Source organism: Lethenteron reissneri, chromosome 22, assembly GCF_015708825.2.
Source record: "Lethenteron reissneri isolate LAM-NWPU_2019-01 chromosome 22, ASM1570882v1, whole genome shotgun sequence".
NCBI lineage: Eukaryota > Metazoa > Chordata > Hyperoartia > Petromyzontiformes > Petromyzontidae > Lethenteron > Lethenteron reissneri.
The window spans coordinates 11,408,299-11,539,645 of NC_083800.1; the positions used below are offsets into that span (position 1 = coordinate 11,408,299).

The window sequence follows — 131,347 nt, forward strand, 5'->3', positions numbered from 1 at the left end:
TGACATTCTAATTTCTCTGCTCCAGCAGCTGCCCCAGCAGACCCACCTCTCTCTCTGCCCCCCCCCCACCTCTCTTTATTTAAAGCCTCGACACAGAGGCATTGAGTCTCTGTGTGTCTATGTTGTGCGTCTCTCTCTCTGTGTGTCTCTGTCTCCGTGTTTGTGTTTTGTCTCTCTCTCTCAAATGTAGTTCTACCTGATGACCGTTGCTTGTGTTGCAATCGAAATGTCGAATTCCATTATTTTATTTTATTTCTTTCTACGTAACTTTACCGAAAGAACCAAAGAGCAATTCCTACAGTCACAAAAGCTTCAAATCAAGTTTCATGCTGCCTATGTCGCAGTGCCAGAAGAAGTGGTCTCGGCGCACAAAGAGGAAAAAATATCTAAGTCCAGTATCGGATTTCACACGCACTGCACCATTGAACTGTATTATTAAACGCCAGGCATCCTTCGTCTTGTGAATGTTCTCGATGCAACCGAAAGCCAGAATTTAATACCAAGAAGCGGACTTCACTTGAACCTTGGACACAAATAAAATGTGAGGCTGAATGATGGTCGACAGACGGAACATTGTACAAAAGCCATTGCTTCATTTTCAAAAAAACATACCATTTAAAATGACACACTCGCAATGTTTACGAATATTAAGTTGGAGTAATACATTCCGGGGTGGTAACATTAACCCTAACAAATGCAAATTGATACATCTTAGAATCTGAGAAGGAAGTCAACTTAATGTGTTGTACATCGTGCATGCTATCGCTATCGCTATATATCGACAATGCGTGGAGGGGGCATGAACCACTGAACCTGGTCAAACGCCACCTGCAGTGAGTGAATGCTGTAGCACGTGAAAAGCGAACGTGTCCTAACATAAAGGCCAGGAAAGTAATCCAACGTCTTTTCCACTGAGAATAACATATTTTATACAACAAGACCATCGCTCTGAACTACAGTAACCAACAAACAAAACAACGATTCAATCTTAGGACAACTTTTTTCTGGTGATGTAGGTTCAGAGACCATCAAGCCCAGCACCGTTATTGTAATGGCGAGCGAAGGCATGTCACGGCACGGGCAGCGAGACTTGTCATTTACACCACGCAGCCAAATCGTCCTTTGGTACCATTGGCTGAAATAAAGCCAAGGCGTATTGTAATCAGTAATGTATAGTACGGCACAAAATAGCCTTCGCCACAGCCTTGTTAATGCTTTGCCAGTGTTGCTTTTCACATGTCAGTCACCCAACAACGTACGTTTCCAAAAGGTAGCACCCCTCCACGCCCCCCCCCCCCCCCTCATAGATGATCGAGACCGAATGTAGTGGAAGTTTCTACGGTAGTGATATCTACGCGGCTTGACGGTTAGCCCGATCAACCCCGCAGGTGAGAGGCTACGGAAGGTTCTCGTTGGCAGCTTGCGATTTGAATGTCCGATTCGTGGGAATCGACTCAGTCCACCACTCCTCTGTGGACAATGAAGTGAGGACCACTCTCTGTGGTTAGAAGTGTTCATCCCACGGAGAAAAAAATGGCCCTCTGCCATGTAAAATGTGCAATTTCGACCACTGGCTTTGATCGATTAGCACAGGCCCAATGCTTGTTTGAGCAGGGACATACTTAGACTAAGTCACCGTCGTTGGTGACTGGGCTGTGGCGAGCAACTCGCTGCACTTGGTAACCTGGCGTAACCGCCAGGGGGCTGGGATTTAAACCAGGAACCCGATAGTGACAACGCAGCGCACGTGTGCAATGGGCATTCGCCTCTGAGCCACCTCCCCCGCCCCCCCCGCGCGCCCCGATCCCCCCAATACCTTCTCTCCAAAAGCAAACAAAAAAAATATTTAAATGCATAGTGTTGTTTAATTATTTGGCCATGGAATTCATACAAAGACATCATCAACAATCAGGGCCACTTACGTGAAAACACTTAAAACGGAGTGGGCGTAACACATTTTATATATGAAAGTAAAGTAGAAAAAAAAATACCAACACACGAGCCAGAAAGTAATGCCAGGCTCAACAATTAAGAAAACGCAAACCGTAGCGGTGCGCGCCGACACTAGACCCCAAAAACAAGCAAGCGGCAGCCGACAGCGTAAAAATAACACAATTCTCTACTTAACCGCCGTGGAATGTGACGCGTCGGAACGATTTAACACCGGCTTGGATTGCTTGCGACAAACTCGGCTTGCCCGGGGCTCAGACCATGCTTGCATGCCAAGAGCATCGGAGCGGAGTAACAGTTTGGTCGTGGCGGCGTCGTCGTCGCGCCCGTTTACTATTCTAGATTTCTCGTACGCCGACAAAAGCCGACTTAATTGTTTAACTTAGCGTGTGGCCGCCGCGGTGAGGGGGGGAGGGGGGCGGCTCAGTTGAGGAGTTGGACGTAGTTCGCTGGGAAGAGGCCGTAGCGTCCGTCGGGCCCGTAGCCGCGCCACCAGCCCTCGTCGATCTGGTCGATGTGCGTGATGAGGTCATCGGGGTCGAAGGTGATCTCCGTCTCGTCCGCTGTGCGTGAGCGACGGGGAGGCACGGGGAAGGAGACGTCACGCGACGAGGGAGACATCCTATCGGGCCACCACTTTCCCTTGTCTCACTATTACGTCGTGCAAATATAAACGCCTCTTCCTTGATTCATGAGAACGATGATGATGACAATAAAAACATTATAGCCGTTCTCAATCCACCAATGGATGAGGGCCTTCCCATGCAACGTAGGTTTGTTTTGTTTACCATACTTCACCGCGCTGGTCAATGCGGGTTGGTGAAGGCGGGGAGGGCAGGACCAGTTCTCACATCACGCGCTACTGATGTTGGCAGTGGCAGGCCGACGAACTTGGGTCGCCGGGTTCATAGCTCAGTGTACTAACCTAACCACCGTATCACCGCTCCATCCAATGAGAACAAATATTTATTAAAGCGACTTAATTCAACTTTGTTGCCATTCTCGAATGAACATTCCCCAGCGAGCGATCTTCTCCCTCCAATGATGGCACTGAGCGAGTATTAAACATTCCACAAGGACCAGCCTAATTATGGGGATGGAGAGTTTCTACCAGTGGTGACGAATGTGTCAGCAATGTCCACTGTGAGCACAGAGACGCCATGGCCGACTACAATTTCATTTCCGCTGACGCTGCAGCAGAACGGAATGGTCATCATTTCAATTCCCGTTTGGGTAACACTCAGCACCCCCCCCCCCCCCACCCCATCATCTCTACGGGTTGATACGTATGACTATGTGGGAAATCTAAGAGTTGCTTTACATACAGAGAAACGGACGCCAAAGAGAAAAGTGCAGAAATCCAACCACAGGCTTAGGGCTGCCGATGGAAATGGGCACATACGGAGATGTGACATCTCTGTGTCTACACACAACTTATAGGAATATGCAGCAAAGGGAGAGAAAAAATAATCCCGAATAATAACTGTCGTATTGCAGATGCCGGCTGCTTCACCGTGGGGGGTTAAAGATCCCAACGACGTTATTTCACGAGAGGGCAGCAGACCATCGGTGTGTTGCTGGCATCACAGGCAAAATTAGCCAGATTTGAATAATTGCTCGCAAATTACTCAATTGGATAAAAGCACGTGTAAAATCGCCCCCTACTGGTGGACGGTACTCGCCCCTGAAACAAAGCTCCTCCGTGAGAGCTTTGCACCGGAAGATTAGCACGGTTGCCTACGTACGGTGCGAAGGAAGTTCGCACATACATACACACAAGAATGGCATGAATACCAAATCTACTGAACTAATACTGACTAAACTAAACACATTTATATTCTATCAGGCAGCTCATTTTCAGGGGTGACCTGGTCACACATGATAGTGCATCGAAGCAAAGTATATGATCATCATAACACACGTGCGAGTTTATAGTAGCAGCCAAAATAGAATCGAAACTCGTGTTGTTTCTAAATGTGGAGGTCGAGCGGGGGGGGAACTGGAGAAACCCGGAGAGATATCTACACGGGCAGAGAGAGAGGACACGTAAATCACCAAATATACAGCAGCAGGCATCGCCAGCGTCTGGGATTCAAACCCATGACCTCCCGCATCAGTGGCTGTGGCGACTAGCGAGGGGGGAGGGCGAGCACGCACCGGCCTGGTAGTCGTAGAGGGCACGGGCGCACTGCCCTTTGCCCTCCAGGTCGTACTGCTCCGTCGGATAGCCGTCGGCAGACTCCTGCTGGTATCCGTCCTGCTGGTAGGTCGGCTGTTCCTGGTACTGCGAGTAGTAGTAGCCGGACGGGTCCGTCTGCAAAACGCAACGGCGAGAGGGGCGCCACGGGCACAGAATGTTGTGAGCGCTCACACACCTACGTCTGAGCAGACGGGGTAAAGGAATGCTTACCAACGATACACTCAACGTTCAATCTCACAACACATTAGATATGCCAATAAGGTTAAGGCAATAAAGAACCGTGCAATACCGTCGTACGAGCACGGCTCCCTTCGTCAATTCACTGCTGGATGAGGGCCTCCCCATGCCACGCGGGCCGTGGCGAGTTGGCTACGCTGGTTAGTGTAGGTTAATAGGTGTGGAGTAGAGACTTTGGGGTACAATAGAAGTACAGTGCAACAATGGATCTTTGCTGCCGTGCCGTCTGCTGTAGACCACACTTTCCCACAACCTATGACACCTGCCGTGCATGGCGGCTGCTCGTCCAAGCACGATCAACCCAGCTGAGCTTCTTAGTTGTCTATGACCAAATTACCCGGAATGCAACCGATCCCATTAGACCTCGGAAGAAATCACAACACGCTTTGCCAAAACCACGAAAGCTACAATGAACCAATTACAAACCACACCTACCGATGTGGACCGTGACCCTCTTCCACGGTGACAGTCGTGGCAATTAAAGCTTATTCTTGGCCAACTGCTCCTCCAGAGCATAAACCATCCCGCGAACTCCGGTTATCCTCGCAAGAGCGACTTTTGGAGAGCAATCGAACGGAGACGGTCACCGCATCGCCCGCTTTTCAGATGCGCTTCTGCGGCCATCTGGAATGCTCTTCCTTCCGATATTTGGAAGCCACTGGAGCCATGCACTTTTAAATCTAGATTGAAAACTCAAATTTCTTTCCAACTGACTTTTATGCTTAGTTTGTTGGCCTTCCACACACCTTCGATTAGCATGGTTGGCTACTTAGAGTGCAAAAAAGTTCAACATACAAACAAGACAAAGAACCCCCGTATAGCCTTAACAGACTGTAGGAGCAAGTGTCGTTCGGGAACACCTATGAAGGCCGGAACGGTACACGAGGAGAAAGATGGACAGCACCACGCCCGACCGCCTTTGTCTCCCCAGTAGCGATGTTTACACATTGCACCAGGTACTCATGTGAGGCTGACTTGACCTAGGGGAGGCCCAGGACCGGTTGAGATAAGCGTCACTGGCATTGGCCGTGAACGGCAATCAAACCCAGGATGTTGGGTTCATGGCGCAGCGCGGGAACCACTATGCTACCGCTCCCCACACACAGACACGACTCCTACACCAGCGGCAGGTGGCCACGCTACAACACACGGAGCTCACGGGGATGAGTCGTCGGCGACTGACGTGAGAGCGCCAGGCATGGAAGGCGTTGCTCACGCGACCCATGCGGCACTGCGATGAAACTGGGACGTTGTCGCATGTGAGCATGTATGTATGTATGTACGCATGATGAACTTCTTTTGCACCTTACGTAGCCAACCGTACTAATCCGCCAAGCTGCGTCGGTGAAAATGTTTGGGATTAAAAAGATTACCATCCTTGTGCTACTTTAAATCACTTTCGAACCTCTAATTTCCTTTCATAAGCACGCGGAATTCGTCGCTCAGCTTTGCAGACAAAGTTTATAAAACGTGATTCTTTTACGATGTTAACTAGCTCGGTGCTGTTTTGCACGCAACATTTACTATAGGCGATGTTGTTTTACTACCATTGTCATATTCATTATGCTGACTGTACCATGCCATTCGGACGTTGACTGAGTACAATTGTTTTTAAGAAGTTTTGTAACTGTTTTCACTGTATCCAGGTTCCAATTGTGCGACGACGTCCCCATCGGGTGTTTGTCTGTGCCAAAAAATAAACGACCAACCAAACAACCTTTGTACACAACCAGTCAAGACCATTTCACTTTCTTTTAAAACTCGACATCGAATCTACACCTATTGAGGTTGGCACGGCACGTGCAGGCAGGGCCAGCAATGCATAGAGCTACCTTGGTCTCACGTGCACGGCTGGCGACAATATCATGGCACGGGCTATTTGCAGAGACGGCAATCAAGACGCCTTTACGGCCAATGTCTGTTCTCAATTTCCTACCCTCTTGCATCCAGCACATTTACTTTGGGCTGCATCGACCTCGGGCAGAGGCCCACCGCACCTTGCCGATCATTCAGATACGAGCCGCAATCGGCGCGTATCATCGGGAATAGAACCCAGGGAGCCGGGAGTTGTGGTTCAACTCACTAACCAGTGGCAGGGGAGGCCCAGTGCTTAAATGTCAGCACCACAGCACCCTTATACCACACAAATACAAATATACCCCCCTCCCGCCCCCAACTTCATAGGGACATACAAACTGTTGTGGCAAAGCGCTATCAGCAAGCATGCGTGGAACGCTAGGAGGTTTGTGTGGTCAGCACCAAGCCTCACCACCTCTGCCTACCCACCAGTGCTGATGTTTATACACGGCACCAGGTACTCATGTAAGGCCAAGTCAGCCCAGGTAAGGCCCAGTGCAAGTGCAGATATCACTGGTCGCTGACGTGAGTTAGCGGTGTAGTTGGGAATCAAACTCAGGTGAGATGGGGTCTTAGTGCAGTGCACTTAACCACCGCACCATCACCCCCCCCCTCCGCGATTACACAGACGCACGCACAAACGCGTACGTGAACCTTAGCTTGCTGGCTGCGCCTGAAAGATGTCTCTCCCTGCTATTGTATGCACTGCAAAGTGTTTGGCTTGGCCAAGGCACATGTGTGACTTCAAATGAAATCAGAGCTTATCTTGGTGTGGGAGAAAGCGGGGGGCGGCACGCACTTTATCTTATCACAAGCAAAGGCTTCACTGACTCGCATATCCCCGACACCGATAGGACAGGACCTTGGATATGGTACACCCTCGTAAAAATATTATTCGCCGATAATGACAGAAACTGATGGTAGGTGAGGCTGATTGCGAGCGTGCCGTTTGACGATAAGGTGAAAACAACAAATGTAAGGCTGTCCTTATGAGATACGAGCCAGAAGCATGGCTCTTAAAACCAATTGTCGTAAACAGGGGGATGTGCGGCTAATCGCGACAACTATGACATCACCCAGCGCGGCAAGCTATGTTCACAACAATCCAATTGTGTCTTTGTTTTATTTTTAAAGATGTTTTGTGAAATGTAAGTCATCTGACGTGTGTCAAAACATACTGAATGGTTGATATTCAAGTACGGCTACAATGCTACGTTTGGAATCTCAGTAATTATAAAGATGTCCAATGTTTGAATATGCTCTCAGTGGGATATTTCTGTATTTAGTTCATTTGGACATCGTTGCAACGTTTTTGTTTTGTTACCGTGCAGTTATTGCTACCGCCACACTTCTCTCTCACTCCCTGCTCTCTGCCAGATCCGATTTGCACAGGCGACAGCCAATTTTACGACTTGCTCCTAAAGTGCGGCAAAGTCCTCCTAATCGCGTGTTGACACTATAAAATGTTTTTTCTTTAATGGGGTTCATATTCTTGGCTCTTTCGGTAAAGTCACGTAGAAGAAAATAATACAATAATAAAAACAAAACAGTTAAATTCTCACGTTTCGATTGCAACACAAGCAATCATCGGGTGTGAAAACCACCGCAAGAAAATTTGAATTAAAAAAAAAATTCTTGCTGTGGTTTTCACACCTGATGATGATTGCTTGTGTTGCAATCGAAACGTCGTGAGAATGTAATAGTTGTATGTTTATTATTTTATTATTTCCCTTCTACGTGACTTTACCGAAAGAACCAAGAATATGAATCCCTGCAGTCACGAAAGCTTTAAATCGAAATTTAATGGGGTTGTTTCTTCTATTGGGGAATACTTTGTGCGCAACACGGAACGCGCAGCGTTATATAACGCAGTTTATGAGCGGTCGACGATTAACTACTTTCTTGAGCTGTGCGGCCGAATAATGGGGGAATTCTGGGTTTACGCGCGGAGTGATACGGTATGCGGCGGCGTACCCTCATCTCAGCCCTCTGTTCTGCCATGGGATATCTACAGGCTGATTTTATAGCGCAAATGTGCTACAAATTTGCATCGTATATATTCATGCCCTGTAATGTATATACAGTAATTCCTTGCTAAACGTGGCACTTTTCGGGGAGCGCATCTGCCTGCGAGTAGCCACGACGATGTGCATAATAACGTTCATTTTGGGTTAGAAGGCGTAAATATAAATGTTTCGTTAACCCACCACCACCCGACGCGGCCAATTAGTAAGGTTTGTCACTTAAACAAAACGCGCCAATGAGTTACGACTTCAGCACACCGGTGTGTTGGAGAGTAAACCCAAAAAACATTTACAATTCTAGTACGACCTTTCGCTGGCGATTACAACCAGCTTCATCAGACGATTTTCCAGAATTGTGAAGAAGATTTCCTGTTTCTGTCTTAAACAGAGGAAAGGCGACGTCATCACCGCGAGCCTAACAGGTGCGTATAGACCACGACGATGTGGCTTCAAGGTTGCGCTTGGTCGTGGGCCACTGGGTGCTACTCGGACACAAGTCTCGGTCACCCGCCATCACCCCCCCTTCCCCCACCTCCCCCCGGTCCTCTACACAAGACCCACGCCCGTTCAATCCCCGCTTCACGGTCACGCCCACAATGCTTTCACGCGCCGCTCCAAACGTTCAAGTGGCCTTCCGGCATCTATGAAGGCCGGCAAGGTACACGAGGGGGTGGGTGGCCAACACCACGCCCGGCTGCCTTTGTCTCCCCAGTGGCGATGTTTACACACCGCACCTTGTACTCATTTGAGGCCGATTCAACCTAGGGGAGGCCCAGGACCGGTTCAGATAATCGTCACCGGTGTTGGTCGTGAGCGGGAATCGAACTCGGGTTGCCGGATTCGTAGCGCTAACCGTTAAAACTACCGCTCCCCATATACACGCGCACACACATTCACACACCCAGACGTTTGCAAAGACAGCCGAGGGACAGCACTTCAAAAAAGGAAAGCAGCCCCGCCAGACTGGACAGGCACGCAGGCTTGCGTGGGGCAGCAGGAAGCCAGGTGCGATCCCTGACCTGTGCCGTGTCCTGGCCGGGCTGCTCGACGTGCGCGGGACGCTCCGTGCCGTTGTTGTTGTTGTTGCCGACCTGGTGCGGGTAGTACGCGTCCGCCGCCGGCTGGTGCTCTGCAGGCGGCACACAGCGGCGCATCATCCGTACAGCCCTCCACCACGCCCGTGCAGAACCGCCCAGAGCCAGAGGGGCAAAGGGGACTAGTTTCCCCCTGGGTCTCACACAAAAGAGGTGCCCCCCCCTCCCCCCACACACAACGTAGTTTATACTCTTTGGTTCTTTCGTAGGTATAAAATAAAATAAATCACGACGTTTCGGGCACAACACAAGCGTCCATCATCAGGTGGGAAAGCATGGTCTGCTGCATGCTTTACCGAAAGAACCAAAGAGTATGGATTCCTGCAGTCACGAAAGCTTCAAATCAAGATACATGTAGTTTGTTTGTGTTTGTGAATAAGGCCCCCCCCCCCACACCCGCTGTGGCGTTTTACCCCGGGGCCTCCATCTCCGGGTCTCCAGGAAACTCTGGGCGGCGCTGGTCACAATCACAAAGTGCAGAAGCTGCTCCCTGTGTATGTGTGTGGGGCTGGTACGGGTGGACGTGCATATGTATATTGAACTTGTTTTGCACCGAACATAGCCAACCTTGCTAATCGGAGGTGCAGGGGAAGGACAACAAACTAAACACAAAAAGCAGTTCTAAACAAATTAGTGTTCAATCTAGACGATGATTTAAAAATGCATAGCTCCAGTGGCGTCCTAATATCAGAAGGGCATTCCAGACGGCCGCAGCATGCGCATCTGAAAGTGCACGATGCGGTAACTGTCTTTGTTCGATGGTTCGCCAAAAGTCGTTGCGAGGATGACTAAACTTCGCGTGATGGTTTATGCTCCCTGACTTGCGTGTTTGTATGTGTTGGTGCGCGTGGGGAGCGGCAGCGCAGCGGGTTAGCGTGCTGCGCTACCAATATCGGTGACGTTGCAGCGAGCGGGCTCTGCTTGTGCCGTCAATCAGGCCGCATTCTCTCACCGTCATCCCAGTCGTTGTCGTCAGGCCGCTCCTGCTCTTCCTCCTCGGGCCTCCACAGGGCCTGGGCCTTCTGCAGCACGGCTGCTGTGCCCGTGCGGCCCGCCGGCGACAGTGGCGACGTCTGCGGCGATGCTGGAGGGCCGGCAGCTGGAGGGGCGGCAGCTGGAGGGGCGGCAGCTGCTGGTGTGGCCTGCGATGGGAACACCTGCTCCGGGGTTAACGATCTCACTCCACTTATCTTCCTCGCCTGGTATGCAGGAGGTCGGGGGTTCGACCCTGACCCTGACACCTTTAGATTTCGTGTTTGCATGTCTCTCTCCCCGTGGTTGTGTTATTGACGAGCATGCCCCAGGCTTTGGCCGTCCGTGCTTGTGCACCCCACTGCCGGTGCAGCACACCGATTTCTCGTTTTGCAATTTCGACTTAACTTTGGTGTCTTTTACCTGCACGTCGTTGATCTGCGGAGCGCGTGTCGGCGATGCCTTCTGCTTCAGTGGCTGCTGCTGCTGCGGCTGTTGCTGCTGCTGCGGCTGTTGCTGCTGCTGCGGCTGTTGCTGCTGCTGCGGCAACTGCTTCTTCGGCTGCGGTGGCGACGGCGGAGGCGACGCCGATATCGACGGTGGCGGGGAAGCCGCCCTTTTCTCTGCCGCTGGGGCCCGGCTCTCGGAGCGACTCTGCCACGGCGGAGACGCAGCAGCAGTAGCAGCAGGAGCAGCAGGAGCCGCCCGGGGAGGGGACGTCTGCCGGGCCGAACGCTCCGGCGACACCGCCTGCCGTTTGTCGGCCGGTCGGTGCGAGTCCACGTCCGTCGATGCCTCGAACTCAGGAATCTCGAACACTGTGGAGGAAACGGGGCCGGATTAAGAATCGTCGTCTTCAAATGGACAACGGAGTCAGAAGTTTGTTTCCCACCAAGTAAAGCTCATACAGAGCTAAGGAGCTCTTTTTTAAGGGAGCGACTCAGCCAGCAGACGATATGAAAGCATAGAAAGGTTTCCACTAGTTATTGAGTCGGAATTCTTGGAGGTACTCTTTGTGAATAAAGATGTTGGTAAAGTATGTGTTGAGCATACTTTTAATAAAACACTATAACGGTGGTGCAGTGGTCAGCATGCTGAGCTGAGGTGGCTTACTGGCCAGTCAACTGGGACAAGTGATATCTCAATCTGTCATGGGCCGCCCCCCTTCACGAACCCGGACTGACCAGCATGGTGAAGGATGGGAAACATAACCCCCATGACCAATGTGGAATGGGGGAGCCTTCATCCAGCAGTGGATTGACAAAAAACTGTAAATTTGCACCATATTTTAACACAGTAACTCGCCTATCTTGGGTAGGGTGCTTAATTCACCAACCAAAAGGTTGCAAATTCAAATTACTGTTAGCAGCCCACACAGATGGTAGTCTTACGGATGAACTGGTCTTCACCACATGAATTTAGAGTAAATTGAAAGGATTTGGCTGCAATACATTTGCACATGATAAGTCACTTCGCAGACCTATCATTGGTGGCCAGGTCGCTTCTGAAAGAGCGCTATATAGCTCAGTGGGCGCCTTACCCGAAAACATTTCAATTGTTTATCGAATACACAATTTTCCACCACTGGCTCACAGCATTGTCCCACGTTCAACCAACAGCACAAAGACGAAATGTCCTCCTGCCATGTCACAGTGTCACCTGATCCGTTTACGTAACACTGACGTGCATTGTAAGATTTATATCTGTTAGGGACGTGCTGCTCTCTGGGAGTTTAAAGTCTTGTCCTGAAGAGGGACTGGACTCGGCCAAAAGAACGCGGAATAAAAACATTTGACTCGGGACTGGCAGGCGGAGATGGGCACCACTCATTGTTCACTCCCCGAGAAGGGGGACAACTTGGATTTGAGGAATTGTGGAATTTGCAACTTTGCTGTGAAAGAAGATTTTCACGAGATTGATATTTTGGTGCCACATATTTGCACGAGTTCACGAGCACTAACGGCATACGGGGGGGGGGGGGGGGGGGCTTCAAACGTTTAAAGCCACAGTCAACAGGCAATCGCGCAGCTATTTCATTGCACAGTACACATTTGTGTTATCGTTGCAGCGCTGCATTTGGGAAACATAACATGAAAGTAAAGTCTTAAAGTGACTTTATCAATCAAAATAATAAATGTGATAAATAGCTGTTAATAGTTTTCACTCGCTGTATATCAAGCTTGACTGAAAGACAAACATCATGAAAATAAGCACCCCGTGATGCTTAAGCCCGCAATAAAAGATCACACCCAAATGTATAAATATCTGCAGGACAATCTGGCTGAACGATGGACGGCAATAATATTTATGTCTGCTCCAAGTCGGTGTATTTGACACCCAGAGTTCAAAACCTCGAATTCTGATAAATGCAACCAGAAAAACAAGTAGATTATATTTGACAGATTAGTTCGTCGAATGCGTCGTGTACTAGGCTGTCGAATATGTGTGTACCACGATGGCAGAGGCTGGAGCTTTTTTTAATGCTGAACAAAAACTTTCTTTTACCAGGTAAAACCGACCGAGCTATGTAGCTCTTTTTCAGAAGTGACCTGGCCACAAATGATATCTCAACGAAGTGGCTTATCATGTGCACATTTATAGCAGTCAAATGATCTAAACGCATGTTTCTAAATGTGGGGGGGAAATCTGAAGACACGGAGAAAAATCCACGTGACCACGGGGAGAACATGTAAACTCAAAATATACAAGTGTCAGGGGGTTGGGATCGTACCCACGACCTCCTGCGTACCAAGCGAGGAGATAACATCTCGCCACCACGGCACCCTATAGATGCGTTGATAGATGTCGCCAGGAGCAGTGGAGTGCTGTCACTGTATTGAAATTGTATTTAGAGAGCAGGAGTGAAATTGGAGCATAATTACTACTCGGATGCTCCTGACTGGAATTTTAATAGCTTTTTATTCCGTGAACAAAGCTTAAAAGTTACGTGTTGAATAGGCATGAGGTAAGTGTACGTATCTCCGAGTGAGATTATTGTTTTATGGGTTGCCTCTTCGTAAAAAAAGTAACAAAAATCAGAGGCGGTGTCTCTGTGCTCAATTGAGGCTCAAGCGGTAATCGTCTCCTTTGGCAATCTTTTTCCTCGGGCCTCCACAATGTTGACATCCTGCAAAGCGCTTGTCAATTGATTGACTTTGGAGTGATAACCAGAAGACTCGACACCACCGACCGACACTGTAGACTGGGAGTGGAAATTGAAACCTTCCAATTGTGAGTGGACAATTTATAACAACAGACTGTAAACATTGTTTTACTCAGATGAAAATAAAATAGAAACAAAAAAAGCCTCAATGTGAGCACAAAAATTACAAAATTCTGGATCGACTTTAGTTTAGAATTGTTGACAGACCAGTTACATAATAGGAGTTTTAGGTTAAATTTGTAAAGAAAATGTATCGTCAAACCCGCCACCACCCTACACAGCTAATTAGTAAGGTTTGTAAACAAAACGTGCCAATTCGTTACTAGTTCAGTACACCGGTGTGTTGGAGAGTAAACCCACAACATTTACTATTCGAGTACGACGTTTCACCATTAATCCAACACACTGGTGTGCTGTACTAGTAACGAATTGGCACATTTTGTTCACGTGACAAATCTTACTAATTGACTGTTGGGTAGTGGCGGGTTCAACGACACATTGATATATTTACGCGATCTAACCCAAAAACCTCTATTGTGGATATTGGTCGTGAAAGCCTCCAATGTGTTAAACGTTACACCCCACAAAACACCGAATAATGCTGAAGTAGAGGACCCTTCTGCCAGCAGTGGCATGAGCAGGCAATTGCAGGACTGCTCCTTTACCTGCTACACGCACTGCATTTGCCTCGTACTTTAGTCCAGGTTACCCTTGCAAAAGAGGTTCATCTCGAAAAGGCCGTCACGTCGTTATGATAATGTTTGTATGCAGAACTTATTTTGCACCATACGGAGCCAAACTGTGCTCATCGCAGGTGCTAATTGGCTGCCAAACCTGCGAATCGTTTTAAATGTAAAACTGCATTCGTAGCAAAATGGCACTATTTTAAATGAAACGTTTACAGCTGCTCTGCCCAAGTTAACGAGTCGGCATTTTTGTGGCTGTAAATTCCGCGTCTAGCGTGTGCCTGTCGTGCCGGTCAGTTTATTTGCTTTAATGTGGTCAAATTGGATACGGCCAGGCAGGAAATCCGCAAATATTGCTGAACAATAAAAACTACCGTTCCTGCCACGCATCCGCCTTCCGCCACCAGGCCACGTGTTACTTTGCTGCTGTCCCTTGATGTGCGACCATCGCTCTCAGATCCTGGCTGCCAGCAAGCTTGGAAATCGGGATAAATCAGCAAGCTTGTCAAATTCTTCGTGACCTTTCAAAAATGTGTGACTTCCACACAGCTTGCACTTGCAAGAGACTTTGCTCATTTGCAACACCCGCCACCGACCTTGAGAGAAACAGTAAGCTTGAACACGACAAAAGGAAAAGCCAACAAAGGCAATCAAAAGTAAAACATCTAGCTTAAACTAGATTTTATTTTTATGCCGTTTTTGTACACAGTGTACTTTTACACGGCAATATATATCCAAGGTCTGCTTTGTACACTTATTCACTATTTCCGTTTGTGTGTTTGTCTTCTCGTCAAGAGAAACTGCCGATTATACCCACACATCTGAGGACTGACTCACCCCATCATCATCTCACCATGGTAAAAAATTACCACTTTGTGGAAAATAAACATGCAGACAAAGCGCTTCCTTCACATATCTGTCCCTCCACATAAAACAGTTTCAGCCGCATCGTTTCAACACAAGCACACCCCTGAAATCATTTAAACATAGGTTCTTATCGGCAGTCAGACTTTACTTGAACCAATGTTGGCCAACTGCCAGATGCTTGTATGTACGTATGGTGAATTTCTTTCACACAGTACGTAGCCAATCAGGCTAATCGGAGGTGTTCATAGGCAAGTAACCACAACTCGATGAGAGTCATCTAATGAGACGAGTGACCCTTGCTACAGAACGTGGAATTCCCACAACTGGCTTAGGGAGTCAGTATACGAGACACTGTCCCACAAAGTCCTATTTAAATTGTGGTGCATTACAAGACTGATGACATCCAGAAACAGAATATTTATTCATCTTGGAGGAGAAATCCGATGAGCTACAATGATCTTTTCACAGATTTCCAGAAGGGGCGGCTCAGCAAGTTACAACAACAAAAATAAATTAAGGATACAAGAGTCAGGTAAACAACAATAATAACTTAAATTTTATAGAGTCATTCATGCAAAAAGGATCCCATAACGCTGTAGGTTAATCTATATATATAAAAAGGAAATTTGTGAATATGTGTGTCTGTTCGAAATGTTTAGCGTACTTCCCGACATGCAACAAACTTGAAATTTGCCAAGTGGGTAGCTTCCAGACTGTACACAATGCAAAAAGTATAAAAATACACATTTGTATTTTGGGGGGGGGGGGGGGGGGCGCAATAATGGGTATATTTTGCACGGCAAGTGAGCGGTGACGTCACATCTGTGATGTCACCCGCATGCGGCAGCGTCACGCAGTGTGCCTGCTGACGTCACGCATCCCCCCACCCTCCGTGTAGGCCGTGCATTAATCCAAGACAATCCAAGTCTCTGGCGAAGCCGGGTAGTAAAGCTAGTTAAATATAAGGACCAAATCCATTATACAGTCACTACCAAAGCAAATGAAAAGCCTACGAGCAAGGAAAATAAACACAATTAAGGAATGTCATTAAAACAAAAAGCCCAAACAACAACAAAAAGTTATCACAACAAAGAAATGAGTCCATGAGGTGGTCTACGACTACACCACGTAGCAGACCACAATCCCAACATTCCAACCAAGGCAGGAAACCGTCACAATTGGGGCAGTGGTGGAGAGGCCAAAAAGTTACGACTCATTTAGACCAATCGGTCAAATGTCCAAAAAGTGGTTACCGTATTTTTCAGCGTATGCCTGGATGAATAAAAAGACCTTTGGTTCAGATGTGAATAATAACATTATGGAGTTGATTTATCGGATGTGGAGTGGTGAATGTATTCCAGAAAGCTCCTCCACTGATGGTTTGAAGTTGTATTTTTTGGGACGGAGAGCAGAACCTATAAAAGATGAACGGAGGAACCCAGGGAGAGGAGTAAACTGAAATCAGAAGAGAAAGATAGGCAGAGGCTAGCACATGAATAATTTTGAAAACAGGAAGTGTGCAAGTCTTGAGAAAGTTAAGAGAGTCGCTTAAAAATAGATAAATAAAAGCAAGGAAGTACAAATTGCACGAGTAGGGTAGTCCCTCGGTTAACGTTATTAATCCGTTCCACGAAAAATACTGTTAACCGAAATAATTGTTAATCGAATAAAGGAATTACATGTTATAAGAAAAATATTACTGAGTCTGCAAGAGAGCTGTTTCCACTGCCAATATAGAAAACATAATGTAAACAAAGCTAGTCGAAGTCTAAACGCTCATAGATGGGCGTCACCGATTGGCTGAGGGCATGGCTCAGCCCCACATGCATATAACCTAATCTAAATTTGAACGTTAGTCGAAACCATGGGGTCCTACTGGAGGCGAAACGTTCACCGAAAAACCGTTAACCGATGTCACTGTTAACTGAGGTACATAAATCCCTGCAGATTTGTCAACACCAAAAACGTGCTTTGGCGACTCCCTGCAGGGGTGTCAACTGTGCGAACGCCGGAACCAAACTTCCAAATCCCTCGCGAGTAGCCGTCGGCGATGAGCACAGCGACCAACAACATATCCAGGCCACGTTCACATCCCGTTGCCTGACACTGAAGCTCAGCAATAGAACGCGTACGAGGGGACGTCTACCGGGGAGACGGAGCGATGAGATTGGCCCGTGTCCCGGTTTCTAGCTGGAACGTTGCATCGCAGGATCACGAGTGTGGCGGCCGCGGTGCTGGCGGCTTGGGGAGGCCTTCATCCAGCAGTGGATTGATCATGGCCTGATGATGATGATGATGAATATAGACATTTAAGAGATGCCATGGATTGTAAGTGTAAGTTGAATAGTCTGCAGGCAAAATGTATCTGCCAGTGAATCTTAGAACGTGGGAACCCGTTGGCCGACTGTCATGCGCCCTGTTTGTGCAAATGTTTATGCTGCTGATTTGCAAGTGCAATGACGTGTCCCGGAAACATGGCAAGGCCAGTGAATAAACAATCTCTTATTTTAACCATACGTGGGGGCAATTATGGTTTACGGCACGCATAGTTCAACATTTGTTTTTGTGAAAGCAATTCGTTGAATAAAAGCGCACCAGATTACACGAATCCCAAGGTTACAAACGTGAAACGTCACAATGTGGGTCAATAGAGGACATGTGTCTGTGTTCATTTGCGCCAGCAAATCTAGCAACGTCTTGGTAGACAACAATGATTCATTTGGACCTAGTGAGTTGGCGCAAGACTAAACAAAAGCCTCTCACTTAATTGCCAGATACGACACGTATGTTTGTGTTGGAGAGAGCTGGGAAATGCCCAGAAAAAAAATGTCCAGACCGTTCGACCGATGCAGAATTCTGTATGTCTGCCCGGGAAACATCTGCAAGTCGTCATAGGTCAAATTCACTGCTAGCTAATGAATCACCGATTGGTACAGCGTTGTATGATGTGAACTCCCTCGCCTGGTATGCAAGGAGGTCGTGGTTTTGATCCCAACCTTGACGCCTGCTGCTGTATACTTGGAGTGTTGCATGTCCCATAAAAGTGTGCAACCTAAACCCCTCACCAATAACTTAGCGTGAATTACAGAACATGTCACTAATCACAAGCCAGATCATAATCGAGCAGTGCTCATCTATACTGACCATTCTGGGCCAATGGTAGAAATGTCACACTCTCAGTGCAGCCTCATGCTCCTGAGCACAATGGGATAAAGGGGACAAAATCATCCATTGCCATTATGTGAAATTGGCGACCTCGATAATAATGAATCCAGTTTTATAAAGCGCCTTTTAAATTGGTATTCTTAAAGTGCTGTACATCAGAGGTAAAAGAACAAACGGTTATAAAAAAAATAAAACACTGATGCACCAGTAAAAACTCAATCACAATACAACAAAACCAAAAATAAAAAAAAACAAGCTACGATAAAAACTGGTCAAAATGTCACAATCTCCATAAAACCCATTCAATCAGAGACAAGGCAATGAATAAAAAAAAAGGTTTTTAGGCTTGATTTAAAATAAGGGAATAGCGCTCCACAGATTTGCTGAGAAACAACAAAAGGACACGGTCCTCTAGTGTACTACACCTCAAGCAATCCACAATCAAGGGAGCGAACATTTGCGGACGAGCACAGCTGTTCCACCTACGTAGCGCGAGCCAAATCAATGAGCGCCAAGACGCGAGAGCCAAAGCGGTCACTGCCACGCACGCCACACGGACAGACGACGCATTTGGGGGGCGGTCGACGTCTCACAAACAGAGAGTTTTTGACCCACGTCTGCCAAAACAATCTTTCTCCACAGCAGACGCCCGCCTCTGCCAGAACACCGCGCCGTCTGTGCGTTGGCGCCGCGCCGCCCTGCGTCGGAGGTGCACGCCCTCGCGTGGAGAGGGCACCCTCCTCGGTTACACCGCTGCCTCCCCGAGGGTGTGGTGGCGGGGCGGGCGCTGCCCAGATTACGCGCAGCCTTCACTAAATGGGTTCCCTTTGACTCCGCGATCGGCGGATCGGCTAACCTCGAGGGCTATTCAAACGCGAGGGCTGTGCCCATGGGCGGGTGTGGTGGCAAAGATTGGCTGGCAACCCGCGAAAACACCGCATGCCATTTCCATTCCCCCCCCCCCCCGCCATGCCGTGTAGTGATCGTCACTGCCGTACGCTTTACCGCGCGGCGAGCGGCTGCGTGGATTTCACGGTGGTCGTGTTGCGGGATTCTCACCGTCAAATCAAAATCAGCAGTACGTTCGGTATCTGCATCATTCTTATAGGCCTTATGTTTCACAGAGGAGTATAGTTTGCCAGTAGTGGCTAATGTTGCAACGTGGTTTTAATCAACGAAACACATTTTATTTAACATATCTCTTTTTCAAATTTGGACATATTTGGAAAAATATGGACACATTTTTCACGAGATCGATGGTTGTGTTCCCTCAACTGCCTGACCGTGTATGCAGGGAATGATTAAAGCGTGCCGTCTGCTCTCTTCGCAGCAGATGCCCACATATTCCATAGCAACTTTGTCGGAGACAACTAGAGTCGCTTTCTGTAGGCTTCCATCATGGCCAAGAGCCACGAATTTTAAAATTATTTGCAACCAATGCACAAAGAAACCAGTAAGCGAGTGCAGTTTTTCGATTCCCGCAGACCAGAGACCGTTTCTCGCAATCGAAATATTTACGTCGCAAAAGAAACTCTAGTGACACGCCAGTAAATGCGCTCCCTTCACTCCCAGGGACTGCCGCACCCCCTGTCCAGCGAATGTCAGAACTGGGCGTGTTTTTTTCATTGCACCAACTGCCACGGTTCCGCCGTGACGCAATCGCACGCTACGCGCACACACAAAAGCTACCTCTCGAAATTAAAACGTTGCACTTTTCAAAATGCATCGTGGGATGAGGCGCGCGTGCCGGGGGTTACAAAAATGGTGACCGACGGATGAGAGTAGGAGGAAGGAGAGGATGAACATCCCCCTGACATTTTGCACAGAAATAGAAAGGCAGACTTTACAAACAAAGCACTCCTCGACCGAAGGAAGCGCTAACGTACGGCTGCGATAAGATAGGTTTATCGTGCAGACATCCACTAAAAAGTAGTCCCGTGGTGTTTCACTCAAGACTGTCCACAATTGCGAAGTTGCACCCCTGCTCTTCGTAGGGAGTTACAAGAATGGATGCCTCTACGACTCAAACTGAGGGAATGGGGCACGCTATCGTACTTAATTTTCTATAATACATATTAACGACTGCAAACCCTTTGCCAATGCAGTGCTGGAACGAACGCTGCGCAATTCGCAACACGCCAAGGTGTGCATACATTCAGATGTTGTCAGCCCATGATGAATGAGTGTTTATACTTGTGGGAGAAAGCCAGAGCACCCGGAGAAAACTCACGCGCGTGAGGGGAGACATACAGATGGAGCAGATGGACATGAGGCCACACTTTGCTGTAACCGCCTTCTCCTGGTTCAGCCAAGGCATGGCACCTCGACGCCCACGGGGAAGGGAGCTTCGCAAGATGGTGCAGTGAGCCACCAACCCTCGCTGCTACCACAGTGCTGGATCACAGGCAGCCACGTGTAGCACGGCCGCCACCACTGCCCGACTTCCCGACAGTGTTTACTATTCTAGTGAGAGGCTCAACACTGAACACAATCTAAACTGAAGTCCGCTGAGCTATTATCTCTTTTTCAGAAGGGACCCGGCCACAATCGATCACTCAACGAAGCAGCTTATCAAGTGAAAATTTTATAGCAGCCGAATTATTTAAATGCGCGATGTTGATTTCTAAATGTGGACGGAAAAAACGGACGTCCCGGAGAAAAATCCATGCGACCGCGTGGAGAGAGACATGCAAACTCCCAATATACAGGTGTTGGATTTGGGATTGAACCCACGACCTCCTGCATACCAGGCGAGGGAGATAACATCTCTTCATCGCCGCCGCAACGTACTGCACTCGCCGGCCACCAGTTGCAAGAGCGCTGCGTGTGTCTTTTCTGTAGAGGGCAGCTGTGGGCAAGCGAGTGAGTACCTGTAGGAGAGACTTTGCCCGTGCCGCGTGGCGCGCTGCACTCCCAGGCTGGGAGGCTGCCCTCCTTCCGCAGGAACGGGCTCTTCAGTTTCCCTGCGCACAGCACGCACACACAAAGACAAAGATCACCCGTACAGCCACACAGAGTGTTGGGGCAAGTGCTGGGCGGGGCAAGTGCTGCTTGCACCTCCGATTAGCACGGTTGGCTACGTACGGTGCGAAAGAAGTTCAACATACATACGTACATAGCAAGTACTTGTGAAGGCCTGCAAAGCAAACGCGGGGGCTGTGTGGTAATAAACACGCCCGGCGACCTTTGTCTATCTCCAGTGCTGACGTTTACACACCGCACCAGGTACTTATTTAAGGCCGAGTCGACATAAGAGAGGCACAGGACCGGTACAGATATCCGTTACCGATAGTTGGCTTTGAGAGGGAATAGAATTCAGGTAGCTAGGTTCGTAGCATAGTGCGCTAACCCCTACACGCACACAAACACAACAAACATGCCCGGCATTGACTCTTTTGAATGTGATGGTCTATAACAAAGCTGTGTGCATTGCACGCTGAGTTTGATGATGCCACGAGACATGCACGGCACGATTAGAGAGTCAGTTGCAATTGTCACAATCATGTCTTTCGCCGTCTGTAAAATTAACTTTATCATTTAATTATTGCTCTCATTTTATTTTCAGTTTGCACCTCCCTATCTGTCTGAGGAGTTTCTCGCCATTCACATGCATGTTTGGAATTGGTTTTGTAAAGATCCCCCTGTTTAGCCTTCTAGACTTTTGTATGTATGTATGTTGAACTTCTTTCGCACCGTATGTAGCCAACCATGCTGTAGCGAACACCTATACCAGATATCAATTGAAAGCCGAGTCAACCTAGAGAAGGTCAGACAGGGTTACAATCCTGTCTGTTTAATTTGCTACTGGTGCTATGTATGACTGGGCATTACACTTAGGCCATCTGGTTGTGTAGCACAGTGTGAACTCCTGCTCAACAATTCCACACACACAGACACAAATGCCTCGCTCCGGCGCACAAAAATCCACTAATGCCACTCCAGCCCTCCATAAAGATACACACAATCATGCAAACGATTGAACAGCATTTTCAGGCAGTATATAGATTACACTTACCCAAGGCACATCGCAACAACAGAGCAATACACTTCAACCACCATAGAGCAAGCACTCTACTGGAATAAATGCTATCAGAATAAGGAAGACCAATTTCCCTGTTTAATATGAAGAGAAAATATTAATTTTTACGATAACGAAGTCTCACATTTTCCGAAACGTGAACGCAAATCTCCGGTCATCCTCGCAGCAGCGGCGGCAGCTTTTGGCTGCTGGCCATCGAACGAAGACGCTCACCGCATCGCACGCCTTCAGATGCGCTTCTGCGGCTGTCTGGAACGTTTTTCTTTCTGATATTAGGAAGCCACTGGAGCTTTGCACTTTTACATCATCTAGATTTGAAAATTCAATTCTTTAGAAATGTTTTTTGTGCTGCGTTTGTTGTTCTTCCCTCGCACATCCGATTAGCACGTTTGGCTACGTACGGTGTGAAAGAAGTTCAACACACATACGAACACAGGCCAAACCCATCACACCTTCCTCCTTCCACTGCATACACCCCCCACAGTGCGACATACATACACCCTAAAACGTACAGACCCAAGGCATTCGGGGCACCAGCCGTGCTGCGTATGAGCCGCTTCGCCCGCCGTTCCTTTGCGCTCGGTAAAGAGGCGCTAAAACATTCGTGGATGCTCTCTGGAGTAGCTCTGATTTCCCCCGCGTGGTTGAAGGGGCCCCGGCACTGACCGGGGGAGTAGGGGGTCGGCGTGGTGTGGTCGTACGACATCGCGCGCTCCTTTTGCTTGAAGATCTCGCGCGGGTTCAGCGACCTCTGCTGGATGACCGTGGCTGCTTCCTAACGGAGAGCGGTGCAAGAAAACGAATAAAATGGAAGTAAAACGAGCGTTAGCCACGCAAGCTTGCCCTCCTGGAGGCCAGTGTCTCTCACATTCTCCCAGTGAAAACGCCGCCCACGCGGGTGCAATTAAACACTTCATCACCTGTCTGCATTTCTGCGGACAAATTTCAGCTGCGTGAAAGACACCTTTGTTGTATCACACATCCTACAACATTCACTCTGTCAAGCTTGCTCTAGCCACGGCTGGAGGTAGCTGTAGAGTCTTTCTAGAGGGTATTTGGCCTACGCTGGCCAGACAGCCTGGAAAGAATCGGGAGAACCCACTTGACCCGCTGATCGAGTATTGCGTGCCCATGTGCACTGCTGGGTGAACAGAGGTGGGGGGGGGGGGAATTTAAGAAACTTGGGCATCGATTGAACCGCCACTCGGGGAGGTCCGTGCAGCGACCTCTGGATTGCACGCACAGTGCGCGAACCATCAGCACACCGCACTTAAATTCTGTTCAAATAGAATCCAGAGGGCCTCTGTGCTCACAGAAGCCCAGTGAGACAATCATGTGGAATTGACTGTCCTGACCCTGTGGGTGCAAATTCCACATTCCTACTGCCGGCCATGTCTCTTCATTACAATGCCCACGATTGACTCCCCATTAAAGTGATCACAATCTTTATTTAGGCCGGAGGAATCACTCCATTTTTGGTGACCCCAGAGAGACGGCGGTGGACTGAGCTGGCCCCTGATCGAGATATGAACTCACAACTGTCCCCCGACTTCACCCGGAGTGCTCTATACCATGGTGCTACCTGGCCAGGTAAGTACCACGTGTGACCGATATCCTTCACTTCACGTTCTGAATTTTAACTTCTCAATTGTATTATATGCCGACGGTATCATACGGAGCATGAGACCCGTGGGATTAGTGTCGCAAAGCGGCATTGTAAGTACAGTCCAATGGCTTCACACAACCGGGATGGAAAGGCCGTAACCCTACGTGGCAGCAATGTAGTAACAATCACTGATATGTCGCACCGGGTTTTGCTCTTTGTTAGGAATCATCAGCACAACCTTGTGTGCTTCTTACTGCCAGTTTTCTTCTTTCGTACGGCTGACATAGGTGCAGGGCACCGACTAACAATTTCACGTGCAGGTGTGTCAAGCCAGCATATAACCGTGTCAGGGGCAGCTGGAGTGAGTGCATCGCAGCGATGTCTTCTTCGTATTTGTGGATCTGGGCATTGCGTCGTTATACATTGTTACGGTCCTTTCTGGGGTAGTGATAGGGGTTGGGGTAGCGATTGGCGTAAGTATTTTCTTTCGTATGGCTAAAGATGTAGATGCAGAGCAACAACTAACAATGTCACATCCAGCTGGTCAAGCCAGCAGGAGCAGCGGAGTTGTATCGCTGTAAAACCCTGCCAGTGTGCACGAGGCACTTTACCCCGGGGCGGCTGGGCACCCTCTGCTGTATGCGCCCTGCTACTGCACGCAATCTTCGGTCTTTCAAGTCTAAAGTCAGCTGGGTAAACGTCCTTCTTGGCTCAATATGAAAATACAAATGGGCACAACCACCACTCACGGCTGCTTTCTCCACCGATTCGCTCTTCTTGTAGCCACGGCGCATTCGCTGCTGATAATCGTTCTCCTCTTGCTCCTGCCAGGGAGACACAACAAAGACAAAGATCCCCCGTGAAGCCTAAACAAACTGTTGGGGCAAGCTCTGTTATAGCGAGCAGCACCTATGAAGGCCGGCACGGCACACGAGAGGAGGTGGGTGGCCAGCACCACGCCCGGCCGCCTTTGTCTCCCTATTGGCGATGTTTACACACCGCACGAGGTACTCGTTTGAGGCCGAGTCGACCTAGACGAACCTGAGGACTGGTTTAATCATCACTGTTGTTGGTCGTGAGCGGGGAATCAAACTCGGGTGACGTGGTTAGTAGCGCTGAGCGCCAAACCTCTAAGCTCCTGCTTCGCAGAGACACAAACAAATACAGGAGATTGACACTAACCACAACCTGGTCAATGAGTCTAAACCCCAGGATATGGGACACGCGCATGGCTAAACCAGACAAAGAAAGTAATCATCTCAAACTCCGCTTGTCAAAAAATTAGATTTTCCAATTCTACACGGCGATTGCAGTTTTGTGGCAGCTAATTGAATGCTACAACACTGAATCAGTCCGGGAATTAGGTCACTGTAAAAGCTACTCTCACAGCCTGGAACCGGGAACGTGGCATTTATAGCTGCAAATATTCACCGGGAAAAGTACATTTTGACCAGGTTTCTCGTTTAAAGGAGATGCAATCTATTTGATGGGTTTTCGCATTTGTTAACCGATGGGAAGAAATGGAACTTTGAACACTAAACCAAATGCAAAGGGCACCGAATGGAATTGACAACACTTGTTCACGTGGAGACTCTTTTAACGGTGAGGGTTGGAAATTCCAAGCAAATGTATTTTTTCTCCTTGTTCGGTGAGGCGATGAAAACAAAACCCCCACTGGCTTTTATTGACTCCGCGGGTCGGCCTTGACTTTTTTTTATACGGAGGCAAAAAAAACAACAAAAGTGCCGCGAAACAACCATCAAGTCCCGCGCAGGGCAATTTCACATTTGATGTTCAATCACGCCCGGTTCCCCCGCGGTTAAAATTACTCGTCCAAACGCACATTACGATATCACCGCAAGCGAGCGCGCGCGCATGAAACAGAGCGGCGCACTCCAGGGGAATGTTAACGACTGCAAGTTCAGCGTGCGCAGTCGGGCACGGAGACACCCTTACGCTGGGACTGTGGGGCAAATGTCGTCGTACGGAACTCCCTCGTATTGAATCTTGCTTCAAGAGCATCCAAAGTTGGTATCGCTCAAATCGTTGCACACTCATTTGCAGGGCATCGCTAATTCACGGGGTTGCTTGTAAGAAAGGCAGCAGAGCAAGTTGACCGACAACCTATCACATGTGCACAGAGGGCTGGATTCATTGCCCCGTCAGTTCACAAGAGTAATGCGTGCGCTACAAGACTCACCCATTTCTGTTTTTCTTTACTTCTGTCCTCTGAATCGGCCTTTTCTTGATATTTCCTGCCGACCACAAGCGCAACCATATTACTCCGCATACACCGCAAGTGTGGCAGTCCCCCTCTTACGCACCGTGCTTTTGTTGCACACCGTGTACACACGTGGACACGTGCATGAGCCCCACGTTTTGCGAATGCACGTTTACGTCAAATGCCGCAAGAGGCAGCCGTTATTTACCAACGTGGACCTTGAAGTGCACGCCACGTCATTTCACTCATGCCGTGGACAGTGGCACTCGTTTAGCCCGTACCGACCGGACCTGCGTCTCCCCAAGGTCTAACTTTTAAAGGAGATTGTGTTTAAAGTATCTAGAAAAAGGTTTTATGTAAGCAAAAAAATAACTAAACCATATGACAACTGTTTTCCTCAAGGCATGAAAGGGAATAGTGTAAAACTGGATGCAGTTCGTGATAAATATTGAAGCCGTGGTTTAAAATAAATACAAGTAGTTTACAGGCCTTTGGCAATCCACTGCTGTATTAAGGTCTCTCCATGCCGCATGGCCATGGCGGTTATACCATCATACCTCACTGAACTGAACTGTTGCCGGGTGGTGAACCGTGGGGTGCTTTGGAAAGCGGATTTTTTTATCATGAAAAGCAACAGAGCAGTGTGGCTGCAGTGAAAAAACGGTTTCCCATCGGTGCACATTCCCGGCTATGACATATATATAATTTTGCAAGGACATTCACAAAGAAAATGTACAAATGTGGCCAATATATCAACGTGGAAATAAACCACCAAGATTAAAGTTGTAGTTGTCAGCAAAGATATAAATGAAGCCGAAAGCAAATGATGATCGTAAGTAAAATGAACGCCGCTGAGAGACTAAGACCGTTCACTAAAGGAGTTAAACCTGCACCAAATTATTCTTTGGTTCTTTCGGTAAAGTCACGTATATAGATAAAATAATAAATTAAATTTAATATTTAATTTAGTGTGTCTCTCTCCCTGCCTCCTAATTTTTTCAAGCTTTCGCGCACCGTACCACTCATCGTGCTACTCATTGACATGCTAATTTCTCTAACCCCTCCCTCTCTCTCCGCCCCCGTCCCCCTCTCTCAAGCTTTTACACCTTGCCACTCACCGTTGCCACTCATGGACATGCTAATTTCTCTAACCCCTCCCACTCTCTCCGCCGACGCCCCCCCTCTCTCTATTTAAGGCCTCGACACAGAGGCGTAGTTTCTCTGTGTTCCTATGTTTGTGCTCTCTCTATGTATCTCTGTGATATCTGTCTGCTTATATGTCTGTCTATGTTTCTGGTTCTGTGTTTTATCTCTCTCTCAAATTTTAGCATTCTCAGGAAGAACGTAATCAACCAGATAGGGTGTTGACTGTTATGTTATCCGACTCTCTGTTGTATTACATTACATTTCTAAGTATACTAGATTTGTGTTTCTATTTCATTTATACCTGATGATGATTGCTTGTGTTGCAATCGAAACGTCGTATGCTAGTATTTAATTTAATTTATTATTTTATCTTTATATGTGACTTTATCGAAAGAACCAAAGAATAATTCCTGCAATCACGAAAGCTCCAAATTAAGTCTGCACCAAATTCACAGTGGCTGTGTGGGACCTTAACCATTTCCCATTCCGATGCTGTACGTGTATGTACTTGTACGTCATCAGTTTTCCTTCCCATTCCATTCTAATGACGTGCGTGTATGTGTACATCATTGGAAGAAAAAATACAAATCTTTATCGGTAAGTCGTCAGGTCGGAAGATGTACCGAGGCTCCCACAAAGCCATGCGGGAGGGCGTGTGGCATAGTTTGGTGCCAGCTATCGTAGAGTGTGGTTCGTGTGTCTACGGTTCTCTGCGATGGGCGGTGCACAGGACCCACCATGCACACTGCAAACGTCTTGGAACGGGAAAGGGTGAACAACAAGGATTGCTGCTGAAATAACCTAAGCACTATTAATGTCACGAGCACTTAAAAAAGATTGCGGTTATTGCTTCGTTACAACTGGCTGTAGCGTGGATCGGTTTTTTTAAGTTATTCACAGACATGTCATGTTGACAAAATAATTCCTGTTTTAAAACGTGACTCTGTGCAACAGGAAGTTGTGACTCTCATCCAGCAGATGGCAGCACAGGATAAAGAGAGGGTCTTCACTGCATTCGTATTACTGTCGTTTGTTGTCAATGCAAAAAGTAACACAACAATGTATGAAGCCAGGAGAATGACACTCTAAAAAGAGTTTCCAGCCAATGCATTGTCTAATATTGATTTACGTTTGCAATATGTTCTATTCCACACGTGATAGTGTTTTCGTTTTTGTTCCGATTTCGATTTACTTAAATGTTGTAGATTTGAAGTTTTCGTGACTGCGGTTCCACCTGAAGACGGAAGCTTGTGTGTCGTCGTGATTTAATTTATAAAAATGTTTTACCTAAGTGACTTTACCAAAAAAAACGGAGAGTATTCATTGCTGTACTTTCTATTTTATTTGTTTCGCTTTTGTAATTTAGATGACAGATTTTTTTGCAAATGAGACTACGCCGGTTCTCTTGAGTTTTCACCTGGTTAAACAAAACAAACTTGAAACGTGGCCACCCATTAAAGAGTCCTAAGTACAAAGTACATACCACGCATGCACATATCGTTTTACTTCTACAGCATGGTATTAATCAGCAAGGTGGAGCGGTGGTGCAATGGTGAGCGCACTGCACTATGAACCAGAGGAACCGGAGTTCAATGCCTGGCCACTGCCACCGAGTACAATCATAAACCATGGGCCCCGTTTGGTGGCATAGGTCTGCGATTCGTCACGAAGGAGGTAGAGAGTTGGTGGATTCTATTGGATAGCCAACTGTGAAGTACCATTGGAGGCAGCACAGAAAGCGGGCTGCTGCTCTGTATGAATATGCATGGAATCTCTGGTTTCTTGGCACAATCTAAAATAGTAAAAAAAAACAAAGTACCACACCAACAGAACTTTTTCAGCAGGGCCCTCTGGGTAAAAGGTACAGTGAGACTATTGATAATATAATATTACACATCTTTAAAATACCACAACTTAGTTGTTTGGTATTTGACTTTAATTAAACATAAAGTGAACACGTGCAGTAAGTGCTTTTGTGTAAGTTCGAAAGATGTATTAAAGTGTTAAAATTTGTATTTTTAAGTTGAGTGTTTTAATACCTTTCAAATGCTATTTAGATTACCGTTTCAGCAGTCGTTTAGCTACTTTATTTCAAAGGTGTTCCAAGGAATATGGTTATACGGAACGCGACCATCCACATCGATACCTGGTTATGAATTCCAAACCCACTTCAAAACTCGTTTCGTAAGGTGGTATTGAAAAGTTTCGATGATCATTGCACACTATTATTGCATTGAATAAATATATATTTAAAATATTTCAATTAAATGTATCATCATCCGTTCGTAGACTGGATGTGGTAGTGCATGCCTGTATTTCAGCACTTCTGATTAGCATGGTTGGCTACGTACGAAATGAGTTCAACGTTATTTAGATTATTTTGCGGATATAAATGTCCACAAAAGCCATTTTGTCGAGCAATCATTTCTGGTCAGGTCGCTTCTGAAAAATAAGTTAATACCTCAGTGGGCTTTACCTGGTTATATAAAAAAAAAATTGGTTTACTTTTATTAGTAAATGTTTTCAAGTGATTTGTTTACCTTTGTGATACTTTGCACTCCTATCGTGTTTGTGCACTGTGTGTTGTTGTAAGGTTCTGACTCGCCCCTACAGGAAATCTGTGAAAAAGAGCTTTATTGCTCATCGGATTCTTCCAGTATAAATAAATATTCTGCTTCTGAACGTACATACAATACACTTTCGAAGGCAAGATTTTGGTGGAAAACAGGGATTTAAATGCGCCGTAAACGTTGGAACTTGCTGTACTGCAAAGTAGCCAGGAGATGGCAGTTGCAGCGAAGGGTTTCATGACCCATCTCAAGAATGTTCTGGGCTGGTCGGTGCTGCTGCAGCGACTGGCGTTTGACTCCCGGTCGCTTTAATCCGCGAGTTAAAACTCCTGGTCGGGGTGTATCCCAACTCATCGTTGTCCCTGAAGTTAACAAAAATGAGTTCCACGCTGTCAATGATGACGACGGTGCACTAGCCATGACAGTGTGGGGTGGGGGGGCAGCCACGTTTGGGAGTTGGTGGCGTGCCGTTCGGGAACGCTTCCCGCTGGGCATTGTTTAGATTACCGACGGGGTACGTGAAAAACAAGCATAGGTTTTACCCTTTGTGGAAATAAAACAGGAGTGAAGCTGTTCAAAAGACATCAGGTCTGCATTAACCACACATACCTCTGGCAAAACATGCATGCACCCCATATCCAGACACCCATGCCTTGCAAAAGGCATCTATTTGGTGTTTGAACATCCTAACACCTGCTTTATTGCCAGAAAGGGTAAAACCCATTCTTATTTTTCATCATTTTTTAGATACTGGCAAAAAGGTCCCACCGGGTACGTGAAGCTCACCCCCATATTCACCACACATAACAGGAGTTCGCGACTGAACTGTGTTTACAGTGTCCGAGTCCGCGCCACGGAAGGACCAGTGCTCTCTTCGGAGAGTGGAGGCACCACGTCACCTTTGAAAGGCAGCATCGTTCACAAAGACGATCAGATCCCAAACCCAAGGCTCTCACTCTCGTCTTGGTTTATCGACCTGCATCGCTGGAATAATAGACATCTTGTCCGGCGGCGTGCCAAACTTTTTAAGAACACTAAATTACAAATCAAGTTCAGTTCAATCAACGACTGTATACGTACAATCACTCGGTAAATAGTATTACTCTTAATTGGTTACCTTCCCCGAGGGTTGTTTTTATGGCATGAAGGTCATTAAGAATTATATTCTAATCATTTAACAGCCCTGATGGAAAACGAATTAAAATGAGAATTACTTGTTTGTCGCCTTTAGGACCCAAATAATTGTAATTACATGGCTGTTAATCTTTTTGCGTTAAACTGTGTTTTTTTTAAAGGCCTAAAACTGTTGCAAAGACTTCTCCAATCAGGTGGCGCTGTGGCAAAATACTTGACTCGCAACCAGAAAGCTGCAATTTAGAATCGTGAGCGTTACAGGAATAGTTTTCAATTAAAACAATTGGAGAAGGAAACTAACAGGCCCGTCAACCTACAATGCAAGCAGTGCAGCGTAGTCGAGGCAAATATATTGCTGTAGTATGCATGGACCCTCTAGTTTGCTCTCCGCCTTGAAAATCCCGCACTGATCGGTAATATGAAGTTTGGTTAGACAATCTCCACAACCCACACCATGGGCTGCAGCACTTTGCGTTAAACAGTGGAAATGTGGAGACACTGAAAAAGCAAATAAGTAACACGATGACCCAGACCTGCATTTTAAAATCGTCAGAAATTACCTTAAAGCAATGTCGAGAACTATCGTGGTGAGGTATCCAAGCCGACCATCTAGAATTAAAAGTCCCCACACATTCCCATCAGCTTGGAAACCCATAATAATACCAAGGATTGGTGAATATTTTGACGGCAACCCTTACGGATCCACTGTTTACAAGCGGAAGCCAATGAACTGCAACGAAAACATGGGGAAGTGTAAGGAGAATTTGCGTTTAGTCGCGGGAAGACAACTTCCATCGATAAGCTTGCACGACTGTAATTACCTTGGAATTATACGGTAAGAGGTATGTATAATTGCTGCTCGCACTTGTTCAACCACCATAAAAAAAGTATCGCCAAATTACACTAAATGCAATGTCATTAATTTGTAAGCGTGGCTCTAAAAAACAAAAGCTGAGTGCTGCTGGATTCCTAGGACTCAAAACCACATAAAATTACATGTGGCTCTAGGTCTTGTGATTGATCTGTCCATATTTCTACTTTTATTATCATCATTAGCATAACTAATATAATCACAATCGCATTGTGAAGGCTGGAAAAAGGCTTCCGCACGACAGCTGACTGGCAAGTCGGGGGTTTGTGGATAATGCTCGCCAATGAAGGGCAATCCCAGCGCCGGATTCGTCGAGGACTTTCAGAACCTCCGGGAAAAAAAAGCCTCGATGAAAGTCCCGCGACCCAACTTTGGGATCGAGTGCAAATCTAACCAAAGAGGCACACAGGGGGAAAGCAACCTGGGACCATGTCAATGTCCACAATGAACGCCCGACCACCGATCCGGTTTCAAGCTTACCATGTAAGCAAATGGCCGGCACTGCACCATTCATTGAGATTATTTAGATTATTTTGGTGCTATAAATGTCCAAATGATGGGCCACTTTGTTGAGCCATTATTTGTGGCCAGGTTGCTTCTGAAAAAGAAGTTAATACCCCAGTGGGCTTTGTCTGGTAGGATGGGGATGGTTCAGTTGTATTTATATGTTTTTCGGTGATTTCTTAATCTTTCTTGTACTTTGCACTCCTAGCGTGTTTGTGTATTGTTTGTTGTTGTAACATTCTCAGTATTAATACATATTCTGAACCGCATCGGAGCATCACACGGCAGGTGTGGCCATCTCCTGAACGGATGGAGAGGTTGAGAATTGCCCACTGTGGGAATGCAGTCACCAGTCCTCAAACCGTACCCGAAGCTGTGTAAGTACGCCACTGCCAGCTGCAGCTGCTGGTATAATACCTACTATAATCACCCAGGAATGTCCTTAACGCTCGTGACGTCACTCCACATCGACCAGCCCCCCCTCATTAATAATCATGAGCAGGTGACGTCACTCCACATCGACCACCGTCTCCTCATTAATAATTCATGAGCGTCAGAACGTCACTCAATATGCAGAACCACCCCCCTCACTAATAATCATGCGCAAGTGACGTCACTCCACGTCGACCAACCACCCTCATTAATAATCATGAGCAGGTCACGTCACTCCACATCGAACAGCCCCCCTCATTAATAATCATTATAAGGTGACGTCCTCCAAATGGACACCCCCCTCTCCATTAATAATAATTAGCGGGTGACGTCACTCCACATGGGGGGGCGAGGCGCCTCCTCCCCCCTCCTCGGCGTCAACTTACAACCCTCACTACGAAGGCAGAACCCTCACGTCACGCGATCTCCGTAACGCTACTTGAGACATCAAAGTAAAAAGGACGTCATGATGAACACGGAATAACCTAAAAATGAAATAGGTCTGTGTCACCGCGCCCTTACAAATTGCACACGAATGGATGCAATGAATATCACGTCGCGGTCTGCTTTTCGCTCGCAAGTTTCAGATTTACTGCAATACACCCGTCCGTCCTTGGACGGGCAAAAGGCGAGTTATCATATAAATCACTACGGTACTCCGAAGCACAGGCCCAGCTCCTCTCAGGAAGGGGGGGGGATGGGGGGTGTGCCCAGTAGAACTATTACATGGAGGGGGGGGGCACCCCGTTACACTGATATACCACCAAGGGGAGAGTGAGCTGGGGTGTGGGGGGGGGGGCAAAGGGACGTGTGGGGGCACAGGATCCAGCCCACCCCTAGCGCCAGCACCGAGAACTCCTGAAGCCTTCCGCTGATTCGCCAACCTTGACACAAACACGTGACCCGTTGATGGAAAATCTCCGTACCATTTGAAAGGAATAAGAAACGCTGGAGCGTACAAGTCTCTCTCCCTCAGGTGAGGGCTTCGACTGACACTTGGGAATTTTCTTTTTTTTTTATTCACCTGGTTGAGGGGTTCAAACTCAGCTCAATAATTCCTGTGAGGTCACGTAAACGGGTGCAACTTTGAGAGGTAACCCCGCCACGCCACAGGAACGTGGAATTTCCACAAGATGAGCACTGAGACACTTTGACTTGACATGAGACGCATCATGAATAAATATAAATTACTTATTCTGGAAACAAAAAATCAGCCCGCTGTTTAAAAGCTGTACTGCAATTGAAGTGATAAGCCAAAGTGCCTCCCTGCTGAGAGGAGCGTTCTGCACGGCTCATCTCTCTCTGCTGGCAACCCCTAAGCCAATGGGTCGAAATTTCTGCATTCATTAAATAGGTGAAGGCATAGTCTATTTCCAGGGCAAACCCACAGCGCGACAGAACTGTGATACTTGCACTGGCAACGATGCACAAGCACAAATAACAAAACCTGACCACATCCGTCAATAACGGTGTCCTTGAGAAGAATCATAAATATGATGGGTGACGTTTCAGGAAATAGTCCATCCACTCTCCTCCTCAGTCTCTACTATATAAGGGCCACTGCCTGAAACGTCACCCATTGTGTATATCCTATTGTGTATATCCTATTGTGTCAATCACCTATTGTGTATATCATATTGTGTATACCCTATTGTGTCAAACACCTATTGTGTATATCCTATTGTGTATATCCTATTGTGTCAATCGCCTATTGTGTGTATCATATTGTGTCAATCGCCTATTGTGTATATCCTGTTGTGTATATCCTATTGTGTCAATCACCTATTGTGTATATTCTATTGTGTCAATCACCTATTGTGTCAATCACCTATTGTGTATATCCTATTGTGTATATCCTATTGTGTCAATCACCTATTGTGTATATCATATTGTGTCAATCACCTATTGTGTCAATCACCTATTGTGTATATCCTATTGTGTCAATCACATATTGTGTCAATCACCTATTGTGTATATCCTATTGTGTATATCCTATTGTGTCAATCACCTATTGTGTATATCCTATCCATCCGGAACAGCTCTGAACAAGGGATGCACTTTGCAAAGGACTCCCTGCGTCTCCTGACCCCTCCCCTGTCCCCCTCCCCCTCCTTCCTTCCTCTCACCCAACCCCTCCCCCCTCCTCTCCCCCCCCCTCCTTTCATCCTTTCCTGTGTAACGACAGTTCAATTTTAATGTGCAATTTAATTGAAGGACTGTGTGTTGCCTTGGTGTGGTCTTGGACTGTTTTTGCTGTTGTTTTTCCGTCTAGCCAGAAGCTTAGGAATTGGCGCACTTGTGCAATTTGAACTTCTATACTTAATCTATTTCACATATTTATTTTTACTGATTTTATTACCTTTCCTGTTGTCTATGTACGGTGTGAAAGAAGTCCAACATACATACTTTGCATTCCTATTGTGTTTTTGTATCCTTTGTTGTTCTAACTTTCTGACCCCGTGCCCCAACTGGACATCTGTGCAAAAAAGAGCTTCATAGCTCCAGGATAAATCCTGCTTTTTCCCTCCTCCCCCCCCCCTCCCGTGCGTGCGTCTGGCCCCTCACTTGAGCTCGTCGATCTCGCGCGCCTTCTCCAGGAAGCGCCGCTCCCGCTCGCCCGCCTCCTGACGCTCGCGCTCCTGCCGCTCCTCCTCCTCGCGCTTGCGCTGCTCTTCCGCCCGCAGGCGCTCCTCCTCCTTGCGCAGCTTCTCCTCGCGCTGCTCGCAGAGCCGGGAAACAAAACGACCGCGGTCGATCAACTCCCATCGCGTGGCGGTGCCGCGCGCCCCATCGCATCGTCGCGAGAACCCCAGCTCAAAGGAGATGTGGGCAGCGCTGGCCTCCGTTGGTGGTAGCATCGAGCCGGTGATGAATATTCTAGACCGCACGAATCGTAACATGCGCACTGTCTGCTTCACAGTGGACGTTTAAAAGATCCCGCGACGTCACAAGACAAGGGCAGGCCACGTGCGCCGCAGACACCCTCCAGAATTTACTTAATTCGTAAAAATTATCTGACAAAAATCACTTCTTTGGGTAAAACCACAAAGCAACATCGCCCACTGCCGGCGGACTATAGCGGTCTGTGAAGTTTTGGGCAAGAAAAATGGCGTGAAGGCCGAATGTGCCAAGTTATCTTTCAACAAATTATTTGCCCAAAGCACAACGAAGCAAAAAATAAACTGACATTCGTAAATAAAATACAAATATAATTGTCAAAGTTTCTGGCAACGGCCCTTCTTCATAGCACAGAGAGAGTCCAGAGAGATCGAGTGGATATGGTTTGGAGACAGCGCTTATCACGGTGCGGCCTCATGAGAATTAAGTTTTCTGATGACCAGATTTTAAACAGGCACAGTAATAGTTACCAAAGAGTAGTTATTTATCATCATTATTTAAAAGATGGGGGAAAGTCTCTCCACGGGGCAGGCAACTGTTGACGTCCCACGAAACGGTACGCATTTTTATTGACCCTGCAGAGATGCCAAGATGGGGTTTTACTCGGAATCTGAACTCGCAAGATTCCAGTAAAAAAAACGCCCATTCATCCAGGAAAACCTCTTTTGTTTATTTAAGAAGTGTCCCCCTGCAGTGGGATCTTGTCGCCAAATCCTTTGCGGGAAAAACGTTTTGTTCTGTGGGAAGGAAGCCAGGTAAGGTAGCTGAGGGGGAAAAAATCCACGTACACAAGACAATGACTCGAAAGGATTTGCACAGATGAGTTGGTATCCCACTATATATACTGTTGTCGCTTGGCCACCTTGCAGCTCAAGCGGGTTAGAGGGAGTTACACAGCGCCCAATACAATCTGCGTGATTCGCCATCCATTTACCTTGACGGATAACGGATTACAAGGCACGAACCATCACGCGCCTCATCAACTGGGAAGCCAAGTTAACAATGGCCACTTGTTGTTCACCAGGAATGCCTCACCGAGTGAAGACTTACAGTGCCATGTGACGCCACCTGTTTTGGAGTGTGTTAAGGATTTCATCCGCACATATTGATTTTGGCTTTGGGTGTTAAATAATGTATAATCTACTACCGTTTCCCAGAAAAAGCAGGCAGACTGGTTAAGCTTCAACAAAATGTAAATGAACGTCGAAGTGAATTAAATATATTGATATTTACAGCGTTAAAACTTTAACAAAAGTGATATTTCTGTCACGGTGATGCTATGGGGAACGTGGCGGTGAACAGGCGAGCACACTCCGCTGCAATACGAGCACAGCGCCTGTCTGAAGCTGGTTTGGATTCCTCAGAATAAAACTTTCTGGGACCGACAACCGAGCACTGTGTACGATCATTGATGTTCTATTTGTCTAAAGGTTGAGCCTCGTGTTTTAATTCATGACATCATGAGTATCACAAATGGGCACGTATGTATTCATCATGCTCAAAGACAAATTTTCCCTGTATAGCCTTAACAGACTTTCGGGGCAAGTGCCTGAGCGAGCACCTATAAAGGCTGGCACAGCATACAAGGTGGGTGGACAACATCATGCACTGCTGCCTTTGTCTCCCCAGTGGCGATGTTTACACACCACACCAGATGCCTCAATTGAGGCTGAGTCGACCTAGGGGAGGCCCAGAACCGGTTCAAATAATCGTCACCGGTGTTGGCCGTGAGCGGGAAGCGAACTTGGGTCGCTGGGTTAGTAGTGCAGTGGGCTCACCACGAAGCCACCAACCCCCCTTATGTACGTATACAAAGGCATAGATTCCCGGTATAGCCTTAACAGACTGTTGGGGCAAGTGCGGTTAGCGAGCACCTACGAAGGCCGGCACGGCACACGAAGGGGTGAGAGTGGCCAACACCACAAACGCACGAACGCACAAACGCATGCACGCACATGAGATCACAGCACTTTACCCTCTCTGGGGGGGAAATAAACAAGTTGTTGTAGCTAAAATAAAACTGTTATAAATTATATTTCTCGTAGCGGCTTTTGGCTGAAAGTGAGGAAGGTGGGGAGCGGGGAGACGCGTGTGCGCGTGTGCACATGTGCACGTGTGAGCAGTCTTTGAGGCGTTTGACAGTGGGGAGCGGTAGTGTAACGGGCAGCGCGCTGCGCTACAAACCCGGCGACCCGAGTTCGATACCCGCTCGTGGCCAACACCGGTGACGATTATTTGAAAAGGTCCTGGGCTTCCCCTAGCTCGCCTCAGCCTCACACTAGTAGCTGGTGCGATGTGCAAACGTCACCACTGTGGAGACAAAGGCGTGGTGCTGGCCACCCACCCCCTCGTGTACCGTTCCGGCCTTCATAGGTGCTCGCTAACGGCACTTGCCCCAACAGTCTGTTAAGGCTACACGGGGGTGGGTGGGGGGGGAGTCTTTGTCTTTGTAACGAGGCATCTGACCTACAGCTGCCTCATCGCCGCCGGGCTCAATCAACGCGGACGATTTAACGCGTCGTCGACTCAAAACGCCTCCCCCGTCGCTCACACGCTGCCCCCCCCCCCGCTCCGTTATTTATTTGTGTTACCGCCGGGCCGCTCACAGGGCGCATGGCCAATTCTGGGCCAGAAGCAGTAAAATGTTAAACCTGGTGGAGCAACACCGGCACAGCGTCCTCATCGGTGCCGCCCTACCGACAAAGAGGTCGTCGTCTGTCCCATCGAATGGGCGATAAGGCGCGACACGTTTCAGCAGCCATGAAGAAGGCTGCCGTCTCTGGTGTAGGCCAATCGGCTTCAAAGACAATGCCCATATAGTATCAGAGGTTGTTTGTTTGCATGTTCACCACAAGTACTGTGTGGTTAATGCAGGACTTGATTCCTTGCAAAAAGGAATCTATTCGGTGTTGGAACATCTGAACACAACTCCTGTTTTATTGCCAGAAAGGATAAACACCTATTCTTATTTTTCACACTTTTCTTCTGTTGGCAGCTCTGAGCCACTGGTGGCAATTGCGCATTCCCACGACGGAAGTCAGTCTCCGTAAGTCAAACCACTTCTGGACGACCTAAAGAGCAGCAGCGACGATGGGCTGAGTCAACCAAAGGACTGTAAGGGTTAGACAGCTTAACTGTTACGTATGTTTGTTTGCGTGTATGTACGTTGAACTTAATTTCGCACCGTACGTAGCCGACCGTGCTAATCAGAGGTGAAAGGAAAGGAGAACTAGACGCAAAAAGCAGTGCTAAAGAAATGAGTTTTCAATCTAGATTTTAAAAAGTGTACAGCTCCAGTGGCTCCCTAATAAAATCGAACTGAGCAGTTGGAAAATAAGTTGTTGGCATTTTAAGCACTTGCGTCTGGGAGAGATGCTGGGAATTTGGCGTTACAACAGAATAAGAAAATAAAAATAAGTAATAATTTACATTAGCAAGGGGCATCCGTAGATCCCAATGCGCCACCACGTGTGGAAAGCAGGAAATAAACAAACCCTGCAGGGTAAACGGCCATAACTAGCAGGGAGGGGGGGTAAAGGCCAATCTAGAGAGGTGAGTTTTCAAGACAGACTTAAACAACAGCTCTCACAACTCTTATTGTCTTGTTAGCAAAGGCAAAGCGTTGTTCCATAATCTGGAAGCTCCACAGTGGTCAAAGCCTGATCACCACCTCAGGAACAGAACCTTGACCTCGGAGTCCTTAGGAGAAACGAAACGATAAAATAAAACTATTTTATTTTACCAGGTAAGGCCGACTGAGCTATACTGCTCTTTTTTCAGAAGTGACCTGGTCACAATTGATTGCTCAACGAAGTGGCCTACGTGTGGAAATTTACAGCAGCAAAATACTCTAAACACGTTTCTCATGAATTTTCTTCTAAATTTCCACGTGATAAGCCACTTAGTTCAAGAAAGATCCAGAAGTGATGGTGGCAGGCAAGTGTTGTAGATATGACTGAGCCAAGAGTGGGTCGCGCTGGCTTGGGAAACGACGCAGGATGGGGGAAGGGCCGTTTGCCGAGACAGGCACGAGTCCAGAGACCAAGGGAAAGGCCTAAGAACAGCTGGCGGGAGACTGTCAGGGCAGGTCTTATGGAGGTCGCTTACGTGTCTCCGACTGCGCGACAGCTGCGGGATCTGGGAGACGATAGAAACGCACCGGGCGAGGTGCGGTGGGGCATCGGCGGCCGTGGTCCGGATGACGTTGTGGTCACGGAGCCATTTTTACACCGGGAAATCACCACATGTCAACCGTCTCCAGTTCTCGTGGTGTTTTCAGAAACCCTCAAGCAAAATTTGCAAATGTTTACAATATTTTCCACCTTGGCTCTTTTCTGGTTCACTGAAACCGAGCCGACGAAGCCAAACGGACGCTTGAAAATAAATGGCTCAATACTGCCATTGACACGGGTGTTATTTTTTTACGGCAGCGCTTCTGAGCGTACAGCGTGACGCAGACTTTCCAGTGAAAGCTGTCGAGTTGACATGACTTGGTAAAGTTTTTGCATTTAACCTTAATTGAATCTTTCACCCCACGGAACTGTACACGCGGCGGCTCTCCAAGCGGATCGCTACAGCGCACACGCGCACATGCGCACACACAATAAATACAAATCTAACGTATGTATTGCTTCAATGTGCAGTTAATAATTTTCCCAGTGAAGTTACACATCGGGGGGCGGCAGGGGAAACCGATACGTTTCTTACTTGAGTTTTTAATGAAAAAGAGGGCACCGAGGTTTTGCTAGGAACCGGCAAGCATTTTTTTTACAAACAGACTTCTCGTCTCAGTGGGAGATGTCACTTCTGGCTATGAAATGAATCTCCCTACCTACTGCGATTTGACTTCACGAGGATGTAACGAAAGAACGCCTCCTTCGTCGCGTTTTGTGCTGCTCATCAGCGCAGCACATCATCGTCGTCGTCATCAACGCGGACGGTGACATCGACGGGCCCTTATAAGGGAACACTCAAACAAACATGGCTACTCAACTTCCCCCCACCCCCGCACGCCATACACGGAAGAAGCAGGAGCTCCTGGAACCGTTACGTACCTCTGCCCTCGCCCAGAAGCCGTCGTTTTTCACCCGTTTGATCTCCACAGCAGCATTGGTCTTCTGATATACAGAGCCCTGAAATTCGATACAACAGAAGCACATTGATAAATAGCAAAGTCATCCCACCATTGACTTCCATTCGTCAATCTGCATTGCCCCCTCATGGTAAAACAACATTCACTTTGCCTCCGTAGTGCTGGATTGAAAGCATGAAGTTACCATGCTGGGAATAAAACCACAAGATCACTGTGAACTTTGGCACAAGGCGATGTTGATGGCTATGTTTTTTTCCAAAATAGCTTTAATCATTTATTTATTCCTCTTATTTCCTGGAATGGTTTTACATACTAATGGCGTGGGTGCTATAGTGTAATGGATTTATCACACTGGACTTGATATCCAGAGGTCGATTTCACGTCACGGTAGGACAAACAATCCACCCTCCCCCCCCACCACCTCTGTCCATCGGCAGTTCGCGTTTGGTGGGGTAAAGTTTGGGGATGTCCACCTCTTCCAAGACGTCTAGAATGGCTCTCTAGAGCTCCCTCTAGCGGAGGTCCTTCTGCTAGCGGTCGCGTGAGTGAGCTATTGCAGGGCTGCACCTTTAACCTTTTACGCATATAAATGCAAATGATCACAAATAAGACGAGCAAAGCAATGAGAAATCAACCTCTTGGTCTCTTAATATACGGTACGTATTCGGACAACCGCCCAGGGCCTTGCAGACCACCGGTTGGGAACCACTGCATTGGGCACTCAGAAATCTGCGATGGATGGGGCACGTATGTATGTATGTTGAACTTCTTTCGCACCATATAGTGGCCAACCGTGCTAATCAGGGGTGCGTGTGCAGGGAGGAGGAAGGCAGGTTACTAAGACGACGGCCACGGCAGTGGCACCCAGAGGTCGCTGACCAATGGGAAGCCCTTAATGCGGACATTGTTGATTTTAGAGTCAAAGCGTATCTTGGCAGTCAGGTGTCAACTGTGCAACAGATAAGAGATTCTGGCAGAAGGAAGGAAGCGACGACAGCGTTGGGTCGTTAAGACTTGGACTTGTTGACCTCGATTTAGAAATGTTAAAACGCCTTACCACGGGCTTCCGAGGCGCGTTGTCCACGAAGCAGGAGTTCTCCTGCTGGAGGCCGAAGGTCACGCCGGCTGCTTTGCCCACCTTCTCCATGATCACTTCGGGCTCCACGTCCTCCTCCGCGCGAGCGTTTATCGTCACGTGAGCCCCCTGTGTGACGAGCATACACACACGCGTGCGCGCAATCATAGGTGGTTCCTGTGCAGCAGCACACACGCACAATCACGTGGGGCTCCCTGCAGAGCAGCACACACACACAATCACGTGGGGCTCCCTGCAGAGCAGCACACACGCACAATCACGTGGGGCTCCCTGCAGAGCAGCACACACACACAATCACGTGGGGCTCCCTGCAGAGCAGCACACACGCACAATCACGTGGGGCTCCCTGCAGAGCAGCACAAAAACACACACACACGAGCAATCAGGGGGGGGCTCCTGTACTGCAACGCACACACACGCAATCACGTGGGGCCCCTATAAGGCAAAAGTAAATGCTCACGACGGAACATGGGATAACTAAGTCAGGCGTGCAGTTGGAAAGCAGACTGTGTAAGATGTCGAACGCACCTCCAATTACCATGGTTGGCTCCGTACGGTGAAAAAGGAGTTCAACAAACATACACACATATACGAATGAGAACATGGGTTCCACCCCCACTGCCCTCCTAAACCACAGTAACATACTATAGAATCAATTTACTGTGCATAGTATACTTGAATTTAGGCATACCGTTTGGAAGCAAGTCCCAGTGTGCTTATATCCAGTATCTACTACAGTGACGTAACGATTCAGGAAATGGTCATGGTTGACAGCAGCGCACACAGAACCATGGGACTTGCGCCTATTTAAGTATGTTGAACTTCTTTCGCACCATACGTAGCCAACCGCGCTAATCGGAGGTACGGGGGAAGGACAACAAACTAAACACAAAAAGCAGTTTGAAAGAAATTAGTTTTAAATCTTGATTTAAAAGTGCATAGCTCCAGTGGCTTCCTAATATCGCAAGGAAGAACGTTCCAGGCTGGCCGCAGAAGCGCATCTGAAAGCATGCGCCGATGCGGTGAACGTCTTTGTTCGATGGCGAGCCAAAAGCCGCTGCTGGGAGGGTGACCGGAGTTCGCGCGACGATGGTTTTTTGCTCCTTAGCTGTAGAATGCGATTGGCAGAGTCCACGAGCCAGTGTCACCGTGCTTAGTGAGGTAGGCCTCACTAGCTCGCTCACGAAAGAAGGCAGTACACATTAATACCCCGCTTTAGATCGGCCCGCGTTCCTGAAAGGTGCGATGGCGAACTATTGAAACGACGTCAATGAAAGCGATTTGACAGGGTAAGGTGGTGGAGGCGAAGGCTGAGAGGTGACGGACACGAGAAAGGACGGACGATGATGTCAGCGACGTTAAGTGTGGGTTGGTTGAGGTGGCAGGAATCAGGTGTTAAACAGAGCGATGACGTATTTGCAAAGCGACATAAATTCGGGGTGTTCTTGTATCCGTGGTATTACTGTATTTGTATCCGAGTTTTAGTGTATCTGAGTAAACAAGCACTCCTGACTTACGACAACACGGTAGAGGAAGATTTTACTCTGTTTTGATGTAAACGTATGGGGCGGTTGATTCCAGTTGAAGGGTTCAGTTGGGTAAATACATTTAAGGCAGCGATGAAGGACGAAAGGGGGAAATGTACGGGAGTAGATATAACTACTTTGGACATATTGCAGATTACGGAGAGTTATTTGAAGGGTATGAGGCAGGATGTTATACTTTGGTGATAGAGTTATTTTTGTACACGTGTAATTAAATACCACTCAGAGCTGCAATACGTTTTTTTTATTGTTCGGAGTTACAAGAACCTGGGCCAAAATGCAAAAACTTGACAAATGGTTGTGAATTATAATGTTGATTATTTTCGGACAGTATTTAAACGGGGATTATATTGCATTTCACATCCAAGCTACGGTGACAAAAGATGTATTATCTTGTCATTGACATGGAAAATAACTGCTAACCAATAGTGGAACACATCAGTGAAGAGAATCCGACTTGTGCCCAGCATTTTAAAATGAAATTGATAAAAAAAATAAACCTCAACCATACAAACGTACGTTTTTAGTGTTCACAAAAAACAGCCGTGTGTGCAAATGCACTGTTAACTTGGAAATAACATAAATAAACAATTACGACCACGTTCAATAAAAAAAACTATCTCTGCACATTTTAAAGGGAATCATTCGAGTAAATGCAAAGAACAAAACAGAGAGGGAACTTGCAATCATCCCAAAGTATGAATCATGCCCTGGGTCACATACAAAGGCACACACGCAGTCAACACTCAATCACGTTGCCATTTTTAATAACAGCTTTTTGAAATTACAAAAACATGATCGCTGTGCGTGCACGAAGCCATTCATCTAAACGACATCAGCACACGGGGCGGTTGTTTTCACGACGTGGGCTTTGGCAGCACTTTCTCGTCGCGCCATTTGATCGATTCTTTTCTCACGCCTCTGCTGGCCAAAGGGCCTCTCTCTACTCGAGGGAACAGAGGGGGTGTGTTTTGGCCTACTCTTCCACACAGGCCGGACGTCTTGGAAGAGGTGGGAGTGCTCACACTTTCCCCGACCGGTGTACCAATGTGTGCTTCTCGGTGGACAGAGAAGCAGGGGGCGATTTAAGAAACGTTCCCATTGTGCCGGGACAACGACACTAACCGACGACCTATGGAGTGGCAGCGTATTAACCGTTGCACCACGGCAGCATCCGTTTATTTTTTCTTTCTATTTCGAAATAGTTATGGTTTCAACCATCATCGGGATTCATCCACATATCATCTTACAAAGATGAACAGCTGCCGTCGGCAAACACCCTTTCAATTTGCATCGACCCGCTGGTGAATTTTTAGTCAAGCCCTTGGGATTTAGGCCGCCAGAAAACAAGGCCACTTTCTCTGGCACCAATGCCATGAAATTCTATTCTTGGAGACGGGATTTGTGGCCAAAATTGGTGGCCAAATTTTTTGCTCAAAACAAGTTAGATTATATAAATGTATTTAATATCACCAGGATGGTTGTATTGCTCAGCCAATGATGTATCAAAATCGAATCATAAATCCAGGTCTGGCTGGTTTGAAGAAAAAGCAGCAGTTGTTGAGAAGACAAAAAGAGCCTTGCGCAGGCTTCAGACACATTTATTTCACTTAATTTGGCATGTTTTAGAATTATGTTTTTACTTTGCTGTTATAGTGAACCGTATAAACTGCATTTTTTTAGATAACCCCCTTTAAATGCTAATATGCATTGAGGCACTTTATTCCGTCATCTGTAGGAATATTTAATGCAAACCAAAAAAAAATAATTTCTGATTCAGTTTCGGAATTATGCCAGAAGCCGGAAATCGAAGCCCTCCTCTAAAAGCTGGGATACCGAATAAAAATTTCAAACTGTGCAGTAGCCACGGGTGCCTACCACTTAATGGGCTTGCTCTCAACGTTTATTAATTATCAGTTTCCTGCTGCCTGCCCAAATTTAATTAAACTCAATGTCTCTCTTTTTTTTTACCTGGGTAAGAACCAAAGCGAGATAGATTCACTTTCTCTTCAAATGAAGATCGAGAGTAAGTAGACAAACAGAAAAATGAATAGTTTTCCACGCGTAGATATCACGTAACAATCAAGATGCTAGAGAAAATGATTGAAGTAACACTTTGCGTGGAAAAGCGCTCAAATCACAACGGAGTTCCAATTAGAGCTAGGGGTTGACTCAACCCATCATCAAAGTGCGGTAATTTAAATTATAACTATTTTGTGGGAAGCCAGATGTCTGTAAACAATCGACATAATGCAGTGTTCGTTAACGAGAATGATGATGCAGCATTTGCAGTCTGCCACTTCTCCATCACTACCAATGCTGTCAATAATATTTTTTGGATAACCATGGCCACATGTGCTCAAGTGTCTCCGACCTAAAACAATGCAGCGATAGTGCCAATAACACAATTGGTGGCAATGCCGCACAAGGGCCCAAGACGATGTACGCCAACAAAAAGGTTACAATGTTCTTCGCAGACAGCACAATTAAATGAGTCCCAATCTAAATTGCCAGGCAGCTCATGGATAAAACGACTAAACCAAAAACTCCATCAAGCTCCCACTAAGTGGCTAAGTGGCGACCACACTGAAAGCAACGGTGCAATAAATGCCCAACCGCTCTCTTGGCCTGATTTAATTTCGTGGACCGACCTCTGGTGGGGTTTGCCGCACCAGTGTATGAAGGGCGGCGGCGGCGGCACCACGCACAGGACTCGAGTGGCCTCCGCACAAGAGGGCATTGAACGAGCCACGGGCTACAGCCTCAGCAGCAGCGAGGTTTGACGGCAGAGAATCTCCAGGCTCGCAAGGGTGGCCCCATCTGCCCCTGTATTTACAATTGTCTTTGGGCAGAGGTGCATGAAATTATTATCATGATCATTATTATTTGTTCAATCTTCTTCGTTTACGTGAAACGCACTTTGCTAGATGGCAGCGCTTGACACCATGGTCATTTCATAACTGTGAACGTTTCCACTCAGAGCGTTTTCTTACATTTAATTACCAAGTGGTCTCTTTTTTTCCTATTGCATTTTGCCGATTTCCTTTTCGTGTTTTAGTTCCAAATTTGCAGATTGCGATATGCAAAACATCATTACCCAAAAACGATCTTTAAACTTGAAAACCGAACAGTGCTTATTATAATTGGTGTAAGAAAACAATGGCACTTGTTATAGTTGGACTGGTACAAAAAAACGTATAACCAATTAATACATTTATCAACTTAGGTCTGAGCTTCGAAATACTTTTTGTTAGTAGGGCCCTGCATTTGAGATATTTGCTAATATCGTAATTATTTGTTTGCATGTGAAAGAGGAAAACTAAAAAACTCAGAGAAGACTGAAAACATCCAGACAATGCTCGCCAGTGAAGCCAGCTGCATCTGGGAATTGAACTCGGGTCGCCGGGCTCACAGCACGGTGTGCTAACCACTGCACCACCGCTCCTTCCACCAACTACGTATGTTCCATGCATGTTGAGAACAATGTAAGAATCACGGCGATTATAAAGCAAAGGAACATATGTCAGCTTAACAACGACTTCTTAATTCAATTGTTTTTTAATAAAAAGAGCTTTCTTTGCGCAGCTAGAAAATGCTGGGCAAAAGAAAATGTGAACTGGAAATAGAAACTTGATTACACGTGATTGATTGTCAAGGGTTTGGCAGCAATCACCGATTCTCTTTTATCTCAAACATCCACAGGCTAAATCACCGCGTAGGAATTTCACAGCATCCGATTGGAAGAAAAATAAATGACTCAACTAACATACATTAGAAAAATCACGCTCCTTCATCTCACCCATCAACATCGTCAGGCACGATCTATCCACTGCTGGCTTGTTAAGGGGGTTTCCTGCTTTCAGAACGCGGGATGTGGGGGCAGCCACCATTGTCAATAGGGGCCCAAAAGCAATCGATCGCAAAAAAAAGTAGTGGATTATGATTTTTGGTTGATTACTCGCCTTAATGGATGGATGGTCTCAGATCCAATTGGCAGTACTGCCAACAACAATACAGTAGAACCCCTCTCACAAAACCGGTCACTGAGTGATTTTGTCATTAAGCAGTTATAGGAAATACATGTTAAAGGCTTAATTCGTTCCGATAGCATCGGAAGTTACACATTTTCACAAAAAAACCTACTTTATAATATTTAAAAATGAATATTAATATATAAAGATACTAACAACATTATAAACACATAATATGAAAAGAAACATGGTTAATCAATACAGGAATTCATATTTACTGGACCTGCAACAGCCCGTCGTTAACAGGGGATTGGTCGGTAATCGAACACATTGGGCTCTATGGAGGCACTACACTACACTATACATGACACTACTATACACTACACTATATACTACACTGCTATACACTACACTATATACTACACTGCTATACATTACACTATACGCTACACTACTATACACTACACTATACACTACACTACTATACACTACACTATACGCTACACTACTATACACTACACTATACACTACACTACTATATACTACACTATTATACACTATACACTACACTATACACTACACCATACACTACACATTGGGCTCTATGGAGGCCCATCGTTAAGCGATTTGTCATTAACAGGGGTGGTCGTTAAGAGGGATTCTACTCTATCATGGTCATCATCATCACCACCATCGGCCATGTGCCACATATTGCAACACAACAACCGAGTGCAAATGTAACCACCGCAACTTTTAGTGGCAAACAGTCCAGTTTCCAAAAAAACATGCTGTCAGATGCCTGCTGCTCCAGAGCTAAGGCTCCTCCTGGCTGGAATCCTAACGCAAACCAGACTCACCACCACAACTAACGTACTCCGCAGGAATGTCGACCCTTCAACAATGAATCAGGGTACTGACTATGGGGCCATTGGTTGCAAAGGGCCTGGTGCCAAAGAGGCTTTGCAGGCAGATGGCCAGGCAGCCTGCAATGCTGTTCACACATTTGAATGCATCGCTACATGGAAACCAATAAAGACACTCAACCGACAGCTATAAATACACTGCATAAACGCTCCCGCTGCCAGCGGCACATTGCAGGTGATCTTTATTACGCCAATCCCAAAATGCCGCCAGCATCATCAGTTGAGATGATTGGACCCAAACAGGGCTGAGAAAAAAAAAATCACAATTTGGTTTACGAAGTCTCCACCCTTTCATTTCCCCCAAGCAGCTCGTGTTGCGTGCACTACAGCGTAATAGCAGTACCTTTTGCCCCTTGCTGCACACCACATGCACCACACGATTCCTGTATCATCCGTACGAAGTGTTATGAGAGTGGCAAAACGCTCGTTTGCACGGCTGTGCATTTAAGCTGCAGTCATCGCAGATTTCCCGCTGCTGGCATGCGAACCTGCCGTGACACACACAGACGGGCATAATCCTTGACCTTGCGACGACCTCGCGTGATTTAAGTGCGTGGGCTGACGTCACGCGCACGGCCGACGACGTCACGTTCAATGCTGCGGACGAGCGATAACTGGGGATGTTTGGCGCCTACACAAATAGGTGTGCGCCGGCGTGCACTGCGTTCTTACTGCGGAGCAACACACCACACACAATTCTGCACGCGCACATTCCACCCTGAACGCTGCTGCCGCTGCCATGGTGGCATTGTTCGCACATAACGCTGGACTTGCAATCCAGAGGTCGCCGGTTCGATCTCCCAGCACGGCAGTTGAAATAACAGTAAAAGTTTTATAAATCCCGCCCCTCCCCGGCACCTCTGTCCACACGGCAATTTAAATCATTACACCACAGTTAAGTCTATTTGGTAGGTGGTGGGGTAATGTTTGGCCGAGGTGGAAGACTTGGTCAAAATACCCTGTCCTAGAGGGGTGCTCTAGAGCTCCCCCGAGTTGAGGCCCTTCCACCAGCAGTGGCACAAGCAGGCTATTGCAGGGCTGCCCCTTTACCACTTTTACATTCCATGCCAGGGTGTGGTTTTCAGGACCCTTATTAGCCCCAAGTGAACTCGGTGAGCATCCCCGCCCCCCGTGACCTTTGGTAGACTTTTAAAAGGCTCCAGTTCCCTCATTATGATTATTAGAACCATGTTTTATTTATTTACTTCGAGGTGGCCGAGGGGATTTTTCACAATGCACTGAGGGATCGATCCCTGCTCGCCTGCATTCGAATCCAAACAGCCACATCGTCGTACGGCACAGAAAGAGAGAACAAGAACAATTGTACATTCTTATTCAGTGCTGGATCCCGTGCTGGATGTTGATTGACCATAATGCCACTTTTTTCCATTTAATTTAAAATATTCTAACAATTTCATTTATCCATAATACAGGTTTTTTTTTGGGGTGAGATTGTGTAAATATATAAAAGTGTCGTTAAACCCGCCACCACTCGACACAGCCAATTAATAAGGTTTGTCACGTAAACAGAACATGCCAATTTGTTACTAGTACAGCACACCGGTGTGTTGGGAGAGAAAAGCCACACCATTTACAATTTGAGTACAACATTTCACCAGTAATTACAACTAGCTTTATCAGGCAACAGCCAGATGTGTGGAGAAATCCTCCCGTTTCGTTCCTTAAATATGAAGTCCAAAGAAGGATGAATGGAAATGTGGTGGATACACACTTCGGAGGCCAGTTGTTAGCAGCAGCAGCAGCAGCTGATGCTGGGCAAGCGAGCGTGACTGATGTGCCTCCAGGATTCATTCTGTGCCATCATCTTCCAGGGCGCACTGTGATCACCGAGAACTGACCAATACAACGTATAACAACGCAATGCCCCGATCCACAAAACATGAAGGGGACATCACGGCGATAGAACCCCGCTGCTCCCGACGCGGTCATCTGGGCTTGACCACCCGAATGTGAATCTGTAGTCATTGCTCTGTATCTGCATCAGCAGCCGTACGAGAGAAGAGATCTTCCAGGGCCGTTCCCTGGCGTAAGGCGAGAATTCGCTAGAGGCGTCGCGAACCTCTTGTGCAACGGCACAAGTACCGCAATTCGATTACGAACGGTGGAGTGCATAACAAGTTTGTTGTTTTTTTGTCTTTCCCCGAGTTTGTGATAACTGTGCTACTACATCAGTCACGTCAAGAGACAATGCATCCATTGAGAATGACCCAAGTAAGATACTTTTCACCGTAATAATTCAACAAAATAATTCCAATTTCCTTTTTGTTCATATTTTTTTTTACCCAGTAGGGGGAGCACTTTCCAACGCACTCTTCAATGATAATTCCGTACAACGAGTGGGTCTTTCTTCTTCTTAGAGCCAGGATTTAGCCAAATCAAGTTCTAAAATAACAAATTTAATCCGATGGGTTTTCTGTGCAGTCATTGGTGACTGGGCCACGCCAATCAACTCGCAACGCTTGAGAACCTGGTCTCACCGCGCAAGGTGCCTGGATTGAACACCCAGGATTCTCAGTGTTGCTGACTCAGCACCCTGACCTCTAAGCGACCCAGCCCACATTCTATCTGGGATATTATCTGAAACTCCCTCCAGGCGGCAGATTCTCACGATGGGAAACGACCGTATATACAATAACAGGGCAAAATAATACTTCCCGTGCCTCTCGTTAAGCTGATTTTTTTACAACCATAATGTTATAATAATCATAATAATGTGGCCTTACAAGAAGACTTGCAATTGGAAAATGAGATCAAATCCCAGTGGCCTGGACTCAACCCATTACCCCCCCCTCCGGAGTTGATAAAAAACTATCACCACACATTGTGAAAAGTCAACAGTAGTTGCCGTCCTACGGAGATACTGCCTCCTGCCATAGGCGCATGGAATTTTCACGATTGGTCATCAGAGCCAGGGGACACTTGTGACTTTTTGACTCTGGGGGAGGGTGAGGGCAAAGATCCATGACAATTTCATTTTGATCCGCGCTTCATTAACTTGATTTTCTCAAAATAAAAATAAAACAAACCAAGTTTCTAATTTACCCGGTTCACGTTTTTGCACAAAGGGCTTTAAATATCGGCTAACCTTTAAAACTCATCGCGACGTAAAAAAAAAATTCGACCTTTAAAACTTGTGGAGCAGATTGCATGGAAATCTGTTATATATACCCTTTCACAACAAGCAATTATCCCCATTAAATATAATTGGCTTAAAAGAAAAAAGAAATTATACGTTACTTATCATTAAATATGTAATAATACAAGTGCAATTATTCCGTATTGTCAAATTAACGAGCAAAAATCATGCACATGCCAAGAAAATGTACCTAATTGCTTCCGTAATATTATCCAGATCTTAAACGGGCTCTCTTAAATTCACTCCAAAACATTTCAAAATACCATGGCCTCATTAAAAACAATGATGGGTTCATGCAAGAACAGCGCTAGATGATGCCGCATAAATAAACAAAATATTGCACACGCTGCCAACACACAGCTCTCTCATGCGGTTCACATTCACCACTGCATCCGATAAGCCAGAGAAATGATAAGCCACTCCCGTTTAATTATAATCCAATGCACATGGTCGGTCCTAATGATCTTAATCAATGTTTGACGCAGAAAGTAAAACAATGAGAGCAAACACATACTAAGCACACTGTAAACTCATTACTGAGTGACCTGATTTATATGTATGTGCAGACTTGCTCATCCAATTGTAACATGGAGGGGCAAATTAATAAAATAACTCTCCGACCGACCGTACTTCCAATGTAATGCTTCCTCTATATATGCCTATAAATAAATCACCCAAATTGCACCCCATCTTGTCAAATCTCGGAATCTATGCCTGGTTGAGCCTGGATTGCGCTTCGATGGGTGGCCGCTATGCATAATAGGCGTTATAGACTCAACGTGGTTGGAGAAAGCGGTTCAGTGCAGCAAATTGAATTGCTGTACTGTATTTCTATGCTCCTAATCGATGGCCCCTCCGCTTTGCTCACCTGCACTCGCCAGTGCCATGAAGCATGCTAAAATAACCTAAATTGTACGTGCACAAGAATATGTGTTGGTCTCATCTTATTCTACATTATTATGGATGGCCTTTGATCAAGGCGTTTAACATCATTCAGAAAAAAATGTGTAGAAACAAATACATTATTTGGATGAGGAATGGGTGGACAACGATGGAGGGCGTGTAGGGGTTAGGGGAGGGAAGGAGTGGAGGGGAGGGGGGAGGGAGGGAAGAGAATGGGCAATGGAGAAGAGGTGAGGCTTTGAGAGATGATCGGAAGGAGGTTATGTCTGTGCCTCCAGCTCAGAGGGCCCATTGCAGTTATTCGTGACAGGGGGGAATGAGCATGCAGAGTACGTGGCACTGCAGTCGGAAGCGTGTTTCTTCGATGGATTTCAAGACATCCCAAGAGAAAAGTGTACACGGAAGAACACCCCCAATGGGAATTAATAATAAATATTGTCATTTCTTACCTAGAAATGCCTCACTGGCTCTTAAGACTTTTTTTTCAGAAGGGTCCTGCATTGGGATATTTGGCCAATTCAATTATCGAGCATTTGGTACGTGGGAGAACCCGGAGAAAATCCATGTGCACGAACGGATTTACACTCAAGCATTATCATCTCCCAGGGCCACCTCACGAAGCTCCACGCCTGCTTTAATGACCAGGCAAGGCCTGGTGGACACGCATCCAAGAACCAAGCAGGCTTAAAAGCTTGCTTGGCTTCCACGGTGTGATAAAAATCGCAACGCATGCACGGTTATTTTCTCCCATTGAGCACACGCAACACTCGCTCGATCGTACGGGGGGACGCAAGGACCATGACAGTCCCTTGAGCAGTTAAACGGTTCGTTTACGAGCAACGTGTGGGGAAATTTTACGAAATTATTTAGCGCGTGTCGGGCACGGCGAGATCCGACCGTAGTCCGTCCTGTGCTCGGCGGGCTGCATTGGATTACGAACCAATAGGTTTTAAGGTCGCGCCCGTTACACACAAAAGTGCTTGCCACAAATGAACCGCAATACCTCGCTGATCTTGTCAAGAAGAATAAACCATCACTCCAATTTGGTGATCCTCGCAGGGCCTTTAGGCTAACGACTGAACAAAGACGTTCATCGCATCGCACACTTTCAGACGCGCTTCTGCTGGCGTCTGGAACGCTCTTCCCTTCTGACACTAGGAAGCCACTGGAGCTATGCCCTTTTAAATAATTTAGATGGAAATCTAATTTCTTTAGAACTGCTTTTTGTGCTTAATTTGTTGTACTACCTCCACACCTCCGATGAGCTCGGTTGGCTACGTACGATGCAAAAGAAGCTCAACATACATACATACAAATGCCTACCTTGAAGAAGTTGCCCACGGAGTTGACGTGGTTGGCACAAGTGCCCTTCCTCCCGTCGCTGACTCCCTCTCCGATCTGCCAGTCGGCAAAACGGCAACAGGAAGGAGGCAATTACTCGAGATGAAAACACAGAGAGGGCGCCCAGGGTCACGGTAATGAGCCACAGAAGCAAGGAATCTGTTGAAAACGCCCGCTTTTTCCTGGGATCATCCACAATTACTGTTATTATTTGGCTTTCACGAGCATGCAAAAATGTATCTCTTGATATAAGAATATAGGAAAGATTTTACCCTTTCTGGCAATAACACAGGTGTTAAGATGTTAACACACCAAACTTGAACCTTTTGCAAAGAATGTCTGCATTAACCACATATACTTGTGGTGAATATGCAAAAAAAAACATGCTCTGATATTATATGCATTGTCTTTGAAACTGTATTATTGAGGTCAAATACGACACGTTGGCGACTACTGAACAATAATTCGGTAAACCCCGACTCAGTGACCCAAATATTCACATGTCTGTAACGATATCGCTGCCACCAGCACAATGAATTAATAAACGCACTTAAGTTATTCACGACACGAGGCTAAGAGCTGTCAAGAGGTATGCAGCTGAGAAGTTCACATGGGGATATCATTCTACCACATGAAAACACGAGAAAATACCGCAAATAATCATTTAGAGCCCTCGGCCCATCCACTGCTAGACTAAGTGGTCATTTGTTTGACTATTCTTTACCCAGGTTATTAATTAAATAGAGACCCAGGACCGGTTTAGTTTGATTACTCGCCACCGATGTCAGCCATGGCTAGGTGTTGAACCCGGGTCGCTGTGGTTCATAGTGCAGTGCGTGAGTCCGCTACGCCACTGCAACACGCCAAAACAACATACAGCAATAGCCCGGTTTACGTCAGGGATGCTTTCCTGAAAGGTACGACGATGAATATCGAAACGACGTCAACCAAAGCGATTTACAGGGTAGGTGGCGGAGGCGATGGCTGAGCGGCGACAGATAACGAGAAAGGACGCATGATGACGCTGTCAGCGACCTAAGTGTCGTTTGAGGCAATGCAAATCAGGTCGTGGTGTTAATAATAAAGTGACGAGGTGTTTGCAAAACGCCGTAAAAGGGTGGCATGCCATTGGTGGTGGGGGGACGACTGCAACCTGCCACCTTTGTCTCTCCAACAATGGTGTTGGCGACTCATCCATACCTTGTACCCATTTGAGGTGGAGGCAACCTAGTAGAGACCCTATTTATAGATTGCGCTCCGTGATGTTCGCTCACGTAATGGGCGCAATATAATTGCCAATAACATTATTAGTAGTTTTACATGACGAGCACTGCCCGCCCATTTACATGGGATACACGGCCGGGGTGAAGGGTGGGTGTTGGGGGGGAGGTAGGCGTGACGTTAACGCCATTACGGGGATATGTGCGGTGACATCACCCGTGCGTCAGCCAGGCAGCCAGCCAGCCAAATTTTTTTCTAATACAGTATGACAAGCGATAAAAGTTGCCAATGACACTGGTGTTGCGCACGACCAGGTATCAAACACAGATCTCTAGGGTCACAGCTCAATGTGTTGCCCATTTCAATGCCACTTATTACAAAAATGACTCCCAACCATTACCTGTATGGTGTTGCTGCAAGAGATGCTAACGATCGCCGAGAGAGACTGCATGAGAGGGGGTTTGTGGTCAACACCCCATGCCACACTGCCCTTGCCTACCCAGTGCCGTGTGAGGCCTTAACGCACAACACAAGGTACTCACTCTAGGCCGAGTCGACCAAGGGCCAGCCCAAGCCAGTTTCTGTTTACAATTGCTTACTATGAAAATGAGTTTTTGCCCTTTTATCTGGCAACAAAACAGGTGTTAAGTTGTTAAAACACCAAAATGAAACCTTTAACAAGAATACATGTCTGCATTAACCACAATACTTGTGGTCAAAATGCATTGTCCTTGAAACTGATTGGTCCACACCAGAGACAGCTTTCTTTTGAGCCTCGTCTCAAACGGTGTGAGGCCAAAAGGCGTACAGCAATCAGTTTCAAAGACAATGCATATATTATCAGTGTTTTTTGTTTGAATTTTGACCACAAGCATTGTGGTTAATGCAGACATGATTCGTTGTAAAAAGTTTCAGTTTGGTGCTTTAACAACTTAACACCTGTTTTGTTGCCAGATAAAACGGGAAAACTCCTTCTCATATTTAGGTACTGGCAAAGGAGGGCCCATGATGTAAATTGCCAACTACTCGTGTTGTGCATGGCGAGGAATTGAATGTGGGTCACTGTGACTGTACAACAGTGCGTGAACCACAAGCTTCATTGCACGGTGGCGAGATGTTAACTAACTCGCCTGGTATACAGGAGGTCGTGGGTTCGATCCTGAACCCGATGCCTGTTTATTTGGATTTAGCATGTTCTCTCCGTAGTTGCGCGGATTTTTCTCCGGGTCCTCCGGTTTTTCCCTCCCCATTTAGAAACATGTGTTTAGAGTATTTGGCTGCAATAGATTTCCACATGATAAGCCACTTCGTTGCGTAACCCTTTGTGACCAGGTGGCTCCACAACTCAGTGGGCCTAACCTGGTAACATAAAAATAGTTTAGTTTAATTAAACTGCGCATACTGACGAGTATACGTGCACACTCGGACCCACTCACCCAATTGATGAGGACGTATTTGCAGAGGCCAGCCTTTGAGTCTTTAACCTTGCAGAAGGCGTACATCACCTTGCCGCTATTGAGCTCCTCCACCATCTCCTCCAGACCGTTTGCTGCGCACGGCAAACCAACAGACATGTGTTTTCACTTACCACGTGCGTGTTCACAAACAATATTACGATCCAGAATTAGAATTTTTTTGGGTCAGCCAATGTAACTAACTGGCCAAATTTGTGTCGTTAAGACCCTGCATCACCTGGGACGGCCAAACATTTAATTGTCACGTGGTGTACAAGCGTTGAACGGACCAAGTACGCTTGTTTCGCTGGAATCTACGTCAAGCATGGCAAGAGCCAAAAAGGACAAGATCCAAGAAGTCGGGAAATAAAAACAAATCCAGGAAGTGAAACAACATGTTTTTTGGAACAACACAACAACACCAAACTATTCGACTCAACACGGTGACTCACGACAAAAAGATTTTAGTTTTTTTTAAACGCTCTGTGTGATAACAACAAACTGTTATTTATGTAGACGTGAATTCACTTTTTGGACAGGTGGCATCATAGCATAGCTCAAAACACGAGGCTTGCGAATTTAAATTCCAGTCAGAAGGAGACTCTGCTCATCATCCTGTCAGAGTTATTAAAATAATAACGGCTTTGTGAGAAGTTAACAGTGGTCCCCTGCCATGGGAAGATGTAATTTTTCACCAGGGACACAAGCTAGGATGGATAAATGTATGCTGGTCCTCTTTTGCACCGTACGTAGCCAACCGTGCTAATTCGAGCTGCGGATGAGTACCACCCAATATTTATTTGAGTATGGAGATTTTTTGTTACTTCAAACTTTAACACACTTTCATGTTAATTAAGCTGCATTGCACCTATGACTCTGAGTCAGGCTCAATGCAACTCACAACTCCCATTCCCAGTCGGCAGAGCATCTTCACACGGCAACGGAACAATTCGTCTCTAGGTTGGACATTTATCAATTTCTTTTTGCTGTGCAGAAAAGCAACCGGGAGGAAGACGCGGCAATACTGCCGCACAATCTTTTATTAATTTATCTTAGAAATTCCACAACCGAGCGTTCGTGTATCCTGAGCCAATGGTATTGGTCTGCGTGACACAACACAGGGTTTCTGGGGAGTTCCACAAGTTAGGCAACCTCACGATCAATATTTAAAAACCACCCTAACAATTAATGATAAAGGTTTTTGGGTTAGATCGCGTAAGTAGAAATGTGCCGTAATGCTCCACCACCCGATACAGCCAGTAAGGGATTTGTCACCTAAACAACGAGGCAATTAGTTACTACTCGAGCCCACCGGTGTGTTGGAGAGTAAATCCACAAAATGTACAATTTGAGTACGACGTTTCACTGGCAATTATATCCAGCATCATCAAGCGAATTGCAAGAATAGTGAAGCAATCTACCTGCTCCCGGTCTTAAATATGACGTCATCACTGTGAACCGACCCTAAGAATACGTATAACAAATGGGATATAATATTGACAGCAATTATCTAGAACTCTGAGAAAATTTGACTCACGTATTGAAAAAGTCAATTGTTTTGACAAATAAAAAAAGTGAACTGAATGCACCATCTCCATCCCAGCGTGGCTGGGGAAAGTCAGTTCATCCGTGTCCGCCCGGCACAGTGGTATTCTAGGAGGCATTCGGAGGACTAAAATGTGAATTTCCATTGCCTCAGAGATTCTGGCACAAAAGGCCAGGGAGGCAATAGCTGATGGATCGATGGCAAAACAATCAACGATATGTGGGGGGGGGGGAATACTGCCATTAATCTTGCATGCGTGGTTGATACAGTTGCTTAAAACAGAGAAATAAACAACGCAGATAATAAATAATATACAAAACCAAAAACGCCGCAATTTCTGGTGTAAAGAAAATAAGACATTTAATTTAAACATAGTAATGTTTGTAATAAAAGATATGTGGCAATAGCTTAATCGTGATTTGCGACTAACAGTAGCACATGCCGGATGCCGAAACAGAAATCGTTGCTATCTAAGGGTTACGTTTAAAATAACATATATAAACAAATTTTTTTTTGCAAAAGATGAACGTTCGAGTAAACAGCGATTACGTGCGACGATAGATCGTCGCTGGGTTGATAAAAGAGAGAAAAAAAACGTTTTGGACGAGGTCATGTTTATTTCATTTAACGTTTATATAATCTGAGACTTGGGTCAGCAAATGTCAGAGTGAGGCCTTCTGTAATAACACGCTACGTGCCCCGGTCGTCGTCGGCCTGAATGCAAATACGAGGCGGTGGAAATGTGCACGCGATTAGCTGCCAAAAATCCCCACGGAGGGAATTGCTGTCACGATTTTCTTAAGTGTGCTCAAACGAACAAGAAAGAGACGTCTTAGTGAATTTTACTGGGTCAAAAGCTATGACGCAAATACGCATTTCCCCTCCTGCCTGCTGCCCCTCTGTTCACAGACATCAAAGCTCACTGCCCCAATGCTGTTAAATCCCTCTGCATCGCCACGCCTCTCTCACTGGAGGTCTTTTCTCTCACTTTCTGACGACGTAATCACGAAAATCACTTGTGCTCTTGACATATAAATCAGTGACACATTTTACACAATCCGCACCGTTGTTGTGTTTTTGAGTTTGTAAAGCTACACAGTGTGCACACAAACATATATAAACAACAAATCAAGTGTTACATGGCTTTATAAGTGGTACACTCAAATTGGTATCACTTCATAGGCAATCTACAGTTTGTTGTCACATGATGATACTGGCCAAATTATAGGAATGTGGCACTTCCAGCAATGGTCTAGGCCTACCAAGAGAGATGAGCACTTCTGACACTGAGGTAGGGAGACACTTTGACGTTTGACGAGCCATGAATATCAAACAGTGCACGGTTATAGCAAGCCGACAAGCGACTCTACAAAGGACGCTTCGCTTTAGTTGTTGGGGGGGGGAGATGCAGGTCTAGAGGTGAACACACAAAACACGAGCAGTGGCACAAACGCATATGCACGCCAGGCACGCGCTTATCAAACCCTTACACAGCATGACACAATTAAACAAGAATATATATTTCGATTTAAAGCTTTCGTGACTGCAGGGATTCATCTTCTTGGTTCTTTCGGTAAAGTCACGTAGAATGGAAATAATAAAATAATAAAAATAAAACATAATGAAATAGTTCTCCACCTGAGGACGGCTGCTTGCGTTGTGGCCGAAACGTCGTGAGAATTATTTTATTATGTTTTATTTTTATTATTTTAATATTTCCATTCTACGTGACTTTACCGAAAGAACCAAGAAGAAGAATATATATTTTTTGTTAAGAATTAATTTACAATCTTACCAGAAAGCTTTACAGATCTGGGAACTGATGTTGGTGAGCTGCATGGTAAGTTTTTTGAGTGACTAGTCCAGGGGGTTTTGAGACTTTGCCAAGAAGTAGTCTTGTGACCAAACATTCTGAAGCGGCAACCTACGGAAGATTAGTCCTGAGGCTCACCAAGACTTTTCAAACCGTACAAAGAAATAGCAGAATTATACAAATTTGCTGCATACACAAACACGCGCACACAGTCACCTACATCTTTATTCTGCTGTGTTTAGGAGTCGGGAGACTTTTTTTTACAAACCGAACAAAATGCTACTGTACACTGTTTAGACTATGTCTGTAAATCCCGCCCGTGAAATGTGTTCACCCACAACGTGGAGTGGAAAGAAAACATTCTCTGCTGGACTCCGCCCAGAGATTCCACCTCAACCATTGAACAGCTTCAGGAGTCTCCACAGCACTGTGTGGGGGTAATGTCTTCTCAAGTTTAGAACCGAGAACATGTAAATCAGGAGTAAGCAGTAGAATAAAAGTGAGCTGAAATCAGAGGTCGCAACTGGGTACCCGAGACCCGTACCCTACCCGATACCCGGCTACCCGTACTCAGCCGGGTACGGGTACCCGTTTGCGACCCTGGTGCGGCCGGGTACGGGTAGGCCGTGAGTCACTGGTGAGTCACCGTTTGTCACTCATTTCCCAACGTCTTGTCTCTTCTCACAATTCAAGTTCCTAGAATCAACCCACCCGCGTCTGCAACATGGCTTCATCCCAGAGGCCGAAATCGGGTACCCGATACCCGTACCCTACCCGATACCCGGCCGGGTACGGGTAGCCGGGTATCGGGTAGGGTACGGGTACCCGTTTTCGACCCTGTTGCGGCCGGGTACGGGTAAGGAATCAAAACCCGTTTGCGACCTCTGGCTGAAATGCCACACTAAACAAAATTAAGTGAAGGTGAAACCGTGCATTTACTGACTAACGCCACTGCTGGCGGAGAGGCCTACGCTAGAGGGAGTTCTGGAGAACAATTGGCTTACTCTTCCAAGCCAAACATCTTGGAAGAGGTGGGAGTACCCATGCTTTACCCCCCCCCCCCCTCATCTGTGAAAACTGCAGCTTCATTGCTCATCGGATTCCTCCATTATAAATGCAAATTCTGATTCTGAACTGTGCCGTAACAACTTCTGCTGCTGGGTGGACAGAGGCTGGGGTGGGAGGAGGATTTGAGAAACCTTGCTGCATTGTTTCAACTGCAGCGCCGCGCCGCGAGGATTGAACCAGTGGAACCTCTCGATTCCAAATCCAGTGTGCTCGCCAATTCAGCACGGCGGCAAAAACAGTAAAGGAATTAAATACGGCAGACGGAATTGCTCGGTGAACACAAAAGGCGTAGAGTTTGTGTCACGTATGAAATCTAAATGTGCACTATGTTTGCATTTTAAAGGTTCAACGTGCACGAGCCCCAACCTTCTGCCCTTCCCAGATGCCAGGAGTCCTGAGTTCAGGCTTCGGCCTACGCAATGTCTGTGCCTTTTACCGGGGCTCTTATCAACTAAAGAAAAAACATTTAAAAAAGGTTCAACCTGGACATGTACAGCTTACGGTGGGGTTATGATCAGAAGCAAATGACAATTGGGCCTTTTTTTAATGAAGGCGGATAACGAGATTGCGTTGGTATTCGTCTTGATGGGCGGCTGCACAAGGACGTTTGATTTCCAGCATTGTTGCTTCGCACCGAGATGCACTTGAGATGTTGCACAATGATCAAAACCTCTTGACTTAAAAAAGCTGAGATTCTCAACGAGCCCGTATATCCGCATGGTTTACCAAATGAACGTGGTAATTTTGCACATGCTCGGTGTGACATTGTTATGGGTGGATATCTTGAGGTAATTTAGCTGATATTTTGGAAACACATACACACGTACACACTTTGTTGTGAAAAAGTAGCACCAGGAATATTTTTTTTTCGAATTCAAATTAAGTTTAAACATTTGTACAACTAAAAATTCACGCAATTACTTCATCATTTAATTGATGAAAAACAAATTTTTCACGAATGATAAATGGTTTTACATATAACACCACGGGGTAACAAAACTGTCAACTTTTGATTTATCCTATTATAAGAGATGCTACCACGGTGTAATGGTCAGCACACTGGACTTGCAATCCAGAGGTTGCCGGTTCCGTCTCCCGGCGCGGGAGTTGAACCAACGTTCACATTTTTTTAAATCCTGGCTCTGCCAGTGGGTAATGCAGGGGGAAGGACAACAAACTAAACACAAAAAACAGTTCTAAATAAATGAGTTTTCAATATAGATTTAAAAGTGCATAGCTCCAGTGGCTTCCTAGTTGTAGTGGAAGGCAAGAGCATTCCAGACGGCCGCAGAAGCTTATCTGAATGCGTGCGATGGAGCAATGAAAATGCAAGAAGGGTGCATTAGGGTTACATGCCATTCCTACAAGTGCTCTAATATCATCCTTCAATCTACCCACTGACTTGTACCTCCGCCTTGTCCCGGTCTTGGCAGCAATCACCAACTTTGTATATTAAAAGTATTGTACAGGATATACAGGAATAGTGTGTGTATGGATTGTTGTGTGTATCAGGAGCAGTTGCCATAGAGATCACGCGGTTTGAGACACTCCTGGTGACCCTGGCTCAATTCCTGGGCGTGGACGACAACCCCGGCGATAATTGGAATCTAAAACTGGGCCTAGGCCTCCCCAAGGTGAAATGAACCTAAAATGAGCAATGGGTGTGCGGCGCATTAAGATTAGCGGTGGGAAGACAAAGGCGGTCAGGTAAAACACTGGAGAAACCACGATCTGCGCGCCGACAATATCTTTGTCCTTTTCGTGTTTGTGCAGACATCTGTGCAACTATGGTAACAGCACCCAAAAAGTTACTGTTTATTGTTTACACGAGCACAGCTCCATAAAAAATATATTGCCAAGCCCCCCCACGGCTCTACGATCTTACTAACAAAGTGCATGGTAAAGCTTTCACTCGGAAACAGAGGTTGTTTTTTATACAGCCGCATAAATCAACATCACAATGCAAATCATAAACACTGGAATGCAAACAAGCAAACTACCTGCCCTGCGACCATGCATTCCCGTCATGGGCGACCAAGCCCTTCAGAATCCGAGATTGCATTTGCAGCCAGATATGAGTTTTTCCATGCCGCAAAAAAAACTTATTTTTTGCGGCAAACAATTGTGAATGTGCTTGCATATCCGTGCTTCCAAAATACGATTGCAGGAGAGAGTGGCATTAAGATCGGATGCTCGCAATCACACGACGCTACGTGAAAAGCCCATGCAGCTGCGCAAAGTAACTACATTGATCAGCTCGGTGGGGTACGACAACAATCGGTCAAGTGGGCCCCCCCAATATTGTATTTGTCTCACACGATCGCACCCAGGCTATTATGTATCCCCGGCTCCTCTTGCCTAAATCACATCGTTACGCTCACGGTCTCGAACATTTAACGCTGTAGGGACGCTCCGTCTTCGCAAAATCAGTTGTTGTTCTTTTACACTGTTGTTGAAAAATCTCTCATGGTGGTTATCAAGGGGGTCCCCCCAACTCGTAGCTTTGTCCACCGGGGGGGGGGGGGGGCAAGGGACCTCCTTCCTGCCCCCACGCTCGTAATGCTGCTGAGCCCATGTGAATGCGGTTGGAACTAAAGGATAAAACTAAGACCTCCATTGTGTCTCTCCACGTAAATAAATACACGTTTTAGTGCAACAGTCAGTCAATTGGCTTTGCAAAGCATAAGTCTCCAGCAGCGATTGTTTAAGCAAGTTTTAATCAACTGGGTCTTAAAACTTGAGATATGATCTTTTGACCGTTGCAAAACATATATATACGGTAAATGTGTATTTTCCAGTCATGATGCTGTTATTTGATATATTGAGAACTACAAATGATCAAGCACCGTGGAGGCGAGGGTTGGTGGACCACACGAATGTTGTGAAACGCCCTTCCCGCGAGCGACAGGGAACCATAACCTGTCTTTCGAGGAGAATGCAATACAGCAAATGTGGACTTCATCTGTTCCATACATAACGGGATAGAGTGTTGTACCCTCGCATGTGTGCCTTTTCCCCAGGAGCTCCGGTTTTCCTCCCACATGTAAACACTCATTCATTGGCTGAAAAAAATCGTAATATCTAGAGGGCAGCAGAGCTTGGATAACTGTAGTTTCTGGCTCACCACGTGGCCACTGGCTGCTTGTCTGCGGTCCCTCGTGCCCCTGGATTGTTCTCTCTCTCTCTCTTTCTCCAGCGAATACTGTGCCGCGCCTTTACAAGTTGTAATTAAAAACGAATTGAAATTACGGCTCTTGAAATAAGTAAAAATATTCATATAACTTCCCTTGTTAATTAGGCTACAACTACAGGAGCTTATTCAATTCTTCCCCCCCACCCCCCAAGGATGTATCGTAAGGGCTTTAGGGCTGAAATATAATTCGTGTAGTTTCTGCAGCAGGCATCATTTATTGGTCTAATCAGCTGCAGCAATGTTCTGTGAAGCTCACTGGAATATGCACATCAGGGAAAGATGTTTAAAGCCCACTTGTCCCGACAACTTTGCCATCCCAGACTGTTATATAATTCATCGCACTCATTTGACATTTTAACCTCGTCAACAGTTATGAGAAACACGGTCATTTACGGTAAACAAATTGAACCAAAACATGTTTGCAATGTGCAAAGAAGCGTGGAGAGGTGATACGCCTGTAAAAATTACATCGAGTGACAGAAAGAAGAACACGTGGATCCGAGAACATACACGTAAGGCTTCTGACGTTCAAAATGATGAGAAAGTAAGTGATCTTGGGAAGAACAATTCATTAAACTATTTAAAAAACTAAAAAGCTGATTTTTATTTTACCAGGTAAGGCCCACTGAGCTTTACCTGTCCACACATGATAGCTTAACGAAGTGGCTTATCACGTGGAAATGTATAGCAGCCAAGAAAAATCTAAACCGCATGTTACTAAATCTGAATGGAGAAAACCAGAGAAAAATCCACGCGGCCACGGGGAGAAAGCGATAACATGCAAACTCCAAATATAAAGCAGGCGTCAGGGTCGGGATCGAATCGACAAACTCCTGTATACAAGGCAAGGTAGTTAACATCGCCACTGCGTCGTTAGAGAAGGGATGCTGGCTGACGGTCAACAATAATTTTCGATTGAGCCTCGGAAATGGAATGGAACGCATCCATGGAGAGAAATCTAGCCGTGACATCAGTTGGTTTGCTGGTGCCAGGTGGAGTATTAACATCGCAGCATTGTAAATCTATGGGCAATGGCTCTTGTTGGCCTTCATCCGGCAGTGGCTTGACCATAGCTGATGATAAATGGCTGATGCCAACCTCTTATTGCTGAGTAACAACACAAATAACGAACACGTTTATTACGAGGTGTTGTTTATTTACTGCCATGAAGAGATTCAAAGTGCCATGGCAAGGATCGGCCTGACACACATCGCTCTGGCCGCTGCCGCATGCGAAGGGCCTTTCAACAGACATCCAGCAAACCCTCGCACAGCAGCCAGCTGGGCTAACACAGAAGGGGAGGAATTATAATTTAATGGCCATTAACAGTAAAGCATAGGCGGGGATATCGCTCAGTCGACGCAACAGGAGGGCCCCCAAATCATGAGATCATGGGGTTAATATTGTGGGCACAGTTGGCTCGGCCACCACTCTCATAATCATCACCATCTCTGTGGGGTGGATAAGCGATCACCTCCCCCTGGTGAGGAGCCACAGCAAAGGGTAGCTGGGCACCTCAACAGGGAGAGAGGTAAACGAGCAAAGGAGCAGCCCTGCAATTGCCTGCTCACGTCACTGCTCCAGAGAACACCGTCCAGAGGGTAATTTTGTCTATTTTTCCTACACTGGCCAGACATCTTGGAAGAGGTGAGAGTATCAACACTTTACCTCGCCACACATGCGCGACCTGTTGACTCAACCATGCTGTGGGCAGACACGGAGGGGGGGGCCCCCCCCGGTCTCAACTGCCACGCCGGGAGGTCGAATCGAAACGGAGACGTCTGGATCACAAGTCCAGCGAGCTAATAACCGTCACGCCAACCGCAGCGTCCTAGGAATCACTCTTAGTTCTTTCGGTAAAGTCACGTAGGTAAAGTGATGCAGCAAATCTGGCTGTGACGGTCCCACCTGATGACGGAGACTTGTGTTGCCCCCGAAACGTCGTGATTTATTATTTTATTTTTATTAATTTTAATTTCATTTTTTACCTACGTGACTTTACCGAAAGAACTAAGAGTATGAATCCTTGCAGTCACGAAAGCTTCAAATCTAGAAGCATCCTAGGAAGTCAGCAGAGGTGTTGGCACTGACAGAGTGGTCCCTTCATGGGCTCTGCGCAAAGCTCGCCGGAGCAGTTTCGACATGGGAGAATCGGCGAGGCAACACACCGAGATGGGCTGCCAAGTAAACCTCGGTAACCACCACCCAGTCTGCCAAAACACGGTGTTTATATGAAGCGTCGACTTTTAAACCAATACATTCATCGGTTACGGAAGATCTTGGCCAATGTGTTGTCACCGGAAGATGGCATTCTATGTAACTCGACTGGAAAGAAAAAAAAATAATCACGAGTGATTGCAGTCACGAGTTTCTTTTTTCACGAAAAGAGGTAGTTTTTTCATAACAATCTCAGTTTCGCAAAAAAGAGCAACTCCCAACACAGCACGACCTGTGGGTCTACCCCAAAACAGAATATGTATCCCACATTGGGGGTAGCCTGCCAAAGTCAACTCTATAACAACAAAAAAATATACCCTTTCCACGTGATTCATGATCCAGCCCCTGTCGATCTCTTATGCCACTCCCATCATGGACGTGTTGCATCCTATCGCCTCTTCTGAAGGTCCTCGAGTGGCCACTGCCCTTCTACTCATTTATTTATTTTCCCGGTAAAACCCACCGAGCTGCGTTTCAGAGGCGACCTGGCCACACATAATAGCTCATCGAAGTGGCGTGTATTATCACATGTTGCAATTTATAGTCGGGGCCAATGAATCTAAACGCCGCGTGTTTATAAATGTTTGAGGGCAAAACCGGAGGAACCCAGAGAAAAATCCGCGTGACCACCACGGCGGAGAGAGAACACTCCAAATATTCCACAGAAGGCATCGTCAGGCTCCGGGATCGAACCGACGACCTCCTGCATGCCAGGTGAGGGAGATAACTTCTCCCTGCCGACATATTTTATTCTGGCAGTCTAAACGCTTTGTCTCCTGCATCGTAAACCATGCCGCTGAACTTCAAAACTCGTTACCCTCGATTGCGACTGCCTGTTCGTCTACCATTCCCAAGTCCTCCGTTGCCGATGGTTATTAGGTTGATAGTAGGGTCTAGACCTTCCGTCAGAACCTGTCAACACATGGGAACAGCTGCCTTTCCTCTTTAAAAAAGAGAAACCTCACCACCCGCGGCTGCCTGCCCACCCCCCACCAGACAAAATATCAAGCGCAGCTATCGACATCCTAGAGTCGGGGGGATACTGCCCCATCGCACAAATGCAAACTTGCATCCATGACTAACTGGCTGACGTCTCTCCCAACAACGAGCAATGACGCCCGGGGCGTGCCACTGTTTTATTTGGGGCAGAGGACTGGGTGGGGGGGGACACTGCGCAATCACGCTTTCCAATGACAGATTTTCATCTGTTCCTGGAAAATGCTTAACGATAAGTGCAGACGTGATTCAGGACGGGGGAGGGAGGGACAAGATGATGAGACACTGCAAAGGGGGAGGGGGGGGCAAGCCACGCGGTGCCTGTCTTACATGTGGGTCGAGTCATATCTGCAGCCACCTGATAATTTTTATCGATTGCTCATTCATGGTATGTCTGTAGATGATTTGTACGTGCCAAACACGAACAATGGTTTATTTTTATTTAATTGATGAGCTCTGATGCGCCTCTGCCGAAATAATGCTTTGCTAACTACAAATTACGACTTTGATAATAAGATGACAGTGCAAGGGAGGAAATCTTCAGGCAGAATGAGGCCAACAAAATAGCAGGCAGTGTTTTGGCGTGGAACAAGAGAAGGGGGAAAATATCGTGGATAGTGATTAGCGAGAAATCGCCTCCGGGGAAACAGATTGTGCGGGAGGAGGTGGGGGGGGGGGGTCAGGGTTCAAATCTTGCCCCCGCCGAGTGACGCCGCGGGACATCGTCCAGGCGCCCTGAACACGGCGTGAAGAGTGGCATCGGCGGGGGTGGGGGGTGCGAGGGTGGGGGGGCCCAATGCACTTTAGTTGAGCGACTCAAAACGTGAAACGCGAAAATCACAGCACGATAACCAGGCGCCGCTACTGAAATTATTGAACGCGTGACTTTACCGAAAAAACCAGAGTATGGAAAGCTTTGCTTGGGAAGCAAGAGGGCAATATGTAAGGAAGATGATTTTTCACACAAACACTGTGCAGTCGCAGCCAATGGGGATTAAGTCACTCATAATTAAATCGTCTAATGAGCATTTCCACGGTGTATGTGGAAGTCTCCAAGTGTTATCGAACGATTATATTTAACCTGACATTGGGGGAAGAGACTTGCTCACAATCGGTCATCACTCGGGTTTGTAATTTACTGTACTTTTATTTTACCAGGTAAGACCCACTAAACTATTTAACTCTTTTTCAGAAAAAAACGATAGCTCAACGAAGTGGCTTGATTCTAAATGGAGGAAAAAACCGGAGAACCTGGAGAAAAATCCACACGACCACAGGGAGAGAGACACGTGGACTTCAAATAATACAGGCGACACAGTCGGGTTGGAAACCACGACCTCCTGCATACCAAGTGAGCTAATTAACATTTCGCCACCGCCGGCGCCCAAATTACCTACAACCAATTCACAGCGTGATAAATAAGCGCCATTAATATGTTAATAAACCGCAGTGTTCGTAAAACTCCCCTCCTTGTATATAGCAAGCATCAGGTTTACCATTGCAAACAAAAACTGGGATCTCGATTTAGATATTTTATATAGTGCACGTAGTAAATACCGAAGCAGGTATTGGTGGGGTTGAATTGCCTCTATTGGCCCTTGAATTTAACATTGACATATGAACTCTGTAGTCCTGCATTGGTGTCACTTGTCAATGAGCGAGTAGATGGCCCAGTATCAAAACGGTATTACCCAACACAGCGTACAAAGACATAGTCAATACGTTTGGAATGCCCATATCCAGTAAAGCCATGCGATGCAGCCAATTTCAAAATATTATGGTCCAAAATCAACCACATTTCCATTTTAGTGTGATTGGCATCCGAATACAATTACATTCATAGCACTTCTCAGATCGTTGTACGAGTAACGCGATACAGGGGCTGCAAGCTTTGCCAATCCTGGTGTCGCATGCGTTTGATAAGATACCTTCAAGCATCGCTGAACCCGAGTGTTAAAACTCTCACTGGTTTCTACTCAAGGAATCAATTGCTTATCATGCATACCTCCACACGAATGCAATATACACGTAGTTGCCTTAACTGTGAGGATGCTATGCCAATGAAGGTATCTGTATTTTTATAAGCACTATTAAGTATACAGAGAAGAGTGGCAGTGCAGTGGTTCACCGACTGTGCTCTGAATCGGGCCATTTTTTTTTATTACCAGGTAAGGCCCACTGAGCTATATAGCTCTTTTCAAAAGCGACTTGGCCACAAATGATAGCTCAACCAAGTGACTTATCGCGTGGAAATTTATAGCAGCCAAATACTTTAAAACGCAAGTTTCTAAATGTGGAGGGAAAAACTGGAGCACTCGGAGAAAAAGCCACGAGACCACGGGGAGAACACGCAAACTTCAAATATATACAGCAGGCGTCAGGGTCGGAATCAAACCCATGACCTCCCGTATACCTGGGGGGTAGTTAACATCTCGCCACCATGATGATGATGAGAGAGAGAGACATGCAAACTCCAAATCTACAGCAGGCGACAGGGTGAGGATCGGACCTATGACCTCCCGAATACCAGGCGAGGTAGTTAACATCTCCTAGCCACCATGATGATGAGAGAGAGAGACACGCAAACTCCAAATCTACAGCAGGCGACAGGGTCGGAATCGAACCCACGACCTCCCGTATACCAGGCGAGGTAGTTAACATCTCGCCACCGAGGCAAGTTCATTTCCGGCCACGGCTAACATCACTGCAGAGTGATGTCCGAAATAATTTTCAGGCCCTCCTTCAGCAACCCACTGTTGTGGTGATGTATGATCAAACCACCTCGATGAACCAGTGTGGGGACAGGACTTCATCCAGCAGTGTACTGGCACAGAGCTGGAGATAGATTATATCAAGCAAACACTCTAATTATAGTCCTTACGGAGTAAACACACCCCCTGCAAAACATACCACGCAGGGACAACTTCCAGCAGAGTTTCCGTTTCACGAAAATAATTTGCATGCAGCGAGCGCCACGCGTGCCGTGCGTTCCGCGAAACGCGACGCGCAGCAGAGGAACCAAGGTCAAGGTGGCTCACCAATTTCCAGATGCGCAAGTTGGCATTTTGTCGGCGAGAAAAACCACACTTCTGCCTCTGCACCTTTTTACTTGCCCATTGCTACCGGTCGGGTTGCAACGTGACCCCTTGATGGTGTAACCATCAACCGCATCAGAAGATCAACAGGCCGATGCTCACACCTCCTTCGTGAATGGAAAATAGTGGTTGTGGCCATGCAAACGAAGCTATGGATCATATAGTAAACACAGAGACAAATATAAATACAAATATAGACTCTTAGAAATACATATATTCATAGACATACAAAGACATACATTAAAGACAAGCCAAAGTAGTGCAATTGTGGCCATGCAATCCACACTTGGTCCCTTATTTTAAAACCGCTGTCCCTCCTTCAACTGAGGGATAGCAAAACGACACCTCGACACTAAAATTCAGCTCCTCGACATATTGTCATGCGCACGAATAGAATGGAATGTTACCTCTTCACTGATATTGCATCCCACGGGATTCTGTGGTGTGTTACATATCACAGACAAAAGTCAGCGAGGGAACGGTACTGCACTCTTAGAGACGACCTTAGCAAGTCCGTACCACGTCTAATTTGTTTTAAACCTGGATTTAAATCTGTCGTTTCTTATGTAATCAGGCGAGAACCCACCAAAACTCAATGACTATCTTGAGGAAGACCTGGATGGCCAATTTACTGTGCAAATAGTTCTTACATTTTTGCAGTCAACTAAATTGTGCATGTAAAAATGTTTTGAAATGTGTGATATCTTATAGTGGCAAGTAGTAAGCTTACTCGAGTCTGTGAATGATGAGAATACAGCATCATTATAACAAAAAAATCAGCGCAGGCCCGCAAACCATGAATTTCAAACAACATTCAGAAATGCGTACAAAAAGCACTCAACCTCGTGCATTACTCAAAAACCATCAACAGTTCCTGAAGAACTGTATTGTGGTCATCTGCATCCTGGTTGGTAGAGGAGCGTAACGCAGTTAATTGGGAACTGTTGACTTGTAAACAAAGCCCCATGGTTCTTAAAGTCCACTTTATAGCAGTGAATATCTGGTCATTCCACGGCTTCTGCGTGACTTGGTACCGTCCATTCTGTGGAAACCTGTAAAGATGTGATGACCACCGGGTTATGGTGATATCACGTGCCGTTAGGTCTCGGCAAGGTAAGGTAATTTACCCTTTTTACCGGGTAAAAGGGTAAAGGGTAGGGTGAAGGTAGCTCGGAAGAATTACCCGGTAGGGTGAAGGTAGCGCGAAGTATTACCCGGTAAATACGGTACCTTGTTTACCGCTAAAAGCTCCGTGGCGCAGTCCGTGGCCTCCATTTAATAAGTAATATTAAAAAAAAAAACTTTTTTAAAAACACGCTTTTATGAAATGTACGAGTAATGGCAGAACTCCACGACTCCAGGAAGTGGCCCCGAAGTTTGCCATAACATAAGGGACCGTGGCCAATTACAGCCAACTGTCAGTTGACCGTGGACAAATAGACCAAAGCCCAAACATAACATAAAAAATAATGTTTAAAAACAGATATTTTTAATGATAGAATATAGTGTTGTCATCAGTATGACATAAGTATACCAAGTTTGCAGTCTATACCATATTGGGAAGTGGGTTAAAATTGAGTTACAAAATTTGATACAACAACGACAACAACAACAGACAGTGAGTTCAAAGAAAGTGTGTAAAATTGGAATCATCGAGAGTATTCTATATGAATAAAGCGCTCTACCTAGCATTTACCGTTATAAACCTTTTTCATGTTTAGTACCCCAGTAATTACCCTGTAATCGGGTAATTTGTATGGGATAAGGGTAAAAGGTAGGGTAAAGGTAGGCTCGTTGCTTTTTACCTTTTACCTTACCTGCTAAAGGGTAAAAGGTAGGGTAGAGTGATTGATTGTATTGTGGTAAGGTAAAAGGTAAGGTAAAGAAAGGTAGGCTCGTTTTTCTTACATTTTAACTTTTACCTTACCTTGCCGAGGCCCACGTGCCATGCAGCAGGGCATGATGGGAAGACCCATCGAGTGCTCACAATTACGGATTTCGCTGGACAGAGAGTCCTCGCCTAACACGTGTTCACACAAGGCACTTTTGCTGTAACACGGTTATTCTATTAGGGAACACTTTGCAACGCGGAAAATGCACCCGTTATAATACGGTTTGTGGGCGGTCCACAAACTACTTCCTTGAGCCGCATGGCTGAGCGATACACGATACAGTACGTGGAATGAAACAGCAGCGCGGCGGCGTACCCTCAGTTATTTGTCCCACCATCTTACTGTGTGTGCGTACATCGTATCTCGCTAAACTTTATCCTTACATTATTTCTCATGGGGAAATTGCTTTCACTGAACGCGTTTTACGCTTTAATTCGGTACTTTTCAGGAACGCATCTCCCGCGTAAATCGAGGACTCGGCATTTCTGTCTAAACAAGTTTCTCATCTAGTTTGCGATGACCACGAGGTTACCCAGCCACCAACAACGATGGTCAAGGAAACCATACAGTACTTTGACGTCTCAATGTGGGCTGTCATACTTCTAAAAAGTCTCAAACACAAACTGCGGCTTTAACATTTGGAATGCACCTTCTAGAGCTTAAGACAGGAGAAGGGATGGATAAGCTGCAGTATTGGGGAAAAAAACAAAGCAAATGTATAACAACCATCAGAACTGGCTTTTGCCTATGAAGATCTGAACAAATAAAACAGTGCAATATCAGTGCAATAATTTGAACCTGCACCACCGATTAGTACGGTTAGATACCTACGGGGCGAAAGAAGTGCAACATACATACGTAGAACCGAGAGCAAAGGCAAAGGGTGCAGCCCCGAAATCGCTTGCTCATGCCACTACTGGCAGAAAAGTTCTAGAAAGTCACTTTGGGCTACTTTGCCATGCCGGCCAGACGTCTTGAATGATGTTTGAGTACCCACGCTGTACCCCAACCACATGTCGATCTGGATTTGTGTTCCGAATGTTCCAAAATAATCCTTAAAAACATGTGTAATATCATTGAGAATGAACTGCAATTACATTTTTAAAAAGTACACAAAACTCGTGTTGTGTTGAGCTTACGCATTTAAAAAGTGTCTCTGTTCCGGCTGTGTACCGCTGCTTGTTAAAGTGTCTCACAGCCACTTCACGCAATGTCAACATGTCAGTTTATGGGAGAAGTGGCCCCGTCAAAAAGGGGTTCCAAAACCGGATTAAAAAATATGTACAAGGCTCGCAACCTCGTCCTCTTTGTCCAATGCAGGGGGTACAATAAAAAAAAACCTACATATGAAAAGGAGGTTTTCTACCTTGGAATCAAACACGTTTATCGAGCTGATGTCAGAGTACCCAAACAACGAGCAGTGCGCGTCTCTGACTCCGGTCCTCGTGATCAGTGGTCAGTTTTGTGAACGAAATCAGTGACGAAAAAAATCGTCAAAAAAGTTTGGTTTTCTTTCAGTTTAGTCAAAGGACAACCGAGCAGGCAAAAATCATCAAGAGTGGCGACGACTATGACGACAAAGCAAAGACCAAAGCACGAGCCACTTCGACGAGACACATTTAACCAGCGTGATTGGAGATGCAAGATGCACCCAGCGTTAATCGTACTGCATCATCACAACGAGAGTCATCGTGACCCCATGTTACAGACAGGACACATGAGCAGCGCCAATGCATAAACGCTTTCAACCCGAGTTGGAAAGCCTGAAAAACCACGACCGAGGCTGCGCAGGTGCCGCACAACACAAAAGGAACATCTGCCCAGGCAGCCCAGATGCAGGGTTAGTATACACGGTAAAGCATGCCCCTTCACGAGGGGCGGGGGATGTTTGGGCATGCTTGCCCAGTTTAACAAATGAAACTCCCCTCCGGTGACTGTGTTTGCATCATGCGCGTAGCCGACGTTCCCACGGGCCACACTTTTGCAGGCCCAAACTCGTTACGATGAGGCGAGCAATTCCCACGGCCGCTGTGATCCGCACCGATTATGCGTTGTGACGTCAGGCCTGGACGCGTGCTTGGCGTTATGAGTGGAGCCACAGTGGCGAGATGTTAACCACCTCGCCTGCTGTGGCGAGGTGTTTAGATTTAAAACACATTTCTTTAGAACTGCGTTTTGTGTTTAGTTTGTTGTATATAGTTCAGTGGGCCTGAGATTGGTAAAATAAAAAAAAAATACCTTTCACAGGAAAGATAGCTATGATTTACATAGTAGAGTCCATGACGCAAAAGCCTATGTCAACCAAGATCTGGATTGTGACACGACAGGGTTGCCGCTTTTGTTTGCCGAGGTTTGCGGTTCGAGCCCAGTGGCCACTCTGGTTAACACTGCCGGGTGTGTCAACCGTAGACACTACGTATCGTCTGCTCCACAATGAACGTGTAAAAGATCCCATGACGTCATCTGCAAACGAGATGGCCGCGTGTGCCGGTGTCGCAGTCCAAATTGCTACATTTAAAACATTACTCGCAAATGACATTGCAGCCAATTCTCCTATAATGCCGCGTGTTTTTTTTCACAACACAAATTGGACAGAATGCGATGAGTGTAATAGGGAACATGTTTTTTATAACACGAATGCAAATTGGATATAACGCCATTGAGTGAACAGAACTAAGTCGCGCGAGTAAGAATAAGCAGGTGTATGGCTGCCTCGGCATGGCATCACACAAGGCGGGATGCCTTGTGTGAATCAATGAAGGTGCGTGTTTTGCGATTATATTGCTAAAGGTTAAACACTGTTTTCATCCTTCAATATCTGAAATCCATTACAACTTAAGCTCACCACAAACTTTCTTACAGCAGGGGCAATGCCCGAGACCGCACCATAAACCCCGTGTGTGACCTCATTCTAAACCACATTCAGGGCTATTTATTATACCTGTGTGACTCTACGTTGGCCGCTGGAGACATATGAGCTTCAGGTGGACGTACTGGCGGATGGATGGACACAGAACGTTACCAGTGATAGCGTATGCCACTTTAAAGTTGTAACATGTCAACACTGCGAGTGATAAACTAAAGCTGTGAAGACTGTGAAACTTTCACTACGCCAGCCACTATGCTAGCTCGAGAACTGCTCTGCGTCCGTGGTGGCAAGATGTTATCTCCCTCGCCTGATATGCAGGAGATCGTGGGTTCGATCGCGACCCTCACGCCTCGAAATTTGGAGTTTGCATGTTCTCTCCATGGTCACGTGGATTTTTCTCCAGGTCCTCGGCGTTTTCCCTCCACATTTAGAAACATGCGTTTAGATTTTTTGGCTACTATAAATTTCCACATAAGCCACTTTGTTGAGCTCTCATTTGTTGACCACCTCCGATTAGCACGGTTGGTTATGTACGGTGCAAAAGCAGTTCAACATTCATAGATTTGTGGCCAGGTCACTTCTGAAAAAGCGCTAATAGCTCAGTGGGCTTTCTCTGGTAATTAAAATAGTCTAAAATAGTTGGTCTTTAGTTTAGTTTATTTAAAATAAAACCAGCTCAAGGAGAATGCAGGTGGCGTTACAGTTACAATAGCGGCTTCCCGTCCACACAGGAAGCCGGTTTCTTGTTTGAGAGCCGCGCAGTGCGGCCAGGAAACCGCATGGCAAAGCCGGACGGCAACTGGCCTCACGCTCTCTGACGGTGAGGCCACAAGCCGCAAATCGCTTCCTGTGGGGGGGCGGCGGTGGCGGCGCACAGACCACGAGAACCACCACCCCACCCTCCCCTGGATTCCCCCGACCCGGCCACAGAAACCGTCTGCCAAGCGGGACGGCATCAAAACGCGCAGTCGGGCGCCAACTCCTCCTCCCCCGCCCGTGTTCGCTCCGCTTCACGGAGCGCCGCTGTGTCGAGTTACGACGCACGGACGGGCGTCGTAATGCGGTGTCGCTCCGAGTAGATTTAAGCGCGCGTGGAATCGCTCCTCGACACAAACACGCCACCGATCCTTCGTTATGCAGCACCTTTAACAAAGCTAAAAAAAAAAGAATGTGATTACCGTACCTAGTTTGTACATTTCTAATTGGAGACTTGCTATGATCATCTTTGTCAGCAATGATCAACCCACTGCTGGATGGATAAAGCCTCCCGAATGTTGCCGCCATCTCTCACTATGCTGCGTGTGATATTAGGGAGCACTTCGTTCACAAAAATCAATGTTACTATCCATAGCGATACGAGCAATCACATCGGACTCCGAACCGCAAATTAATGAATGAGAACACCTATTGATTGATACATTTAATTCTAATGCTCATGATGTATGCAGTGATTCACGTGTGTATTCGTATATAATATGTTCTATGTTATTTATTAACATTAACACTGGAGTCCCTATAGCAGTGGTTCTGAATCTTTACTGCAGCCTTGTATGTTATTAAATACATAGGTTTGATGAAACACAGTAGTTGCACCTACGTACCCATGCTCAATTTGCGTTTCTATTATTTACCTTCTAAAAAAATGTGGCCACGTCTCGCACCCCCCCAGAAAGGGCATCTCGCACCCCCAGAGGATGCGTGCACCCCCAGGTTAAGAAGAAGAACCACCGATCTAGAGGGTCTACATTTACTCGCCCTCATATGGCAGCAGCAACATTTTCAATCTAAATTTCGATTTAAAGCTTTCGTGACTGCAGGGATTCATCTTCTTGGTTCTTTCGGTAAAGTCACGTAGAAGGGAAGTAATAAAATAATAAAAATAAAACATAATAAAATAATTCTCACGACGTTTCGGTCACAACACAAGCAGCCGTCCTCAGGTGAAGACCAGGTCTGTCGAGGCGACAGACCTGGTCTTCACCTCGACAGACCTGGTCTTCACCTGAGGACAGCTGCTTGTGTTGTGGCCGAAAGGTCGTGAGAATTATTTTATTATGTTTTATTTTTATTATTTTATTACTTCCCTTCTACGTGACTTTACCGAAAGAACCAAGAAGATTCTCAATCTACTCATAACCCACAACCGCGGCAAGTCATTGACAACGAGGTGGGAAAACGATTACTGTACCTGCCCCGTGTACAATACATGAAGATCCATTTCTTGTGCCTTATAAAATGTTGGGCCAAGAGCCATTTGAAGACCTGCAGTATCAAGGTCAGCGAAAGTATGTCTATAACAGGCACAACTAAATTGATTCTGAATTGGCCCAAGGGAGATGCAAACCAGGTTCAGAAATACTTTTACAAAGGCAAACACTCCCCTTATATCCATAATTTGGGAGAGTGCAGTTATCGAGAGCACCTACTGAGGCAAGCGTGTCACGCACGATGGTAGCGCGGCCAACAACACCGCACCAGGATGTCTTTGTAGCCCCCAGATATTTACACACTGCGCCAGGTACTTATTTAAAGCCGAGTCAACCTTTGTAAGACACGGGACAGGCTCAAGTACCATTCGCTGCCAACGCAAACGGGATTACAGTGCCGTGTGCCAACCACTGCGCGGCCACCGTTCCCCCAATGTGCAACGATAAAGATCCCAAAGACAAATATCCCCCGTATAGCCTTAACAGAATGTTGTGGCAAGTGCTGTTAGCGAGCACCTATGAAGGCCGGCATGGCACAACACAACGCTCGGCCGCCTTTGTTTCCCTCGTGGCGACGTTTACACACCGCACCAGGTACTCATTTGAGACCGAGCCAACCTAGGGGAGGCCCAGGACCGGTTCAGAAAATCGTCACTGAATGTTGGCCGTGAGCAGGAATCAAATTCGCGTCGCCGGGTTGGTAGCGCAGCGCGCTAACTTACTAGACTACCGCTGCCCACACACACCTATACACACACATGCAACTACGCACACACACACACAGACACGCAGCCTTGACTCATGGTAATGAGTCAAGTGATTGTCAATTCTGCATTAGCTTGCGGGATATTTTTACAAGTCTGTTTTCACCGAGGCAGCGGTGCAGTTCAGGCCCACAAGCTGTATAAACACACCGAGAGGAGAATGTGTCTGCACATTCACACTTGCAGCAACGGTAGGAATGTGCAAGTGTTAGGCACCGACCGTATCCTGACATGCACCCACGAGGAGACCTGACAAACAAATATGGCCCCACGCTCCTAATGGCACCTTATTTTCACGTGGTGGCCGCGACTGCTGTTAATTACCATCGCCCCCCCCTTCCATGCGTAAGTTTTCAAGGGCGGCGGATGCCTCTTCAGATTTACTCGCTGACCTGTGAATGAAGCAGCAACTGCGTCACGGTTTGTTCGAGACTCTACGTCAAGTCCTACCGAGACGGGTTGGCTGGGAATGCCGCTGCTCTTTTTTCGCTTACAAACAGCGCACTGGCATTGAAGTACGATGGCTAGCCCTGTCAGATACTGCTTCCAGCAAGACGTTCATTATTTGCTCCATTATCTTTGAAGAATGGAAGAATGTACTGTAATGACATTCATGACATCTTTTGCAAAATAGATCCGAGGCAGATCGTGACTTAAAGCTTTCGTGACTGCAGGAATTCATATTCTTTGGGTCTTTCGGTAAAGTCACGTAGATAGGTTCAAAGAAAATAACAAAAAACTACGACGTTTCGATCGCAACACAAGCGGTCGTGATCAATCGTGAATTTACCGAAAGACCCAAAGAATATAGATCCGAGACAATTGCAGTTACGTGGGGAGCAGTTCACTTACTTTTAAAGATGCTAAGGCTCAAATTCAGGTTAGTTTAACCATCTTTATTGCTCCAGGCTCAACAAAGCAAGTACCACTTTGTTAAAAGTCAACAGTGGTTGTCACATTCATGACTACTGGGCGACTGCCATGGTAATGCGGAAATTCCACCATTCGCTCAAGACGGCAAACAGAGGACGAGCACCGCCCATGTTTACTTGAGCATGGAAATACTTAAAACGCGGTAAATTGGCCCACAGTGCCCGACTCTTGCAAACTATGCCAAGGCCTATTTAATATCCATGTTACAGCTTACTGTACCCGTTACATTATATTATCATCATCAGTCATGGTCGATGCACTGCTGGATGAAGGCCTCCCCAAGCCATTACTCATGGCCCCACGATACAACCGTCCATCGAGCAACTGCACGCAATTTAACGCCTCCGTCTCCCTGTGGCGGACGTCCTCTTGAACGCATTCCCCTCCTTTGGCTGCCACGCCTTCGTTATTCTCACCCCGCCGGCTAACGTCCCCTTGAGCGACGCTTCCTGCCCATGCCCCACTCACCTTTCTTGGGCACTGCGTTAATTATCTACAGACGTTACCCAACAGCTCTGTGGGAAACCTGTCAACCCCACGTAGACTGGCTTGGTGAAGAGCGCGCCATTTGAACGTATTGGCGGTACACCGGTGCAGCATAACACACCGGTCTTAATAAAAAAGGTGTGACGAAGTCGCTGTTGCCCTCGAGTGAGCCACAGACTCTCCATCAGAAGTTGCCCTAGATTCAGCAGCTGCTTTACCATTCGGATGTGTGACACCATGAGTCGTAATTTTTATATGCAAGAAATTGTTCCGGAAACCCATCGAGGAACCGTCCAACCAAGTCTAGGGCAGGAGCCAAATCTGCCTGTGCAACACGGAGCCAATCGTCATCAGGCTGGGTGCTATATGGCAACAGACTGTGAAGCTTAGTGCTCAGCTGCACGTAACATTCATCTTCCGACAGCTTCAACATCACGAGAACTGATTTTGACGCACCACCCCGCAACATTTTCTCACCGGGGTTGCGAATCTGGGGAAAATTAAGTTATTGCCAAATTGTTCTTTTTTTATACTGCGCACCACCGGTGTACCGCCAATACGTCCAATTGTAATTTGGCAACAGGTCGCATAATATACATTTAGATCTTTTGCATATCAATGTAAAACGAAAAACAAATAAAACGGCACTTTGCATATTACGATAGCAGTGGACTATTTTTGTTGTAATGAGCATGTCCCGAGCAGCACATTCATATGGAACCGTTCAGCTGAGCTAAGCAAATGCACACTGCACCTTGGCTTCTCTCTCGAGCAGCAAACATTCATGCACTGCAAAACATTTGTAAGGCACACACGGTGCTACTGCAAAGCTTGAAAAATACCGTCGCAAAACTTGACACCAAACGCCCTAGAGCAGCACAATTTCAGTTGTACAAACGTGAAAGTGGTTCGTTTTGTGTCCTCAATGCCAACTTAAATATTTTTTTTAAATCAACATATAAATGTAGAAAATCGTTTCTACAGTCATTGATGACCGGGCTGAGATCATCAACTCACTACACTTGCATAACTATTCTTCAGTCATGCGTGGCGGTCTTAGAATGAAAACTCGGAATTTCAACAGCGCTGGCTCAAATCCCTGACAAGGGAATAATCCCCACGCAACAGCCACTCACCAAGCTTATTCTGACAGAGTGTCAGCCCCATGAGCCACAGCACCTCACCCACACCTCGAATGAGCAATGCACTTTTTCTAATAATAATAATAAAACGTAGTTCAGTTTGCCCAGGATCTATATAGCAGGAATGCTGTGCGGACCTAAATGGCCGAAGGAGTCGCATTGTGGTGTGGATGTTGCGCCGAAACGTTTGCGTCAAATCTGAACTCTCATTCTGGTCAGGGAAACTCAAAGTCTCCGAGCTGTTTCACGTCCGATGCACGTGGCAGCCCCCACACATCACTCAGTGCGCTTTCAGTCACGGACGCTGTGGAAAACCAGTAGGGGCTTTACCTGGTTAGAAATAAAAACAAATAATAAAACCCGACAAGGCAAATCTGACATAGGCCAGAACATTCTATTTCTCTGCCCGCCCCGCCTTGTATGTCGTGCGAAAAGATCGTTCTCTTGAGTGTCAAATCCTTACCTCCGCACATAACCAGCTTGAGGTCATTTGTATTCCCTTCATAACTGAAGAGAGCCCTACAACGAAAGAGACAAGACAAGGCACGCGCCATTAATGGACCATTAATGATGCATGGAAATTGGCTTTGACATCTACAGCAGAAGTTAACGAGGCATCTAGCAGTAATCAAATCAAACAATGTAAATATTGCACCTCAATTAAACCAGCGACAAAAGCAATTGAACAGCCGAGCTGTGACTTGTTACGGCAACCCTAGAAGCATCAACCGCTTGTGACAGACAGCATCGTTAAAGTCCACTTGTAACAGTTACAAACAGGGGGGCCCCGGGCAGTGCTGTGCTGTTAGTGCTGTGCGAGGAACTTACTTACTCCTCTTCATCCCCTATGGGACGTAAGGCTACAAGTGCGGTGCCAGTATGCCGTCTTACATGATTCGGTTAGAACGTGAAAAGCTAAACACACACACAGGCCCAATTTGGCTCCGGCCACAAACCGATGTCGCTTATCGTCAATTTAGCCAAGGCTCAAGTTGCGTTTTTTGAGTGAATCCTTGAACGCTGATGTAAAAAAAATATTCATTTTTTTATCTTACATTTATTTTCAATTTAAATCAGTTTAGTTGCGGCAGCCATTAAATTATGTATCACAAGTAATGTTGGTGCCAAATGTTGGTAGATTTTGCGAGTCATCGGGAGATCGTAATCTTGGACAACATTAGAGTATCATAATAATAATTATAGTGATAAAGTAACAATTACATAGTAAAAGTGTAGCATTATTTAACTGGCCAATACAAGCTTTGCTTAGGAAGCAAGAGAGTAATATGAATGGAAGATTATTTTTTTACACGAGCACTGTGCAGTCACAGCCAATGGGGATTAAGTCACTCATAATTAAATCGTCTAATGAACATTTCCATGCAACCTGACATTGGGGAAACAGACACGCTCACAATCAGTCATCACTCGGGTTTGTAATTTACTGTACTTTTATTTTACCAAGTAAGGCCCACTGAGCTATGCAGCTCTTTTTTCAGAAGCAACCTGGCCACATAATGATAGCTCAACAAAGCGGCTTATCACGTGGACATTTCTAGCAGCCATTACACTCTAAACGCGTGTTGTCGATTCTAAATTTGGAGGGAAAACCCGGAGGACCCGGGGGAAAAGCCACGTGACCATGGGAAGAGCAAGCGAACTCAAAATAGAGAGGCGTCCGTGTTGGGATCGAACCCACGACCTCCTGTATACCAGATAAGGTAGTTAACATCTCATCACCGTGGCCGTCCATTACAATCTGCAATCACCCAACTCATCGTGGATTAATGGTGGTGCCCAGATACACCGTTTTGTCACGGGGACAGGTCTGGCTATTTTGAGAATTGGCCCTTTGGGAGCAGGTCTAGACGTTAAAATAGCAAAGCATTCTTTCCTGTACTGTACTCCATTGATGGAAATGAAATGTATCGTGTGAAGTGCACATGTGGTTGGAAGACAATTCAACGGTTTGGTTTTTTTGGGTCTTTTTTCCTCCTTTCAAAGCTTTCTAAGTAAGAACATATACAACGTTTGCCGCAGCTGTTGGATGTCTAGGGACTGAAGCAATGTGAGACCGGGGATTTTTAGCTTTGCCCGTCGAAATTATGTCCTGTTTTTAGTTACTTAACACCAGGCTTGACAACCGTTTACCGTCAAACATCACAACTTTAATTCAAGCACATTTTTCCAATATCTGGTAAAATTGCACGGATATCGTTTGCAAGAAAAAAACTTGATCATTTACATTCACAAAAAATATGACAGCAAAACAATGATTGCAAAGTTAATTGAGGCACTATTGCTCAAAATATCACCACCTCACTATGAAAGTTGAGAGTTCAAGTTCAAACCCCATCATTCCTCCTTGGTCGACAAAGTGAGTACTCATTAAATGTGGAAGGACAGTAGGAGTTGTTTAAAGGCAAGACTAGTTTCCATTAAAATAATAGAAAAAAACTACTATACCCACTGCTTGCATACTGCGGTTTGAGATGCAGTCCAATGTAGACGCGATATCCATCTCCAAATTGCAGTTTTTACATCATGTGAAATTTGCAAGAGGCTCAGGACTGCCCTATGGTGATGAGCACTGCCCATTGCTTGGTGAGCGTGGGAGGCAATTTAGATAAATTATGTTCCTGTGTGCTGTTGTGGATAACTTGAATTGCATCAGTAGATTGAGAATGGCCAGTAACTACAGTAAGGTGGCAACACTAAACATGACAGCTGAAATAGGCATCGCACAAGCACCACATAAATGTGATAAATGTAAAATCTTATTACCCAGAGCATAAATGCCAATTTAAAAACGTATATATTATTGTAGGGTTGAGGCAGTGACGTATTGGCTGGCACACTGCACTGTCAACCCAGAGACATAAATTTGCTTCCCAAACAAGGCCAAAGTCAGTGACAAACTGATATTGCTCTCCGAATATTGTTATACACTTTATATGTGTATTATTATGTGCATCCACGAGTCACGGCGAGGTCAATGTTGCATTGAGTGTGTTGGGCAATGTACACAATGTACAGAGACAAAACGTAACAATGTGCGCCTTAGTTACTTTATAGAAAATGAGATAGACGGGAGGAGAAAAAAGACAACCCAAGCCGGTGTAAGCCGGCTCAATAATCGAGATTTTTTTTCTTTTGATGATTCTCTTCCGGTTGAATGCAACAGAATGAATGCATCCATTCACACACAAAAAAACAACAGGTGCATGTATAAAACACATGAGTGCATTCACATCCAATAAACCTATGGATGGGAAAATAACAACACTGCGGAAACACCAAATGCTGCCAATGAAAATACATTTCCCAATGTAAAAAACAACTGATCGCAAAAGCATCAAAGCCTCCACAGTTCGAAAAGTTTTCTTGGCAAAACCGGCGAAAAAGAGACACTGCTGCACACAACAAGGACACTGTTGAAGCAGGGATTTAAGTTGACGGTTTAAGGGCTCTCATTGACTGTTCTTAACCCACGTGATGGAACGAGCCCCATGCTTGCCAGGCTTCCACCCCCAACAAGAATCGACCCAGAACTGCCTCCTCCCGAGCGAGCCGGGTGTTGAACCGGCCGTAGCGGCTGCTACGAACACATCGCTGCCTTCACCACCCTCATAGAAAGCTGGTTTCCAACGTTAACACAAACCGAGCACAGCAATGGCTGACCTCTCCGCCTGCGCTGCTGCCCATGACACTGTTTGGCATCGTGGCCTGCTGCGGGAGTTAGCCACAATCATCGGATGCCGTTCGACTGAACGCCTAATCGACGCGATGCTCAGCAACCGTGCTTGCAGGGTGAACACCTTCGCTGGTGAACACAGCTGCAAGAGAACTATGAAGAATAGCCTACTCCCTCAAGGCTCGGTAACCAGTACCGTCACTATTTTATATTCACATATAAGTGACGTGCCATGTACATCGTCTCGCAAGTTCATATATGCAGATGCTGCATAGGTTACAAACCTCAAGAATATTGTAAATAGTCTAAGAGATTATCTAACTTTATTGGAGACATATTTCCGTTCACGGAGACTCCGACCACATCCCTCCAAAACCACAAGCGCTTCCCACTTGAACAATCGTGCAGCAGATGCCACCTTTGATGTGTCCTTCAGTGGTAGCCCAGTGCACTATGACCCCATTCCAAGATATCTAGGGGTCATCATGGACAGAATCCCAACCTTCAAGCCCCACATAAAACAGATCTGTGAAAAGATCAAATTAAGAATCGGTCTGCTGCTGCACAAACTTGCAGGAACGACTCGGGAGGGCACCTCAGCTGATGCACCGCGAACTGCCGCCACCCTATTCTTGGTTCTTTCGATAAAGTCACGTAGAAGGGAAACAATAAAATAATAAAAAGAAAAACAATTTTTAGAAGGGGAAACAATAAAATAATAAAAAAATATTTTATTATTTTATTGTTTCCCTTCTACGTGACTTTACCGAAAGAACCAAGAATATGAATCCCTGCAGTCACGAAAGCTTTAAATCAAAATGCCGCCACCCTCTCGCTGATCTACGCGGTGGCACAGTCACTGCGCTTCCAGCCTGGTCCGCAAGCTCGTACACAAAAACCGCTACACGCACAATTAAATAACGCAATCCGCCTCGTAACGGGAACACTGCAACCGACACCAATCCCCCTGCTTCCTGTTCTGACATCTGCTGCAGAGGTTTGTCTCCAGCGATCAGCCACTGCTGTTGCCCAAGTTTCGTTGATATTGGTTAAATGCATTCAAGTATTATTTCGGCCAATCTTGAAGCCACAGCGAGGCATATCGGAAAGACAAACACAGACAACTCTTCATACCCATGAAAAAAAGTCAAGAAGTCAACATGCCCACTCATATGGACAGCGACACATATCTCGCCTTTGTTTCCGTCTGGCACAATCTGGAACTACTGTGGAGTTCACACCTGTGACATTCAAGGGTCTACTCATACAGTATATCCTTCCTGTGCTAGGTCTTCCCAAATGCTCGTCTCTGCCCCTGTTTGTGAAAACAAACAGGCTTGTGGCTCGCATTATGCACGTGACTGACTTGGGCCAAGAGGTGCGTAGCTTAGCGTGCATGCCATTGGTCCATGGCAGGAATTGTGTTTGACCAAGGTAATAAATAACGTCAGTGTCCAAATATAGACACCCCACTAAAATAAAATGGAGAAGTTCTAGAGAAAACACAACGTTATAATTCAAAGCCTCTCCAACCAATCTCAATTCACCAATACAACATTTGTACTCTCTCCTGCCACATTACAACACAATTCAATTTGGTTTTAGAGCAACATGAAAACAAAGAGTGGTCTGGCTTGCCGGTTTGCTAATGTGTGCTCATGCTCTCGAGCGTACGTTCAGTCTAGCCACAGGCAGAATCAATACCACATGGCTGGTGTGTGTAGTTCACAAATATTTTCCGAACGCATTTGCCTATGGAAAAAAAATCATCCTTAAGCAATGCGCTAAAAAAAGACCAGGGCCTTTGGAATGTATTTTTTTTAAAAGGCTCTAGAAGGAAATATTCCGTGAATTCCTATTTCTAGCGATCACCATACTTTGCGTAAACTGCAATGCCAAGCTCATGAAGAGACCATCATTCACAGAGGCCAGGAAATATACCCAGAAAATGAGCGGTAAGAGATATAACTTCACTCTTAAAGATCGATCTCCATGCCCAATGTCGTTTGTAAGTCACAGAAATAACTCATTGCAGACAGGCAACTTGGAAGAAAGTGCAATTTTTCAAGAGCACTACTTTAACACAGGGCTCCTTAAATATGGACTCATGCAGTAAACCACTGTAATCTGTGCACTCCTTCAACAGAAAAGGAAGACTAAAATGGCACGAATGTTCTCCTGCAGTCTTCTCGTAGCTGGCAGGCCTCGACTTTGGCATTTAGATCATGAACATATTGCTGCTACCATCATGCATAAGAACAGAATAGGGATCCTTAAACATAAGTTTTCAACAAGAACCCTTCCAATATTTTTCCCGTTACATTATCAGCCACAATCAGATGCATTATACATGGTGAGCGTGAAGTCCCTTTGCATGAAATCTGTTCTCCAGTGCATTATGCCCTAGCAATTGCAGGAATACTTGAATCAGGAACAAATTGGACCACGAACTGCGAGAGGATATGATCCGATGTGGCCGTCCTGAAGCCCAGACCTGACACACAACACGTGACAATAATTCCCTTTGGGAGGTAATTAGTATCACACGGTGTGGGGAATTAATCAAGGAGAAGAACCTGACACTTAATATTGGCAATGTTGGGGAACTCAAAACAGCTGTGCGGAACTGCTTTTGTACGGAGTACGGAGCCATTCACTTTGAAGAATCTGTCGAGGACAAGTTGGGCACGAGTGTCCAGCTGTGCGCTCAGAATGGAGGGCCACACAAGGAGGTTACCCCCTTTTTTTAATAGGGCGCCACGGTGGCGAGATGTTAACTACCTCGCCTGGTATACAGGAGGTCACGGGTTCGATCCCAACCCTGACGCCTGCTGTATATTTGGAGTTTGCATGTTTTCCCCGTGGATTTTTATCCGGGTCCTTCGGTTTTTCCCCTCCACATTTAGAAACATGCGTTTCAAAGTATTTGGTTGCTAGAAATTTCCACGCAATAAGCCACTTTGTTGAGCTATCATTTGTGGCCAGATCGCTTCTGAAAAAAGCTATGTATATCTCAGTGGGCCTTACCTGGTAAAATAAAATAAAAACATTATTGTATTTTTGTTTCATCCAAAGGCGCACTTTGTGGCCACCCTGTAGAATAAAGAGTTGTCGCCAATCGGCGACCAAAACTATTTAAGTACTGTACTGGAGTTTTGAGGAGATAAACCACGTGAAATTGTAAAGAACTAAGAAGACCTGTGGGCGGCGACATTGATGTATAAAATATGTAACCAGCTTTGTTAAATATATTGTATTGATGATCAGTTTCGGGTTGTTCTAATAAACGTACCCATGACAAGTTTATGCAGTTTTAAAAGCGTTACTTATTAACCTGGAGAGAATGGTGATAGGGCAACAAAATAGATGTTTGCCGAAATTCCAGTGTCACTCAATTGGACGATAGAAATATCGATAACTTCAATATTTGAGTATTTCAAACAATCAAAGCAGCACTGTTTGAGAGGCCCTTGTCTGAAAACAAAATTTACACATGACAGTATGATCGAATATCAAGCGCCACAACAAGTTAAATATACTATGGGAACCTCATTTGCCAGTAAAAATATGATAATTGGTTTTTTACCCTTCTATCTGGCAACAAAACTGACACCTTTTTACAAGGAGTCATGTTTGCATAGACCGCAATACCTGCAGTCATAAATACAAACAGAAGACATAACTCTGATAATGTGCACTGTCCTTGAAGTTGATTGGTCCACACCCGAGACAGCTTTCCTTAGAGCCTAGTCTCACATGGGTTGGACCAGATGACGCCAAAAGGCGTCATCTGGTCCACACATGACAGTATGATCGAATATCAAGCCAAAAGGCGTCATCTGGTCCAACCCATGTGAGACTAGGCTCTAAGGAAAGCTGTCTCGGGTGTGGACCAATCAACTTCAAGGACAGTGCACATTATCAGAGTTATGTCTTTTGTTTGTATTTATGACTGCAGGTATTGCGGTCTATGCAAACATGACTCCTTGTAAAAAGGTGTCAGTTTTGTTGCCAGATAGAAGGGTAAAAAAACAATTATCAAGTTAAATATAGCGTCTAAAAACAACCCGCTCGTTTACTCTGCGATCCACCTCTACAAGACTGTTGCCTGCAATCCTGAAAAGGAAGGACTTTGTTTTTAAAATCAGAATGTTATTGCCGTGCAGTCCACAGCATCCTTGCTCGCAGCAGTCCCCAACGCGGAATTGTATTGCTGCCCAGGTGACAAACTGACCCTGACTACGCCCATTGCTCGGCTCAAAGGAAGTCCGCTATGTCTGTATTTAATGTTTGTATCGCTGGCACAAGTCTCTCCATTTCAGAATCCTGCATTTTTTTAATTTTCTTCTTCCCATAACTTGTGGCCAAGCACAATACTACACCTTGCCGACAGCGTACAGGACGGGGAAAGCCATAAACAACATATATATTTCATATATGCGTAAGTATCCTTTGCTTAACAATGTGAAAGAGCACTGAGATTGTGTTTTACCGAGAACAAAGTTGACGCTAGTTACGTATATGGCCAGTTACTATGTTTGCAGAGCATATTATTATTAGTATTTTAAAGCGAGGTGATCCCTGCAGCTCTTCCGCTCTTGACAACCATCGCCAAGAGCCCTGGGCATTAACGCCGAACCCTAAGAACCCTAACGGTGCCATAGCCTGGCTCTAAGCTTCGAACATTCAAACTAAACCATAATAACCTGTAAGGGCCTTAAACTGGCTGTCTGAGCCTTGGTAAATAAAACAAAAATGTCGACCGTCTGTTGTAGACCCAAAAATACCGCAGGAGGGTGCCATCGACTTTCTGGTGGCACACACAACTTGTGACTACCGCTTGGTACCAGATGGGTTATGGACACACCAGGATACGAGCGGTAATATTCTTGTGGAACCACAGGATCTTTAACGTTGCCGGTACGGTAGAAGGCTGAGGAGCCTGATCGCTGCCACAATGCTTGGCCCTTTGCGAGAGCCGGATGCAAGGGGGTTAAAGCCCCCAGCTCGACAGAGAGCCACGCAGGGCATTGTTACAACGTGTGATGATGTGCCTCCACACACCACTCGCTTCGTTAGGCCACCGAGAACTGCTGTTGTCATGGACACAATTATCAACAAGTGAAATGGCAACGCAGTGGTGTGCTACGGACCCCTGAAACTAAACAACAACCAGCATCTTCAAGACACTTCAGTGAAAGAGAGGACGATCTAAAGCTTTTCGTTCGAATACTTAAGAGTAGCTCTCGGATGGCAGGGGCTGACTGCACAAGACTCGCAGGATCTAACAGAGGGAAGCAATGGCGAGTGTGTGGTGATGGCATCGGCGGCATGAACAGCATCAGGCCTTGGGTCAAATACAACTGTTACGATGCCATTCGTGATGAATTTCAATTGCAACGTAATAAAATTGTATTTTTAGCCAACAATGCTGTTCTACTACTGTAACTGTAATCACAATTGACCACAGGTCTGAACTGCTTTTGGCCACGATGACCTCTTGACCTTTAAAAATCGAATTCATTGCAGCGTCTAGCTATTCTCCTTATTTATCCACCGAATGTTGGCCGTTAATAAAAGTAAATTCCATTTGGTAGTATAACAATAATGCATAAACACTATGTATATAGACTCAAAAGCTGTCTGTCCATGTGTGGGGTGTATGGCTTGCTTATGAAAGTCAGACAATGGGTTTGGCGCAGACAATTCTTGGGAGGTTAAGGGTGGAATACATGATAAAGTGTTCGTGTGGCCAAGGTTGAAGGGGATGAGAGGAACGGCAGCTGAAATATAAGCACTTAATCGTGAAGAATTACCACCGAAGAATTATCAATCGTACAAATCACATTCTAAATGTACAGTGCCTGAATGTTCTATCAGAAACAGGGGTACAGTTTTCCTATAATGCTAATATGTAAGGATATCAGCAGCAGCAAAGCGTGATGTTAAACATGTGCATGCATACACACGCCATTAATGGACATGGCCCCTTAATGCAATGCAATGGGATAATGTAATTGTCCAATAAAATGTTATGGTCTCATTGCACTGTGCTGAAAAAAATACATCCACCAATCCATTAGTGAACCTCACTCAATGTGCAGAATGGAAAATGTTGAGAGCTGGGGGGAAAAAAAAAATCACACATACGATTGATAAAACATTTGGCACTGATTTTCGGATCAAGCAGCATTATGGCTAACGTCACAAGGCAGCCTTGGGAAGGCCATTGACTGCAACAGACAGCCTCAATCCGAAAACAGGCATTTTACAGACAGTTGTGTAAAAGACTCGAGGCAGGGGGCAGCGTCAACAATGAGCGTGCACTTTTCTGCTGTCTCAGCAAATGTGTGGGCCAAATAGGTCACGGCAAAAGCACGCAAAGCGCTGCACGTGTCTCTGGATGTGCAGCGCTGCAGCGGGCCCGACTTTCCACCTCGGTCCTTCCTTTGGTCGTCTCACGTGAAATAATACGATGATCCTAGAGTGTGCGGGAGAACGTGGGGAATTACTTGGCTTCGAGACGTTGGAGGCTAAAATCTAAGTTGCCAACACAAATTGGATTGGGCCGAGCTCTCAAACAGACAGCTTATATTTTTAAGTGGGTGAGGGTGCATTTAGACTAGGAGGCACTTTGTTAAGGAGGGGGAGCCCGGGCTGTAAAGACAAATAAAATACAAAGGGTAATTCCACAGGATAATTACGCGCAAGCTAAGAGAAAAGCTTAAAACGAAATAAATCAAAATAGGTGAAATATTAACACGAAACAAATATCGTGTACGGTACAGACTTGACAGGTATAACAATGCATTTGCTCTCAATCTGCAGTCCCCACTTCCTCATAAAACACCGATTGACAACAGGCTGACGATTCCAACAAGAACAGCAAAAAAAAATCCAGCAGCCAAATTGTTCCAGAGTTTTGAAGCGTCACCGGATGAAGGGAACAACTCTCCACATGCGGTGTTACTGCACCGCTCCAGATCATATAAAGACGCTCCGGAGAGTGAGCACCCCAAAACTTGCGCCCGGTGCGGTCACGAACGACTCCCGTTTACACGGTGGTCGACAATATGACTCCTGCCCCCCCCCCCCCCCCCCCACTGTTCATTTCTATGCAAAGTTTCCGCTGTCCAGTTGATATGAAGGAACCGCTCTTGTCGGTCTCAAAGCTCGAAATTTAACCGCAGCTAAATTTGCCCAAAATGTCTGCTTGTTGCTTCTCATCACCAGTTACCAGGGCTGTTCTTTCAATAGGTAATACATTTAATTGGGCTCTCGCCTCATTAAATAAAAGGAACATTTGACTGTACCCATTTCTCAAGCGGTGTGCCCACAACCGCAAGGGAAACACAGGGGTGTCGTCAAGCTCTCTCTTACCGTGTCTCTCATTCGCCGTGCACATCTCTCTCCCTGCGACTCTTTCTTTCCCTGCGTCACTCTCTTGTCGCCCGTTTCCCTCTTCCCCCGTGTCTCTGCGTGGCTGCGGCGTGTTTATGTACGCGTAGAAACTGCGTGTACTCGACGTGTGCCTGTGCATGCTGCTCGATCCCCAGGTGCAGTCGAAGGGGTGGCTTCCTACAGTCACGAAAGCTCCAAATTAAGATTCCTACTGGTCGACCAATGTCGCGCACGTGGATTCATCTGTTGATGATCCAGTCGCTGATTTATTTAGCGAATGCTTTTTACATGTGACTTTCACAGAGCACCAGATCCACAAGAATAATAAATAATTAAATGTTTTAAATGGTAGCTGATGAAGAAGAGCCATTGCCTAAAATGTCACCGATTATATATTTTCCCTGTTAATGCCACACACAGTGTTATTGACGAATGCAACGGGTGTTCTAGAAACTGGTGGTCATCTTGAGAAGTTACAGACTACTGCTTAACCTGGCGTTTTCCATGAATAAAAATAATTTCAACAGTATTTAGTGTAATTTAGTGGCGTTTACCCTCCACACCCTGAACTCTTCACAACTATTGGTGTGGCTGTGAAGATGGTGGAGGAGTTCCTCTAACAGGTTAGTGTGGTCGTGGCCAGAATGAGTTTGATGGAAAAGGTCCAACTTTGAATCGGTTGAGCAGCAATCTTGGGTTTTTTCGGTAAAGTCACGTAGATAAAAATAAAAATTTAAGTCGTGATTTAATTGATTTATTTTCATTTATTATTATTTTATTTTTATCTACGTGACTTTATCCAAAAAAACCTAAGAGTATGAATCCTTGCAGTCACAAAAGCTTCAAATCTAGAGCAGCAATCTGTTTGCATCTGCTGTATAACTCTGTGGAGGCTTGCCTGGCCTGTTCCTCCACCGTGAAAAATCGAGGTCTTCTTGGCACAAAGCACATTCACTGGTCTTGATACTTGTGACATGTGGACACTTTTACAAGAACACCTGCTCTGGCTTGGTTGGCCTGTCTACAATCCATGCTGGCTTTAACCGGGCAGAATTGACTGAAGAGCTCCCAGCTTCTTGAAAGATCTAGACACATCCTGATAAGTGGGCTCCTCTGGCAGGCACAAATGCGTAAGCTGGGTCCTGTAGCCTCACATTCCCAGCCACCACATGCCTAAGCATTCTTGAGATGGCCCGATTAGGTAGAAATAATTGGAGCAGAGTGGACTTGGCTATGGCTGGTACCAGTGGTGTGTAAAGACTGGCCTCTGTAGAAGGGGCTGGTGAAATATGCTACTGGGGAGTTGGTGGCAGCTGCCTTACACTAAAAACTGGGGAGCGGTAGTGTAGAGGTTAGCAAGATGAGCTCCAAACCCGGTGACCAGAGTTCGATTCCCGCTCACGGCCAACACCAGTGGCAATTATCTGAACCAGTCTTAAGCCTCCCCTAGTTTGACTCGGCTTCAAAAAATAACTTGGTGCGGTGTGTACTGATGGCTTCCTTTCGACACATTTAATTTTCTCTATGCAAGCCAACCACTTTTATTGAGCACATCAAATTCGTTTCATTCAAGGGTCGAAATAATGAATTTTCTACTTTTGAGTGCAAATAAAAGTGTGCGCATTGAGAAGCTCGTTGTTTGCCTAATTGTTTTTCTTCTCCACGGACCTATTTTTTCTCGGAATGCCAACACAATGCTGATTGCCGCAAAGCGTCGTGCTAATCCAAAAATATCACATTCCCATATGTACCACTTCAACTGAGGTATTATGCGCCGACACTCACCGATGTGGAAATATCTGTAATTAAACGGCAAAGTATCGCGATGAAACTAAAACGGATAATGATAGTGCTTAACGTGCATTAAAAAAATAATTTCGATCCCTGCTGTTGGAATAGAAAATAAAAAAAGTAGAATTCGCAGATGGTTCTAAAACCTTATTAAGAAAATAGAAATAAGATAGCATTATGCTGGAAACCGCTATGGTAACAACTCTCTACTTGATTAGCACGGTTGGCTACGCACATATTACAATACTTGCAAACGGAAACTGGTAATTTGAAATCTGGGTTTGAGTTCCTGCTGCCCATCAACCTCTCTCTGGGGGTTCGGTAAATGAACACCACCAATGCGCAAAGTCTATTGCATCTGTCCTATGCGGATCTAAGTAGTCGATTCTCCCTACAAAATGACTTCATCACAACTGTCAGCCGAGTAATCGACAAATTGCCCCAACTCTGGAAAAATTTCCAAGCATTTTGGCTCCCACCCCCTTACGCACCAACCCCAATCCGGATTGGCTGTGGCATTTCACAACTTCAACCCGAGTGAACCTCGCATCGTACCCCCCGACGTGCCAGTCGAGGCTTCAAAATGTGACACTGTTTCATTACGTGAAGGGAGTATGTGCTGGAATTTAGCTTGTGTACATGATAAGAAACTTCATTTTTCGTAAACGGGTCAGGCTTGATTCATGCAGGAGCCATTCTCCGTTCTCCTCGGGGTGTGTGGCAGGAATGTCCACTGGATCCCTACGTTAATGTAAAATACGTTTTCAGACCCAGTTTAATAAACATTCCATGGCTGTTACCAGTGTAATATGCATCTGATACAAATGCACAATGATGACGAGATGCGGTCAAGGGATTGTCAACCATGTGATGTATGCTCATGACCTGGTGATTGATGCTTATTCTCGAGAATTTGGAGAATCTGCTGCTGAACAAGCAAGTCAAGTGCCTGTGTGTGTCAATGCATGTACACGTGGTGCCCGTATCCAAGACTTGCAGTGGTCTGTATTTGCACGGTCCGTATTCTGACCCCCCCCCCCCAACAGAGAAACATTGAGCGTTTTACGTATCCTCACGTGCATGCGTTTTCGCCAGGGAACTCCACCATTCAATCAAATCAATCGATATTTATTTTACGTGCCAATATCGCCCTCAACATAGTAGGCATCGGTGCACATTACAGTGAGACGGTAACAGTACACAGGGTGTAAAGCAACAGGAATTAAAAAAAAAGAAACCCGTCAGGACTTCAGCGTCTAGCATTCATTCAAAACGAATTTGTAACACAATTCAAAGCGGGACTGCCCTGAATATTTCTTGAGACTCACCAGGCTTTCCTGGATTTTTTTTTATAATATCATCATAATTTGTACATGCAGCACATATTTTTTTTTATCTTCGATGGCAAGCAGGGTAGGAGAAGAGGGGGATGAGAAAAGCAGTGGCGATGCAGGGGTCGTGGCACGAGACAATTCAGCTCATGCTAATTTGCTTTTGGCGGTCATGTCATTCATAAACACGTGTAGTGGGCGCATGCCTTGGGAGTAGAGCATTCCCATCTCCTGAGCCAGTGTTGGAAAATCCATATTCTTAGGGCAGCATCCCATCGTCTATTCATAGGACATACTGTTGAGATCCCAGTGTAGCCTGGTCAAGATGGTGAGCCGTGATGAACCCAGACAACTGAGCTGTAAAATCTTGATTTAAAGCTTTCGTGACTGTAGGAATTCATACTCTTGGGTCTTTTGGTCAATACACATGAATAAAAAATAATAGATCACGATGTTTCGATCGCAACACAAGCAATCGTCTTCAGGTGAGAGAGAGAAAGCTGCTGAGACAAGGTCTTATATAGGCCTGATGCACCCTTCTCAGGACAGGCTAATCTCTCACAGTACAAAGGCCACTGCCCCAGCCTCCGTTGGTTGGACCATCTCTAGCTCCACCCACCTACCTTGATGCACCCATCTCTGGCCTATACAAGACCTTGTCTCAGCAGCGTTCTCTCTCTCTCTCTCACCTGAAGATGATTGCTTGTGTTGCGATCCAAACGTCGTGATCTATTATTTTTTATTTACGTGACTTGCCCGAAAGACCCAAGAGTATGAACTGTGCTGTAGCCTAAGAGGACTGTAATAGACACGATCAAGAATTCCCTTTATTAATCCGGTAGAGGCTTGCTAAATATCAAGACTTTTTACAATAAGAGTTCAGCATTGGGATGTTTGGCCACTTCCATCGTGTGTACTTGCATGTGGGAGAGAAACCAGAGCGCCTGGAGAAAACCATTCCACAGGAGCAGGGAACATTCAAAGCTCCACTTAGATTCAAGAATCAATTGCTGTACTGTAATTTCCTGGAAACCTCACAAACCCAAGCCTACAAAGCCTGGAATCCCCAGGCAGTCTCCCATCCAAGTACTAACCAGGTTTCAAGCCTGCTTAGCTTCAGAGATCCAAAGACAATCATGTGTATTTAGGGTGTTATTTTAGATTAAATGTAGTCGAATATTCTTACTGAACCCTCTCAATCCCACTGGTGGTGGTTCTTTTCACCATACTTCACCATTCTGGCAAGTACATATTGCTAAAAGGTGAGAGGTTCACCTCCAGTTGAGATATCACTCGTCAACGGTGCTAGCCATGGGCAGGAGATGATCTCAGGTCAAAGTGCAGAGCAGTAACCACTGTACCACCAATCCACCCCTCGATATATATGCGTACAGTATTACTCCTGCATATCAAGAACATGTCCCATAGCAGTGGCAAAACTTTTTCAGGAAGGGCCTCCTTTGGGATATTTGGCCATTTCCCTGACTATTATATTTTTGTACGGCAGGAAACCGGAGTGCCCAGAGAAAGACTCGCACATATACGGGCAGAGAACAATTAAACTGTGCCGCATTCATGGCCTGTAATATTAATCGAGCATGCCGAGCGAATACAGATCACCTGAAATGCTGTACAATAAATGCCTAATGCATGTACACGTGTCCTCATGTGCATCATTGCATTGTTGCTCACAGTCTTTGCAATAGAACTAATCATGCTTCAGGTATATATATAGATACTGCACACACCACAGTTGCATAGTATGCGTAACCTTGTGTGTTAACCCTGGTTAAAGACCTGATAGCATAGTGGTTAGCGCACAGTTTGATTCCTGGCGAAGGCTAACATGCGTGGTGATAATCTGAATTGGTCTTGGGCCGCCCCTTAAGTTTGGCGGAGCCTTAAATGAGCACCTGGCGAGGTGTATAAACATCAACATTGGAGATATGAAGGTGGGCCGGGCATGGTGCCGGCAACACCACGCCATAATGCGCCGTACAGGCCTTCATAGGCGCTCGCTAACAGCCTGCGTAGGCTATAAGCGGGATCTCTGTCTTTGGTAAACTCGGTGGCGCAATGGCTGGTAGCACAGGTGGTGAAGCATCTGCAAGGGATCTCACACAGTCCGTTAACCTATAACACCTGGGCCTGCCCCATGGCCTTCTACCAGCGAGGCTTCGGCACTTCACCATGCAGCCTCAAAGTGCACCTAGCCTGGCACGAACGCTGAGCTGACGTCAACGCCACTTAATGACGGGTGTTGTTAATAATCCGGTGCTCGTTAAGTTTGCATGTCATGACATCAGCAACCATTGGCTATCGACTGCTGGATGAAGGCCTTCTCACGCCATCGGCATCACCATCCCTCCAGTGCTGCTGACACGTCTCACTCGCAGATGAACTGATCTCATCGCTCCATCTCTTATCTAAACTAACTGTTTATTTTACCAGGTAAGGTCCACTGAGCTATATAGCGCCTTTTCCGAAGCGACCTGGCCTCAAATGATAGCTCAACTAAGTGGACTACCATGTGGAAACACTATGAACACATGTAGTTTAAAAAACTACAAATATACAGGCGTCAGGATCGGAATAGAACCCACTACCCTCCTGCATACCAGGCGAGGTAGTTAACATCTCGCCAACTGTGGCAAAAAGGCCATCCCTATGCGTGCCCCACCATCCGTATATGCTTTACTACAATACACTAAGAGTTATTCATGGAGTGGAATAAGTGTAACATACATATGAGAGAGCCTGGCTGGGAGCATATGTCACAATATCCACCGGGCATGACATAGCAAGCGTAAGTTTACGCGTGAGCACATGCAGCAGTGTTTGCGTGTAGAATTATTGAGTAACATGGTTACTGGCAACAATTGCCAGGGAGTCCAATTACCATTTGGCTACACTGAGAAATACAGCAAGAACAGGAACACTTCCGTAGAGTGTCCACTATCTATGTTTATCTATATTATGGTGTTGTATAAAGGTGTGTGTGTGTGTATTGTGGACTGCCAGGGCAGTAAGACACTCCACCCACTCGAAAAATATTCATAAAAGCAACTGTAAAAATATAGTCACGCTGTGAGCGCCATGCCCTATAAACCAACGCTGCTAACATCGCCACCATCACTCGCAAACATAAACCAATCACATTAATTGATGGATACTTTAATATCATTCCCTGCTAATGGAATATATTACGACTGCACCATTCTTCCATTATAATACACATTTGTCAACATGGTGGATCCACTCTGAAATATCAGAGGGCCCTCGTACCAAGGTTTGGATTCTAGGAAAAAAAAAATCGTGTTTCTTTCCATGAGTGTTGTTTTGTGTCGATTTGACTCTTAGTTGACACAAAAATGTAATCTTCACCTTCATCACGCGGTGAGTTAAGGTGACATATCTGTCGAGAAAACAACTCACGCTGGCATCTTAAGTGGAGCACACCCAGTTGCTACCTCGATGTGCAGGACTGATGTTCATCAACGAACACATTCAGGTTGATTGGTGATCGAGCACTCACTGGTTCCCTTGGTCGCCTACTTATCACTATTCTATTGCTACTACCAGGATGTGTCGTCTCATCCACACTTGTGTTTAACCACCACACTGCAGCTCACAACAACTCACTCGCTCACCCACCCACTGCTCAACCACTGCTCACCACACTGCAGGTAACAACTCACTCACCCACTCACTGCTCACCACAATGCAGGTAACAACTCACCCACCCACTCACTGCTCACCACACTGCAGGTAACAACTCACTCACCCACTCACTGCTCACCACACTGCAGGTAACAACTCACTCACCTACCCCTCACCACTCTGCAGGTCACAACTCACCCACCCACTCACTCACTGCTCACCACACTGCAGGTCACAACTCACCCACCCACTCACTGCTCACCACACTGCAGGTCACAACTCACTCACCTACCCCTCACCACACTGCAGGTCACAACTCACCCACTCACTCACTGCTCACCACACTGCAGGTCACAACTCACCCACCCACTCACTCACTGCTCACCACACTGCAGATCACAGCAACTCACCCACCCACTCACTGCTCACCACACTGCAGGTCACAACCGCTGGTCTTTCTGCTTCTTCTCTTACACAGCTCCACTTTGGAATTCCCTCCCCCATGTTATCTCTACCCCCCGCCCCCATCTAGTTCTTAGCGTAATAGAACCCTAGCTCAAAGCAACAACAAGTACAACATCTTCAATCTACTGCAACTTCCATAGTGCTTTGTGTTGCTGGTCGGCCGCTTTGAATTGTTGGGCCTTTCGGGACCCTGTGGCTGGCCGTGATTTTAAACAAAATCACATTTTCACGTGGCGGGTAAGTCAACACGAACTCCGCTCGTGACTCCAGCCGACAGGCAGGGCAGGGCAGCAGGGCATGAAAGGTAGCAGAGCAGCCAGGGCAGCTAGGGCAGCAGGGCAGGCAGGGCAGCAGGGCAGGCAGGGCAGCAGGGCAGCTCGGGCAGCAGGGCATGAAGGGTAGCAGAGTAGCAGGGCAGGCAGGGCAGGCAGGGTAGCAGAGCAGCCAGGGCAGCTAGGGCAGCATGGCAGGCAGGGCAGGAAGGGCATGAAGGGTAGCAGAGCAGCCAGGGCAGGCAGGGCATGAAGGGTAGCAGAGTAGCAGGGCAGGCAGGGCAGCAGGGCAGCTAGGTACAACAAGCGAGGTGGGGCAGCAGCAGCAGCAGGAGAGTTTCTGGCTCTAGTTTGTCAAGAAGTAGAAGCCACCACCACGGTGTGGGCAGCTGCTGCTGCTGCAGCCTCTGCCCCACCACCATCACCACCACCGTGGTGTGTACTGCCTGCCGTGGTGGCTGCGTGTAGAGTGGCGTGTGATGTGTGGATGTGTGTAGTGGTGAAGTGTGGTGTGATGTGTAGCGTGGTGTTACGTTGCGGTGTGATGTACTAATGCGTGCAGTACAAGGAGCGGTGGGACGCTGGGTGTGAGGGCAGTGGGGCGCGCCGTGATTCGTGGCGTGCTGTGTGGGTCGTGATGGGCTTAGTGTGATGGGCTTGATGGGATCTGTAGTGGATGTTGCGTCCTGTGGTAACGTGGTCGCCAGCTGCCGTGCAGGTGCGATGGTGGATGCCCGTGGGGCGATGCGTTTTGCCGTGTATCGTGGCGTGGTGATGTAGCGTGGTGTAGTGTAGCGTGGTGTATCGTGGCGTGGTGTAGTGTGGTGTAGTGTAGTGTTGTGATGTGGCGTGGTGTAGTGTAGCGTGGTGTAGTGCATCGTGGTGTAGTGTAGCGTGGTGTAGCGTGGTGTATCGTGGTGTAGTGTAGTGTAGCGTGGTGTAGTGTAGTGTGATGATGTAGCGTGGTGTAGTGTAGTGTGGTGTAGCGTGGTGATGTAGCGTGGTGTAGTGTATCGTGGTGTAGTGTATCGTGGTGTAGTGTAGCGTGGTGTAGTGTAGCGTGGTGTAGTGTATCGTGGTGTAGTGTATCGTGGTGTAGTGTAGTGTGGTGATGTAGCGTGGTGTAGTGTAGCGTGGTGCATCGCTCCGCGTTCTACCGACACTCGGCCCGCGTCACAACGAGACAACAACAACAACAGCAGCCGCCACCACCGCCGAGCACGCCAGAGAGACGGCCACCGCTCACCAGCTGGTGGACGACTTCTCGCTGCACACATCCTCGTAGGCCGCGAGCAGAGCGGTGCGGTTCTTGTCGAGGTTGAGCGCCATGACCGCCGCCTGCTTACTCCTCCTGCTGCTGCTGCTGATGATGCTGCTGCTGCTGCTGCACCTCTCCCCCCACGCCTCTCTCGCGACTCTCACCCCGCCGCCTCCTCCTCCTCCTCCCCCCCACTCGCTCGGCGTCACCACCACTACCACAGCCAGCAGCAGCAGCAACACCTCCAGCAGCACCACCTCCAGCAGCAGCACTACCAGCAGCAGCACCACCTCCACCACCAGCACCACCACCAGCACCACCTCCACCAGCAGCAGCACCACCTCCACCACCAGCACCACCTCCACCACCAGCACCACCAACAGCACCACCACCACCAGCAGCAGCACCACCTCCACCACCAGCACCACCACCAGCACCAGCAGCACCACCAGCACCACTACCCCCACTCCCACTAGCACCACCAGCACCAGCAGCAGCACCACCTCCACCACCAGCACCACCACCAGCACCACCAGCACCAGCAGCACCAGCAGCACCACCAGCACCACTACCCCCACTCCCACCAGCAGCACCAGCACCAGCACCACTCCCACCAGCAGCACCAGCAGCACCACCACTACCACCACCAGCACCACCAGCAGCAGCACCACCAGCACCACCACTACCACCACCAGCAGCAGCAGCACCACGGGGCAGGATTCTCTGCTCCCTTCTCCTGGGCGGGGATCCCAAAGCGGTGCCCCCCCCCCTAGGGGTAGAGCTGACGTCACAGACTCCACCCAGACCCGCCTTCTTTGTGACGTCACCGTTTTATTTTCTCTCCACGTTGGTGGGTTTCTGTTGACAGGGGGCTCCTCGACTTGCGAACGAGTTGGGTTCCAGAGGACTGTGCGTTAGTCGATTTGCTCGTAAGTCCAACTTTACTCCCGTCGATTCCAAACATGCTGTACGACGTGTACACCAAACACGGGGAATGGCGTTCAAAGTTGTATAATCTCCTGTAGACGTAGATGCCACTGGTTCTTTACTTTCTTCAGAAGTAGATGCCACTGGTTCTTAACTTTATGCAGACGTAGATGCCACTGGTTCTTCACGTTCTGCAGAAGTAGATGCTACTGGTTCTTCACGTTCTGCAAATGTAGATGCCACTGGTTCTTCACGTTCTGCAGATGTAGATGCCACTGGTTCTTAACTTTCTGCAGAAGTAGATGCCACTGATTCTTCACGTTCTGCAGATGTAGATGCCACTGGTTCTTCACGTTCTGCAGATGTAGATGACACTGGTTCTTCACGTTCTGCAGATGTAGATGCCACTGGTTCTTCACGTTCTGCAGAAGTAGATGCCACTGGTTCTTCACGTTCTGCAGATGTAGATGCCACTGGTTCTTCACGTTCTGCAGATGTAGATGCCACTGGTTCTTCACGTTCTGCAGATGTAGATGCCACTGATTCTTCACGTTCTGCAGATGTAGATGCCACTGGTTCTTCACGTTCTGCAGATGTAGATGCCACTGGTTCTTCACGTTCTGCAGATGTAGATGCCACTGGTTCTTCACGTTCTGCAGATGTAGATGCCACTGGTTCTTCACGTTCTGCAGATGTAGATGCCACTGGTTCTTCACGTTCTGCAGAAGTAGATGCTACTGGTTCTTCACGTTCTGCAAATGTAGATGCCACTGGTTCTTCACGTTCTGCAGATGTAGATGCCACTGGTTCTTCACGTTCTGCAGATGTAGATGCCACTGGTTCTTCACGTTCTGCAGATGTAGATGACACTGGTTCTTCACGTTCTGCAGATGTAGATGCCACTGGTTCTTCACGTTCTGCAGAAGTAGATGCCACTGGTTCTTCACGTTCTGCAGAGGTAGATGCCACTGGTTCTTCACGTTCTGCAGATGTAGATGCCACTGGTTCTTCACGTTCTGCAGAAGTAGATGCCACTGGTTCTTAACTTTCTGCAGAAGTAGATGCCACTGGTTCTTCACGTTCTGTAGATGTAGATGCCACCACTGCCATCTATTGCGCGGCGGTTGAACTTACGACTCTCGGTCTGAACAGCCAACTGAACATACGGAAAGGGTTGGTCGTATCTCTGAAAGTTTGTAAGTCTAAAGTTCGTAAGTAGAGGAGTCACTGTATGCGATTTTTTTATTTGCATTATGTATGATGCAACCCAGGAGTCGGTAACTAAAAATAACAAGAAGATTATTCTTTTTTTTTGGTTCTCTCGGTAAAGTCACGTAGAATGGAAATAATAAAATAATAAAAATAAAACATAATAAAATAATTCTCACGACGTTTCGGCCACAACGCAAGCAGCCGTCCTCAGGTGGAGAACAGGTCTGTCGAGAAGACAGAGTCTGAATGACACACCCCAGGCTTGGAACGACTATTTAAGCTGGGATGGAGGGGGGAAGAGCGCCTTAACAAAAGATTATATTTTTTTAGCGTTTCAAATTCGCAATTACACGTGTTGAATACGAGCTTGGTCGTACTTAATAAATAAAGTTACGAAGCGCTCCTTAAAGAGGCCGCAAGCGGCTTCCGGAGTCGCAGGTTTTCCGGCCCCTGTGCTAACCTATTTCTACCCAAAAAATTCGCTCGATGCCGTTTGAATCCAATCACATGCGGCTATTACGGTCGGACGTCAGGCGACATTGTGTGTGCTGTGTCCTCGTCCGCTTTCGCTTTGTGTGGCCGTTTTTTTGAAAGCATCTACTACCTAATAAAGCGAGGGAAACTTGTATATGCTGTATAGCACAAACACAACAAAAAGCCGATTAGAACGAGTTTGCTGTACATGTAGAAATGTCTGTATGTCGATCAACAAGTAGCTTGACGTATATGGTGAGGTAAAAGTACCTATTGTTTCTAAGACGTCTTTGTCAGCGTGGAAGAGTAGACCAAATACCAGCTAGAGTTCCCTCTAGCGGTGGCCTTTGCACCAGCAGTGGTGTGAGCAAGTAATTCCAGGGCTCTTGCGCCTTCTAACTGAGAAACCTTTTACCGCCGTGCGGTTTGTTGTTACGTTTATCCGTGACAATCACTGCATTCATGACTAAAATTCCGCTGCAAATGTCTACAAGCTCCTGACTTACAGAACCTGTCACCTATTCGGAAAACGGTTACCGGTTTTACCCAGGTCGCCCTTGCGAAAGGGGCAACGTTGCACATGGCTTGATTTCATCTCCAGGTTAATTAAAGGATAATACTGATAGGAACCTCCTGGTTACACCAGCCCACAGGGGATTATTGTGTCCGTCCGTCCGTCGTGCAGGGAAGGGCTTGGTGGGGAGGGGCTGGGTGGGGAGGGTGGGGCTGGGTGGGGCGGAGGGGTAGGGCTGGGTGAGGAGGGGTTGGGTGGGAGGGGTCGGGCTGGGTGGGGAGGGAGGGGCTGGGTGGGGAGAGTGTGGCTAGGTGGGAAGGGGCTGGGTGGGGAGAGTGAGAGGGGTGGGGCTGGGTGAGGAGGGGCTGGTCACCCCGTGGTGCCCTTATAAAACTCAACGTTTAACCTACTCACGCCGGCTTGTGCCCGCCCTCACAGTCGGCCATATTTGTGGAATACACCACGCCGCCGTTGACCCTGCAGGCCATTGACCGAGCAACCCAACGTTCCTACCAGCTCCCTCCGCAGGAATGTGTTGGACGTTAGAATACGGGCGCATTGGTGCCTTTACTTGTTTTTGAGCGCATGTCTCCGTACATGCAAATAACCAAACAACGTAGCAAAATAATACTGACAAAATGCACCCACATATCTGTCTCCCCACATTGAAAACTAAAAGTGTTTCTTACACAACCCCATCAGCCGCACGGCCCTCTGGGAGTGCGTAATATTTAGCAGCAAACTCTGGACCGGTTTCGACGGACAGTGTCTCATCAGTGTCTCATCAAGAGTGTCAGGCTTGCTTGAGTCAATGCGGGTAGACTACTGCTCTTACTTACAGGCAAGGAGCATATCTCTTTACGAGTTCGGGTTCAATATCAAAATAATTATGAGGCTCGGTGTCGAGAATATAAATGCCGAAATAAATCATCAGACAATTTCTCCTTGTCTGCTAATTATTTGCAAAGAGACATTGCTGATGTATTGCATTTATATGCAGTACAGTGCTCCAAAAGGACGTGAACAATTATTTAAAGCTGCACATTATGCGGGCTCCCTCGAGGGACCGGCTTGTCAGCTTCTCTTTAATGTCGATGCATTCCTTCATCGCCACCGTGCACCTCCTAGGCGTGATGTCAGAAGCTGACAAGCGCGGATGTGGTTGTTTTTTGTAGGGGGCGTCCATAAATGACGTCACGCGATTCTGGACGATTTTTGACCCCCCCCCCCCCTCGTCACACGGCGTCACAAAAAGTCTGACCCCCCCTCTCAAATATGACGTCACAAAGCTCTGCCCCCCCATAACCATATTTCCATTTTGAAAATAAAACATGCTTCAAATCGCTTTAAACTATTGTCATTGTAGTGCGTATTTAATGTGGCGCTGCACTCTCATTTGGAGGAGAAAACGTTTATTAAAAAGTCAATTTAATAAAGTAGAACGTGTTCTCTATATTTATTTAAAGTTGCGCATTTTGATGCGAATTGGAAAGGCCTGCGCGCACTGTACACGTCGTTTCCATGAAGTAATATCAGAAATTGGTTCAACTATGGAAATAAAAAAGCCCTATTGTTCACTGTGTCCTTCAACATTCGTTTTGAAATAAGGAAGGGAAATCGTGCATTTAGTGATTCTCTAGCACTTTCTAAAATGTATTTATCCTCAGAGGTATTTTATTATGAGTGTGTTTTACCTGCCCTGGCAAATGGATTGTAAGCGTGGATCGGACACACAGACAATGAACAAAGCGAAGTGTGCAAAGATGGAAAGTGTGCAAACATTAAAACGTGTTCAGACAAGCGTGGAGATGCGATGCTTTATTTATTTCGCAAAACAATTGGCAAAATGTGAATGTAATGAATAACAAATATGTATGTGTGCCTTTAATTCTAGCGTTTGTTATTTCATATTTTGTCAGGATATGAAAGGAAAATAAAATGAACAATTACATCGTAAAGTCACGTAGAAGGGAAGTAATAAAATAATATGTGACTTTACCGAAAGAACCAAGAAGATGAATCCCTGCAGTCACGAAAGCTTTAAATCGAAATAACATCGTACACAAATATTTTGCAAATGGATGATACGATTATCGTGCATGTGATACCGCACGATATATTTGTAAGATTCCCATATTGTGACAAACCGAGTGAATATAGTATTAGGCATTCCTATTAGCGCTGCATTTTAAAAGAAAAATGTGATTAGGCATAGAGTTAGCAGTAGGCCAGGGTTATAGACAGTGTATATATACACATTACACGTGACAATAACATTACACGCATAAAATGCATATTTTTTATTTGTAAATGCACACGCCTTCTGAATATTTACACATTCTGGAGGGAGCAGGAGCGCAGTGGTCTGCGCGCGGCATTACGAGCCCATAATAATGAGTTTCATTTTCAGACGAGCGATTTATGACCCAGTCCTGGGTTCCACCTCCTTCAACCCGCAATGACCAGCGTGGTGAGGTATTGCCAAACAACTTCTATTACCAACTCAAAGGTATATAAAGAATATATATACATCCATAATACAGTCTTTTTGGGTTAGATCGCGTAAATATATAAATGCGTCGTTAAACCCGCCACCACTCGACACAGCCAATTAGTAAGGTTTGTCACATAAACAGAACATGCCAATTAGTTATTATTACAGCACACCGGTGTATCTCCAAAGCCACAATGTTGTGGCTTTGGAGAGCTGTACTCGTAACTACCGTAATTGGCATGTTCGCGCAAACTCTACGTGTTAAACTGAATATATACACACACTCTGTAACTTGCTTTAAGCTGTGTTAGTTTTTCACGAAGCACTTAGACACCAATGCCGTGGGAAACTAAAAACAACGCTTTGCCAAAGGAGCGGAATATTTCGTGCTGGAGACCGTGGAGGGAATAACTACGTGTTCATTTCATCAGCACCTTCCAATGCTTTTTGTAAAGCACGTGCTTTTCGTGTTTGTTAAAGGAGATTTTTCAAGTAGAATAAAAGTAGAAAAATATTCAACTGGTTAGAGAAGCGTCGAGTTTAATTAAAAAATGGCCCCGAGCCAAGAATTTAGTTTTTATTTTAAGGTTTAAAAGCATCACCACATTATGAAAGTAATACAAAAAAATAATGCCATTATTATCAGCCGCTGCCACTGTATTCACTGTTTTTCATGTGTAGAAATACATATTTTGATTAAATATTCTGTATGTATGAATAACTATTAGTGTAAATATATATTCTGATTTATTCCTTGCAGATTTGCATTCGCCAAAGAGGCACCTCATTAAATAATGGTGGAGAATTCGTTTTCCCAAAAGGTTGACATGTCCACTAGAATAATATTAGTCACTACTATCGTGTGTTTGTATTGTTTGTTGTAACCGTCTGATCCAACCCTACTGGGCATCTGTGAAAAAGAGCTTCATAGCTCATCGGATTCTCCAGTAAAAAATATATCTTTTTAAACAATTCTTATTCTGACAGCTGAATTAAGGGGTTGCCCACGATGTCTCCATCGCCCATGACTCAGGCCTGCCGTGGGACAAAAGCTGCAAAGTGTGCAAAGAAACATGGGGAGATGCATTCGTGGAATTACACTGTGAGGCATCAAGAGGAACACGTACAAATGCAAATTTAGAGACATATTTTGCGAACAAAAACAGTATGTGGACTTCGGTAGAATGCATTGCTATAAGGAATGATGGCCGTTGAATGAGACTGGTTTACAGAATCGCAGCCAATGGATGGGCACACCCTGGAGATTGCGCCCATCGATGAGATGGGGTGACGAGATCATTTGTTGTGCAAGGAGTACGAGGAGAGGGTGAGGGATGGCTGCAGTGTTTGGAGGCCTGCATCCAGCATTTGACGTGCAATGGCTAATGACGATCTGTCATTTGCAGTTATAATTTAAAGTTGCAAGTATAGTATTAGTTCTTGCAAGTGAGTTGTGATTTCGAAAAGTACGATCAAAAATATTAACACTGTGGGAAGTCAGCAGTGGTGGTTCTGTGAAAATGGCTCCCACCATAGAAACGTGGAATATCCATCACTGACTCAGAGCCCCCGATAGAACGGCCGAATTCTAGCTAGAGCATGGAGACACCTTGACGTTAACGACATCATCCAAAGTTGTGTCAATGGCAGGGATATCACAATATTTAGTGTGTCACTCAACCGAGATCAAATCAATTAGTAAGTCCTATTTACTCTGTAACTTGTGCGTTATACCCGACGGGCTTTGTAACCACTCAGTGGGAAGTCGTCCTTCTGCGGTCGAAAGAGTAACCGAGCACCACCTGCCATTCATCGCAGCACGGACGCACTTTTGACAATTACAATCGTTAATATCGCGTACAAAAAACATGTGCAAAATGTTTGCCGTGGTGGACTTCTGGTGCGACAATAGAAACAATCTTATCCTCTTCAGATTTACATAGCGCCTTATTCCAAAGCCTCATTCCAAGGCGCTTTAGAGAAATTATACAATTGAACGTAAGGTGACAGTGGTTTAGATAACGAGTGTGGTTGTTAAAAGTGATGGTGGTCAGGAGGATAGGTCGGAGTGGTTAGGAGCGGTTGGGGGTAGTGATAGGGGTGGGGGGGTTGGGTGGTGATAGGGGTTGGAGTAGTGATAGGGTTAGGGGTAGTGACATGGATTGAGATAGGCCTGGTCGTAGCTGAGGGGCAGGAGCAGTAGGATGGGCTGGTGAGAAGAGATGTGGGTTGTTTTAAGGGACGAACGGAAGCAGGTTATTGATGTCTTGATGTGCAGTGGGGAGTTTGTTGAAGGGGAGCGGTTTTTTTAATCTCCCCGCCTCTTCCAAGATGTTTAGCCAGGGTGAACGAGAAGGTCTAATAATCTCTAGAGGCGGGCTCGATAGAGATCCCTGGAGTGGAGGCCCTTCTGCCAGAAGTGAGTAATTGCAGGGCCGCGCCTTTAACTTTTACGTTTTCAATTTGCTTAGACACGCAAAGTGCCACGAAACCCCGCCTGTCAATAAATACAGTTGCCAACGAAGATCTCAGCGCCAGGCAATGAGGTTATTATTATAATTCTTCATCGCCTTGCTGCCAAATCATCGATTACAAGCGGAGACACGAAACTCATTTCTTGCAACAACAACAACAAACGTCACGTGGACAACGCAGGCGTTCAAGGGCCCTCCTGTCCACCGCCACGCGCTATGTACAAAGTGTCAGCTCAGTGAGGTTGGCCGATGCTCGTCATCTGTGCCGGGTTTAAACAGTTTTTGCTGTGCAGAGCTGCGCGGTGGAGGGGTTGAAATGCGGTTTAGTTTTGGGAATCCAGTTTCTCTGGTTTTACCAATCGGTCGCTATCTGAATTCGTTGCTGCAGAGTTTTTTGCGCTAACGGGTTTATCTGGCTGCTGCTGCTGCACGAGCTGAATAGATGTTGCACACCCTGCCCTGCGTGTTTTACTCTCGTTCAGTCGACGTTTTGAGTGTCCTGGCTTTTCAGTTCGACATCAAACGGGCAAAGACGCGATCAGTGTTCTCGGTTGTGCTCAAGCATTGGGTGTTGTTCATCTCAATTGAGATTTTTTTTTTGCTGCGATAAATTTTGCACGTGATAACCAAGTTTGTTGCGCTATCATTTGTGGCCAGGTCGCTTCTGAAAAAGAAGTTTATTTCCTCAGTATGTTTTACTTGGTATGATAAAAAAAAACTCGTTTAGTTTTATTTGTTTATATTTTTTAAGTGATTTGTTTATCTTTCCTATACTTTGGACTCCTATCGTGTGTTTGTATTGTTTGTCGTAACGTTCTGATCCCGTGCACCTACTAGACATCTGTGAAAAAGAGCTTTATAGGTCATCGGATTCCTCCAGTCTAAACAAAGGTTCTAATTCTGAATTAGCAGTATCGGAAATTCCACCTTGGTATGATGGGGAATGAGTATATCCCCATAAAACAACCACTCCTGACTTGTTTTCAGTTGGTGTAGCTTCACCAGGTGATGCTCACTTTCGCTGATAACACTGTGTAACACGATTTTTGTCCCTGGGTAGTAAGCGATATTTTTATTTATTACTTATGCCTAAAAAGTATAGAAAATTACTATTATTCCTCACAAACTTTGCTTTTGTGACCAGGACTTTATGTGAAGGAATGACACAAATGCACACGTTTGTTTTATCATTGAAAATAAGTAAATTTCAAAATATCACTGTCCTGGTTACAAAAACAAAGTTTGTAGGGAATAATATCCATTTTCTGTACTTTTGAGGCATAAACAATTAGGAAATAACACTTACCACCCAGGAACACTTTTTTTTACACAGTGTAATAATGATCATGCCACTGATGATTGGGGGCTAAGTTGAACCCTGGCCAGGATTGGAACTGATACTCTAGAACCCTTTTGCTTTATCAACTGAGCTATATTCCATCCGTAGGCATCAATTAAGTGGCATATCCGCATTTGCAGATGGAAGTGTGGCAGTAAATTAAACACCCATCAATTTAATGCGAATTATCCTGTCATGCGTTTAGTGATGTGATATACTTTTATAGCGTTCATTAGTTTGGCGCAAATTTGTCGTCATCATCATTGTAACCTGTCACGATCAATCAACTGCTGGATAAAAACCTCACCAGGCGATCACTCTCTCACACAATCTTACGATGCAATCTTCTACCTCGCTGCTACCTACGAGTTGATTTAATTGTTCCGTCGCCCCCACGAACGTCCTCGATGATGTGTTTAGTTGTTCGGCTCGAAAGAAAGCTGTCTCCGGTGTGGACCAATCAGTTTCAAAGACCAATGCATATATTATCAGAGTATGTTTCTCGTTTGCATTTTGACCACAAGCATTGCGGTTAATGCAGACATGATTCCTTGTAAAAGGTTTCAGTTTGGTGTTTTAACATCTTAACACAACTGTTTTGTTGGCAGAAAAAAGGGGAAAACCTATTCTCATATTTTGGTACTGGCAAAGGAGGTCCCATGATGTCTGCTTCGTGTTTGTGGATCTGTGTCGTTTGCCATGTACAGAGCACTGTTTGGGTGGATAGGTACTGGGGGAGAATTTAAGGAAGCTGGCATGGGCAGAGTTTGGGGTGGGGGCACGGGGGGGCAACCCCCCCCCCCCGCTCCCAGACTGGGCACATTTATTAATTTATTTTCATTATTCTTTGGGTCTTTCGGTAAAGTCACGTAGATGGTTCAAAGAAAATAACTAAAAACTACGACGTTTCGATCACAACACAATCGTCATCAGGAAGAAAGCTGCTGAATGCAGACTGTTATTTTCAGTAGTTCACAGTAATGATTGTGAAATTAATTAATTAATTACGCCCGCGATTCATAATGTGAGGGACTAAGCGAACCCCTGCCCAGCACCCCACCCCCAAACATAGAGGTCAAACGCTGTCTATTGAACCGCTGGTCGTTGTTTCAACTGCCAACAACCGGGAGACCCAATCGGACCGGCAACCTCCGTCAGCGTTGCGTTGCAGCTCATAAATTGATTATGCATATCGGGGTACGGTAGTCAATAAAAGCAGCACCACACACGACCTTTTACAGTTGGAGTACAAGGGGAATAATGTAAATATATCGCGTGGGTGGGGTGGCAGGGTTGGGTTTAGGGTTTAGTTTAGCTCTCCCACGTGTCAATCTTGATTTGAAGCTTTCGTGACTGCAGGAATCCATACTCTTTGGTTCTTTCGGTAAAGTCACGTAGTTAGAAATAAAAGAAAACAAATCACGACGTGTTTTTTGTGGGCAGAGTTTCTCCTGCCGTGATGTCTGACGTTCCGCTCCATGACCTTACTCAGCAACTGAGTCAGTTCCTCAATTTTTTTTTTTACAACGTGTACAGCGAAATGTCACAAATGTGAAAATAAACGTGGTACAAACAGAAAACACATCAGAGCTATACAGGATGAATACAAATGCCTACACAGTAGCAAGGGTGGGGCTTCAGGCTGAGAATTAAGAACCAAACCAGTTACTCTAGCTAGAATTTAAAGAATGTTGGGTTTTTTTCTCTTTCTGAGAAACATATGTTCGCTAAGTTTGGCATGCTATCCGATTATAAATAAGATTAAGCAGTTATGCAACATGGGGCAAAAGCGAGCACGTAAACGTGGAACAATCATTACAGGAAATGTCACTGAAGTAAAAAAATATGTTGTTACAGGCATGTACAGCTTGTCTAACATGTATGATACATTAGCTATTTTGACCACGTCTATTTTTTTCTCTGTAATTGTACCACTAAATAATGTGCAGGATGGTCCAGATGTCTTGTGGCTCCAAATTAATCGACCCCTAACATTGTTTTTCCTCTTTGCTTATTGATTTCTGTTTTAAATCAACCTTACTCGAAAAAAAAATATAGGTTGTATAGAATGAAACGGCAGTCACAAGACATCTGGACCCCGCTGCACAACTGTGAGGTTACACGGCCTTGAGAAATCCCCTTTTGCATCACAGCATGTCAAGGAAATGTCCCTTGTGAGAAGACAACATCGCATGCTGCGTGAGATCAATTCAACATGCCTCTTACATCCAAGAGTAGAAGTCGGCCTTTCATGCTACGTCAAGAATATATGTTTTTAACTATCAACAGATATAGATTTATTACATTTTATCTTGCCAGTTGGTACTCTTGGGATGCCATCAGAATGTTTCGAGTTCAAATGCCAATTGGGGGACATCTCAGCCAACAACACCTCTAGGGTCGATAAAATGAGTACCACTTTCAAGGCAATGGTGGTTATCCTATGGATTGACCATCATCATCGCAAAAGTCAGTTATGAATCATATTGGCAGAGAAAGCCTTCCTGTTGAGGGGGGGGGGGGGGTATTAGGGAAGGTTCTGCACAGATTCCACTCACAACAAAATAAGAACAATTAGCTTATCTTCGGCCACTTTGCAGGTCCACGCCTAAAACTCTTGACCAATGCCTGGGTGGCTACCCATCCAAGTCATAACCAAGCTCGCGTCTCTGATCATCTTCCAAGATACGATGAGACGCATTCAGGGTGGTTTGGTTGTAAGGCAATTTTGCACATCGTGGTTAATTTGCCTTGGCACAGTTAGTGGGAACTAATGAAGGTCGTGCACTTTTCTTCAGCCGAATTAAAGGCCCGCAGCAATGAGGCGTTACACAGCAAAGCACAGTACAAGGTGGTGCAGATGTCTTGTGACCCCCCCACCCCGATTGATAGACCCCTAACATTTTATCCCCCATTTGCACATTCATTTTTGTTTTAGCTAAACCTTACTAAAAATATATATGAAGTTTTAGAGAATTAAGTTTGGGGTCACGAGACATCTGGACCACTCTGTCCTGGCTAATTTGGCCAACCTGGTATGGACCGCCACCTCGCGGAGCCAAGCGGCCTGTGCACAAACAAAGTTCCTGTAGGATGAAGCGGTCCGCACCGCCAGGGCACGTGGCTCTTCGAAGCCCTCTCGTGGCGAGCAGAGCCCGACATTGGCATTGGGTCCCCCCGAACACACATTGCAATCGCACGCAACACGAGAATGCTTCATGCGCACACGAACCTCACACATCACAGAGCAAGTTGTTCTTCATTGTAAGGCACGCGGCCCACTGGCGACCACCTCTACCCCCCCCACAACACACACCAAGTGAAAACACCTCCATCATCATCATCGTGCTGCTGTCAACCCCCCAATGTTTTCAAATGTGACGGCCCTCACACTGATGATGTCTTAACGGCGAAAGTGCCCCCTCCTCCCCCCCACTCTGGAAATTAGTGAAGAACACTGCCCTAGAGTAACATCATTGTACAGATGCATTTTCAAGATGTGTTTCGTAATTAATGCATTCGTCAAAACATTTAGTTGGCGTCTAATGGTTTCAATCTTTTAAAAAAATGTTTTAAGAGCTTGCCAACAAATACGTGAAGCGTGCGGTATTTGTGTGAGGCTATCAAACGTTCCGGTTTGGCAGGGACAATCCAGATACTCTTTGGTTCTTTCGGTAAAGTCACGTAGGTGAAAATTAAAAATAAAATAAACAAAATAAAACGAGAAAATGAAAATAACTAAATTTAGTTATTTTCATTTTCTAGTGTGACAATGTTCTTATTCCCCATTGTTTGTACCGCAGAGGTGGCAAACCCTAGTCCCAAAATCAGACGTGATAATATTAAATCGTTCATACTCTTTGGTGCTTTCGGTAAAGTCACGTGGTTAGAAATAATATAAAATAAAACAAATCACGACGTTTCGATCGCAACACAAGCGGTCGTCATTAGCCTGACGACGACCGCTTGTGTTGCGATCGAAACGTCGTGATTTGTTTCAATTTATTTTATTTCTAACTACGTGAAAGAACCAAAGAGTATGTATTCCTGCAGTGACGAAAGCTTCAAATCAAGATTAAATCGTTTATTCACACACTCACCATCAAGTGAGTTAGAGCAGCCAACACGCCGCGGCTGCGTAACATCATTTCAGAAATACATGAATTCATAATATATATCGGGGAAATGTGGTAAGGGCTACAGATGGGATGCACCCGCCATACGGACAGGGTTACCATTGGAGTGGATATTCTTAGGTTTTTCGGAAAAGTCACGTCGGTAAAAACATTAAAAAGTAAAATAAAATAAAAAAAATAAAAATCACGACGTTTTTTTATTTTTTTTATTTTACTTTTTAATGTTTTTACCTACGTGACTTTACCGAAAAAACCTAAGAATATGAATCATTGCAGTCACGAAAGCTTCAAATCTAGAATCATTGGAGTGGACTTGGCTATGTAACAGTGAGCGTGGCTGAAGGAGGGTGGGGGCCGTCAGCTAGCCACGTGTCCTGGTTGAGCCTCCAAGAAAGTCGGTCGTCTTCTTACTTAGACATTCCAAACGTGTGATAGACTTCAGGGGGTGGGGTGGGGGAATCAACTTTAAAGGTGAATAAGACATTAAACAATTGGCAATAATGCAGCGGCAAGTAAGGTGATGAGCTGGTAAGACCGTTAAACTAGTAGTTGTAATACACTATGAGACCTCCTTTACCAGTGGCAAAATATATTAATAGGTTTTTACCCTTTCAACTTGAACAAAATTACGCCTTTTATAAAGGTGTCAGTTTTTGTACCAGTTGAAAGGGTAAAAACCTATCACTATAGTAGTTGTAAGTTTGCGAGTTCAAATCTTAGTTGTGGGCCATTGCAGGTTATCATCTCTCCGGCAAATATAAAATGAGTAGCACGTCACGGGAAGTCACTATTAGTCATCCTATGAAGTGACAGTATTTCTGTCACGGAAATGTGGAATTTCCAGCAAATGGCTCAGGGCCACCAATTGAGTTGAGCACTCTCTCACTTTAAAGCTTTCGTGACTGCAGGGATTCATCTTCTTGGTTCTTTCGGTAAAGTCACGTAAAATGGAAATACATTTTTTTTTTATAAAAATAAGAGTCTGAATGTTCAGACTCTGTCTTATCGACAGACCTGTTCTCCACCTGAGGACGGCTGCTTGCGTTGTGGCCGAAACGTCGTGAGAATTATTTTATTATGTTTTTATTGTAATATTTTTATTATTATTTTATTATTTCCATTCTACGTGACTTTACCGATAGAACCAAGAAGACACTCTCTCCCTGCTTGTTTGAGCAAGCAATTGATAACTTCATGTTAATTAAATTGTCACACTCTGGGATAAATTGGTGAATATTTGTTCTCTGTTACGCAACACATTGTCTTCCCGGGGTTGACTCGATCTCCAATCATCGCCCCAGTGCTGGTAGAATGAACACCGTTCTGTGTGACGCATACAGTAGTAGCTGCTCACTGAGTAGCCTGCTCCTTAGCACGGTAACGTGGCATTCCCTTCACTTCCTCAGCACCCACACCAGAGCTGAGCACTGCCCAGTGCTCATCATAACGTGGAAACAGAGACCCAGAAAGTCGAAAGTCATCTCAGTATTTGTTGAACTAGCCTGACCCTCCTCATGAGACCCAGAAGGCCAAAACCAGTCAAGTGCTGAGTTGCTAAAACAAATGCCTCTGTATAATATTGCTCTGGAAAGCCAATACTATAAAATATTGATATTGAATATAAAATGTCCATTAATATGTGGAGACAGAATGGATTTCTGTTGGCTTTATACATTTCGTGCTTAGTTAAAAATTACGTTGCAGGAGATTAACAAAAAATCAGTACAGCATGAGCGGTGTCGTGCTTAATGAACAGGAGCAATGATCTAAATTTAACTTGCCCTCGTACAATTACATAACGTGTGACGTGAATTCAGGGCACACACTTTGTAATTAACTGCGGCGATGAAAGCGTATTTAACGCGTGTTTAAGGGAAACTGAGTGTACATTAAGGCAAGGCCAATAATTATAATGTACCATCAGGAAGGGAAAAAAACATTTCGATTTGCTATCATTAACAATGTGCCTGCCGAGCAAGCAAAGAGGCATTCGTGGTAAGGAAAAAGAAAATGGTCTTATTGTCATTAAACGGGTGGCCTCTGCATTCTAAGTCCAGTGTGCGAACCAATGCAAACAATGACACCAACTGCGGCTGTTATGCACAAAAATTATAAATGCGTATACTGTATAGGTGTATTTTTAGAAATAATGTGTGGTGTTTCTTCCCAATGTTATTCCCAGAGCGTTATTCTTGTCACGTGGCAAATCATTAATTTGTAATTTTCGCAGAGCATTGCGACCCCGTGTGTCTGAGAATGGATGTGCAAGAGATTTTCAAGGAACTTCTCATGAAAATCCTTCAAACACGATGGATTTCCTTGAAATGGACCACTGGTCTGACTCTTCATGGAAATTTACAAACTGGTCTGAGCTGGTCTGAAAGCAAGTCCAGGAAAAAAAGCACACTTCATTCGAGACCCAAAATATCGCACCTCTCGGCTTTGACATACCTCGAAGACACCAGTGGTGTAACCTTCATGAACCGAAAATTAAAGGCGCATCTTCGATTTGCACGGTTTATACTCTTTGGTTCTTTCGGTAAAATCACTTAGGTATAAAATAAATTCAATCACGACGTATCTATATAGCCTCTTGCTGTAACAGCAGCCCTTTTGCCCACTTCAGCAATTGTTTCTTGCTGTGGTTGTCCCACCTGATGACGGACGCTTGTGTTGCGCCCGAAACGTCGTGATTTAATTTATTTTATTTTATACCTACGTGACTTTACCGAAAGAACCAAAGAGTATGTATCCCTGCAGTCACGAAAACTAAAAAATCAGATTAGTTCGGCATACATACATACATGCAACCCAAACTATGGACCACACGGTAAACCTCTGCAGTCTGCGCTCCTTTAACGGAGGAAAAGCAAAACTCCACGAACTCTCCCCAGAAGCCCTCTTGTGACCAGCAAACCTCGACATTGACATTTAGCTCCTGAACATGTTACCACCATACGCAAAGCGTAGAGAGAAATGGTCGTTAACAGGACACGTTGCCTGAGCGATTGATGGCCAGAGGTCAGGAATACTGACAGTGTGGTAGCCGAGGATTGAAACACGATGACATCCACCAAGGAGAGGGAGTGTTGAAATCAGCTCGTGTGCAGGTGCCAGGTGAATTATTGTCACGTCGCGGGATTATGAACGTTGGCAAACGGCTTGGGGAAGCGTTCGCCCAGAAGAGGATTTACCATGTTCTTGGTTATTTCGGTAAAGTCACGTAGATATAAAACAAAAATCAATTTTTAAAGCAAAAAAACCCACGACGTTTCGATCGCAACACAAGCGATCTTCTTCTTCTCTCCATCTGAAGAAGACCGCTTGTGTTGCGATCGAAAAGTCATGGGTTTTTTGCTTTTAATTTCGATTTTTTTTTTCTATTTACGTGGCTTTATCGAAAGAAACAAGAATAAGAATTCCTGCAGTCACGAAAGATGTAAGTCTAGGATTTACCATCACTGATGATGATGGTAAAGCTCATTCTGCAGGGAATTACTGACGTATCCAGTTGTGGACCCGTGAAAGCAGGGTGTGTACTTAAAGTTTGGTGTGAACACTGCAGGGGTGACGTGTATTGTGTGAGACACGGAGAGGGCATCGGATTAAATCAACGAAGCACACAATGTAATTGGTATTGACCAAACACCCTGCAAATTACTCAATTGGGATTGAGCAGAGCGGCATTGCCCCTTCTGTAAAACCGTTGGCAGGGCCGTCCTTTTTCTTTCGTGTGGCAACAGCTACAATTTCACATTTAGACGTAAAACGTTTCGTGACTGCAGGAATTACTATTATTGGTTCTTTCGGTAAAGCCACGTAGGTAGAAAACAAAAAAAGCAAAAACTTAATTTAGTTTTTGTTTTCTATCCACGTGACTTCACCGAAATAACTAAGAATACAATTTCAGATTCAGGCGGCCAAGCCAGGAGATAACCGCGTCAGGCGTATCGCTGTGATGTCTCCTTCGTTTTTTGAGGATTGGGCATTGCGTCGTTATACGTTGTATGGCCTGTTCCGGATGCTACCGGAGAGTTTTTAATTTTCCATTTGTGCATCAGGTATCCGCATCTGCCACGGTTTGTGCGAATGCGGTTTAAGGTGGGGACCGTGGGCTTCGTGGAAGATCAAACCCAGTGATCTTCTGCGTTGGCTCTGTCACGAGATATTTGTGTTTTCTTTTGAACTCCATTCAGCTCCATTCAGCTTCATCGGGATTGAACTCGCATTGTTGAAGGTTAAGTGCATGGGTCCATTCTGCAAATGAGTCCTGAATAAGAGTCTTCAAAATAGTGTGGCTTTCCTGGCTGCAAGTGTAAATAAATAAAATCAGCATTCCAGCAAATTGTTTGAGATGAGACATAAAAGTCATGGGAATGAGGCAAATTGTCTGCTTATTAATTGAGATGAGGGCAGTTTAATTGTGTTTACTTCAAGCTTAAGTGGCTGCTGTCAACGGTGTTTGAGCATTGTTCTAAAATACCCCAGTGCCATCATTACATAAACACAGCTTGGAAGGTTAACACTGCCTGATGAGAAAACATGAGCATACATAAGCAGACATCTGTTCTTTGTATCCATGTATAAATACAAATATGTTTAGTTAGCCTATTTGTTTTTCTGACCAATATCATCAAGCCACGTTTGTTTAAGCAAGAAAACTATTGATGACTTTTGACATTCTGGGTCTCATCATCAGAATCTGGTTTGTTAAACAGCAACTGCTGCTGGACTACCAGATGTTATTGGCAAGAGTACTTCACATACAGTAAACTACGGGACCCAAAATAGCAACACTGTATTATAACATTAACTAATTGAACGCGTCTCGTTACACAAACACCGTCTTATATTCCCCTTAACGGCAGTGCTGTGTTGTTTATGCTGTAATAAAATCATACTGTCTTTGATATCGGGTGTAATCTATGCTCAGTGTTTATTTGTTACGCGCAAAAACTATTTTAGCCAGTCATCCAACTAGCCTGCGAGGGAGGACCATGATGCATCAGCACTAAGAATAACATCGGAGTGATCTGTACGGAGGAAAAGGCAATAACGGAACAGAACGTGCAGACAAAAATAATGTGTAAACGACAACATTTTTTAAACGATATTAACAAGATAAACAACAGCTGCGTGCAACCAAAAACAAGGCTCCAGCGAATTCAAGCAGCAACCAACATGGGAACGCGGGGAGTAACAGCGAACAGGTTAAGCAATATTTGTGTACAACACCAATTTTTGTCAATTGATTTCTCATCAATTTTACATTGTCATGTTTACATTTGACTTAGCTTCATCGTGTTAACAAGTGTGAACGTGCACGCAAAATATGTGCATGTGGATGCATTTTACATATATTTTAATGTTACATCTGCTCGAAGCGTGTGTGAACACGTGCACATGCTCAACATTTCATAAACTAAGCTCATATACAGTTGTGCCATGCTCTCCAATGTTTTAGAAGGGAAAAAAAATAGGCCGTAGCCATGGCGTAGATAATATTATCCCTAGCAGTGGCTTGGCAAGTGTCTGCACTGCATTTTATGAAGAAGAAAAAAATGATGTATCGTTGAACGTAGGGTACGATAACTCTATATTAAGGGAAATGTGTTCGCTTACCACTCCTGCTACCAAAGAGAAAGGGGGTCAACTTTAGTTGGTGGTGAAAGTTTGTTGAGAGCCTTTTACTTCAACTCCCATTCATTAATTTTGAGTATTTGGCTGCTATAAATTTCCACATGATCAGCCACTTCGTTGGGCGATGATTTGTGATCGCCAGGTCGCTTCTGAAAAAGAACAACATAGCTCAGTGGGCCTTACCTGGTAAAATAAAAAATAGTTAAATAGTTTATAATATAGTGTGTACAGTATAACTGGCCTTCAATGCAAACCCATATAACTACAATGAGTGTAAGGGATGTGGTCTGGAATTCCTTTCTGCGAGCCATCTCTACTGTCCAGAACTGGATCAGATTTTTTTAATATATATAATAAGCAACACAATACTAATCCTTTTTTCCCAATGATATCCATGCCCCACTGTTTAATACAGTGTCTAAAATTGCAGTTTTCATTTACTGTAAATATAAACCCAAATTCGATGTAGACCGATGAAGTAATCCCCACAGCTAAATTCATAAGCTCAAGGTAAGTAGGCTAGTTGGGAGGATTGTTGTTGGTGCTGGTCAAGATTCATTGCGGGCCCGTGCCCTTGTGTTCCAATTTGTAGCGACTTTGCTGTGCTCATCGTCCTTGTGCGGAACTCGCCATCCATCGAAAAAGCGAAGATGCGGAAGGCTTCAACCATGTGTGACCTCCAGCGCTGCGCTCAAAATTAGCGGCGTTTCAGCAGAATTAAAATCTGCGCCCTCGCATTGTGCCTGCCCCGAGGGTCATCTCCACCGGGGTTTAACCGATGAGCCATTGACGTCACGAGTTGGTTGGATACCAAGCCACCTGCTGTGCGCTAAAGAGCTCTGAGATGCAACAGCAGCAATCCATCCCTCCGATAGGAATAAAACGGATGCTCATGTTGGCCACGTGCACAGACAGGCGTTCACCCTGATTACTGCGTTGTTTTTGTTGTTGTTGTTAAACTCAAGAGTGCTCAGACATGTGCAAGATGAAATCCTGGTTGGTCATCAACTTTGGTCAGCTCTGGGCATTATCTTTTCTGGATAATTAAACACGTGACGACAATGATAGATTTGAAGCTTTCGTGACTGCTAGGATTCATACTCTTAGTTCTTTCGGTAAAGTCACGTAGGTAAAAAAATGAAATACAAATTAATAAAAATAAAACAATAAAATCACGACGTTTCGGAGGCAACACAAGTCTCCGTCATCAGGTGGGACCGTCACAGCCAGATTTGCTGCATCAAGTGAGGGAGGGGTTCAAGATGCAAGCTCTTAAATACCAGTGACTTTACCGAAAGAACTAAGAGTACGTGACGACAAGCTTCTGGGCAACTCTTCACGAACACCTTAACGTAACGGAGCCATCTTTGCCGGTAAATAAAACAAGTATCGCTTGTATTCTATTTAATAAACATGAATAATCAATGTCCTTGTTTGTGATGCGGGATGGCAAACATCATGCTACGCTGGGCACGTAGGGGAAGTGAGTCACGTCTTAGAGTGGAGCTGATGACTCAGGCATGTGTGTGTCGAGATGAGTTATTTGTGGTTGAACGAGCAAAGAATTGACGGAACAATCAAACGAGTAATAGTAGGTTTTTACCCTTTTAACTGGTACAAAACTGACACCTTTATTCAAGGCATCATGTTTGCAATGACCACAACACAAGTAGTCAAAAAAGCAAACAAAAAGAAGCAACTCTGATAAGGATGATAATATGCACTGTCCTTGAAGTTGATTGGCCCACACCCGAGACGGCTTTCTTTAGAGCCTAGTCCCCATTGGTGTAGGGCCAGATGACACCAGAAGGCGTACAACTCAAACACAGTGCAATATCAGAGTATTGAGAGCTCGGGGTAAGCATTTACACTATGAGATCTCTTTTACCAGTGTCAAAATATAATAGTAGGTTTTTACCCTTTTAACTGGTACAAAACTGACACCTTTATTCAAGGCATCATGTTTGCAATGACCACAACACAAGTAGTCAAAAAAGCAAACAAAAAGAAGCAACTCTGATAAGGATGATAATATGCACTGTCCTTGTGTTGTGGTCATTGCAAACATTGCAAACATGATGCCTTGAATAAAGGTGTCAGTTTTGTACCAGTTAAAAGGGTAAAAACCTACTATTATATTTTGCCACTGGTAAAAGAGATCTCATAGTGAATCAAACGAGTGATGGGAAAAACTTGCAATGTCCAGCTGAGCTACAGCAACTGCTGTTGTTTTTTAATTCCAGAATTACGGTACACGGAAATGCGATATATTAAACAGCCATACATGTTTTTTTTACTTCGTTTACTGTAATTTGTGATGACGATCGCAGATTTACTGCGAGCATTATAATGTCACTGAGCGTTGTACAATTTGGCTTTCAGAAGTGGCTCGTGAAACACGACCTTGAAAGGTCGGGAGTGAGGGATTAGCAGCAGGTAGCAGCAGCAAGGGGCACGTGCTGTTTTTCTTAACTAAAAAAAACCCGCACGCAGACACACACACGTGGGTTTTGTTATGACCCTATTAATCCCCTGACCACCACACCTGCTAAACAGAACAGCACAGATGTCACGTAGGCCGGTGTTGGTACAGGCTGGCCTTCGTTTCACGTTAATATCTAAACTGCCAAATCTGCAGGTGAGATAACACTGTGGCGTGGTCATTGAAAAGAAAACATAAATGCAAAGTATAAAGCACGTTCCAGACGTGTGTGTTTTTGTGTGTGACTTTATATAATTCAGGACGCATATTCTTTTTCACATACATGCAATGCCTGTATATACAGGGACATTAATGTATAGATACCCCACCAAATAAATACATATTGAGAGATGTCATACAGAGGAAACAACATTTGTATCAAACACTCAACGTGTCTACTACCAATCTCAAATCGCTCGGTTAAATTACGCATCACTTTCCTGATACATTTTGTCCAACATAGCCAGTCTGATTTGCTTACAACATTCAATGAAGAAAGAGGGTAATTAGAAATCAGTACGGTATATACTGTATATCATATGCAGATCGCTCTGTAGACGCAATACAGTTCATATATAGATCATAGTGGGCATACACTATATGGGAGTTCTAAACATGTTTTACTGGGTCTGTTTGCTCAGTTATTAAGACTCCAAATTTCGATTCCCATCACTCATCTGCTCATCTAAAGCCCTCTGTCGATCCACCGCTGGATGAAAGCCTCCCGTAGCCATGTGGGTCACCGCGCTGGGCAGTGGAGGGCAGCTTGGACCGGGTCAGAAGTTGCTCGCCAATTTGCGTTCGCAGTGGGCACAACTCATACTCAGGTTGGCTTGAAACCAGTGGTTCTTAACCTTCACCGTACAATACTCTTTGGTTATTTCGGTAAAGTCACGTAGGTATAAAATAAAAGAAATCACGACGTTTCGGACGCTTGTGTTGTGCCCGAAACGTGATTTATTTTATTTTATACCTACGTGACTTTACCGAAAGAACCAAAGAGTATGGATTAATTCAGTCACGAAAGCTTCAAATAAAAAATGTACAATGTTAATTACTACATAGGGTTTGATTAAACAAAGTAAGTTGTTAAATTTAGATTTAAAGCTTTTGTGACTGCAGGGATTCATATTGTTGGTTCCTTCGGTAAAGTCACGTAGAAGGGCCGCAACGTCGTGAGAATTTTATCTTATTATGTTTTATTTTTATTATTTTATTATTTCCCTTCTGCGTGACTTTACCGAAAGAACCAAGAAAAGTAAGTTGTACTTACGTCCCCTTGCTTAATTTGTGTTTTCGAGTATTTAACTTCTGAAACAAAAAACGTGATCATGTCTCGCACCCCCAAAAAGGGCATCTTGCACCCCCAGGGAATGCGTGTCCCCCAGGTTAATAAAAACCATTGACTTGAACCACCGCACCCCGTGGTTGACATACTTACGCGGTTGACTTGTCAAATGAATCAAATATCGACGGGCTCTCCACCTCTGGCTAACAAACAATCATTTTGATGGTGCTTAGTCGAACCAAACAATGCTGCGTACACATTATAGAACGTGTGGTAAAGGTGTTATGGCCAAGATATTTCTCACCCACCTCGCGTTTAGTTAACTCGGAACACCTCATACGCACGTTTGCACTGCAGTAGCCTTGTGATAGTATGAGTGAGTATATACTGTATATTTGAATATTAGGAGACTGTGGAAACACGTGGAAAGTATTGAGGCCGAGTCATTATTTATACATACAAGACCGCTAGGAAGAGAACACGCGCTTGAATATTTACGTGCAGAGGTAAAACTATACCACCGGTGCACGCTTGCACAGATGAATAGTATCCTGCTGACATGCTGCAGCTTATGGAGCGGTGTGTCACAATACTCTGTGATGTACATGCATTATAAAGACGCGAGCAAAAATATCGAACACCCGGTCAAACGCATGAAATGCTGGCGGTGACATTTTACGGTATTGTCGTGCATGTCAGCTTTGTTCCCAATTCAATTTCAAAATGCCACACATTGTATCAGCATCCCCCGCTGTGAATATTTAATCAATGCAGATTTCTCTGTTTCTGGGGTGTGGCTCTATGAGCAATGAATAACACAGTACTATACAAAGAAATTATCCCATTCACTGCCGAGCAGAAATTCCTCTTATCCGCGATCCTATGACCCGCGAATCCGATCATCCATAGGAGCCATCATCATCATGATCACGATACATGGGCAGAGAGTCCGTAGGTATCCACTGCGCATTTCGTCATTTGTTGTTTCCACTTTCCTCTGTCTTGTGCCAATATGCTCAAGTAGTGGCCACATCTTTCTGGCATCAATCTCTGTCAACGTCAAGCCATTCTCCGTTAGCTCTTCCTCTCTTTCAGATACCTTACATTTTTCTGGACAACACACTTTAAATGTTGCTGTTGTTGTCCATCCTGTATACATGTGTGCCGTAGGGTACCAAAACTTTTATATGCACCCCATTTTCCTCCTATCATCCGCGTCTTTCCCGTCCTGAATCGCATAACAACTGTTGTTAAATTTTGACTTAAAGCTTTCGTGACTGCACGAATTCATATTATTTGGGTCTTTCGGTAAAGTCACGTAGATAGAACAATCAAATAATAAAACAATTAAATTTAAATAAACTGAATACAAAATAATTAAACATATCACGACGTTTCGATCGCAGCACAAGCAATCGTCATTACCTGATTATTTTTTAGTATTAACTTAATTTTAATTATTATTATTTATTATTTTATTGTTCTATCTACTTGACTTTACCAAAAGACCCAAAGAATATGAACTGCTGTTATATTTAAGTATTTTTTTTACGAATAATAGGAGCCATGCTGCAAATGCTTTCCGAGTGATTCCTGTTATCCACAACATTTCTCTGATAAGTGGAGTCAATTTGCGGATAATATGATCAATGACGTGTATCCACCACATCGCCACGGGCAGGAGGAGGTCTAACTCTATCAGCCAATTCGTGGAAAGGCAGGCAACAATAATCTGCATCGGTCTGTTGGCTGCTTGTGTAATGACATTAACACAGCAAACACATAAATGTAAAAACAACTGCCTTATGTAATCCTGCATTTCATGTTTTGTTTATACGACACAATACTATGAACTATAGCCGCTATATACCGTACGCTGCAGATACAATACCTAGTATAATCATCCAGGAATGTCTGTCCTTAACGCTCGTGACGTCACTCCACATCGACCAGCCCCCCTCATTAATATTCATGAGCAGGTGACGTCCTCCAAATGGACACCCCCCACCCTATTCTTAGGTTTTTTCCGGTAAAGTCACGTAGGTAAAAAAATAAAATTAATCAAAGTAAAATAAAAATAAAATAAAAATCACGACGTTTCGGAGGCAACACAAGCTTCCGTCTTCAGGTGGAACCGTCACAGCACGATTGCTGTTTGAAGTAAGAGAAATTCCAAGAAAACAGTCCCTGTATATATACTGGTTGAGGGTGGGAGGAGCCAAGGCATGATATTATTATTGTGAGGTTCGGTGCGGCTGAAGCACGCTGCTAGGAATGCGCCTTTGTTGTGTAGAGCGGGTGAAGTCACTCAATATGGAGGACTTTCCCTTCACTAATAATCATGCGTAAGTGACGTCACTCCACATCGAACAGCCACCCTCATTAATAATCATGACCAAGTGACGTCACTCCTCATGGAGGGCCCGAGGCGCCTCCTCCCCCCTGCACGGCGTCCACTTACAACCCTCACCACAAAGGCAGAACCCTCGCGTCACGTGATCTCCGTAACGCTATTGAGACATCAAAGTAAAAAGGACGTCATGATGAACAAGGGATTATAACCTGAAAATGAAATAGGTCTGTGTCACCGCGCCCTTACAAATTGCACACACTTTAATGTAATGAATATCACATCGCGGTCTGCTTTTTGCTTGCAAGTTTCAGATTTACTGCAATACACCCGCCCTTGGACGGGCAAAAGGCTAGTTATCATATAAATCGTTTCACCAAGTTGTTGGGGTAGTACATCTTTATGTAATAACGTGATAACCACGATAGCTCATGCATATGACCAAATCACGCGGAATGCATCCTATCTTGTTTGAGAACTCGAAAGCTAAGCAGGGGTTGAGCTTGCATAGTTCTTGGATGGGTCAACCACAAAGCATAACAGGTGTTCTAGAATCTGGGCCTACGTTATGGGTAGCAGAATAGAAACAAAACCTCCAGTATATTATTGTACTACACTTCTACGCTCCCTCATCTCTGTTTCCCCATTTTAGAAACCCACAGTAAACCAAAGTTCGGAAGCCCTTATCCAGCAGTTGATTTACATCGGACTGCACGTGTACAATAGGCTACCAGATTTGTTTGTGCTATTGCTAAGGAAATCAATATCGTGACGTAAGTGTTTTTTCCACATACAGAACGTGGTATATATTAAAATTAATTACGCATAATATCAGAGTGGTTTCACTATATGTGTGTAGTGACATAGAATGAGCTATGTAGCAGCATAGCGCTGGCTGCTGGCGGGGAAGGGGATCTGCAGCTTACAGCAGCCCTGACGTCAGCAGGCCACGTGATACACCAGAGGGGATATCTGGGGGAAAGTTTACAGAAGGGGCACGTGGGGGGAGCCCTGGAACCCGCTGGTAGGTTCTAGAGAGGGGGCGTGGCCGGGGCAGAGCGAGGCCACGCCCCTGGGAGCATAAAAGGGGGCCCTGAGCGAGAGCTCGGGGCTGTCGTTTGGAGTGGGATCCCTGTCGTGCTGTTGAAGATCGTCGCCGTCGTCGCTGTCGTCTCGTCGCCATCGTCGCTGTCGTCTTCACTCGATATTGCGCTGCTAGACGGTAGTTGGCTGTCTCGGTTCAGCGCCGTCGTTGTTAGACGGCTAGTGTTGTGTATAGGCGAGCAACCCACGTAGAGTTGTGTATAAGCGAGCGACAGAAGAGTGTGTACCAGCGTAGGGTGTGTGTTGTGCAAAGGGTGCTCGGTTAAATAAAAGAAGTGCCTCTAAGTGTTAGCGTCTCCGAGTTAGTCACTACACGTGTTTAGGGGCCGTCCATAAATGACGTCACGCGATTTTGGCCGATTTTTGACCCCCCCTCCCCCCCTCGTCACACGGCGTCACAACAAGTCAGACCCAGAGGTGTAGCTAGGGGGGGCAGGGGGGTACATCTGTCCCCTGGCGCCAAGGTAAAGGGGCGCCAAAATGAGGCTTACAACGTTACATTATAACTTATTGCGGCGGGCGCGTCAGCCTGAAACTACTGCACAAATCTACACCTCAACCTAAAAGTTCATATATCCCGCCACACACAGCCTACAATGTCATGTAATTACATTTTGGTACGCGCACCTATTAAGAACTTACATGGAAGAACGTCCCAAACAACAGACAGGCGCAGTCTTTCAGCCTTAGTCACTGGCCTGTTTTTTGGTGGTGGAAACTACGACGGCCTATTTTTAGTTCTTATTAGTGACACCACCACGCTCCAGGCGGCTGCAGCAGCCGGAGCAGCCCACGCACGTCAACATAGCGTGGCCTTCATTTAGCAGCACAATGTTATGACAATGCTGCTGTGATGACTGGGCATATATCCGGCCTTCAACAACGAATATGTGACAAAAATCACAGAGCATTGTTTGTCAACTGTGACAACCACAGCTTAAACTTAACAGGAGTACACTCAGCTAAACAGGATCCACTTGTCGTCACATTTTTTGGAACAGTTGAAAGTATATATTTGTTTTTCTCTCGTTCAACAATTCGTTGGGAAAAGTTAAATAAAGCTGTGCCCATCACAGTAAAGCGGGAGTCTGAAACACGCTGGAGTGCACGATCAGAAGCTGTTAAAGCTATCTATGAAGGACTGGATGAACTAGTAGGGCTGCTAGACAAATTATCGGAGGACGTAACTATGACGCCTGAAACCAGAAGTGATGCAGAACAGTTACAGGCATACCGTATAAAATTTTAACTTCATAGTTTTATTGCATTTCTGGAATGTCATTCTTGGAAAAATTGATCGTGTTCAGAAGCGCTTACAGGATCCTACTATGAATTTCAAGGAAGCAGCAACTGCTCTTGAATCTTTGGAGCATGAATTTGTCAAGCTTCGTGATGATTTGAGCCAAGTTGCTGTAGAAAACGCCAAAACAAGATGCACAGCCTGGGGGATCGATGTGGACAGAAGAATTAGGCGACGTCGGAAGATGCCAGGAGAACTGGCAAGAGATGCAGGACTTTCAGCAGAAGAAGAAATTGTGCGCGTTATGAAGAGCGTATTTTATCGACTTCAACAGGAGATGTCAACACGGTTTTTACGACTAAAAGACCTGAACACAAAATTTGGATTTCTGCTAGACGTCAAAACTCTTCTATCCGACACAGATGTCGATGCAATTCGTAGAAATTGCACAGATTTTGGAAATTTCTATGATATCGACATCAATGGCCACGAACTTTTCGCAGAAATTGGAGATTGCAAAATGCTGCTCAATAACCGGAATGAAGTTCTACCAGAAACTCCTTTGGATCTTCTTGGTTTCATTGTGTTTTATGGAGACAACATATTTCCGAATTTGCGAATTTTACTGCAAATTTTATTAACAATAGTAGTTTCAATTGCAAGCTGTGAGTGGTCGTTAAGCAAATTGAAACTTATTTTGTCGTATTTGCGTGCTTCAATGGGACAAGATCGTCTCAGCGATCTTGCTCTTCTTAGCGTTGAAAGAGAAACATTGGAAAAAAACTGATTTTGATTACGTGATTGACCAGTTTGCGACAGTGAAATCAAGAAAAATTAATATTTTGTAGACTATGTCAACCAGTCTACGACAGTGACTGAGTGAGCCATGTAATATAATTTCTATAAATTTGCTTCTTTAAATACAATGTTTCATTAAAATTGTAAATGTTATCCCTTATTCGATGTAATAGGAAAATGTGATTAAACGGGCGCAAAATATCCGAGCTACGCCTTTGGTCAGTCCCCCCTCATATATGACGTCACAAAGCTCTGCCCCCCCCCCCAAAAAAAAACACATTTCCATTTTGAAAATGAAACATGCTTCAAATAATTTTAAGCTATTGTCATTGTAGTGCGTATTTAATGTGGCGCTGCACTCTGATATTGTAGGAGAAAACATTTATTAAAAAGGAGGCGTTGGAAAGCTGAAATTTAGCATAAAATTTACTTTAAAATATTCAACGTCTAACTAAAACTGCAGATGTTCAGAATATGATATTGAAATTATCTTATAATTATAAAATATTAAAAGTAATTATAACTATAAAAAATACTTGAAACTTTGTAGTAGAACGAAGAAATATGGAGAGTACAATTATAACAATCACATATTCATTTCACAGAATGAAAAGCCCTGGTAGAATCATAAGAATCAAAATGTTTAATAACAATCATTATTTTTTTTTTACAAAATTTATGCTTCTCCATTCTCCCATGGAGAAGCAAAATGCTCCTTCATGGAATTAATAAAAGGTGACCTTAGTAAATTAAAATAATAAAATAGTTAATAATGAAAATTAATCAAAATTAGTGTTGTTATAACAATTCTATTTAATTAATATTGATTTAAAGTTGCGCATTTTGATGTGCCGTCACATTTCTCAACCCCCCCTCCCCCCATCGTCACACATCGTCACAAATGTCTGACCCCCCTCCCCCCCTAGGTACGTGACCTCATTTATGGACGGCCCCTGAGAACACTTGTACATGTGTTGTGTTATAGCTAAATGTCAGTTTTAACCAGGTCGCATTTCCTCGAGAAACCTAGAAACAAATGCAAGAAACCATATCTTCCAAATTAAACACATTATTGGGTGATATTGCATTGCCATTGGTGCACAAGCACAACCAACTAACATCTCAATATATCCGTCAATGACTCAGTGGCTTTAAAAGGAAAATGTATCTCAGGTGACGTTTCTGGCAGTGGTCCTTCTTTAATAGCACACGTGCTTAGCATTAACGGAACATTCACAGAGAGCTGTGTGTGTATGATCATTGGTGGGGGATCAGTAAGTGTGGAGTGGTTAGCGCACGTACTGGCCGATTTAATCCGGCGACCTGAGTTCGATTCCTGCTCATGACCAATAATAGTGGCGAATATGTAAATCGGTCCAGGGCTCAAGTCGATTCAGTCTCAAATGATTACCTGGTGTGGTATAAAAGCAAAAGAACCTGGGAGACAAAAACGGCCGGACGTGGTGTTGGCCACCGCCCCACCCTCGTATGCGGTGCCGGCCTTCATAGGTGCTCGCTAATAACACTTACCCCAACAGTCTGTTAAAGGCTACACAGCGGATCTTTGTCATTGTGTGCATACTGAGGCTGTGGAAGTAATTAAGTTCAGTGTGGTTGTGTATATGTCCCATGCTGGAGCATGAGATGCACTGGCACAAGTGGTATGAATAAGGGCTGTTGCCCGAAACGTCGCCAATTACTACATATATATTTACCCTTATTGAACAATATATTTGTTTATATCTCCAAAATAAAATAATAACATTAACATATAAACTGTAGATAGAGAAAAAAAAACTCCAACTGCAATTGGTCAAATATCTCAGGCAGGGACTATGCTGAAAACATCCCCCATCCTGTGACAAGGCAGTGCTTCACCCTGTCAGGCAGAGAGGTACATACACGTGTTCTGCAGTCCCTTGTTTACGCCGCTTCTATCGAATTGCTGTAGAAGATACAACATATTGTGGAGCAATATATTTGAGTTGCCCTAGAAAAGTAGCCTCTTCGCTCAGTGGGCTTGACTGGGGAAAATACACTTTGGTAATATATTCTAAGCGAACACTCCAAAGTATGCACCGATATAATACGCTGCTGTTTTATGAAATGTAATCTTATAACAATGAAAAGCAAATGACAGGTGTATCTTTGAAGATATTGAATCGCGCAAAATATGCCCACGATATACAACCACATTGTATACACCTCCACATGTACACTACACACATGCACATCACAACATCAATTATAAATGCACTTCATGATACGTTTTATATGCTGCCCTATCTATGCATTGGAAGAAACACACTCCACTTTATTATTAAGCAAGTTCTGAAAAAAATTTGCTTAAGTTTATCAGAAGAATTCTACAAAAAATACTCCAGTATTGAGTAAACGTGTCTGATTTTTTTGCCATTTGTGCAATATTGTAAATAAAAAAAAAC

The 131,347-nt window shown here is 45.5% G+C and overlaps 1 protein-coding gene across 2 annotated transcripts; it reads right to left on the reverse strand.

The window, feature by feature from the left end:
- Positions 1 to 1,845: 1,845 nt before the first annotated feature.
- Positions 1,846 to 101,149, reverse strand: LOC133345632 (drebrin-like protein). Of its 2 annotated transcripts, none has more exons than XM_061556566.1 (16): positions 100,420 to 101,149; positions 81,023 to 81,078; positions 56,321 to 56,433; positions 53,646 to 53,720; positions 41,786 to 41,932; positions 40,691 to 40,768; positions 35,304 to 35,455; positions 26,061 to 26,115; positions 24,610 to 24,684; positions 22,921 to 23,029; positions 21,086 to 21,178; positions 10,758 to 11,152; positions 10,315 to 10,504; positions 9,288 to 9,397; positions 4,108 to 4,264; positions 1,846 to 2,513 (listed from the first exon to the last, which is right to left on the reverse strand). In XM_061556566.1, the coding sequence occupies exons 1-16, from the start codon at positions 100,500 to 100,502 to the stop codon at positions 2,374 to 2,376; spliced, it is 2,028 nt and encodes a 675-aa protein (XP_061412550.1). In that variant the 5' UTR covers positions 100,503 to 101,149; the 3' UTR covers positions 1,846 to 2,373. The 2 variants fall into 2 exon arrangements, with proteins under 2 accessions (XP_061412550.1, XP_061412549.1); XM_061556565.1 differs by having other exon boundaries at positions 10,315 to 10,519; positions 100,420 to 100,577.
- Positions 101,150 to 131,347: the final 30,198 nt, after the last annotated feature.

Excerpts from the sequence above, each read along its gene's own strand:
- LOC133345632 (XM_061556565.1), bottom strand. The coding sequence starts at position 100,502 with ATGGCGCTCAACCTCGACAAGAACCGCACCGCTCTGCTCGCGGCCTAC. Across the intron at positions 35,456-40,690 it reads GCTTCTGGGCGAGGGCAGAG|CGCGAGGAGAAGCTGCGCAA; the intron begins GTACGTAACGGT and ends CTCTGCGAGCAG. Across the intron at positions 9,398-10,314 it reads CGACAACGACTGGGATGACG|AGCACCAGCCGGCGGCGGAC; the intron begins GTGAGAGAATGC and ends TGCCGCCTGCAG.